At 38.1% G+C, this 132,698-nt stretch overlaps 1 protein-coding gene across 1 annotated transcript; it reads right to left on the reverse strand.

The window, feature by feature from the left end:
* Positions 1 to 202: 202 nt before the first annotated feature.
* Positions 203 to 110,760, reverse strand: LOC308268827 (phospholipid-transporting ATPase ABCA3-like; the record flags this gene model as incomplete). Its single annotated transcript, XM_080703931.1, has 33 exons — positions 203 to 454; positions 6,025 to 6,162; positions 6,567 to 6,640; positions 8,401 to 8,582; positions 8,976 to 9,146; positions 9,774 to 9,961; positions 11,152 to 11,346; positions 11,544 to 11,669; positions 12,880 to 13,058; positions 15,590 to 15,763; positions 20,267 to 20,483; positions 24,646 to 24,763; positions 24,889 to 25,135; positions 39,331 to 39,628; positions 40,944 to 41,103; positions 42,399 to 42,497; positions 48,509 to 48,659; positions 57,776 to 57,986; positions 58,332 to 58,487; positions 58,732 to 58,886; positions 60,544 to 60,673; positions 68,816 to 68,950; positions 70,366 to 70,544; positions 71,247 to 71,302; positions 72,697 to 72,854; positions 73,100 to 73,191; positions 87,387 to 87,504; positions 88,141 to 88,257; positions 94,154 to 94,413; positions 98,833 to 98,974; positions 101,550 to 101,677; positions 106,786 to 106,974; positions 110,571 to 110,760. 33 exons carry the CDS (start codon positions 110,758 to 110,760, stop codon positions 203 to 205), a joined length of 5,385 nt encoding a protein of 1,794 aa, XP_080560057.1.
* Positions 110,761 to 132,698: the final 21,938 nt, after the last annotated feature.

The following is a 132,698-nucleotide window of genomic DNA, read 5'->3' on the forward strand; positions in this document are numbered from 1 at the left end:
CACCTCTGCAGCCTCCAAACCGTCTCCCCTCTGCCAAGCCGCCACCACTGAGGGCACGAGGCCAAGGGCCGGGCGCCTCCCTCCAACGCCCTCGCCAACCGCCCATCCCCGGGCAGGGGTGTGGCCTCAGCCTAAGGCACCAATCAAAGGCAAGGATGCTGTGGGCTGAAGTGTGGCTTTGGTCTCCTGCCCCAGTCACCAATCAAAGGCCAGGACGCCAAGGGGCCCAAAGGTGCATGTTGGGGGCGGGGGCTTGTGGAGAGGAGGGGAGAGTCTGAGCCAAGGAGCCTGTGGAGCTTGGAGGAGGGGAGGGTCCGGTGGGCACAGAGGAGGGGCTGAGGGAGCTGGCAGTGGGGAAGGCTCCCCCGTTGAAGGACCCCTCCAGTGAAGTCATCAGGGACAGGGCTGGGGGGAGGGTGTCTGAGCAAGTGGAAATAATACCAGCTTTCCTTCCCTGCAAAGGTGAGCCCAGATGATCCTGTCCTCAACTCGTTCTACCTGCTTCAAACCACTCTATTGAGCCCAGCTGCTCGGCCGGGCATTATACTGCGTCCTTTCAGTTCTTAGCCCAGAGCTCAAGATCTTCTCGGCCTGTGACTCCAGAAAGAGTGTGTGTGTGTGTGTGTGTGTGTGTGTGTGTGTGTGTGTGTGTGTGTGTGTGTGTGTACAGTAAGAAATACACATTCAAAGGAGAATGTGGGCCACCTCAAAGTGGGAGAGGTGCCTATGTGGGCTCATGGCTCTTCTTTTAAAGGGAGTAAGATGAAGTAGGAAGGATGTGAGGATGACTGCACTCCAGTGACCACGATCAGCTTAACTGTGGTCTCTGTTATCTGATCAGTAGTAGATATGCCGGAAAGGACCTTAGATTATAGGTTTCTCAAAATAATTGTTATCTGTCTTGTTAATAGTGCACCTGAGCAATTATAGTCTGCCTCTATTCCCTGGATAACTCTAGGCTTTACAGATGAATTTTGTCAATCTCCATCTGATTGAAAAGTTCGATACATTTACATTGAAATAAGTAATGATAAAGACTTAGGCCATTTTGCTATTTGTTTTCTGTGTAACATAGCTTTGCAGCAATGAGTTTTGCTTGGGAAATTAGAAAGACTTCTCTGTTGATTTTTATTCAGGTGCACATTGGCTAGGTAGAGAAAACGCTATAAACCTAGATACCATTCATGCTCCTAGACACTTCATAAAAACAAAACCTCAAATCCTCTCTTATCTAAAAAGAATGGAATAGAGCTGGGCGTGGTGGCACATGCTTGTAATTCCAGCATTTGGGAGGTTGAAACTAGGGGATCCTGGTTCAAGGACAGCCTCAGCTACTCAGTGAGATCCAGTTTCTTAATAAAGAATAAAAAATAGGGCTGGAGGTGTAGATTGGAGGTAGAATGCCCCTGGGTTCCATCTCCGGTACCACAAAATAAATAACTAAATAAATAATAAAAAGAATGGAATAATATATTCCGGAAATCACTTTATAATTGACAATATCCCTTTCCAAAGGGTCTGAAATCAGGATGTTGTAGTAATACCTGCATATCCATGGTTATAGCAGTACAATGCACAATAGCCAAATTATAGAACCAACCTAGATGTCCATCAACAAATGAATGGATTACAAAGGTATGGGATAAACATACAATGGAATTATACTAGGCAATGAAGAAGAATAAAATTATGTAGTTTGCAAGAAAAAGAATTAACCTGGAGAATATTATTTACCAGTCACAGAAATTAAAGGGTCATATGTTTTCTCTTATATGCAGAAGCTAGGAAGACAAGAGGAACTTTGGAAAATGGAGGAGAAACCCCAGGGGAGCAAGTAATGTAGTCTTGGAGAAGGTCTGTGTGGGGAGGAGAGGGAGAATTAATGAAGGAAACACTTCCACTGACATTATGCACATATGTGAGAATACCAATACCAATCTCAAAAGCCTGCATGGGGAAGGGGGAAATGGAGAAGGAGCTGGCCAGGTGTGGGGGAGGGGTTCACCAACTGCTGTGTGATGTATGTCACTCACTATTTACTACATTCTGTGAAACTATAAGACTTTCATGCACCAATAAAAGTATAGAAATCTAATGATACCCAGTTAAGGATTTGAAGACATTGAGTAAGCCATCTCAAAATAGAGCAGTTTCATGGACTCTCTTGCATTTCTATAAGTACCATTTGTAATTGCTCATCCACCCATGAATCTCAGAGAAGCAATGAAATTTCTAAAGGTGCTTATTCCCTTTATAGAAGAGCTAATCCCTATACTCCTCAATCTGTTTCGTGAAATAGAGAGAAATGGAACTCTGCCAAATACATTCTACAAAGCCAACATCACACTAATACCAAAACAAAGATATTTCAAGGAAGGAAAACTATAGGCCTATAATTTTGGTGAATTTGGATTCAAAACTGCTAAATAAAACACTAGCAACACACATTAAAAACCACATCAAGAAAATCATACACCATGACCGAGTAAGCTTCATCCAAGGATGTAAGGCTGGTTCAACATACAAAAATCAATCCATGTTATTCATCATATAAACAGAACCAAAGGCAAAAATCACATGATAATTTCAATAGATGCTGAAAAAGCCTTTGATAAAATCCAACAACCATTCATGATAAAAAGCACCGCAGAGAAAGAGAATAGAAGGAACATACCTCAACATAATAAAGGCGATCTACAATAAACCCACAGCCAACATCATATTAAATGGGGAAAAACTTCAAGAATTCCCTATAAATAGGAACAAGACAAGCATGTCCTTTATCACCACTTCTCTTCAATATAGTACTTGAGACCCTAGCCAGAGCAATAAGGCAAGAAAAGGAAAACAAAGGAGTACAAATAGGAAAAGAAGAACCCAAACTCTATTTGCAGATGACATGATACTATAGAATACTCAACAAAGTCAACCAAAAGACTTATAGAACTGATCAACAAATTCAGCAAAGTATCTGGATACAAAATCAATCTTAAAAAATCAGAAGCTTTCCTGTACACCAACCATAAATCCAAAAAGAAATTCAGAAAACACTTCAACTCAGGATCTCCCACAAAAAAATAAAATACTTAGGAATAAACTTAACCAAGGAAGTAAAAGACCTCTACAAAGAAAATTATAAAACATTGAAAAAAGAAATCGAAGATCTTAGAAGATGGAAATATCTTCCATGTTCATGAATAGGCTGAATAAAATCATCAAGATGGCCATACTTCCAAAGTATCTACAGATTCAATGCAATACCCATTAAATTACCAAGACTATTCCACACAGACAGAAAAATCAGTCCTTAAATTCATTTGGAACAACAAAAAACTCAGAATAGCCAAAGTAGTTCTCAGCAACAAAAACCATGCAGGAGGAATCACAATAACTGACTTTAAACTATAGTACAAAGCCATTGTAATAAAACAGCATGGTACTGGCACAAAAACAGATCCATAGAACAATGGAGCAGATTAGAAGACTCAGAAATGAAACCACACACTCACAGCCAACTGATATTTGACAAAGGGTCCAAAAACATACAGTGGAAGAAAGTCTGTTCAACAAATGTTGTTGGCAAAACTGGTTATCCATATGCAGAAAAATGGAATTAAATCCCACCTTCTCGCCCTGCACAAGACTTGGATCAAAGACTTGGAAATTAGACCAGAGACCTTGAAGATCCTTGAAAAGGGCATAGGTCCAACACTGCAACACGAAGGCACAGATAGAAACTTTCTCAACAAGACCCCAAAGGCACAACAAACGAAAAGGCAAATCAATATGTGGGATTGCATGAAACTGAAGAGCTTCTGTTTGGCAAAGGAAACTGTCAAGAACCTCAATTGAGAGCCAACAGAATGGGAGAAGATTAGAGATAGGGGAAGATAGCAAACGAGTAAAGCAGCTTCTACAAGTACTGCTGACACTCGATCTCTATAGCATCAAAAATAATGCCTTATAGAGACAGAAAATACTATCAATAGAAAAATAAAAGCTATACATACAAGAGACAGAAAAATATAAGAGACAGAAAAAAAGGGGCAAAAAACATACACTGGAAAAAAAGATAGCCTCTTCAACAAATGGCAAAACTGGTTAACCATATGTAGAAAACTGGAAATTAACCCCACTTTCTCACCCTACACAAGAGTCAATTCAAGATGCATCAATGACTTGGAAATTAAACCAGAGACCTTGAAGCTCCTTGAAGAGGGTATAGGTCTAACACTGCAACACATTGGCACAGATAAAATCTTTCTCAACAAGACCTTAAAGGCACAAGAAACTAAAAGGCAAATCAATACATGGGACTGCTTGAAACTGAAGAGCTTCTGTTCAGCAAAGGAAACTGCCAATATCCTCAACTGAGAGCCAACTGAATGGGAAAAGATTTTTGACACCTACTCCTCAGATAAAGGACTAATATCTAGAATATACAGAGAGCTCAAGAAACAACACCAAGAAAACAAATAATCCAATTAAAAATGGGCAAGTGAACTTAATAGACACTTCACGAAAGAAGAAATTCAAATGGCCAATAAATGATGAAAAAATGTTCAACATCATTGGCAATCAGAGAGATGAAAATCAAACTACCCTGAGATTTCACCTAACTCCAACTAGAATGGCAATCATTCAAAATACAAACAACAAAAAATGCTGGCGAGGATGTGGAGAAGTGGGAACCCTAAAATACTGTTGGTGTTGCAAACTACTGAAACCACTTTGGAAAACAGTATGGAGGATCCTCAGAAGAATGGGAACATAGCATTTGACCCAGCAATACCACTTCTGGTTATCTATCCAAAAGAAAAGAAACCAAACTACCAAACTAATCCACACATATCTATGTTCATAGCTGCGCCATTCGCCATTGCCAAACTGTGGAACCAACCAAGATGTCCATCAACAGATGAATGGATTACAAAAGTATGGGATATGTACACAATGAAATTTTATTCAGCCATTAAAAAAAACACAATTATACCATTTTCAGGGAAATGGATGGAACTGGAGGACATCTTGCTAAGCGAGATTAATACAAAAAGTAAAAAATCAGATGTTTTCACTAATATGTGAAAGCTAAAGTGAAATGGGTCATAGGAGAAGCTCCAGTTGAAAAAGGAGATCCTATAAAAGAGCAAATAAGACAACCTAACTGAGGGGTTGGGAGGGGGGTAAAAAGCTAAGGCACATGATGTATTTAGACAAACGTATCAATATCAACCACGAAGACAAGCATGGGAGGGAGGGTTGGGGAGGGAATGGGGTAGGGATTGAATGGGGGCTGACTGGGTGATGTGTACATGTATGTCTATACAAATGTTTTTTTTTATCCCACTATGATGTATGAATACAATGCACCAATAAAAATATTTAAAAAATAAAAAATAAAGTTGCTTATTCCATTTGCTTAGACAAGAATCAAAAGAAAATCTTTGTCTCCCTTCTCTACTTCATTTCTCCTTATTTGTTAGAGCTGAGGCAAGACCAGTGAGGAGAAATACACTTTTTATAGAACTTTTTTCTGTTCAGGTACTTTGAATACTCTTGGTGCAAAGATTCTTTTTTTTTACATGGACTTAATTTGGGATTTTGAAAATAGTTTCTCAACTCATTCCTCAAACATTAAGGTTGATTTAAATTAAAAATATTAAGGAAAAATGGTGTGTGTGTGTGTGTGTGTGTGTGTGTGTGTGTGTGTAAGCTGATTTGCTTCAGCACTACTTATTTCTTATCTGTAATCACTTTTTGCTAAACACAAAGCACTCTTCTTCTTTGGGTCGTACCACCTGATAGCACCATCATTTCTGGATGTTTCTATTCAAACATTAGGAATATTCAAGAATAGGTCCTCATAAATCTTCAAAGAAGGAAACAAAATTTTTCCTTTGGGGAACTCTTTATTACATAAATATATTTACATCAAGATATACGCACACAGGAATGTCCCTCTGTGTATGCAGGTGTAGGTAAATAAAGACATGCATCACTGGTTGCAAAGGAATCTCATGGCACCTTTTGTTCATTATCACCTACTATTAATCTGGTATCTGAGTTAGCAAAGCTCAGGAAGACTTGTTCCAGGCTTATCTGACTGATGGAATAGTCTTCTAAGTTGAATTCCTCTTTAGCTTTTTCCAAAATGCCAAACACCTTCAACAACAACAAAAACATGTAGTTACCACTACAATCTCCCTTTCAGCCTCCACGTCAGATGAGCCTCTTCTCCCTTTCCCCAACTTGTCAAGTTTTTGTGAGGGGATGGAAGGCACAGAAGGAGATGAGAAAGTAGAAGAAATAATTGAAAAACTGAGAGGAGACAGATCATTGAGCCCATAATCCTAGTGGACATGGACTAATAGTAGGCTTTCAGGGCAGAAATCAAAGCAATTAAACCCCAGGAGTGTCTGAAAATTAGCCTGAAGGTTCTGACACTCCTATGGTGTCAGGATGGCATTCCACCTGTCTGGACCCCAAACACCTCCCATCATTAGTGCTCTCTGAGCAGGTAGTGTTAGAAGGTAGTGTTAGAAGTGTTAGATGGCTTCTATCATCACCTTTCCCCAACTGTTGTCCTTGCTGGGAATGCTGTAGTTAAGGAACCCTTGGCTGTCCTGCTTCAACTCACTACCTAATAAAGGAGAATAAAACAGGTGAAGAACCTTATGGCTTTCATTTAAAATTGCCGGAATATTGCTCTACTTAATTACACATTGGAGAGATGAATAGATGGATTTATACAAAAGAGCAAATGACCCAATTTGCTCTATTTTGTATTCATGGCAATAGTTAATGTTTTCAGATATTTTTCCTAATGGAATAGCCTTCTTTTATGGTGTCCACAATAATTACTGAGGGCAGATTTTAGGCACAACACAATACATTGTCAGCTCAAGTGTTAATGTAAAAATGTTTAAAATGCTAATGCTATATAAGATTTTATTCATAACCATGGAGTTCAAAGTATGAACTGGGAGGATTTTCTGCCTGGTGTGTGCATTCCTGTACAGTGTATGTGGATGGGAGGAGAAAGGACAGACCTTCCTCACTCTTCTCATAATTACACAATGTCCTTGCATGTGAAAGAGAAAATCATACATATAAATTACCAAAGCCAGTCTGTGCTTTCTTGTTTCTTTTCTCCTTATCCCCTCTAATCTCCTTCCATTATTTTTCCTGGTCTCTCTCTCTTCATTTATCTGAAACTTCTTTTGTTTCCTCTTGTGTCTCTAGTATCCACATATGAGAGAAAACATACAACCCTAGGTCTGTCATATTTTAATGTCTATTTGCTCAGGAGTACTAATTAAAGGAAGGACTGGGCAACAACCACCTTATAATTGGATGTGCCCCAAACCTTTATTTCCATTAAAGTGTTTGTGTTTGCATCCTTAAGGACAGATCAGTTTTTGGTGTCCCTCCTTCTTGTAAAGCAAGTTTCTAGGGAAGCTCACAGTAAATAAAATTTTCTGTTCATAATTTATCTTTGTTGTGACTTGGGCACCACATAAATAGAACTCAGATACAATTAGTATTCAAAACTGTTTATTGAGTGAATTAATAAGCAAATATTTAACTTCTTGATGTATGAGAATACCCATCTGCATGTTTTATAGGCACATCGTATCACTATTATCAAGGCTGAGGTGACTGTTTACTCACACATATGTTCTCCACATGTGCTCTCTCTACTATGAATTTTAATTTATTTTTTTACTTTAGTTCCTATTAGGTAACCAGTGCATTTTCCATTCCCAAGAAGATAAAATTTCAATGCTGCACCCAGACACACTGCAACTCCTATAATGTTTTGCTTGGTCTAGCAAAGTGGTATCTAAGCACATGCCTGTGCTTTAAGTTTAGAAAAGAGAAGGAAGGGACCAAACAAAATAGTTGCTGTCTCTTGTACTGTACCACATATGCAAAGAAATATTTACTAAATTGGTCACTCAGAAGGATTCTTGAAAGGAAAAAAAAATAAACACAAGATCTTGCTTGCATTTCAAAACTGTACCCTGGCCTAGACAGCAAAAGAACGGTTACCTGCTTAGTGTGAGGAAGGGGCGGGCACATAAAGCTTTGCATGGATAGTATTTAAAATTTATTAAGAATTATGCTAAAATATGACTTTATGTGGACAATGCAAAGATAGAACTGCCTCAGTAGGTGATTCAAGAGCATTATGATGACTTCCACTTTTTTCGTGTAACTTCTTTGTATAATCTGGCACAAAAGGTTTATATAACAAACATCCCAAGAGAAACAGTATGGAAAATGAATACATTCCAATAATTCCCAAAATTGGTGTGGAAGAAATAAATCATATGGATAGTGAGAACAACAAATCTATAACTGACTAACCCATCTATAAAAATGGACAGCTTAATGTACCTGGAAATGTCATTTCAATGAACATTTTAAAGTCCTCTAGTTTATCTTCAGTCTTGACCTTGACCTTCAGGATATAAATATTGCCAAACTTGCTTTTAAGGTGCTGGGGGCTGCCCAAGCACTTGAATTGCCCATTCGCCATTATGGCCAGCCTGGTACAGAGGGCTTCACATTCTTCCATGCTTGTAAAATAAGAAAGCAAAACAATGTAATATTCTTTGGGATATATTGTATGGTTTAATCACAGGCAGACTTCTAAAACTCTATTTTTCAACCAAATATTGCACTTGCCAACCACCCACCTCAGAGTTGGGAAGTCTGTATTTGTGAAATGATAGATAATAGAGAACCAAATCTCCAAATAAAACATCTTCTGAACTTCATGTCTGTCTTAATTTTTAAAAACACACTGAGGATTCTTGGTGATTCCATTTATTAGGATTAAAATAAATCCTAATTTTTAATGAGGAGTTCATGCACACAGGCAAGTTAATGATCCAATATTCCTACATAATTCCCTCTTACAGACACTGCAACTCTTCCTACCCTTTACCAAACCTCTCAATGAGCCACACCTGTGGGAGGTTATAATGATAGCTTTTCCACTTTGGCGTATCTTTGTCACTGTGTCCCAGAGCAGGCGCCGGGCTACTGGGTCCACGCCAGTTGATGGCTCATCCAGGAAGATGATTGAGGACTTTCCCATTATAGCAATAGCAGTACTCAGCCTACGTTTGTTTCCTCCACTTAATGGCCAGAGGAAAGGGGAAAAAAGGTAGGAAAAGAGAAATCTACACATATAAGTTATTTACAGGAAAGACTTAGCACAAATATTCCAAATACTGAAAGTTCCAATAAACATCTAACACGAATATCTACTTGATGATTAGATATGACTTTAACAGAGGAGGCCTAAATATAGGAGTGTGTTCATTTTAATTTGAGACGTGGAGAAGCAACTTTTCCATGTCTGATTTTGGCATTCATTTACTTGTTCTCAGGTTGTCATACTTTTCTAGGTACATAATCCCCACTATAATTCAAAGGGCCTACATTCCTCTTTGCTTGGAAGACAAAGAGCCATAGGAACACTAAGAAGAAAAAGATGCTCCCCTGTGGAGTTCAGAGTCTACTGTTCAAATGGAAGTAAGATTTTGAGTTTCATCTCTTCAATGGGAAGATGGAGAACTACATTGATCTGCCTTATTACTGGTATCTAAAATCTAGAAGGGTATTAGACAGTTTCACAATTAGGTAACTGTGTGAAACTGCATTCATATCAAACATCAGAAACACAAGAAAACATCTCAAGGTCAGCAGCATCAATAGCAAAACAAACAAATGAGCAAAAAGGCAACAGCATAATGACTTACCTGTAGGTGCTGATAAAATTGTCAGCATGGGGTTCTAGATCCAAAGAGTTCAAATGGTTTTTCACGTACAGCGAAATCTGGTACTCAGGGACTCCCCATATTCTGGCATACATGATCATTATTTCACGACCCGTCATGTATTCCAGCAAAGCATCAAACTGAGGACAATAGCCAATTCTTGACCTCACCTAGTTATAAGAATTGCCTTAAGTAAAAACTCCACAGAGGAGACAGAAGACCTGAAGTCCTCCAGGTCATGCATCTAAGAGTCCTACCAAAAATTTTTCTTTTCTGAAGGACTACAGAATTATGGCTGTTGGGCCCATTGTAGTACACTGGAATAATATTTTCCCTAATTCAGTTCTGTTCTAACAATCTTGAAGATGAAGATATTAGGAATAAAAATTCCCAGTACCCAGTTAGAGGATTAAAATATGAGATGCTCCTCTCCTGAATCATAAATTCCAAGGGACATGGCTACCATGGATACTTTTGTAGTGCTCAACTATACAGTCATGCACACATTGTACCATAGTATGGGTGGACCAAAAGAAATACTTTCCCTCAAATCTACAAATAGGAGACTAAAAGGAGAATTGCTTTTGAAGTTGATCAAACTCATAGATAAATTTTTATTCAAGTGCACACAGCTTAGCTAGCCAGAGAAATAGTTATGAAATTAAGTTAATAATTTACATTGATCCCAGGTTATTCATGCCCCTACACTTAGCATGGTACAACACCATCCCCTTTGGCTAAAATTTTTTGCAGTACTGGGAATGGAACTCAAAGGCATTCTACCTCTGAGCTACACCCCCAGCCCTATTTTTATTCTTTATTTTGAAACAGGTTCTCACTGAGTTGCAAAGAGCCTCACCAAGTAGTTGAGGCTGTCTACAAACCTGGATCCTCCTGTCTCAGCCTCCCTAATGCTGGGTTACAAGTGTGTGCCACCATGCCTGGCTGACTTTGCTTTAATCTGATACCAATCTGAAAGGCCATTCTGCTTCAGATCTCTCAGTAATATGGATCAAGGTCTTTAGCTGCAACAGAATTTTAGATCATGTTCTTGCTAGTCTTGCTATCCCTTACATCTTTACCATACCCTTCTCTGTGTGTATTTTAGATGTACTTTGAGAGAACTTGTCTTTTACTTCACCAGTTTTAAAGAATACAAAAGATACTCTTCAGTATAGGCTATGCTCTAATTGCTTCACTCTCCAGAAATGTAATTCTCTTTCCAGAATCCACTCACTGTACCAATAGTATCAGTATCAATATTTGCTATGGTTGGCATTTATTATCCCTAGCCAACAACCTGTTGCCTGCACTTCTGAATCATCATGCTCTCACATCTTATACTGTAATAGAATTTTACCTTTAGTATATTTTTGGTAATGTTAAAGTCATCAATAAATACATCCCCAGAAGTTGGGCTCTCTTCTCCCGTCAAAACTTGGAAGGTAGTTGTTTTTCCAGCTCCATTGGAGCCAAGCAATCCAAAGCACTCCTTCTTCTGGACTGCAAATGAGATATTTTTAACAGCCAAAACGACTGGATACTTAAAGTATATCTAAAAAAATCCAGAAAACAGAATTCAGTAAAGAACATTTATAGGTCATATACAATCAATACCTTATTGTAACTACCTCAAACCATTTCACAAGAACTCTACAGAGATAGTGTAGAACCATAGCAAACCCTGTAACACCATGGCATGCTCTCAGGTGGGTGTGGAGCCAGAATGTGTTGGCCATGGAATGATGTTACCTTTATGAGCTCCTTAATAAGCACTGGGGAATTCCGTGACTCTTCAGGATGCTCCAGAATTTTCTTTCTCTCATCTTGTACATCTTTATCTTCAGATTCCCCAGATAATTCCTTGGAAATTATATCCTGTATTGTCAAGAGAAGAATCACAGACTGAGTGATCTCATGAAATCTAAACTGGGGGATAATGTTAAACATTCTTAAAACAGGTTTGAGCAATTTCCAAGAAACTTTTCTGACTCAGCTTTTATGTACAACTAGATAAAATTTTGAGTCATTTATATTCCATCATGGAATCAAACATTTGCAAACAGAGAAGAGAGAAAAGGTACTCACATGGTAAGAAAGTGTGAATTAAAATGCCACAATGTTTACTTTAAATCTTTGAGAGAGAGAATTTAAAGCATTCAGAGAAATAAATATATCACTCGGATCCTTAAGAAGTCATCTCAAGAGAGTAGGGAAAATTTAATAAAATAGTGGTACATGTATAATAATAAATGATCTTTGCCAAAATAAAAAGGGAACTGGACCTAAAAAAAACACTTCAGCAAGGGTTATCTGAGTTTTTCCTAAGAAACTCACTGGACCTAATGGGCAATATTTTTGAGATAAATGTTACAGCTATGAATGCTCTTTAATTATCATGATTAAACCAAGTAACTTCAAAAAATAGACTCTGAGATGTTGGAAAAGACACCTGGCAAAAATTTCAAATTAGTTTTGTCCAATAATTTCAGAACACATTGATTTTTGTTCTCCAGTGTAAGAAATCATATAGTCTATTGTTATTTTTTCTATAATCAAACATCACATAAAAATAGAAGCTATACTGTTCTTAAAGTGTTCTTTTGTTGTTAAGTCAATATTAACTTATTATTTCTAATGATATTAATTTTTGTCATAATAACGTTACCTAATCATTCTTAGAATATCTTGAAAACAAATTTAGGAGAGAAAATCACCTTTAGTTCAGAGCATAGTTTCATCAAGATTTTATCATATTTCATTTGACTTTTTGGCTGTGTATATTTTAGCTTATAGTGGGCACTATATTTCTTTTTATATACTTCTTTGGTGTATTGTAGTCTCACATCATAATGCAGTTCACAGATATGGACATAGATGAACACAGCACTTGGTGAGCTTCCCCCTCTCCACCAATTCCTTCCCACTCCCTCTCCTTCCCCATACATGATATTGAGATTGACATTGGCAATTTCACGTATGTATATAATGTCAATGGAAATGTTTCATTCATTAATTCTCCATCTCTCACCCCACCATCCCCTAGACACAGAGTTGTTCTTAAGTTGTTCCATGCCTAAATACTCACTTTCTTGTATTTCTTGTAGATACCAAAGTAAATATATTGATTGAGAAATGTTCTTAATTTCCACAAAGTATTCTCCCAAAGAAAAATCATGAGAAGGAAAAGAAAGCCTGCAACAGTCATAACAATCAAATACTTCCCAAGTGCATTCTCATTCAAAGAATAAATGTTCTTCTCAGTATCTGAGAATGGTGAGAGAGAAAAAAGAGAATACTAATTTTACTGCACCAAATTGAGACAGTGAACAGACTAAGGAAACAACAAATGTTATATTAAGTAAAATGCTAGCTGAATGAAGGCAATGAATTTAGAGTGAAAGAAATGACTAGCTTCCTTCAAAATTATCACTTTAAGCAATGAAGTTTGAAGGCTGAACCTCATTAACATATTTCTTGGTAATAATATAAGCATATGAATATATGTGTATTTACATGTCTTAGAAATTATTACATGACATGAAAAATAAGCCCACATACTTTCAGAGTTGTGGAATACTAAGTTGATAATTGCAAGAAAGCTCTAAAATACAAATACTCTTGGAAAAGGTAACATAATATGCCTTTTTTGTGTGTGGTACTGGGTATTGAACCCAGAGGCATTCTATCTCCTAGCCACACTCCCAGCCCTATTTTTCATTCTTTATTTTGAAACAGGGTCTCACTAGGTTGCAGAGGGCCTCAATAAAGTAGCTGAGGCTGGCTTCGAATCTGCAATATTCTTGTCTCAGCCTCTCAAGTACATGTGTCACCATGGCCTAGCTCCACACTATGCTTTAAGGAAGGTAATACTGTCAGCTGATGCTTTGAATGTTTTTGAGAATAATGTTCAGGAGTAAAAGACACAGAAATTTTGTTAAAAAATTATAGCCCCTCTCCTTTAAAATATTTTAGAACAATTTATATTTACAGAAAAATTGCTGAGAGCACAAGGAATTCCATATACCATGCACCCAGTTTAGTTTCCCTTATCCCTAAGAACATACATTAGTATAATGTATGTGACAATAAATGAACAACTATTTAATACATTATTATTAAAGTATCCACCTTATTTATATTTCTCAATTTTTAAGTGTAATGACCCCTTATTCTTCCACATTCCAACCCAAGATACCACCTTACATTTAGTAGTCATGTAAATAATAATTTAGTAGTGTTTAAATTCTTCTTGGCTGTGATAACTGCTCATATTTTTCTTTTTTCTTTTGTGTGTGTGTATGTGTATGTATGTGCGTGTGTATGTGTGTGTACACCTTTTTAAATTTTTATTTTGAAATGGGCTCTTGGGTTATCAGTTGCTGAGAGTCTCACTACATTGCCAAGACTGTCCTAAAATCTGTGATCTTCCCGTCTCAGCCCCCAAAGTATTGGAATTACAGACGTGCATCACAACACCCAACATATATATTTTTTAATTTTAGTGGTACTGGGGATTGAATTCAGGGGTGCTTTATCATTGAATGATACCCTCAGAACTTCTTATTTTTGAACAGGGCCTCATTATCACACACTAGCTCCCAACCTGTGAACCTCCTTTCTCAGCCTTCCAGTTTGGGGTGATAGGCCTGCACCACTGTGACCTGCTATATGTCCTTATTTTTAAGGAAACCAATATGCCATGTTTATTGTATGAAAAAATAGGGTACATACTATCAATTTGAATTATATCTGATGTTGACCTTGAATGCCTGGCTGAGATAGTGTTTGTCAGATTTCTTTGTTATAAAGTGCTTCCTTCTCCCTTTTCTTAATGGGGATTATGAATATTCAATTCAAGAGCCGAGTGTGGTGGTGCACTCTTGTAATCCCACCATTTGGGAGGCAAGACTGGAGGACTGCAGTTTGTGGACAGCCTCAGCTAATTAGTGAGGCCCTTCACAACTTAGTGAAACTCTGTTTCAAAAAATAAAAAGACTAAAAAAAATAGGGCTGGGGATGTATCTTGGAGGTACAATGCCCCTGAGTTCCATCCTCAGTACTGCAAAATTAATAAATAAATACATAAATATTAAATTCAAGCCGGGCATGGTAGTTCCCAGCATTTGGGAGGCTGAGACAGAAGGATCACGGTATGAGAACAGCCTCAGGTACTACTTAGGCCCTTTGCAACTCAGTGAGACTCTGTTTCAAAATAAAGAATTAAAAATAGGGCTGGGACTATAGCTTGGAGGTAGAATGCCCCTGGTTTTCATCCCCAGTACTGCAAAAAATTCAAATAAATATATTTGAACGTAACTTCAATAAATTATACCAAATTAAATACCAGAATTACTTTTATATTTATCTCAAAATAAGCTCATAAAAAGACTTTTATATTTTGGGCCATAATCTAATCTAATAAAATTATAATGCATATCCTCCCTCTGGATCTTCTTTCCCATAAACAGAACCCTAGTCCTGAACTGTGTGACATAGGATACAAAGTCAATTTCCTAAAAATGAGTGCACAATTACTTGAGGGAATTGTGAAAATAATGTATGTGAGGTTATGGTCAGTTATTACTAGCTCTTATTATATATATGAGGGCCACTTTAAACTTACCTTTGCTTTGCTTTGAGGCTTTACTACATTAAAAAAATTTTTCCCTGTAAAATAACATATAGTCTAAACATGTGTCCTCTTTACTTTGAAAGAAGAGCAGGTTCATCATATACTTCATGGTCTGAGCCTGAGACTCATTTCAGAGGTACTTAGAGATCCTTTAGATACTTACTTTCTTTACTACAATTTAAGTACTGGAGAATATTCCTTTTCCGGGTACATAGTATCTTCATATTGTAGATGACAGTATAGTCACTGATGCACTTCACAAGGTTGTAATTGGGAAAGAGCAGTAACAAATTCCGTAGGAAGGTTTTGGTGGCATTAGACATTGTAGTTGGTATTTCTAAAAGCATGATAAAAGTAGGCTTTTATCTGTCTTCAGGACATAAATCTCCAATGACTAAACCAAGTTTAGAAAATTAAAAACCAAATTATTACCGTGTGTGTGTGTGTGTGTGTGTGTGTGTGTGTGTGTTAGTGGGGACTGAAACCAGGGGCATTCTACCTCTAAGCTACACTCCTAGCTCTATTTTATTCTTTTAATTTGAAACAGGGTCTCACAAGGTTGATGAGAGTTTCACTACTTGCTGAGGCTATCCTTGAACCTGCAATCCTCCTGTCTGAGCCTCCCAAGTACAGGGATTCCAGGTGGGTGCCACCATATCTGGCCCAAATGATTCTCTTTGAAGAACATTAATTACTTCCAAATAATTACTTCCCAATAATTTTGTTCCAGTTTGTAAATGGTGATAAGAGTAGACTAACTGTAGAATTCTTGTGACAACTGTAGAATTCTGAAGTCTTTTTGGTGACAAAGGAGCAGTGTTTTCTTTATGAAAATAATTTTAACTCTTAATCACATTTTCTAGTTCTTAAATAAAATGAAGTAAATTTCATTTTTCTACAAGTATAACAACTTAGTTCTAAGTTTTTACATTTGTTGGCCTAAAGTCATATTCTCTTCTGTTTTAATGGTCTAACAACTGTATATACACAAGCACATACACACATTAAGCTATCTTCTTTTATAACAATTTGTGTGTCTGTGTTCTAGTTGCTAATATATCACATTCATGAGTAATTCAAATTCTAAATGATTTTGGTAGTTCTCTTTGTATATTCACTTTCTATTTGGTTAATTTTCACTCTTTTTTGTTCACCATTCTATTTTATTTGAAGATGTATAATGTTTTTTTCTAACTTTTTTTTTTGTAGTACTGAGGATGAAACCCAGGGGCATTCTACCTCTGAGTGACACCCCCAGCCCTAATTTTTTATTCTTTATTTTGAAACAGGGTCTCACTGAGTTGCAAAGGGCCTCACTAGGTAGCTGAGGCTGTCTGCAAACCATGATCCTCCTGTCTCAGCCTCCCAAATGCTGGGATTACAAGTGTGTGCCACCAAGGCCAGCCACACTGGCTTAAGAGACCCTGTTTCCAAATAAAAAAGTATAATAATAGGTCTGGGAGTGTAGCTCGGAGGTAGAAGGGTTTCCAGGAACCCCAGTACCACACCAAAAAACAAAACAAGAAACAAGTGTGTGCCACCAAACCCAACTTTGTTTTTTTCTAACTTTTTAAGTTGGCTGTTTTAGCATTATTGATGTCAGTTGTTAAAGCTATGTACTTTCCTCCAAATAATCTTTTATCTGCAGCATATTTATGTTATTCTTCATTATAAATATTTTCTAATTTTTCTTATAATTCTTTCATTGGCTTATTATTCTAAAATGTGTTTTAAAAATTTTAAATGTGTTTTAAAACATACTTTAAAAGTATGTTTTTCTTTATCTCTTCCTTACTGCCTTTTAAATTGCATGATCATTAATGTATATGTCCTTAATATATTCATCTGAATGGTACATTATCCGGTCAGTTTTTGTGTGTGTGTGTGTGGTACTGGGGATGGAACCCTTCTACATCTGGGCAACACTCCCAAACTTATTTTATATTTTATTTGGAAACAGGGTCTCTTAAGCCAGCGAGGCTGGTTTCAAACTGCACAATCCACCTGTCTCCGCCTCTCAAGCACCGGGATTAAAAGCGTGCGCCACCACGCCCTGCTATCTGGTCAGTTTTTGAAGATAGAATGTGTGTTTAAAACCATGTGTTTGGGGTTATATGTTCTATTTATGCTCATTAACTCAAGTTATTAAATATACTTAATAGATATTATTGACTTTCCCTACTGCTGCATGTGTGTGTGTGCGTGTGTGCGTGTGTGTGTGTGTGTGTGTGTGTGTGTGTGTACAATATATGTTATATTGCTAGGTAAATAAAAATTTGGAATTCTTACACCTTCATTCTTAATTTAATTGCCTATTATGTTGTGAATCTCTTTATACCCAGGAACTACATTTTACTCTAAAGAGTATTTTTCCTCCTATCAATAAAATCACCCCAGTTTTATTTTGTGAGTATTTGACATTAATATACTCTCTACATCTTTATTTTGATCCATGTAAACAACATTAAGCCAGAAGATTGCTTCTAATCAGGGTCTGTGAGAATACAGAGTGGCAATCCTGTTATCCAATAAGTACATTTTGTCGTCATTTAACTTTACTAATTTGAAGGGTTAACTACTATCATCATACTACTCTGCTATTTATTACTTACTTTTCAACTTCATTTTTCTCCTTTCTTTCACATTTTAGATGTGATTTAGTTTGTTTTTCTTTCTTTTTCATTGGTCATCTACTATGTTTTTGAAAGTTACATGTTAAAATATACTGTGTTCTGTGCAACTTATAAAAATGGGAGATTAAAGTCGCCAGATGCTGTCAAGAACCTCAGGCCAAAAGTGACTTCTGACGCATGCTTATCTCCAAGGATACTTGCTTTCACTTTATTGTTGGCCTCTGACAATTCCATACTTTCTTCTCAGTCACTATCTTTGGCAAAGTATAATTCACAGTGTTTGTTATGCTGCTGAGAAGGGAAAGCATCTTGATTTTTTTAATTGCCAGATGTACTCACTTTTCCCTTCTCACTTGATATGACTTTTTGCAACATAGTTCTCCCAAAATATGTCTTTTATGCTGTCTAAAGCAACAATCCTTTCTTATTCTTATTCTGCCATAATTATTCCTCTCTAGTCCCTTAAACCATAAATCCTCAGAACTTAATTCTAGGTCAGGGTTCACAAATTCAAATGCTTTCAGATGAGTCTTCCTCATATAATAATATTTCCCTTGATAAAATTGTGCAAAAAAAGGCATTTGCTTTCCATATATGAGAGATTTTTTTCTTATAATGAATACTTAGAAATAGATTTAAAATTACTTTAGTCTTGTTTACAAAGGTTCAATTCTTTCTTAGAGACAATATTCATCCCTGAAAAATGTGCAAAGGAATACATAATAAGCTAATCTTTAATTAATGCAGAAATTCTTTTATGACAGGAAAAAGGGGGAGGGAATGAAGCAGGAAGCCTATGCCTGTGGAGTTCTCCAACAATGAGAAGGTATAAAGAATGTGATCCAGTTTAAGTTCATGCTTATAAAGTAGTTCAACAAAAGAGTGGCAATAGTCTTTCTGTAAAAATCTATTCAAAACAAAGATCAATTTAGTAAGTACATATGTAAATCCACATCTGAGAAGGAAAGGAAGGAGATGGACATTTAAGAACCCTACAGAAACTAAGACTAGGAAGAAAAAAACTGTCTTAGTTATATGTATGTGATGTGCACACAGTTTTTCTTCTTTCTGTAAAATGTTAGGAGGCTCAGGTTTTTGTGCCTTTTCATTGAATTAATGAGAAAGAACTCGCCGGGCATGGTGGCGCACGCTTGTAATCCCCGCGCTTGGGAGGCAGAGACAGGAGGATCGCGCAGGTTCGAAGCCAGCCGCGCGCGCTGGCTTATGAGACCCTGTTTCCAAATAAAAAAGTATAAAAAATAGGTCTGGGAGTGTAGCCCGGAGGTAGAAGGGCTTCCAGGAACCCCAGTACCACCCAAAAAAAAAAAAAAAAATTAAGAATTATACCATAAAACATTCCACAAATTGTAAGTATTCCCCAAGAACAAAATTATTCTCCATTTGACCTCTTTTCACCTCATTCCAATATGTCACAGTGTCAAGTTATAATATATTTTAAGATAATAGTTTAAAATATTTAACATAAAATTTTTTCTTTCTGAAATTGGCCCTTCTAAAGAAGAATGTTTTCCATTTTCTTTTTCTTTCTTTCTTTTTTTTTTTTTTTTGGTGGTACTGGAGTTCCTGGAAACCCTTCTACCTCTGGGCTACAGGAAACAGGGTCTCTTAAGCCAGCACAGCTGGCTTTGAACCTGCATGACCCTCCTGTCTCTGCCTCCCAAGCACAGGGATTACAAGTGTGCATCACCATGCCCGGCCTAAGTTTTCCATTTTCATTCATTCTCTCTCTCTCTCTCTCTCTCTCTCTCTCTCTCTCTCTCTCTCTCTCTCCTTCCCTCCATCCCTCCCTCCCTCCCCTCCCTCCCTCTCTCTCTCTCTCTCTTTCTCCTCTCTCGCAAATGAGTTTCAAAGACAAATTCTCCTAAAATTAGGTGCAAAGTAGATTACTTAAATCATAGCTACAGGAGTTGGGGGCAAGAGAGGAGACATCATATCCAAAGACCTGCAGCTTAGATTCAATCTTATCATTTTGGTAAGAGTGCACTATATCTGGCACAATGCCTAAAATATCACAGGAACTCAAAATAAGTTTATTGACTTACAGCAACTTCAGGATTTCTACAAAAAAAACTTAGATAGAGCTTAATTGTCAACTAATGTCCTTCCATACTTCTTAGTCCACTGTTCCTTATTAATTTATCTCTGTCTTCTAGGGAAGAAAAAATTTGTGAAGTCTTTATACTTACTTCCTTGTAATGTGTCATCTATGACGATACTAAAAATGCCCGAGATGTAGTTAAAAAAAAAAAGTTTGATGTAGGCAGAAGTACTTTGAGAAAACATGAAGCTCATCAGGTATGTGAAGGAAATGGCAGACCAGCCGTATAGTATAAGGATCAGCAATGTTTCCATGCTGTGGTAATCCATGACATAAATATCAATCTTACAGAATCTGAATACCCCCTAAAACACAGAGGGCACAAAGGAAAAGTGAAGGGCAAATACCAAAAGAAACCAACCTAGAACATTCAGAGAAGAAAATATAGTCTTACCTTTATTTAGCATACAAATATTAATTAATTAGCCAATCTGCCTCTTTTTATAAAAGCCATAGCCTATGAGCATGAAGTAAGTTACTTACATCTCTTCACCAAAGGACATTCCAGTGACCAGAACCACTATTTTAGGATTGTTTTTTCCAGGTCTGTAAAGAGTGACATTTCAGGCCAAAGAGTTCCCTTTAGGATCTCTTGTAGGGAAGAACTATGAACAACACATTCTCTCAACTTTTATTTATTTGAGAATGCATTAATTGTTATTCATTTCATCTTATTGTAGAAAGACCAAACACAAGATTTATATTTTAAGAAGTTTATGTGTATAGTATATTATTAATTATAAGTACAATCATGTATTGCATATACCTAAATCTTATTCATCTTATTTGACTGAAACTCTTTGCTTGCTAATCAATAACTATCCATTTTCCCCTTCTCCCAGCCTTTGGAAACCACTATTCTGACCATCAAGTCTATGCATTTGGCTGTCTTATACATCTTATATAGTGGAACTATGTAGTATTTAACTTTCTGTAAATTTTAGTTAGATAATATCTCCAAGATTCATCCATAATTATAGCAAATACAAGAACTACTGCTAATGGTCCATTGTATGTATATAGCACATTTTCTTTATTCACTCATTTGTTGATGGCCAATTTAGGTTGTTTCCACATTTTAGCTACTGTGATAGTGCATAGGACTGATGATAAATCTTAGAGATACTGATTTCTAATTTCTAATCTTTCCAATAAATAACAAGAAATGGGAAAGTATGATCACATGGAAGTTCTATTTTCAACATTATTAGGAACCTCTATTCTTTTTTTTTTTTTTGGTGGTACTGGGGTTCCTGGAAGCCCGTCTATCTCTGGGCTACACTCCCAGACCTATTTTATTTTTGGAAACAGGGTCTCCTAAACCAGCGCGGCTGGCTTCGAACCTGCGCAATCCTCCTGTCTCTGCCTCCCAAGTGCGGGGATTATAAGCGTGTGCCACCACGCCCGGCAAGGAACCTCTATTCTGTTTTTAATAGTAGAAGCAACCTTTGACATTCTTACCAGTATTTGGCAAGGGTTCCAATCTCTCAATTTTTCTACATTTGCCCAAACTGTCTTCTTCTCTTTTTATTATTATTATTATTATTATTATTATTATTATTTTCATCCTACTGGGCATGAAACTATATCTCATAATTTGAACTTGCATTTCCTTGAGATTCACTGAGCATATTTTAATATATCTGTTAATTGAGTATATGCCTTTTTAAAAGAAATGTCCATTCAGTTATTTTGCTAGAGAACACAGCAGTATGCATTCATATATGTCTTATTTGGGGTTTTAATTCCTCACTGATAGAAATTAGATGGTATACGAGGGGTTAGGCCTGTGCCGTGACCAGCGAGGCCAGGATTGGAGCCTGAGATGAGGCTAGGCCAGTGCTGGGGTTTCTGAGGCCAGGATCAGAGCCTGCCGAGGAGTTAGGCCAGTGCCGGGGCCAGTGAGGCTGGGATTGGAGCCCGCCATGAGGCAAGGCCGGTGCGGGGGCCACTGAGGCCGGGATCGGAGGCTGCCGAGGGGTTAGGCCGGTGCTGGAACCAGCAAGACCAGGATCAGAGTCTGCCGTGAGGCAAGGCCAGTGCTGGGGGCCCCCGAGGCTGGGATCGGAGCCTGCTGAGGGGTTAGGCCGGTGCCGGGGCCAGCGAGTCCTGGATCAGAGCCTGCTGTGAGGCAAGGCCAGTGTTGGGGCCTCTGAGGCCAGGATTGGAGCCTGCCAAGGGGTGAGGCTTGTGCTGGGGCCAGCGATCAGGGCCTGCCACGAAGCAAGGCCAGTGCTGGAGCCAGAAAGGCCAGCATCAGAGTCTGCTGGGTGGCCAGACCAGTGCTGGGGCCATCAAGAGTGGGATCGGAACTTGCAATGCAGCATACACAGAGAAATATCACAGAAAATAAAAAACCAGATGCTTTTCCTAATATGCAAAAACTAGGAAGAAATAGGTAATAGGAAGAGATCTAGCTGAAGAAAGGGCCCTATAGAGGAGCAATTAAGGTGACCAATCAGAAGGGATGGGATGGGGGAGGATGGAATCTTTAAAACTCATGATGTACGTAAACAAATGTATCAAAATTAATCACCAATCAAGCATGGGATCGAGGGAGAGAGAGGGAATGGTATAGGGACTGGATAAAAACTAATTGGATGATGTGTGCTTGTATATCCTCACAAGTCTTGTATTCCATTGTGATGTATGACTACAATGCACCAATAAAAAATATATATTTTTAAAAAAGAAATTAGATGGCATAAACCTGGGGTGAATAAGAACAATACATTTCACTGTTTCTTTAGTTCATGATGTATTCTCCAATGCACTTCACTTATTTTCATAAAGTTCAGGACTGGAAATGATTGGAAACCAGCTAAGCTTTTAAATAGTTAACTTGCATATAATTAATTTGTTTAGGAATTACAAAAGAAGTGCTAGGAAGAAAGATATATTTATTTATTCATTTTTTTTACTTTTTTCACTGTTCATTGTTTTTATTTTTATTTTTTGTGCTTTATTGGTGCATACGCTCTTGGTGATCCCCTCATTTTCTTCCCTCCCAATATGGAGTACCCAGATTGTCGTTGGTATATGTTTACATGTATACACATAGTCTATAGTAGTATTTCTATTAACCTAATTATTCTTCTACCCCTACCCTTATATCTCCTCCATGGCTTATTTCTCCTCATCATCTGGACTTTCTCTTATATCCCAATTACTTCCTATCCTGCACATATTAAAGAAAACATATGACCTTTCACTCTCTGTGATTGGCTAATCTCACTTAACATAATGTTCTTCAGGTTCTTCCATTTTCTTTTATTTACTTTTTGTGGTGCTGGGGTTTGAACCCAAGGGTATTCTATCTTTGAGTTATACCCCCAGCGCTATTTTATGTTCTGGCAGTACTGGAGATTGAACCCAGGGGTATTCTACCTCCGAGTTACATGCCCAGTCCTTATTTTATTCTTTTTAAAACAAGGTCTCACTGAGTAGCTGAGGCTGGCTGTGAACCTAAGATCCTCTTGTTTCAGCCTCCCAAGTAATGGGATTACAAGTGTGTGCCACCATACCCACCTTATTATTATTATTTTTTGAAACAGGGTCTCACTAGGTTACTGGCAGTCTTATTAGGTTGCTGAGGCTGGTTTTTAACCTATGATCCTCTTGTATCAGCCTTCCAAGGACTGGGAATAAGGTGTGTGCCACTATGCCCAATTAAGAAGAAGGATTTATATTTTAACAAACCACACTCTGAATCCCATGATAGTGCTCAGATGATAGCAGATATTCAATAAAAATTTTTTTTGTGTGTTGTGTGATACTGAGGATTAAACCCCAGGGCATTCTACCTATGAGCTATACCCCCAGCCATATTTTATATTTTATTTTTAATTTTGATATAGGATCTCCCTAAGTTACCGAGGCTGGCTGCAATTCTGCAATCCCTCTGCTGTCTCAGCCTCCGAAGTATTGAGATTATAAGGGTGTGTCTCCAGGCCTGGCCAATAAAAACTAAAACAAACAAACAAACAAAAACAAACAGAAACTGATAGAACTCAAAAGGGAAACTAGAAACGCTGGCACTAGTATACAGTCAGGATTACTAAAAAAGAAAACTGGGTAATATGAGAAATTATAGGTAAGAGACTTTCCACCTTTTGGAAGTTTTGGAGGACAAGAAAAGTAGATGAGAAAATAAATGGGAATTAGTCCAGAGTGAGTCATTTTACAATTGAAAAAAAAATGTTCTTTTCTTCTAATGAAGGATATGGGAATAATTTTATTCTAATGACGTCTACCATGAGACTTTTCAATGTCTTTTCTAAGACAATAAGCAAAGATAGTTCATTGTCAGAGCTAAGAACAAACATAAACATGTGGTATGGAAGAAAACTATACCCTTAAGAAATGCTATCTACTACTTACCAGCAGCAAGCAGCAGGAAACTAGGAATATGATGAAATCACATGCTACAGCAGAAAGCCAGTACATAAAGACAGAGACACCACTCACAAACTGGATGTGCTTTGCCTTAGTGGTTCTCTCAGTCACTGTCAGGAAACAAAAGCCACTGATTAATATAGCCATGCCAAGTTGTATATTTCTGGCCACCTCCTGTCCATCTGTAATCCTGCAGAAGGAACAAAAAATATATGAAAAATAAACAAGCAGAAAATACAGATTCTATCAATAGCTATAGGATGGAAAGAATGTATTTAAAAAGTAAAAGTCAATTCTAAGGAAAAAATAACATACCCTTCACTGGCTTTACTGTTAGGGAGTGGCTGAGGTTTATTGGAGACTGTTAAGGAAGCATCAGAACCAGAAAGTGCCATGAAAAGAATATTGTCTAACATCGCCAGGGACAAAGATGGTGAATGGTATGCTTCATTGTTGTATAGAACAGTAAGTGTTGTTTTATTTGCTGTTACCTCCATGGAAAATGCAATAATACATAAACCATTACATTCATTATTTTTAATCAAGTAATTCACCATATCACCTAGGTAAGAAAATAATACTGGTCAGTTCACCCAAAATACAAATCATCTACCAATATTTCAGGGAAGAAGAGCACATAATATTATTTGTCATACCTTTAAATTTTATTATAGTGATTATTCCAGACATTTGTCATTACCTTCAAACACTTTGTTCCATCACTAAATGATAAGCTCTCTCACTTAATAGGCTATAACTTAAGCTACAACTTCACTGAGAAAACATAGGCAATATGATAAAGACTTTCTCAAGCTACTTACCTTACACTGATTTGTGACTACCTCCATCTACAGTATTGATTATCTTACAGCTGCCAAAACCTTTCTCTGAAAAATCCAGAAACACGGGATTTTTGAAACTATCTTTTAAGGGCATTAGATATCTAGGAAAGTAGTCAAACTTTGGTACCAAGACTGGGAAAACTGAAAATGCACTGTGATGAATCCAACATTTTATGCCCTTTTCTTTTGATATATTTTTATTTTTGTGGCACTGGGGATGGAAGACAAAGGCATTGTACCTCTGAGCTACACCTCCAGCCCTATTTTTTAGTCTTTTTTTTAGTTTTGAAACAGGGTCTCACTGAGTTGCGAATGGCCTCACTAAGTAGCTGAGGCTGTCCGGGAACCACGATCCTCCAGTCTCTGCCTCCCGAATGCTGGGATTACAAGCATGTGCCACCACACCTGGCTGATAGTTTTATAAATTGTACAAATGCTTTAGTAAGCCTTCACAGTCTCAGCAAGGCTCAAGACAGGTTATACCCTAGCAGTAATAGTAAAGAAAAGACCAATTCTTATAAAACTTTCAGCACGGTCTCAAATCACTTCAATCCCTGATTGTACACCTTCACTTAATTTTAATGCCTGTAAGAAGTTAACTTTAACCTCCGTAGAATACCTCATGTAAAATATTTGTAATTTTCATTCACAATACCTGACAATGAATTGAAATGTTATCCAGTATATCAAGAAGCAGAAATAGCATAAAACACAGACAACAGAAATATCCACAGCTTAGTAGATATTGAGATAGAAAATTTACCAGAAATCTGAAGTACACATAGACATATCAAGTACTAATGTTCAAATTAAAAACCTACATTATTTATAATTAAAATTAAATATATAGCCTATAGCATACTGAAAGAAGTAAGTAGAGCAGGGAACCAGAAGACAAGAATTAGAAAATAATAAGGATAGTAAAAGAACGGAGGAAGGATTGAGAAAGATGTCAGAATAGAGGAAGGCAGCATATTTCAGTTACTCAGAGACATGCAACTCAACAGCAGAAAGACTGTTTCTTGGGAAGAGAAGAAAATCATTCATAACTCAACAGAAGAAAGACAGTTGAAACACAGTTAAATCAGAAGCTGCACAAAGACCAAAGAGCTGAAAAGAACTCTTTGCTTTTCATCTGGTGAGCAGGGAGCTGAGGCAGGAACCATTTTGGTGAACCTACACTGGAGCTGGTGGCTACCAGGATCCAGAACCTCTTGGGGATGACCTCTAGTAAAGAAGCAGCTAAATCCTGTTAAGTCTGTGATCTCAGAGAACCAAAAAGGAAAAGAAATCACATTCTTCTCTCCATGCTTGAAACCTCAAGAGTACAAATCTCAAGACTGTTCATCGAGACTGCCCAATGAACTCTTGTGGTTGCAACAGAACTTACTGGGACTGAGACTCAAAAGACCCTTCCTTCAGGGCTCTGAGTAGTTACAACTGGTCTCAATACTATATTACTGTGGGTTTATGAACTGTCACAGTGGGAGCCTGAAGAGCTGCAGGGACTCCTACGGCAACAATCAAACTTATGGGTATGTGAGTTTACAGACCTTCCCTGTGGAGGCAGGGTCAGGGAATACAATAAGAGTAGAAAAGTGAAATAGCAGACAGTCCCTAGAGACTCTTGGGTGTGACCTAGTCACAAGTTCATCCTGTCTCTGTGGAGTCTCCAACCATCACTGCTAGATAATCAGTCCCTTTGGAATGAAATGAATCAATCAATCGTGTCACAGGCTTGGAATGCTATAATGTCTTGCTTGGTAGTTTGGGAGCTGTGAGTACCAAGGCTGGCAGCCAGAAAGGTCTTCTGGGACCACAGATGACATGTGGTCTAGAATGCCAATTATAGTTTCTACTAAGAATTTTATTTTATTTAAAATGAAATCAGTGGTGTCCCTGGAGCTAAATATCCCCAGGCACAAATGTTACAATCTCTCCTCTAGTCAAGTTTGAGTCCTGTGAACAGGGAGGCCAAGAGTAGCAGTGTTTCACATGATTGCAACTGGCAGAGGAATGATCTGTCCCTGGGGCAATTTAACTCAGGCAGCCATGCCGCAGGCTGAGAACTCTACAATTTCTTACTTGGTAGACTTTGGGCCCAGCAAGCATAGAGGCCAACTACTGACAAAATTTCATGTGATCATAATCAGCAGAGCAGCAGTAGTGTCCGTGGGGCATTAAAACTTAACCCATAAGGCTGCAAGAGCAAAATGTTATAGTTTCTGTACCAGTATTGGGAAGAGGTTTCAAAATGTATTATTGTACCAGTATTGGGAAAGATTTCCAATTTTAAAATATATCTTTGGTAGTAAAGAAAGCCAGGAGCTTCAAGAAAAAGGACCTTTTTACATTTCTAAAGAGAGGCAAACTTCCTCAAGGATGTGAGGAAATCCCAGATTCCAGATAAGCAACTTAACACATTTTGGGAGTGTAACAAAAGGTGTGAGGGTCTGTGGAAACAGAGGGAGCCCTCTTCCCCAGATGGGGGGCGATCTGGCTGTAGGCAGAGCAAGATATTTACATATCAAACAACCTGCCTCAGACCTGTTTAGGGTGGTATAAAGAGATTTTGGGTTCAGGAATCTTCGGTGGTGAATTCATTAGAACCCCCCCCCCTCCCATGCCACTCCTGAGTGGCATGGGGCTGTAACTGTCTTCTGTATTTCTATCTGTTTAATAAACTTCTTTAAATCTTCAGCAAGCATCTGGGCTATTGCATATTTATCCCTAGCTCAGGACAAGAACCCGTGGTTTTCTCGAGGGAAATTATTTCAGGGGGGTCTAACAAAGGTCCCCGGGGACTGATCCCCTAAACGGTAACCCTCACCCCCAAACGGTAACATTTATCTTTCACCACAACATCTTAAAACCATAACATTTTCTGCTCCTTCTGAGTTTGGGCATGAAGAGCATAGAGGCCTGCCGCCAATCAGAGACTGCTGCTTTTCTATACTGAATAAGTACTATATTGTATTAAGAAGGTTCTATGGATTAACCCAAAAATCTTATATGAGATAGATATGTTGAGGCAAATATATACCCCCAGCACAGGATTTATTATAAAGGGATAATGAGTAGAACTCCCACATAGAAGAGAGGATGCCAAGACAACAGAGATATGAAACTAAGTATCCTAAACACATGAGAATGAAGACCATCAAGTAAACAAAAAGTTTACCACAACTCCATAACAATGAAGATCAAGAATATAGAATGGCAAAAAGTGCCAGGAGAATGCAGAATTCTGATTATTAATATAATTAAAAACTTTAAGACATGAAATTGAAGAAAGTATACAGGACATGAAAGAATGTATCAATAAAAAATTGGGGCCCTAAATTAGAATTAAAAAGAGGCCCTGAACAAAATGGAGAAGACAATAAATAAAATCCTTAATAGAAACTCTAACTGGCACACTAAACTACATGAAAAATAGAGTCTCACTTTTAGAAGACAGAGCATTCAAAACTGACCATAGTTGACAAAATAGAGATGACAATATGACAACAGTACCAGAACATTCAAGGCATCTAGGGCAATATAAAATAATGAAACTAATGGATAATGTGCACTAAAGAAAGTCCAGAAGCAAACAAGAACATTATAACCTCTTCAGAGAATATTATCATAGAATTAACCCAAATATGGAAACCAAGATAAATATCCACATACAGGAGACATTCAGAATACCGATTAAAAATAAGAACTCCATGCCACATAATAATCAAAATGACTAACAGATCAAGGAGAGAGTCTTAAATTCATCAAGAGCTAAGAAGAACAGATGACATTCAGGGGCAAAACTGTACCAGTATTGGGAAGAAGCATCAAAATTTATTAATGTACAAAGTCAAAATGTATTAATGAAAAAATTTTAATGTTCAAAATATATCTTAGGTAGTAAAAAAAAAAAAAAAAAAGCCAGGAGCTTCAAGGAAAGGGCTGGAGATTTCCAGGTGCTAAGGGTAATTATCAAGAGAATAGAAGGAGCCCAAAAGCTTAGGGTCTTTTTACATTTCTTTTCTTTTTTTTTTTTTTTTGCGGGTCTGGAGATGGAACTCAGGGGCATTCTACCTCCGAGCTACACCCCCTGCCCTATTTTTTATTCTTTATTTTGAAACCGGGTCTCACTGAGTTGCAGAGGGCCTCACTATGTAGCTGAGGCTGTAAAAGAATAAAAGAATAAAAAAAAATAGGGCTGGGGTGTAGCTCTAAGATAAAATGCCCCATTCTGGGTTCTATCCCCAGTATATATATATACACACACACACATAGATGGGCAATGTTGATCAAAGACCATAATTCAACTACATGTCGCTTGAAAGAAACTCTCCTTACAGCATAAATATTCATAGGATAAAAATGCAAGAATGGAAAATGAAATTCCATGCAAAGGAAGACTGCAAACAAGCAGGGATATCAACACTTGTATCCAAAAAAGCAGACTTTAAGCCAAAATTTATTAGAAGAGACAAAACTGGCCATTTCTTATTGATTAAAAAAAAACAATTTAACAAGTTGTTATAATGAGAGTAAATTTATGCCCCAAATGTGGACCCATCCACTTTCATAAAACACACTCTTTCTGACATTAAGACTCAGGTAGATCTTAACACAATAATATTGAGAGACCTCAGCACACCTCTCACACCACTAAATTTACCTTCTAGACAAAAGATCAGTAAAGACTTTTCAAATCTAAAAAACACTATAAACCAAATGGACTTAATAGATATATAGAGAATATGCCATCCAATAATAACTGACTCAGTTGCTTATGGAGGACTTTCCAAAGAAAATATCATTTTATAAACCTTAAAAAAAAAGGAAAATATTCATGCCGACATGGTGGCACATGCTTGTAATCCCAGTGCTTGGGAGGCTGAGACAGGAGGATCACACAGGTTCAAAGCCATCCTCAGCCAGCCTCAGCTACTTAGTGAGGCTCTCAGCAACTTAGTGAGACCCTGTTTCCAAATAAAGTATAAAATAGGTCTGGGAGTATAGCCCAGAGGTAGAAAAGCCCCTGGCTTCTACCCCCAGTACCACACACACACACACACACACACACCACAAAATAGAACATATTCTTGTTCACAAAGCAAGTACTAGCAAATAAAAAATGCAGTATAATTCCTTGCATGTTTTCAGATAATAATGGAATGAAAGTAGAAATTGATGATACAAAGAGCCAAAGGGATTATGTCCATATATGGAGACTGAATGATATAATTTTGAATGAGGACTGGATAATAGAAAAATAAGGAGGAAGTAAGAAAATTCCTAGAATCAAACAAAAAATAGGGACACAATATACCAAAATCCATGGGACACTTTGATGGCAGTTTAAAAAGGAAAATGTACAGCACTGAGTGCCCACATTAAAAACAAAAAACAGAAAATCAAATAAACAACCTAAAATATACCTCAAAACCCTCAAAATATAGGAACATATTCCCAAGTCATTACAAGTTAGGAAATAATAAAAATCAGAGCAGAAATCAATGAAATAGAAAACAAAAAATAATACAAAGATCAATAAAACAAAAAACTGGTTTTTGAAAAGATATACAAGATTGATAAATTCTTAGCCAACCTAACTAAAAGAAAGAACCAACCCAAATATCTTAAATAAGACATAAAAAGGAGAAATGACCACAGAGGGGAAATCCAGAGGATTATCAGACACTATTTTGAAAATTTGTACTTCAATAAGTAAAAAACATAGAAAAAATAAAAAGATTTATAAACGCATACAACCTATGTAAATTGAACCAAGAGGATATAGAAAACCTAAACCAACCAATATCAAGCAAAGAGAAAACAATGAAAAGCCTTACATCAAAAAAAAAAAAAAAAAAAAAAAACCCTCAGGATCCAGATGGATCCCCAACTGAATTCTACAAAACCTTTATAGAAGAACTAAACCAAATACTTCACAAATTATTCTGTGAAACAGAGAAAGATGGAATTATTCTAAACTCCATCTATGAAGCCAGTATCACATTAACATCAAAACTGAATAACAATTCCTCATGAAAAGAAAATTACAAACCAATATGCTTAATGAACATAGATGTAAAAATTCACAGCCAAATACTAGTGGTATACATTCAAAACTACATCAAGAAAATTGTACTCCATGACCAAGGTGTTTTTATTCCAGGGATACAAGGCTGGTTCAACATTTGCAAATCAATACATTTAATTCACCACATGAATAGAAATAAGGACAAAAATCACAGGATCATCTCAGTTCACTGAAAAGACATTTAACAGAATCCAATACCAAATTAATGTTAAAACAGTGCAGAAAATAGGATTAGAAAGAACTTACCTTAACATCATAAAGGAAATATACAAAAAGCCCAAAGCCAACATCATATTGAGTGAAGAAAAGCTACAAGATTTTTTTTTTTTTAAATCAGTAAACAAGACAAGGATGCCCTCCTATCACCACTCCTTTTCAATACAGTACTGGGAAATCTAGCCAGAGTGATAAGGCAAGTGAAAGAAATAAAAGGAATACGGGTGTACTCATTTGAGTCACCCCTCCATGCCAGACTGGTATGGAGCTGTACCTATCCTCTGTATTTCTATCTTTTAATAAACTTCTTTTAAAAAAAGAAATAAAAGGAATACAATTAGGAAAAGAAGAACTGAAATTGTCTCTATTTGCAGATAACATCATCCTATATTTAGAAGACCCAAAAAGATTAATGAAAAGATTTCTTAAGCTGATTAGCACACACACACACACACAGAGAGAGAGAGAGAGAGAGAGAGAGAGAGAGAGAGAGAGAGAGAGAATCATTAGCTTTTCTAAATTCCAAACCATGAATCTATTGAAAAAGAAATTCATAAAATAATTCCATTTACAATAATCTTTAAAACAACAAAATACCTAGAAATAAATTTAACCAAGGAAGTAAAACATCCATGATGAAAATTATAAAACCTTAAAGAAAGAAGTTGAAGATCTTACAAGACAGAAAGATCTCCCATGCTCTTGGGCAGGCAGACCAAATATTATCAAAATGGCCATTTTACCAAAAGTGATCTACAGAACCAAAGTAATCCCTATTAAAACACCAAAGTCATTTTTCACAGAGCTAGAAAAATCAGTCCTAAAATTTATATGGAAAAATAAAAAACCTGGAATAGCCAAAGCAATTCTCAGCAATAAAAATCATGCAGGAGGTATCACAACTCTTGACTTTATATTATGGAGCTATGGTATTGGCACAAAAATAGATGCAGACCAATGGAATAAAATAGAAGATACAGAAACAAATCCACACACTTTTAGCCAATTGATTTTCAACAAAGGTGTCAAAAACATACAATAAAGAAAACACAGGCTTTCCATCACATGGTGTTGGGAAAACTATCCATATGTAGAAAATGGAATTAAATCCCAACCTCTTGTTTGCAGAAGTGTGAACTCAAGATAGATCAAAGACCTGAAAATTAGACCAGAGAATTTTACACTACTACAAGCGATCATAGGACCAATGCCCAAACATATGAGCATAATTAGAGACTTTCTCAATAAGACCCCCCAAAGCTTATAGAAGAGCTAATCCCAATACTCCTCAAACTATTTCGTGAAATAGAAAAAACCAGGACTCTCTCAAATACATTCTATGAAGCCAACATCACACTAATACCCAAACCGAATAAAGACAGTTCAAGAAAGGAAAACTTCAGGCCTATATCTCTGATGAACTTGGATGTAAAACTATTAAACAAAATACTAGCAACACGCATTCAAAACCACATCAAGAAAATCATACACCATGACCAGGTAGGGTTCATCCCAGGGATGCAAGACTGGTTCAAGATACGAAAATCAATCCATGTAATTCACCATATAAGCAGAACCAAGGACAAAAGCCACATGATCATTTCAATAGACACTGAAAAAGCATTTGATAAAATTCAACATCCATTTATGATAAAAACATTACAGAGAATTGGTATAGAATTCTCTGTAATTCTATTCCATTATTAAGGCAATCTACAATAAGCTCACTGCCAACATCATATTAAATGGGGAAAAACTTCAAGAATTCCCTCTAAAAACAAGAATGAGACAAGGATGTCCATTATCACCACTTCTCTTCAATATAGTACTAGAGACTCTAGCCAGAGCAATAAGGCAAGAAAAGGAAATCAGAGGAGTACAAATAGGAAAAGAAGAACTCAAACTTTCACTATTTGCAGATGACATGATACTATATTTAGAAAACCCAACAAACTCAACCAAAAGGCTTATAGAACTGATCAACAAATTCAGCAAAGTATCTGGATACAAAATCAATCTTAAAAAATCAGAAGCTTTTCTGTACACCAACTATAAATCCACTGAAAAAAAATTCAGAAAACGCTTCCACTCAGGATCTCCCACAAAAATACAAAATACCTAGGAATAAACTTGACCAAGAAGGTAAAAGATCTCTACAAAGAAAATTATAAAACACTGAAAAAAGAAATAGAAGAAGATCTTAGAAGATGGAAGGATCGTCCATGTTCATGGATTGGCAGAATAAATATCATTAAAACGGCCATCCTTCCAAAAGTGATCTACAGATTTAATGTAATACCCATTAAACTACCAAGATCATTCCTCACAGACATAGAAAAATCAGTCCTTAAATTTATCTGGAATAACAAAAAGCCCAGAATAGCCAAGGTAGTTCTCAGCAACAAAAACCATGAAGGAGGAACCACAATACCTGACTTTAAACTATATTACAAAGCCATTGTAATAAAAAAAAAAAAAAAAGCATGGTACTGGCAAAAAAAAAACAAACAAAAAAAAAAAAAACAAAAAAAAACAGATACATAGACCAATGGAGCAGAATAGAAGACCCAGAAACAAGTCCACACACTTTCAGCCAATTGATTTTTGACAAAGGGGCCAAAAACATACACTGGAGAAAATGGTGTTGGCAAAACTGGTTAACCATATGCAGAAAATTGGAAATTAATCCTACTTTCTCACCCTGTACAAAAGTCAATTCAAGATGGATCAGGAACTTGGAAATCAAACCAGAGACCTTGAAGCTCCTTGAAGAGGGCATAGGTCCAACACTGCAACACATAGGGACAGATATACACTTTCTCAAAAAGACCCTAAAGGCACAACAAATTAAAAGGCAAATCAATACATGGGATTGCATGAAACTGAAGAGCTTCTGTTCAGCAAAGGTAACTATCAAGAACCTCAATCGAGAGCAAACAGAATGGGAGAAGATTTTTGCCACCTACACCACCGATAGAGGACTAATATCTAGAATATACAGAGAACTCAAGAAACTCAACACTAAAAAAACAAAGCATCCAATAACAAAATGGGCAAGTGAACTAAATAGACACTTCACAAAAGAAGAAATTCAAATGGCCAAAGAATGCATGAAAAAATGCTCAACATCACTGGCAATCAGAGAGATGCAAATCAAAACTACCCTGAGATTTCACCTAACTCCAAATAGAATGGCAATCATTCAAAATATAAACAACCACAGATGCTGGCGAGGATGTGGAGAAGTGGGAACTCTAAGACATTGTTGGTGGGATTGCAAATTAGTGCAACCACTTTGGAAAACAGTATGGAGAATCCTCAGAAGAATGGGAACAAATCTACCATTTGATCCAGCAATACCAAGTCTGGGCATCTACCTAAAAGAAAAGAAACCAAACTACCAAACTAATGCATGTGTGTCTATGTTCATAGCTGCATAATTCACCATAGCCAAACTATGGAACCAGCCAAGATGTCCATCAACAGATGAATGGATTACAAAACTGTGGGATATATACACAATGGAATTTTACTCAGCCATTAAAAAAAACTCAATGGCATCATTTTCAGGGAAATGAATGGAACTGGGGGACATTATACTAAGTGAGATTAGTCAGTCACAAAAAATAAGAAATCAGATGCTTTCCCTAATATGTGAGAGTTAGGGAGTAATGGGTCATAGGAAGAACTCTTGATGAAAAAGGAAATCCTATAGAGGAGCAAACAAGGCAACCTAAAGGAGGAGAAATGAGGGGGGAAGAGGAAAATCTCTAAAACACACAATGTACTTAAACATATCGCAGTCAACCACTGAGCCGAGCAAGGGAGAAAGGGATGGGGAGGGAATGGGGTGGGAATTGGGTAGGGGTTAAATCAGTGATGTGTATATGTTTGTACACACAAGTTTTTTTACCCCAATATAATGTATGAATGTAATGCACCAATATAAAACCCTAATTAAAACAAACTCAATGTTACTAACTGTTCTCCACAAATGAAGAGTTCATGCTAGATCTATCTTTCATTCGACCCTACTATTTTATTTCAAGATCCTTGTCTTCTCTTACCTAGCCTGTAACAATTATATTGCAGCTGACTTCTTTGACTATTTCTTCTTATTTCCACTTTTGGATAACATTATATTTAATTAGGTTTTTATTATGTGGCAGGAACTGGGTCAGGTGATAGAAATATAAAGGAAGGTCCTTGCTTCCCCACAATCTAGTTTGAGAGTTAGGTGAAAAATGACCAATTGTAGTTCAGTGTGGTAAATCCCACAAAAGAGACATGCATCTAAATTATGGAAAAAGAGTTTTGTTAGGAAATTCAAGTTGTATTTTATCAGGTATTAATTGTGCTAGAGAACCCTTCTAAAGCTCATGTCCACTTATTTCATGGCTGTGCTTAACAAGTTAAGAGCCATTTATCTACTGCCAATGACATGATACTGGTGAAGACAATTAGAGATAAGAAATTACCTAGAAATCTATTTCCTTAATAGAAAACATTTCTTGTATTTTGGATGAAAGAGGGCAGGTTTTTTTTTTTTTTGTCTTTTCCTTACTCTAAAAAATAAATTTAATTGAAGTCACTTTGTTTCTTATTTTCTATCTTACACATATGAGGGAAAGCATATAGAAGATATATGACCTTTGATTTTCTGAGACTGGCTGAGCTCACTTAGCATAATTATAATAGTGATTATAATTATTCTCTAGTTTCATCCATTTTCTTGCAAAGCACATTATTTTGTTCTTCTCTATGGCTAAAAAAAACTCTATTATGTGTATGAAGCACCTTTTCTATATCCATTAATCTAATACCTAGGCTGGTTCTATAATTTGGTCTTATTTCCCTAATGTGTTCAGGGAGGGAGGGAGCGGGGTAGTATGTGAAAGGAAAACCAAGAGATGTGTGCATGCATGTTTATATCACTTTGAATCTCACTATGATGTATAATTACAATGTACTGATTAAACTATAAAAATTTTAAAAGATTCTAAAAAGGCATATAATTTGGAACAGAAGAAAGCATATAAAATCGGTAAAATGCAGTTATAAAAGATTCCATAGCTAAGACAGAGAAAAGTTACAAAATTACATGTAAATTTATCAAAACAAAGTTGGATTTGTGTGAGCCTAAAGAATGTGTCTCTGTGCTAGGATAAATTTTAGCTGATTAACAGAAACATAATATTTAATTAAAACAGGTTATCAATGATGTGGCTACACTTATTCTATTTCTGGTCTTGCTATTGAAATAATATAATATAGCCAATTAGTCATTTTATGTTCTTAATGTTTAGTAGTATCCTATAATATAAATGTAATTACTTAGCCTAGCGTGGTGGTGCACGCTTGTAATCCCTGCGCTAGGGAGGCGGAAACAGGCGGATCATGCAGGTTTGAAGCCAGTTTCACTGGCTTAAGAGACCCTGTTTCTAAATAAAAATATAAAATAGGTCTGGGAGTGTAGCCCAGAGGTAGAAGGGTTTCCAGGAATCTCAGTACCACCAAAAAAAAAAAAGTAATCACTTTATGAATTAAGATTTTTTGATATCTTCCTTATTTGTAGTATGACCCCTGTTAACAACTACTCATCTATTTATTTGATAAGGAAAGGGGAAAAGGGATGATCAATTATAATCAGCCAATCTTTTATTTGTATGTTGTTGACCCAGGATTAGTCTTCAAAGGAACAGTTGACATTTTTAAATATATTTTCATCCCTCAAAACAGAATCTGAGGGTGAGGGAAAAAATAGGCTTGCTAATCCTGAAGACTGATAACCTACAGGAACAACGTCCATGAGGTAACAGTTAAAGAAAAAATATATATATTTGGAAGGAAACAGCACTTGAAAAAAAAACAGGCTTTATGTCAAAAAAGATAATGTGATATGGCAAATGGTTTGTAGATGAGAGGTGAAGTTAAATTCAAGTCTTCTCTTAACTAATTGATTTGGGGCAAAGTATTGGACTTTCTCAAATGCCAATAATAAAAATATTTAATTGAGAGCAATAAAATATCTCTATTTTAATATGAATAATCTAATCTGATTTCTCATATTAAGTGATATGCAGATAAATATATATCTATTTATTTTCTTGTATGTTTATTTTTATAGTAATATGTACTTAGGCATTTTTTACTTTTTTTAACTAGAAAGTAAGAGCAAATACCTGTAGATACCCCAGAGCCAAAGTGCATCCCCTAATAATTAACTTTTTGAGACCAGTAGCTTTAAAGAGGACATTTCTGGAGTTTAATTGACTCTATTATATTAGTGACTAGCAGGAAAAGAATAGATCAAATAGCCAAATATTACAGTTAAATTCTTTTCTGAAGTAAAAAAATGATAAATGTTGATGAGGTTGTGAGGAAACAGGAACTCATCTACACTGTTGGTAGGATTGCAAATTAGTTCAGCCACTCTGGAACTCAGTGTGGAGATTCCTCAGAACACTGAGAATTGATCCACTATATGATCTGGTTATACCACTCCTGGGTATCTTTCCAAAGGGGTTAAAACCAGATAACTACAATAACATATGCATATTCATGTTCATAGAAGCACAACTCACAATAGCCAAATTATGGAACCAACCTAGGTGTCCATCAACAGATGAATGATTACAAAATTATGGGTAATACACACAATGGAATTCTACTCAGCAATAACTAAGAACAAAGTTATGTCATTTTCAAGAAAAAGGATGGATCTAGAGAAGATTATATTAAGATTAGCCAGTCACACAAAGTGAAAGGGAGTAATTGGGATAGCAGAGGGACTCCAGAAAATGGAGGGGAAATCTCAGTGAAGCCAGGGAGGAGATATAAGAGAAGAAAAGGGGAAAGAGTAAGGCTCACTGAAGGAATTACTACAATCAATTATATGTACATATATGAAAATAGCACTGTCAGTATTCTCTATTGGGAAGGGGGAAATGGGGAGATGGTGGGCATCAAGTGCTATATGCATGTATGTCACTGTCCACATGATATATATTACGATGGGAGATTATAATGCAACAATAAAAGCATATTAAGAAGTATACATATTACATATATATTATTTATATAAAAATAAGATCCTTATTTGGATGTAAAACAAGCAGATCCTCGCCGGGCGTGGTGGCGCACGCTTGTAATCCCCGCGCTTGGGAGGCAGAGACAGGAAGATCGCGCAGGTTCGAAGCCAGCCCCGCGCGCTGGCTTAGGAGACCCTGTTTCCAAATAAAAATGCAAAAATAGGTCTGGGAGGGTAGCCCGGAGGTAGAAGGGCTTCCAGGAACCCCAGTACCACCAAAAAAACAAACAAACAAACAAACAAAAAACAAGCAGATCCTCTAAGAGCAGCCTTTTTTATATGCACTTTTATCGGTGCACTATAATTATACATCAAGTGAGGATCAAAGTGATACAAACACACATCACTTGGTGTATTTGCCTCTGTATCTTCCTTCTCTCCCTCCTTACATTTTAGTGATATTGGTAGCGAAACCTTCATATATAGATATATTATTTGAACTGTTCCCTTCCTCAGCTCTTCTTTTCCCTCTGCCCACCTCCCTACCCGAGTCCCCTATTCTTAAGGAGTTTTACCTTGTACTTCCTTAAGTTTGTGATTGTTAGGCTTTAGCATACTCTCAAGGTGTTTTAGGAAACTTGTAGCCAAATCAGAACTCCCAGAAATAGAATAGGGAACAATGGTTTGACCGTATTCATCCAAATCCATTTTCCGGACTGCTTCATCATGCTGAAAAAGGTAGTCAGACCCAAAGAAAAAGAGAGTGGAAGCTAAAAGTCCCAGCAGCTGTAGTAAAGTCAACTTCCAGTTGCGCCAACTGAACAGCAAACGTTTAATGAACATGGCATAAAACTGTTGGCAGTAGAGGGAAGTCTACAGAAAGAAGATAGAAACGTATTACAGTAGGCATAGATCTAAACATATCAGTCATATTGAAATTCACGGAGATGAATTCTTTAAAGAAAAAACACAAAGTTTTATGACATAATCACACATGACATAAACATACAAAGTTTATATAAATATTTGGAATAGAACCCACACATAATAATATATGTCCATCCTTTTGTTTGTGGTAAGGTAGGGAATATTCAATTATGCCCTATTTTTGTAAACTATACTTATTTATTGTAACACAGCCATGCCCATTGATTTCTGTATTATGGCTGCTTTGGGGGCACAATGACAGAGTAATTGTGGTAGAGATAATGTGGCCATAGGGCCTTCAACATTTATTATCTCTTTACATTACAATGACTTTGCTGACTTCTGCTATAATATGTTCAATAAAATACTTAAAGTTAAATGTCTTGATATAATTCTGCAAATATCAATAGGACGATTTCCCCCAGACTCCTGACACCTGTGTAAACCAGGGTGCTTCCTAGAAGGAGATGATTAGAAGGACAAGGAAAGAGCCAAGCATGATGGTACAAGCCTGTAATCCCAGTACTTGGGGGGCTGGGACAAGAGGATACAGGTTAAGACCAGCCTCAGCAAATTAGTGAGGCTCTTGGGGAAACTAGCGAGATCCTGTTTTGAAGGACAATGAAAAAAATGCTTGGCATCTTAGAGACTCCCCATGATAAGGATCACAGTTTAGAGAATGATTTCCTAAGTGGTAACAATTGTCCTTGCAAAACTTAAAATACTTAAAATATTATACTTGTTAATTATTTTAAAAACATACTTGCTAGGAGTGGTGGCACATGTCTGTAATCCCAGTATTTGGGAGTTTGAAACAAGAAGATCATAGTTTAAGGCCAGCTTCAGCAAGACCATCCGCAACTGAGGCTATGTTTCAAAATTTAAAATAAATATATTTAAAAGAGACTGGGGTGTAGCTCAGAGATAGAATGTCCCTAGATTCAATCTCCAGTACCTGCCTCCCCAAAATTATGCATACTAGTTAGTACCTTTACTCCACCTTTAATAAACCAACAAATTTCTGGATTACTAATGTGGAAAAAAGAAAAGAATTGAGGAGTGGTGAACATAGATAATACATATTTCTAGAACTTATTATTTCTATATTTGAATATTAAATAGGTCATGATACTGATAGTTCCACGCTGGATTGGTTCTGCATTTGTTAAGCACATCATGCTCTTAGTTCAGATATTAAAATAAAATAGACCTCTTATGTTCCAACAAAATATTTACTGGCTTTCTTAGCAAAGGTTCTCACCCCAGTATTGAACATAACAGTAAAGTTTTCTTGCAGAATAGAAGTACATGATCTTTCAACATTACTTGACATATTCTGATTCATGATAGATTCTCTGCTTTTCTGGAAGGGAGACGATATGGCTTGGGTAGCATTCTGTGAATGTTCCATGTGACCAACCCTACATTAAAAAAATACAAAGCCTTTTATTTCAATCTTGTTTTGGTGTGGATCTGAAGGTCCCTAATGCAGCAAGGTTCAGAGGTGGGGATCTCAGGCAATAAATGGATCATAGAGCTCTGACCTCATAAGTGGGTTAATCTATTTGGTAGATGAATACACTGAGAGCTGAATGGATTACAGGAAAGTGGGAAGAAGCAGATCACTGAAGGCATGCACCAGGAGAGTTTATCTTTTCCCCACCCCCTTCCCCTCTTTCTTTCTCTTAGCTTCCCAGCTGCAGCTTTTCTCTGCCTTATCCTTCTGCCTCATCTCAGGCCCAAAGCAGTGAAGCTGGTCAACCATGGACTAAAACCTCTGACAAAGTGAGACAAAATATACTTCTCTTCTTCTAAGCTATTTTTGTCAGGAATTTTGGTCGCAGTGATGAACAGCTGATTAACAGAAACCTTTTCCCAATATACCTTGCTTAGAGAATGTGAGTTGTGATCCCTAACTCAGATAGCTCCCTGGTTTGCTCACTGCCTGGCATGAACATTATGTGGAGGCAATGTAGTAAGTGTTATAGTTCTCAGACACCACACAGCCCTAACTCTCGCAACCCTTAAACTTTTTATTTACTTATTTTTGTACTTTTATTCATGCATCATAACATAGTTCACAATGATACTGACATACATGCACATAGCACTTGGTAGCTTTTTCCTGGCTCTCTTCCCACTCCCCACTTCCTCACACAGGGTATTGAGACTGATGTTGGTATTCTTACCTATGTACATAATGTAATAGAAGTGATAACTTCACTGATCCTCCCTCTCCCCAGCCCCTAGACCACCTCCCTGCTCCACTGGGGTTTCTTCTCCATTATCTGAAGTCCCTCTCACATCACAATTACTCCCTAGCTTTTGCATATGAGAAAAAACATATGACCCTTCACTTTCTGTGACTGGCTAACTTCACTTAGAATAATGTACTCCACGTTCATCCATTTTTCTGCAAACATAATTTTGTTCTTCTTTATTGCTGAGTTGAATTCCATTGTGTGTCTATCCCATAATTTTGTAATCTATTCATTTGGTAATGGATACCAACATTGGTTCCATAATTTGGATATCTAAAATTTTTAAAAGTTCTTTGGTAAAGCATCTCTTCAAAACTTTTGTCCATTTTATTTGTTTTTTTAATGGGCCACCCTTATTTCTAATGTGTGATATTTCAAAGTTTTTTTGAGTATACAAAGAAAATTAAGACACAGTACTTTTCTCCAATTTTTTTTCTCTAAACATTCTTACTCACTTAAGAAAGACTTCTTCCATGGTAGTGATAGAGACGCCAATGCTAGCAATGCCCAGCTCTTCCTGTCGCATTTCCAGAGCGCTAAAAAGAGCTTCAAACCTAGTAGGAGAAGGGGGAAAAGATGGTACTAAACTAGGTGATTTTATTTTTGAATCAAGGTCTTGCCAAGTTGCCTCAGCTGGCCTCAAACTTGCAATCTTCCTGCTTCAGCCTCCTGAGTAGTTGGGATTACAGGCATGTGTTACTGCACCCAAGTATATGTCTTCTTTTGAGAAATGTCTGTTGAGGTCTTTTGCCTATTTATTTATTTATTTATTTATTTATTTATTTATTTATTTATTTATGTGGTACTGGGGTTCCTGGAAGCCCTTCTACCTCCGGGCTACGACTCCCAGACCTCTTTTTTATATTTTTATTTGGAAACAGGTTCTCTTAAGCCATTGCAGCTGGCTTCAATCCTGCGGGATCCTCCTGTCTCCACCTCCCAAGCACGGGGATTACAAGTGTGCACCACCACGATCGGCTTTTTGCTTATTTTTTAAAACCTGGTTGTTTCTTGATATTTTGTCATTTGCATTCCTTATATATTTTGGTTATTAGCCCATCAGATGTCAAGTTTGTGGAAATTTTCTCCTATTCTGTAGATTGTCTCTCTGAAATTGTTTACCATTGATGTAGAGATGCTCTTTAATTTTATGAAATACCATTTGTGTATTTTTGCTTTCATTGTTTGCCATTTTGAAGTCATCTCCAAGAAAAATTATTGCCCAGATGAATGTTTTATAGATTTCCTCCTATGTTTTCTTCTATGAGTTTCATAGGTTTAAGTTTTATACTTAAACCATTAATCAATTTTGAGTTGGTTTTGCATAGGGTATGAGACAAGGATCTAATATCATCCTTCTACATGTGGATATATAGCTTTTACAACACCATTTACTGAAAAGATTGTCCTTTCTCTACTATGTGTCTTGGTGCCTTTGTTGAAACTCAGCTGACTGTAAACTCATGGGTCTTCTATACTGTGCCATGAGCTACATGAGTCTAGTTTTTTTTTTTTTAGGCATACCATGCTGTTTTGTTTGCTATAGTTTTTTAGTATATTATGAAATCAGGGATTGCGATGTCTACAGCTGCGTTCAATTTATCAAGATTCCTTTGGCTATTTAGAGTTTTTCATGGTTCCATACAGATTTTAGAAATTTAAAAAAAAATTCTGTCATTGGCATTTTAATGTGGATTTCATTAAATCTATAGGTTGTTTGTAGTAATATGGTCATTTTAAAAATATTAAATTTTCAATCCATGAATGTGAAATATCTATTTGTATCTTCTTCAGTTTCTTTCATTAGTGTTTGAGAATTTTTAGTGTACAGGTTTTTAACCCTCTTGGTTAGATTTATTCTTACCTTAGTTTTGGTAGCTATTGTCTGTTGGATTTTTTTTTTGATATCTTTTCCACATACTTTGCCATTAATGTATAGAAAGGCTGATTTTTAATTAAAAATTCAATTGGCACATAATTATACATATTTATGGAATACATTGTAATATTTTTATAAACATGCAAAGTGTTTAGTGATCAAATTTGAGTAGTTAGCATATCCATCACCTCAAATATTTATCATTTCTTTATAGTAAGAACTTCAAAGTCCTTCATGTAACTATTCTGAAATAAACAATATGCGCTGGTGAAATGTAGTCATCCTAGAGTGCAAGTGAACACCTAAATCTTATTCTTACTATTTTTATTCCTACTGAACTTATTCCTATTGAACTTTGTACTCTTGATACAACCTTCTCTCATTCTACCCCTCTAATTTTCCATCCTCCAGTTCTGTTTTCTTCTCTAATTCTATGAGATGAACTTGTTTGGATTATACAAATGAGTGATATCATGCGGTACTTATTCTTCTGTGTCTAGATTATTTCACTTAACATGTCTTCTAGGCTCCCTGCTTATACAATTGACATGATTCCATTCTTTTTATGGCTGAATAGTGTCCCCTTATGCATGTATACCACATTTTCTTTACCCACTCATCTGTCCACAGACACTTGGATTGATTCCTAGTTACTGGTTACTGCTATGATAAAAATAAGAGTGAAGATCACTCTTTGACACATGAAATTCATTTCCTTTGGCTATATACCCAATAGTGGAATTGCTAGATTATATAGTTATTCTATTTTTAGTTTTCTAAGGAGCTTCCATCCTGTTTTCCATACTGGACGTACTAATATATCTTCCTACCAATTGTGCAAATTACTTTCTCCACAGCCTTGCTGTCCTTTGTTATTTCTTGCTATTCTTATTTTTATAATAGCCATCCTAACCTGATTATGGTTTTGATTTGTACTTTTCAATGATCAGTGCTATAAAACATTTATTTCATATTCATATTGGCCATTTTTATGTTTTCTTTTGGGAAATGTGTGCTTAAATATTTTGCCCATTTTTAATTGGATTGATGCTATTATTATTACTATTATTATTATTATTTTGCTATTGAGATGTTTGGAAAATCAGATATCTACATGCAGAAGAATGAGACAAGTTTCCTCTCTAAACCTGTAACAAAAACCAACTCAAAAGAGATTAAGTACTTAAACATTAAGATCCCAAACTAAAACTAGGCATTGGTCTAGGCAAAAAAAAAAAAAATTAATTAATTAATTAAACTTCAAAAGCACATGCAACAAGAGCAAAAACAAAATTAAAAAATAAAAACTTTCTGCTGGGTGTGGTGGCGCATGCTTGTAATTCCCGCGCTTGGGAGGTGGAGACAGGAGTCTCGCGCTGGTTCGGAGCCAGCCTCGCTGGCTTAAGAGACCCTGTTTCCACATAAAGTTAAAAAATAGGTCTAGAAGTGTAGCTCGTGGAAGTGTAGCCCGGAGGTAGAAGGGCTTCCAGGAACCCCAGTACCACCAAAATAAATAAATAAATAAATAAAAAATAAAAATGTACCTGCATAGGAAAGGCACAACAACAGTATGAAGAGACAACCTACAGAATGGGAGAAAATAATTACCTACAGTGCATCTGACACAGGATCAGAATGTATGAAGAACACAAACAAATTGATAATTACTGATTTTCATATGTTGACTTTGTATCCTACAATTTTAATGAATTCCTTTATTAGTCCTAACTATTTTTGGTGGATTCTTTAGGGTTTTCTCTACTTAAGATCCTGTTATTTGCAAACAGGGTAATTTTACTTCTTTACATTTTAGATGCATTGTATTGAATTCTCTTATGTAATGTAATTTTCTGGCTAAGAATTCCAGTATTATGTTGAATGGAAAGGTGAGAGTAGACATCTTTTGAATAATATATTAGGGTGTTCCACCTCCTAGATATGTTATTTATCTGCCTCTTTTATCCTTGTTTTCCTGGATTTTAGGTATCATTCTATGTTCTTTATATTTGAAACCTAGTGGTTAGAATTTCATTTTTGAAGATTCCAAAGACTCTTGAGTTACCATTCATGCTATGAAATATTGCTTTTTTATATTCTTTCCAATTCTGATATGTGTCTGAATCTATCAAGTTCCTTCTTCCCTTGCCATGAGATCTGCCATAATATGGTATATTAGTCAAGGTATCTAACATTTTTCACCTTCAACCAACATGTTTTTTGATATCAGAATTAGATTTACAGTACCTATTTATCATTTCCTTCATTTCCCAGGAAGTGTAATTGTTGGTAAGAAAAGTCAGTGGGAATCTGAGACAGGAGGATCACAGGTTCAAGACCAGCTTCAGCAACTTAGTGAAATATAGAGATACTGCTTCAAAACAAACAAAAATAAATTAAAAAAAGGTTGGGATTGTAACTTGGAGGTAAAATTTCCCTCAATACTCAGTACCACCAAAAAATAAAAAAGTCAGAAGACCTGATTTGAGTAAATAAGATATGTATTATATGTCTATACTTGATACTTGAATTATTCCCTTTACTATGTGATCTTACTTAAACCTTTTATTAGGAATATATTATTCAATACATCCTTTTAGCTTACAGAGCATTTCATAAAATTACATATAACTAATTTCTTTCTCCTACTGTCACCCATTTGTTTTCCTGTCTATACATTTCTACCTTCTAGTTCAAGAAATTTAAGCACATAAACATTCCCTACTGTGTAATACAGTTCTGATATTTCCATTACATACCCATTCCTTTGAAGTGTTTCATATAGTTCCAGGGCCATGTTCTAAACTTAAGTGTCATTCTAACAAGTTTTAGCATTGTTTTATAAGTTACAACATAGTTTTAAACTTCAAGATTACTTTCCCTCTTGTGTGTGTGTGTGGTACTGGGGGTGGAACGCAGGGTTTTTCTACCTCCGGGATATACTCCCAGATCTATTTTATATTTTATTTGGAAACAGTGTCTACTAAGTTGCTGAGGGCCTCACTAAGTAGTGGAGGCTGGCTTCGAACCTGTGCGATACTCCTGTCTCAGCGTCCCGAGCGCGGGGATTACAAGCGTGTGCCACCACAACCCGCAAGATTGCTTTCCTTGTGAGATATATTCATTGAATTGGAATACAATTATATGTGATTAAAATTATTTCTTTATCTTTCATATTCATACAAATAGAAACATTAGAAATATTTCTAGCAGAATATAGTATTAAATTACTATTGACCATGAAAATTTTAGTAGAAATAAAAGTCATTCCGAATTTAACCATCATTTCATTTTCATATTATTTTGTGAAGTAATTGGATCCATAGATCTTTCTTTTTATTTTTTCTTCCAGTTTCTTAGCTTAAAACTCTCTCAGTAGAGAAAATCTCACAATAAGTACCTATTAATCCCTAAATTTATTATTTTAATTTTATCCTGTTTATCATTCCATATCTGGGTTTATGATCCTTACAACAATGAGTTGTTCATCTCTTAGAACTTCTCCCTATTTATCTTTTCCAACATCACATTATTAGTTAGAAGATATGATAAAACATTATTTGCTTCCAGATTCCTCAATTTCATGGTCTAAATGTAATCTTAGCATTTATATGATCTTTTCTGAGGATGCCAGTTGTGTTCATGTTAATCAGCATAGGCAGATAGCATAATAAGTTTTAGCAAGTAATATATCTGTGTCTTTCCTTCAGACAGATTCTGTAGGTCCAGATGAATTATAACTACTATACCTGGCAAGGATGCCAATATAAAACATGGCTCCTATCTTTGCTGAATGAGTTAACTATCATGTATACACATACCTGAAACATTTTTGGTGGTACTGGGAATTGTACCCAGAGGCATTCTACCTATGAGCTACATCTCCAGCCCTTTTTATTCTAAAATATAATTTTGATGTTACTGAGGCTGGCCTTGATCCTGAAATCCTCCTTTATCAGCTTCCCAAGTACTAGGATTACAGGTAGGCACTCACATGCCTGGCTCCTAGCTAGACTTTTATTTCAAATTTCCCATTATATTTCATTCCTTTACTCTAGCTTATAATTAGGATCTTGGTTATATTCCATTGCCTGATCACACTGCCCCATGCTATGGCTTCTCAAGAACTTTGTGGTTTACTGAGCAAAATAAAATTCTAATGAGACAGTTCCTCTTTCTTCACTTTCTCCTTTATACACACACATATACATTTTTTACATACTTACTTGAATATGACAAGAAGATAAAAATAATATCAGATCCTGCAAAGTCATTAGTGAATATTCTTGGTTACCATTTCTCTTTTTTAGAATGTTATCCCACATAAAGTTACTCTTCTTCATGACTCCCTTTTATCAATAACTTGGCTAACTGATGTTATTCAATGGTCTATGTCATCCTGTCTCCAAGAATCATCACTTAAACTATTCTTTTTTCCCCTCAATATCCTCACTCTACTCACTAGGAGTAATTTTTCTTCCACCAAAAATATATCACCCATTATCACCAATTAACACCATTGGTTACAGCCATTAGTTGGCATTTCTCCCCTTCGGGGCAAGTGACGATATAACAAGAGTTTTATCTTCATCAATAAATTCTACTAGTTAAGTCAGAAGAAACCAGGCAAATCAACAATGACTACTAGATATCTAAAAGACAACCATTTATCATTCTCTAGAACCGTACCTGTGAGTACACGTTTTGGGTAGAATAAATGATAACTCAGCTCCAACATTGTTCTCCAAAGTGGCTACTGGTACATAATAATGAATTAATTCAGAGATTTCGTCAACCTTACAGTGAGCTTTCTTCACCATATGTATGTGGTATCCTACACCTGAGAAAATTTATTTAGAGGGAAAAAAAGAACGATTTTATACTTCCCATATACTTGTGAGACCATATTTAGTTTCCATGGTTTGGGTGAGCTAGAAGACAAAGCATGTCACAAACCTTTTGACTACATATCTAAGTGACCTAGTAAGTATTTCTCTTAGAGTTTAATTAGTTTTATTTTGGGGGTGCTGAGTGTTAAACCTTTGAGATACACCTGAGTCCTATTTTTTATTCTTTGTTTTGAAAGAGGGTCCTAATGAATTGTAGAGGGCCTAAGTTTGCTAAAGCTGGCCTCGAAACTGTAATTCTCCTATCTCAGCCTCCCAAGTACTGGGATTACACGTGTGTGCCATGCCCAGTTTAATTAGTTTTCTTAAATATTTGATAACAATCTGGATTATATAACCAGATAGAGCAGAGATAGGATGAAAGGCCGTTGTTATCTGACTTCTTTTTCTATGGGAACTGAAATCTGATGGGATAAGATTAATATTGATTAAAAATATGTTAGGTCTATGTTATTAGGTCCATGTTATATGCCAGACAGTAAATATAGCAGAGAAAACTTTTTTTCCCCAGAGATCCAAGACATCTTTGCAGAGTACTCTTTGTTTTCACTAGGTGCAAATCACTGGCCTTCTGAAAGTTAGGAGTATGGTAGGGTAGTGGAGAAAAACCCCTCTGGGGTGCTCCAGGATTTGTGGAAAACCTGATAGCTCAGTCCAGGATAGCAGAGCTGAGGGAGATACCTCTGGGTTCATCATTCACATGAAAATAGATATTTGAGGGTTTGGGAAAGGAAGGTCATCAGAATAGAGAGAAAATAAACAGCTGGGGAGGGGAGGAAGAGGATCTCTCAGATCCAGAAAGCTGCAACTGTACTGCAGCTGAAAGAAACCTCCATAGTATCATCCCTGTGCTGATCTCAAGCTCTTTTAACAGGACAGTTCTGATCCCATTCTTAAGATATTTGAAGACAGCAATGAGCAGAATCTGAACATAGCTGTAACAAATGACAGTATTGTTTCAAATAGAGATTCTATTGAGTATCTTTTACAACAATAGCCTGACAGAAATGAAGTATATTCTTTTCTGTGAATAAATATTAAATACTTTAGTCTCTACTATTATTTTATTCATAATGCTAGTCATTAAAAATTATAAAATATATAGTCAGGCACAGTGGAACATGCCTGTAATCCCAGAATTTGGAAGGCTAAGACAGGAAGATTAGAAGTTTGAGGCCAACAGAGTATAACTTAGTGAGACCTTGCTTCAAAATAAAAAGTACAAAAAGGCTGGGATTGTAGCTTAGTAGTAGAAAGCCACTGGGTTGAGTCCGTAGTACACATAATAAATAAATAAATACATAAATAAAATAAAACATACAAAGAAACAGTTAAATATAGAAAACTGAAAGGAAACAGAGATTGTTCTATATTTAGAAATTATAAGATGTAGATTTAAAAGTAGCCCTGTTATATATTAATCTACTGTAAATGAATAAATAAGCTGTGAATACATAAGCCATTTTGTAGACTAATAAAAATAGTAAAAAAGAATCAAGTGGATAAGCTAGAAAAATACATCACAAATGAAGAATTCATTCAGTGGTGTTAACAGCAGACTAGACAGGAAACGATATGAAACCAAGTATTAAAAATGAGCCATACCAGACATGGTGGCGCACGCTTGTAATCCCAGCATTTGGGAGGCTGAGACAGGAGGATCACGGTTTGCAGCCAACCTCAGCTACTTAGTGAGGCCCTTTGAAATCAGTGAGAACCTATTTCAAAGTAAAGGTTAAAAAATAGGGTTGAGGGTATAGCTCAGAGGTAGAATGCCCCTGGGTTTAACCCCCAGCCCCTTGAAATAAAACTAATGAACATACAAATAGCAGAAGTAATTCATTTTGTTATTAAGTACTTACTTTAAATGTAAATGAACTAAATCTCCAATTAAAAGGCAGATATTAGAAGAATTTATAAGATAATATGTATGATCCAACTATACTCTCTATAAGAGGTACAAAACACATATAGATTAAAAATGAAAGGATGAGAAAACCAATTTTGTACAAATTGTAACCAAAAAAGAGATGATACAGACAAAGAAGACTATCATATTAACAAGAGGTTAAAACACCTTGAGTCAAGAGAAACTTAAAACAGCATATCAACACTTTTGAAGATAGTCATATAGAGTTTCATATATAACTTCTTCCCCCCTTTACAAAACTTTTAATTGAAATACAATACACCAACACTTGATAGATTTTCACAAACTAAAAACACTGCCACTGAACACTGATTTAAAAATATATATATTTCCAGCACTTCCCAAGTCATTCTTTTTTTGTGTGTGTGTGGTACTGGGGATGGAACCCAGGGGCATTAAACCTCCGAGCTATATCCCCTGCCCTATTTTATATTCTTTATTTTGAAACAGGGTCTCACTGAGTTGCAGAGGGCCTCACTAAGTAGCTGAGGCTGTCTGCAAACCGTGATCCTCCGGTCTCAGCCTCCCAAATGCTGGGATTACAAGCGTGAGTCACCACGCCCAGCTTCCAAGTCAATCTTATGTTCCCTAACTTCTGTGCATCAAAGGACACGATTAACAAAGTGAAAAGACAGTGTATGGAATGAGAGACAGTACTTGAAAATCATCTATCATGTGTGTGTGTCTGTGTGTGTGTGTGTGTGTGTGTGTGTGTGTGTTTTACTGGGGATTGAATTCATGGCCTTGCATATGCTAGACAAGTGCGCTACCCACTGAGCCATATCCCCAGCACATAAGTCATATATCTTATGAGGGAATAATATCCAAAAATATAAAAAACCCTCTCAAATTCAATGACAAAACAAATCTAGTTCATAAACTGAAAAAGAATTTGAACAGATACTTCTTCAAAGAAGATAACCAATGACCAATAAGCACATGAAAAGATATTCAATATTATTTTCCTTTAAGGTGACATAAGCAAAATCCCAGTGAGACATCCCTTTCCACCTGCTAGGATGAATGTAATCTTCAAAAGTTGAAAAAAGGACTTCCAGGAAGATGGCGACCGAGAAAAGCGGGGCTTAAGAGCCCCGCTAACAACAAATCTCCATTACCACAAAATCAGCGCCTTTCATAGCCAGAAAACACCATCGCCAGTGAAACAAAAAATCACCAGACTCCAGAGAGAAAGCGGACTGAGAACAGAGCCACAGAGGAGATATACCGGCCTCGCGCCCGAGGACGCGCCAGACGCAGCAGCAGCGCCATACTGCCGGAGGCACCAGCGAATTCACGGGACGGCTACAGCAAGCCAAGGTGAGCCACTGCGGAACAGCTAGGCGGGATTTCTCCGCGCAGAGAGCATTTAAAGCTCCCAGTGGCCGAGCTCAGCACACGCTGCAGGGATTCAGAGTAGAAATCAAAATCAAGAAGAAAAACGCCAGCCCCATAGCCGAGGGCGTAGCAGCGGCGCCATATTGCCACCGGCGGCAGCAGCAGCAAATTCAGTGAGGCTAGTACAGCTACATCTGCGTACTCAAGAACAGTGAGTCAAATTGCGGGCCACAGAGGAGAAATCCCAGTACTGTACTCCCTGGGACTTGACCCAGTGGGGGAGGGGCGGTGGCAGAGATATCACACCATAGGAGAACGTGCAACCTGGCACCCCCCACAGTCTAAAGCAGCCTCTATCGACTCTCTGGGTCGGAGACTCTGTGATACAACCCAGTAAAGGAGTAGTGGGGTCCGAGATACTACTGACTCGAGATCCAGAACACCTTAAGGGAAGTCATAGTGACCCAAGGGAAGAACCCAGAGAAGGCACAAACTTCCGAAATCATGGGAAAGAGGAATAATACTGGAGCAATTAATGCCCACAACCCCCACAACATCAGAACCCGATAAAACAGAAAATCAGAGATTTCTAGAAGATCAAATCAGGAAAATAACTGTAGAAATAGAGGTGCTTCGAAAAGAACTCAGAGAGAGCCAAAAAGAGATAAAGAATGCAATTAATGAAGTAAAGGCCTCAATTCAAAGCACAAACAACCGATTAGAACACACGGAGAACAGAATCTCGCTCTTAGAAGATGAGCAATCCAAAAATGAACGCATAGTTTCTAATCTAGAAAAAAATATCCGACAGCAGGAATCTGCTATTGAAGAAATATGGGCCCATTTTAAGAGAGCTAACCTAAGAATAATTGGAATAGAGGAGGGAAAAGAAAGTGAAACCAAAGGGATCAACAATCTCTTCAAAGAAGTAATAGCAGAAAATTTTCCAAACATAGAGCAAGAGGTTGATACAAAGGTCCAGGAAACTTATAGAACTCCCTTTAGACAGGATCGGAGAAGAGGATCCCCACGCCACATAATTGTCAAAATGACCAATGTGGAAGCCAAGCAGAGAATCTTAAAGGCAATAAAAACAAAGGGCCAAGTGACATTCAGAGGCAAACCAATTAGAATCACTCCAGACTTCCCAAACCAAGTCATGAGAGCCAGAAGGGCTTGGAGTAACATATTCCAAACTCTGAAAGAAAACAACTTCCAGCCAAAAATTTCCTACCCAGCAAAACTTTCTATCAAATTAGATGGAGAAATAAGAAGCTTCCATGACAAACAGAAACTGAAGGAATTTATGTCTTCAAAACCAGCACTAGAGAAAATACTCAAAGAGATTAACTACAAAGAAGAAATAGGTAACACACACCAGAACCAGAGAAACAAGAGTTTCCATCCAACAGACAATTAAGATTGGTTATCTGTGGAGATTCATTATTTATGTTAGTCTTTTACCTATCTCTAAATGGTATTGTTTGCCTTTATTGTTGTTAATTTTTAGGATTTCTAGTTGGAATATTAATATACCTTCAGATATAGCATTTTGAAATATTTTATCCCATTCTATTAGTAACTGTTAACTCTGTTTACATTGTCTTTGGATATACAATTTTTTTATTTTTTTATTTTTTAGGGAGTCTGTATACTCCTCTGTTGCCTGTGCCATTGAAATCATAACCAAGAAATCACTGCCAATTTCAATGTTGTGAGGTTTTATGACCCAGATTTTCTCCTAAAAGTTTATAGTCTTAAGATTTATATTTAGGTCTTTTATCTACATGAGTTAATACTTGTATATGGGATTAGGTAAGGGTCCAATTTTATTCTTTTCCATGTAATTATTATTTTTTAACAATATTTAGTTTAAAGATTATCATTTCCACCATCAAATGTTCGTGGAAACCTTGTCAAAAATAACTTGACAATATAGGGAAGAATTTAGCTCTAGGCTTTTATTTAACTCCAATGGTTTATATATCTGCCTTTAGAATAGTACTACACTGTTTCAATTATTGTAGCTTTATATGGTTTGAAATCAGAAAATATATATCTTCTAGCTTTGTTCTTTTTCAAGATCGTTTTGGGTACCTAGACTCCATATTCCATATTAGGATAGATTTTTTTCTGAAAAATAAATACATAAATATATGATAGTTTCACCTAAAAAATAGAAAAAAATATTCTCTGGTAAGAAAGAAAGCAAAAAGAAATATTGAAATGTTATCTTTAAGTCATCAAAAGCTTGGTATCAGACAAATGAAACTGTTATGTGAGATTATCATTTTTAATTTTAGATAAATTGCCATAATACTAGATGTCAACTACTAAACCAAGCATGGGAGGGAGGGATAGGGAGAGAATGGGGTGGGGATTGGGTGGGGGCTGACTGGGAAAAGTGTGCATGTATGTCTACAAAAGTATGTATCCTACTATGATGTATGAATACAGTGCACCAATAAAAAAAAAGTTGAAAAAAATTCTGAGGAGATGTGGAGAAATTGAAATGCTCATGTTTTCAGGTAGGAACATAATATAGTGCCATCATAACAGAAAACAGTTTGACAGTTTCTGAAAAGGTTAAACATAGAACTGTCAGATGACCCAGTAATCCTGGTCTAGTGTATATCTTAGAGAACTGAAATATTCATACTCCATTGTTCACAGCAGAATTCACAATAGTAAAAGGGTAGAAACAACTTGAAATATCCATCAACAGATGAAGGAATAAGCAAAGTGTGATACATACTTACAATAGAATATTATATAGCCATAAAATAAGATTTGATATATTTTAAAGTAGCTGTAATATGAAAATATTATGCTTAGTGAAATAAGTCAGCTTTATAAGGACAAATATTGTATGAGCCTTCTTATATGAGATAACTATAATATGCAAATTCAAAGAGACAGAAGATATATTAGCGGTTGGTTACCATGGCCTGGGAGGTAGGTGGGAAAGAGGAGTAACTGTTTAATGGGTACAGAGACTTTTGGGAATCTTGAAAGACTTTGAGTAAAGAGAATTGTGATGGCTATGCAACATTGTGAATATATTTAATGCCACCTGAATTGTATACTTGCAAGTGGTTCAAACTATAAATGTTATATCTATTTACCACAAAAGTAAACAGTCACAACTAATATTTTAAAGGCTCTCATAGAAAAAGTGGACAGCACATATGCGCAAGTAACCAGTTCTATAAGACATAAACTTATGCCTGATAATTAAAAAAATTAAATATATTACCATGGATCTAAGAAACTCATAAGAGAACAAGTAGAAATAGCTACATAAAAACTACAACACAGAAACATCGTATTCAAATTGTTGAAAACAAACCTAAAAAACCTAGAAGGACACTAAAGCAAAGAATATGCAATATGTACAAAAAAGTAAACATGAGAATTACACTAGATTTGTTAACAGAAACTGGGCTAGTCAGAAGACAACGTAATGACATCATTATAGAGCAAAGAAAAAGAGCAGAACCTCATCATTTAACAAAAATATTCTTCAAAAGTTGAGAAAAACAAAAACAAGATGATTCATTACTCACTTTTGTACACTGCAAGGAATATTAAAAGAAGTGTTTTATTCAGAAAGAATAGGTTATTTTAAGTGAATGATAATAAAAATGCAATCTATTAAGATTTGTGGGATGCTGCTAACACAAGGCTTATAAATAAAGGTATAGCTCTAATGTCCCATTTTGAAAGAAGGTCAAAGTCATTAATTTAATATTCCATCTTAAGATGTAAAAGAGTAGATGAAACCAAGCTAACCAAGAAAAATAAATAACAAAGATGAGAACAGAAATAAGTGAAACAGAAAATAGTAAAGTTAAAAATTCTTATTCATAAAATATATTACCAGCAGCTGGGCATGGTGACAGATGCTTGTAATCCCAGCATTCGGGAGGCTGAGACCTGTAGGATCGCAGTTTGTGGACAGCCTCAGCTACTTAGTGAGGCTCTCTGCAACTCACTGAGGCCCTGTTTCAAAATAAAGAATAAAAAATAGGGCAGGAGGTGTAGCTCGGAGCTTGAATGCCCCTGGGTTCAATCCCCAGACCCACACACAGACACACACACAAATAAATAAATATATATATATATATATATATATATATATATATATATATATATATATATATATGAATAAGAAAACACATAAATAACAGCAAGAATTAAAGTCTAGATATTAACACAGACCTTACAGGCATTTAAAGGAATTATTAAGGAGATACTAATTACCTGGAAAAGCAACACATACAAAAATGTTCATGAGAAGTAATTGAAAAAACTAATATTTCTACATTTTTCAAGGAAATAAAATTTTTTGAGAAAAACCTCCTTCAAGGAAATCTCTAGATCCAGATAACTTCACTGATTAATTCTGTCAAACACTAATGAAAGGAATAGTGTTAACCTTACATAAATGCTTTCATAGAATAAAGGAAAATGAAAAACTTCGGAAGTCACTTTTTTTTTTTTTTTTGCAGTACTGGGGATGGAACCCAGGGGCATTCTACCTCCGAGTTACTCTCCCAGCCCAATTTTTTATTCTTTATTTTGAAACAGGGTCTCACTGAGTGAAGGGCTTCACTAGCAGCCGAGGCTGTTTGTGAACCTGAATCCTCCTGTCTCAGCCTCCCAAATGCTGGGATTATAAGCGTGCACCAACATGCCCAGCTATTCTGAAGTCACTTTTAAAGGGCAATAGGAACACTGTACACTTCTTTTTTTGATTGGCATTTATTTATTTTTATTTTTATGTGGATCATATTGAAAATGGCATACATTCAGACTGTATACTTCTAAGATCAGGAAGAGGGCAAATGTATTGGCTTTGCTACTCCTGTACAAGACTATACTGCCAGTTTTCTATAAGGTAATAATGCAAGAAAGGAAGTAAAAGGTATAGAGATGGGAAAGAAAGAAACAAGACGTGTGTGTGTGTGTGTGTGTGTGTGTGTGTGTGTGTGTGTTGCTGGGGGTAAACCCAGGTATATTATACCACTGAGCTACATCCCTAGCCTTACTTTTTATTTTGAAACAGGGTCTCACTAAGTTGCATAAGGCCTCACTAAGTAGCTGAGGCTGGCTGCAAACCCATGATCCTCCTGTCTCAGCCTCCCAAGTAGTGGGATTGCAAGTGTGCACCACCTCATCCAGCTAAAATCTTTTGAAAAAGCAATTTTTGTAGTCATTATTCTACTGCTAAGTAATAAAGCACTGTATGTAAGCAAGTTTATAGCACATTTGACCATAATATCTGAGTAGTAAAAAAAACCTAAAACAACAAAATCCACAAAGAGTAGAATTATGTGATATCACATAAGCAATAATATAGATGAATTTCAAATATATTCCATCAAGGTTAAAAAAACACAAGCAAACAAAAATATGGCATATAATTCATTTGTATAACCTTCCAGAATAGGCAAAGCTAATATATGGTAATGAAAATCAGAAAGTAGAATGAGGTTCAAGGGAACTTTCTGGAATCATGAAACTATTTAATATCTTGTTTTGCTTGAAATAAAATAGATATGCACATATCCATTTCAAATTTAACCAGAAACCACAATTAATATGAATATCAGATAATATGTTAAGCATAAAGTAGTAAATATTTTTGAATTTTGGAAAACAGAGATGTTATTTAAGATGGCTTATGGTTGGACCCTAATTAATAGAATGGGGGAAATCACTGAATTTTGTGTAGTTATGCAAAAAGAAAATTATGTTAAACAAATAAAGGAGACAGACCATATAACTGTTTCAGGAACAATGAAGAGCCACAGCACTGCAGGCATCCCTTGACCATGATGGCTATACGGTCACCCAACATATCAGCTTCGTCCATGTAGTGGGTGGTCAGTAGGATGGTGCGATTTTGCTTATAGTTCTGAAGGAGATCCCAGGTGGTCCTCCTTGTGGCTGGGTCCATGCCAGATGTTGGCTCATCAAGAATCACCACCTGAGGACCATAATAATTTCATGACCATGTAAACACGATGTACTGGCACAACTAGTGCCTTATGAGTCATGAGTTTACACTGGTTTTACTTTTTCATTCATTTGTTCAAATAAGTGAAGACAATAAGTTTAGACAAAACTGAATCAGGAATGCTGCAATAATTCCAAACCTGTGGTCATTTTATACTAATGAGGCTGATAATATGAATCCCATCTGATATTATTAATATAGGAGGTTGCTTTTATAATGTTAGACACATTATCAACTCTTGGTTTGTATCAGCTGATATCTTAGACAAGCTATAGTGTGCAGTGAAATCCAGTTTTAGATAAAAATTTTTTTTACCTTGGATCCTCCTATAAGTGCTATAATAATGGAGAGTTTACGCTTCATTCCTCCACTCAGTGACTTTGAAAATGCATTACGTTTTTCTAGAAGGTCAAAGGCTGACAGCATGTGGTTAGTTTCCAAAAGATACATATTTTGAGATACTCCTTTTATCTACAAAGAGAATCCAGAGTTTACATAATACTTCCAACTTAATTCTAAAAAACATTTTCCATCAGCTCTTTTCTTGCACCATCTACCTTTGTAGTGGTTTACTTCCTTTAGCAATTCTTTATGCTTAAAGGATAATTCAATTAAAATTAATTTTTCAAATTTGTCAGATTAGTAATATTGATAGTTGGTAATCTACCTGGAGTGCCTACATGGAGCGAGGAAAGGAAAATTATCTCTGACTCACCACAGAATAGAAATAAAGGTGTTCTGATACTGTCAAGCAATTAAACAACAGATCCTGCTGGAGACACAAGCCCATGGATTTCCTAATTTTCACTATCTGCTTTGAAATGTCATATCCATAAATATAGACTTGACCACTTGTTGAAGGATAGAGACCTAAAATCAAACAAAAATAGTTTTTGTGAGGTAACTTGACCACAAACTGCTCATTAGCACCTTGACTTTGAAATCTACTTATGTATTACAATTAGCCTTAGCAATATCTCGCACAGAAGAAAATTACAGAAAATATCCAGTGATATTTTTGGTTAATATTAGACATTATTTTGTATTTTTCTGTTTGTTCAATTGCAGGCTCAATAAATATGCATGAGTGCAGGTTACTGGTACAATAAAATTATTAAAGAGGCTTCTATGAGGAGATCCTAGCATTGCCATTAGCTATTTGAAAACATTTCTAAATTACATTATAATCTGTGTACTGTGTGGTAGATGCTTTAAAACCTGAAATACCAGACAACAAATCTGTTATCCTTGTAGAACTTAACCCACTAAGTCCCAAGTTTTCAATTCTGCAAACATAATAAATATTATAACATTATTTCAAAGTTATCATAAGTCATTTATTGTTCAATTGGTACTCCACATCTGGGATGACAAAAGGAGTTAATTTATATTCCTGATAACTCATTAATCCTTTGCTCTTGATACAGGGTCTTGCTTTATTGCATAGGTTAGTCTTAAACTCATGAGTTCAAGCCATCTTCCCACCTCAGCCTACTGAGTAGCTGGGAATGTAGGTGCATAAATGGTACCCAGCTTACTTGGGGATTCCTGTATCACTGTGGGTGCTCTACCACTAAGTTCCCCATCCCCAGCTTCCCTCTTCCTTCTTTTATTGAGACAGGTCTCACCAACCCATCCTCCTACTTTACCACTGAGCTCTATCTCCGAGGAGTGAGACAGCCCTGTCTTGCTGGCCATATTCACCCAGAGTAGAACTACCATCAAGTTGAATTATCAGAGGTATGGGTAGAGAAAGAACAGAATGTGGCTCAAATGATACGGATTAGTAGATTTCTTTGAATGTGTGTTTCTTCATTTGCTGTATGCCCTTAAAACAATTTCCAGATATTTAAAGGGTTAGATCTCTTGTTTTTGTTAGCTGCTTGTTCCCCTGGGGGGAGAGGGGTAGGCCTGGTGAATCAGAAGTGGAACACTGTTATTTTTACTTAAATATTTAATAGTTTGCCCAACATTTTATATACAGTAAGTTTTAAATAAACTTATACCTAGTGACAGTCTTACCATTTCTGATCCTTTCAATTTCTTCTTACTAATCTGTTTCAGTCTGAAATAATTTCCTTTAAGCCTAAAACATTGTATTTCTTGGCTCTTCCCACTTCTTTCTAGGGAATGCCTAGGATATGGTATATCTTGGATGCTGTTCACAGATAGTTGAAAAGAATGTATAATCTGCTGTTGTTATGTTTTTCAGTATCTGTATTACTTTTTTCTTTACTGATTCTATAAATTATCAGAAGAATGGAGTTGAAATCTCCAACTATAATGGCAAATTTGTGTACTTATTTTTGTGAATTTATGTTCTTTGGTGACATATTATAATTGTTACTCTCCCTAGAAGATTGGCCTTTTCATCATATGTAATTTTCCTCAAAAATACTCAAAGAAATTGGATTACTAAACCACCACTAAAATGACTTAACTTTAACATCATAAGACTACACAAGTCTCATAATATTATCTACAGTTTCTGGGTGAGGACACCCTTTAAAGAGAGATGAGTATGTACCTGAGAGGATGGACAGAATAGTAGATTTTCCTGCTCCATTATGTCCTAGAAGAACAGTGATCTGCCCCTCATATAAATTCAAAGACAAGTTCTTTATGGCCATCTTGGTAGTGTTCTTTACTTTGAATACCTGTAAGGAGAAAATCCACAAATACTAACTATATCTTTATCATGATTGGAAGGACATTCATATCAACTATTTATAGAAGAAATAAGACTGCGTCATCAACCTTACTATAAACTAACATGTGAAGGATGAAGCTGTAAAAAGAAAAATTATATATATATATATATATATATATATATATATATATATATATATATATGCACAACACATAACTTTCATGGCTTCACAGATCCACAAACATTCCCTGAGCCATTTCATCAATTCCTGATGGTTTCAGTTTCCATCTTGAAGCTGACAATGGTATAATTTTAACTCAATGTCTTTGTCTTAATCTGCAGAAATATCGATTGAAAAACTACACATAGATGTTCATCTGAAATTTCTTACATATACACTATCAGTGATTCTGTTTAGGATGCAAGAAAGCTATAAAGAGCATCACTTCCAATGTAGCAACAAGAAGCCGAGTAATTTACAAAATCACAACTTTTCCTATATCCATCAGAGAGGTGAGGTTTCAGGCAACCACTAGCCTGAAATTTAAGGAAACATGAATGGCTTCTAGGAGACATTCTATGTAGGTATTTGCTTACCTGGAGGATATATGAATTCTATCCAAGCTTGTAAAAATATTTTGGTTAAGTTTAACAAAAATAAGATGGAAATAGTTTAGGGAAAATACATAATTGGAAGAGTTGGAAGTCAAGCTCATGTCATTCAGAATTAGAGCATACCTTCCTTCCAATACAACTGTCTGTGAATAAAGGCAAACACCCTGCATTATAGAAAATGCTATTTTCTTTTTCACTCCAAATGGTAGTAGGCATTTTTTCCGTAGGTGTCTTTAGCCTGTCTTTTTCCTAAACCTAACCATCAAGCTTGTGTAACTACTTATTTGAAACCATTAACTTGGATGAATGTCCTAAGTGGAGCTCCTGATTTCCCAACCCTCACTTAAAAACTGACCAACCAACTAACCAAACAAACCCCAAATTTTTCTGTGCCTCCAAAGTCCAACAGTTGCTCCACTAACCACCCTTTTCTTCAGGCAACAAAAACAACATGCACAGTAGTTTCTTCCCTTTCACTCAATCATGCAAGTTTTTTTCAGTTATAACTCCAAAAAATATTTTTAATTTCTATATTTATATTTCTACTGCCATCAGTCTAGTCCATGCTACCATCAGATCTTACCTGGACTATGATAAAAGCCTCCAATTTATCTTCATGTTTCTAATCATATTCCTTAATAGCAGCCAGTGACCTTACTTTTGTGAGTTGTGATGCTATAAATATGGATATGAATGTATTATTAAATTCTGACATCAATTCCTTGCTCTTTTAAAATTGCAATAGCATCTGCCATTCAGAGAAATAGGAAGCTTCAAAACATACCTTCTTCAACTTCTTCCTCTCTTCTTACACTTACTGCCTTTTTCTCCAAGGCAACAAGAAGCCAGGAAGCAATTGTCTTCAGCAATCTTCTTGTAAATATCCTCATGTCAATCAACCATTTCATTAGGTACATTTTCTATTATCCTCTATTACTTCAAGTGATGGTGCTGATGAACTTGCTGCCAATAATAAAAATCTTGTTTCCTCAAGTTTCAGTAATGGTTCTTGACTTTCTCTTTAAGCCTTCTCATACCACTGGGCTTCTCCTTACAGTCTATTATAGGCTCTTTAGGCTTTCATAAATACTCTCCTCAAAGTTTTTCCAGCTTCCACTAAATTATAAGTCCCTTTAAAATATACTAAAGTATATATTTTAAAAGGTAGAAAAATACTGCTTCCTAGTAGGGACGAGTGGGTCATTTTTGCAGGTTGAGTGTTTAGAATAAAATATATCTCAGGACTTGTAGATCCTATATTTCCCATCATAATCAGAGTTCCATAGTGGTGACAGAAAATCTAACATTCTCTAGAGGCCTCCCATTCATATTAAGTGGAGCTAAGCTCTCAGATTTGTCTGCTCTTTGGCTGCTGAGAATGAAAATTTCTGCATGATTCCTGGGAAGCATACTACATTTTACACTTATTATAGAGTCTTTTATTGTCTATAGTGTATCAATTTTCTGTGTATGTAGAGGGGGTTGGGGATACTGGAGATTAAACCCAGAATTATTCTTCTACTTAGTTATACCCAAAACCCCTTTTATTTTTCTTATCTTGAAATAGGGTTTTGCTAAGTTTCTGAGGGTCTCATTAAGTTGCTGCTAAGGCTGGCCTCAAACTTGTATTCTCCTATTTCAGCTTTCCAAGTAATGGAAAAGTTCAGGTGTGCACCACTGTGACTGGCTCCACTGGATCACTTCTTTTCAACAGCAGACATATAATCCTATAGTTGTTATAATTACTAATTCTTCATATTTTTCAAATTCTTTTTTTTGCTGTTTATTTATTCTATTTATTTATTTTGTGGCACTCTGGATGGAACCCAGGGGCATTCTACCTCTGAGCTCCACACCCCAGCCCTATTTTTTATTTAAATTTATTTATTTATTTTTAATTGGTGCATTGTAGTCATATATCAATCACATTGGAGTACAAGACTTGAGAGGATATACAAGCACACATCATTAAATTAGCCCTCATCCAGCCCCCATCCCATCCCCTCCCCCTCCATTGATCCCATGCTTCTTTGGTGATTAACTTTGATACATTTGTTTATGTACCTCCTACATTTTAAAGAGGCTCCAGCCGGGCATGGTGACGCACGCTTGTAATCCCCTTGCTTGGGAGGCGGAGACAGAGGATCGTGCTGGTTCAGAGCCAGCCTCGCTGGCTTAAGAGACTCTGTTTCCACATAAAAATGTTAAAAAATAGGTCTGGGAGTGTAGCCCATGGGAGTGTATCAGTGTATCCCGGAGGTAGAAGGGCTTCCAGGATCTCCAGTACCACCAAAAAAAAAAAAAAAAAGAGGCTCCATCCTCCACTATTCCATACCCTCTGATTGGTCACATTAGTTGCTTCACTATAGGGCCCTTTCTATAGCTCAACCTCTTCCTGTTGCCCCTTTCCTCCTAGTTATTGCTGATTAGGGGAAGCATCTGATTTATATTTTCTGTGATATTTCTCTGTACATGCCGCATTGCAAGTACCGATCCCACTCTTGACGGCCCCAGTAGTGGCCTAGCTACCCGGTGGACTGATCCAGACTTTGCTGGCTCAAGCAGCAGCCTTGCCTCATGGGAGGCCCCGATGCTGGCCGCTGGCTCCGGCACCGGCCTAACCCCTCGGCGGGCTCTTATCATGGCCTCAGAGGCCCAGGCACTGGCTTTGCCTCACGACAGGCTCCAATGCCGGCCTCACTGGCCCCAGCACCAGCCTAACCCCTTGGCAGGCTTCAATCCCGGCCTCAGAGGCCCCAGCACTGGCCTTGCCTCACGGCAGGCTCCAATGCCAACCTCGCTGGCCCCAGCACCGGCCTAACCCCTTGGCAGGCTCCAATCCCGGCCTCGGAGGCCCCAGTACCGGCCTTGCCTCACGGCAGGCTCTGGTGTGGGCCTTGCTGGCCCCAGCACTGGCCTAACCCCTCAGCAAGCTCCGATCCCGGCCTCAGAGGCCCCAGTACCGGCCTTGCATCATGGCAGGCTTCAATGCTGGCCGCTGGCCCCGGCATAAGACTAACCCCTTGGCAGGTTCCGATCCCAGCCTCGAAGGCCCCAGTTGTGGCCTTGCCTAATGGCAGGCTCCAATGCCGGCCATTGGCCCTGGCACCGGCCTAACCCCTCGGCTGGCTCTTATCCTGGCCTTGGAGGCCCCAGCACTGGCCTTGCCTCAAGGCAGGCTCCGATGCCGGCCTCACTGGCCCCAGCACCGGCCTAACCCCTCGGCAGGATCCGATCCTGGTCTTGAAGGCCTCTGTAGCGGCCTTGCCTCACAGAAGGCTCTGATGCTGGCCGCTGGCCCCGGCACCGGCCTAACCCCTCGGCGGGCTCTTATCCTGGCCTTGGAGGCCCAGGCACTGGCTTTGCCTCACGCAGGCTCCGATGCTGGCCTCACTGGCCCCAGCATGGACCTTGCCTCACGGCAGGCTCCGATGCCAGCCTTGCTGGCCCCAGCACCAGCCTAACCACTTGGCAGGCTTCAATCCTGGCCTCGGAGGCCCCAGCACTGGCCTTGCCTCATGGCAGGCTCGGGTGCGGGCCTCGCTGGCCCCAGCACTGGCCTAACCCCTCGGCAGGCTCCAATCCCGGCCTCGGAGGCCCCAGTACCGGCCTTGCTTCACGGCAGGCTCCAGTGCGGGCCTCGCTGGCCCCAGCACTGGCCTAACCCCTTGGCAGGCTCTGATCCCGGCCGCGGAGGCCCCAGCACTGGCCTTGCCTCACGGCAGGCTTCAATGCTGGCCTCTGGCCCCAGCATAGGCCTAACCCCTTGGCAGGCTCTTAACCTGGCCTCAGAGGCCCCAGTACTGGTCTTGCCTCATGGCAGGCTCCAATGCCAGCCTCGTTGGCCCCAGCACCGGCCTAACCCCTCTGCAGGCTCCATTCCCAGCCTCGGAGGTCCCAGTACTGGCCTTGCCTCACGGCAGGCTCCCGTGCTGGCCTCGCTGGCCCCAGCACCGGCCTAACCCCTCAGCAGGCTCCGATCACTGTCTCTGGGGTTATTATTTCAAAGGTTCCAGGTGTAATGTATCAGATCTCTGCCTCCCCTGAGTACTGGCCACTGCCATTGCCACTGCCTCCACCATTTCAAATCCTTCCCAGGCTCTTTTTCCACCCTGAATGTTGTCCAGTGTTCCTAAGCATGCATGACGGTAGCATTCGACATTTGGTGTAATTTCTCCAAAAAATAAGGTTGGTAGGATCCGGTTTCTGCTTCTCCTGAATACAAGTCTCCACCACCATCGTGGAGACCGCTTTCAACACCACCTTTCTCCTTGGTCTCCATTAAATTCTCTCCTTACAGGTGATGTCCAAGAATCCTAACAATATAGAGAAACAGCAGTCCTCGTTCATGGGAAATTTTTCCATAAGTTCCAGTGCATTTAGATCAGTTTTGTCTGCATCTCTAGTGTCCTGGTATCCACAACGGCTTTCTTAACTCCTCTCCGATATTTTTCTTTTTCTTTTTCTTTTTCTTTTCCTTTTTTTTTTTTTAAATAAGAGAAGACAGTATATGTGGTTTGAGGAGGTAGTGGGATCTGGCACTCAGTAGCACTGTGACCCAGTTGGTTTCCTTATGGGTCCAGAGTACTCCGCACCACTCTGCCTGGGGCCCAGAGTCTCGTGACCCAGGCCCCAGCTGGCGTGCCCCGCGCGACCCCCGCCCGGGATCCAGGGTACTGGGCCCAGTTTCTCCAGGGGTCTGGCATGCTACGCACAGTTCAACCTGGGGCCCAGAGTCCCCCGACCCGGGCCCAGGCTTGCGTACCCCGCACGACCTCTGCTCAGGACCCAGCGTCTTACTGTGCCCGGTTTCTCCAGGGGTCTGGCGTGCTACGCGTGTTCCGGCCCAGGGCCCAGAGTCCCACGACCCGGGCCCCGGCTTGCGTGCCCCTCGTGACCCCTGCCCGGGACCCAGGGTACTGGGCCCGGTTTCTTCAGGGGTCTGGCGTGCTACGTGCGTTCCGGCCCGGGGCCCAGAGTCTATTTTTCAAATTCTTATACATGTCATTGACTAGTAACTTTCTTCTGGTATACCGTCTCAATTCACCATATGATGGTTTCCCCATCTTTACCCCCAGTTCCATTGATGTAGCTAAACTTGTATGAGTTAGAGATACATTGATGAACAGAAATAGTTTAACCAGTGTGTTTTCTTATAAAAATTTGTGCAACAAATCCAATGAAGCAGCCTAGTGTACTTCTAGGTATATCTTCCTAATTCATATCTGAAACAATAAAGTTTTCTTTTGAATTTGGCCAAGCATGCAGTTTCTACATTTTAGATTCTTGGAGAAGAAAAGACACTCTTGAGAGACCTCACATCTAGACAGGACACCCTAAATATGGTCTTATTTATCATGTAGGCAGAAAAGTCTGAAACACAAAGGAAAGTTTTCTTGAATGCTGGCAGCCAAAACTATTCTGGCTATCTCTTATGATGTGTTTGGTAAGTATTCCAGTTCTGCAATGGGAGTTGAGAACAGTCAAGTTGGAGGCCAGACTGAGAACCTTGGAAGGGAGAGGGATAAAAAAAATATGAGCAGAACAGGAAAAAGCATTAGCAAAAAAAGAGAAATATGAACATCAAAGTGAAGTTAAGGCTTTTGATCTCTCTGGTGGCACCATACTTCCAGCCTGTTCTAAAAAATGCAAAATAAGCCAGGCATGGTGGCACACACTTGTAATCCCCGCACTTGGGAGGCAGAGACAGGAGGATGGCGCAGGTTCGAAGCCAGCCACGTGCGCTGGCTTAAGAGACCCTGTTTCCAAATAAAAAATGTATAAAATAGGTCTGGGCGTGTAGCCCGGAGGTAGAAGGGCTTCCAGGAACCCCAGTACCACGAAATAAATAAATAAATAAATAAAGCAAAATAGAGCATGTAAAAGAGAGCAAAGAAAGCCAAGATTAAAGTTAAAGTTGAAGAAGAGGAAGAGGAAGAACAAGATGTACTGGTAGCAGAAGGGAATAAGGAGGAAGAAGAACAAAATGTACTAGTAGTAGAGAAGGAAGAGCTACTTTCTGAGAAAGAGCCATATACCAGCACAGCAATTCTTAGTCCATAAAAAAGAAAAGAAAAAGAGAAAGTCACTGAGGGTTAATGGAAGGAAACTATGATTCTGTCACCAGGCTATATCATGTTTTAGTTGGAATCATATCAGAGATGCTTTTTAAGTAGTCAAGAGAAGTTGAATGAAATCTTCTATAGCTTTTCAAACTTATTTGTGTCAACATAAAACCTGTTAACCTTATTATGTCAGCATTTCTTGGAGTCTTTGATATTTATTTGTAAAAAAAGTTTTACAAATAAAAATTTTTTAGAGAAGGGCATAGGCTCAACATTCCAACATATAGGCACAAGGTGAGGTGGCTCTATTCAATTGTGGTTATTATTAGAATGGCTGGACAGCAGGCATTCACAATGGCTGCATTTTCAGAGAGGCTTTATTGGACAGCTTACCTGAAATATTTTTTCTCCTAATTCTTCTCCTTAATCACTATGTCATCCTTTTTCCTTTCTGAATGGTATTTACCATATACTCTAATTACCTTGTTTAATGCTAACTTAGTTTTATCCACACCAGAATATAAGTTCCTTGAGGGCATGGGTTTTATCTTGCTTTTCCACTGCTATATCCCTGATGCCAAGAATGAATGAATATTATACAGAGCCATTGGTTCTTTTGACCATTGTCATGATTCTGGATATGCAAGTCTGGGGAAGTATGAGAAGAGGTGAAGTGTTCTGCATATTAAAGGAAGTTCTTTAGGGCAATCAGGTAGAAAAAGCATAAGGAAATGGAAGAAGGCAAGGGTAAGTAGAGCTGTGGAAATGTTCATAGTCAATATGTTCTTTGAACAAACCTCTCAATCTATATTACAGTTTAGGAATAATCACAAAATATTTTATAGTCCATTTAATCTAAATACAAACATCATGTAGCATAATGAAGGAATAAAGAACCACTAGAGTATAAAAATTTCCCCAAATTAGCCAACTTTGCAAGGAAGGCCTTGTATATCTCCATTATGTAGAGTTAAGGTTTCAGACCAAGCTTAAGTAGACCTTTGAGAGGCTAGGAAGTGGCAAAAAATGTATTTACATGAATACAAGATGCCTAAAGATGATCCAGATAAACTGAAAGATCCAAGTATCCTCCTCTCCCCCAACAAACACTGGAGCAGAGGATATTATGAGTAGGTGAAGGCAAGACATTCATGAACAGAAATTGGTTTTCACATGTTCAAATAATCAACTTCCACTACACTCTGCATTTTAAAATGAGAGCATGTATAGACTATACATTACAGGTTGTAGGGAATCTGATTTTATTCTGGAGGAAGAAGGAAGATGTAAATTTTTGTTGTATACTGTACGAATTTCATTTTTTTCTTTCCCAGAGAAAGTAAGCTTGATTTCTACAACCTTTTATTAGTACCTAATCCTTTTCTTAGTATGTCCAATAGTGAACATTTATAATAAATAATCAACTAAATTCCAATCCCCGTAAGAAAACAAGGATTGTGAAACATTACCTTGCACAAGTGTTTGATCTGGATACTTGCTACTAAATCATTAGGTTCAGCTTCAAAATACTTGCTTTCAACTGTCTCATAAAATTGTATTGGTTCAAGTTTGTTTACAGGTGATTCTCCAAACCAGTAAGAGCGCTTAGGAGAGAATAAGATATATCAATAAAAACATTATTATTGTGATAACACTCAGAAAGGAAACATTAAAAATACTTTGGCCTTGTAGCCTTTGTATTAATATAAACTGCAAAAAATTGAGATAAAAGTTCTAGGGCATAAAAGCAAGCTATTATACTAAAATCATAACTGTTTAAGGAAAACAAAAAGAAATCACTCTAAAGTTAGATCAGAGTGAAAGAATATATCATTCTGTCAGATCTTCTCTCAGTAATATGTGAGCCAAGGATACTATGGTAAAATAGTGAGAAAAGAAAGCAAGACATCCATGTCTCCCATTTTCTATTGTTTGACCCCACGAAATCTTGGCTGATCAAGGAAATAAGCAAAGCAAGAAAATAATGCAAACATAACTAAACCTTTCTTTGCTACTATCCTAAGACCCATCATGTAGTAATATCTGCACACCAGATTTCAATCCTTTGTAATATACTTACAAAAGTGATAGATTATTCACAATTCATGTTTTGATGTTTTAGCCTATGGCCTAAAGAATATTTTTCATAAATATATATTATATATAACTGTAAATATAGATAATTAGTTCTATATCTACATCTAATGCCTACAGTATATCAAGAAAATGCTAATAAATTATTATGGCTGGAATGTAGATAAGCATGTTTTTTTCCTCTGGGTGCAGTAGTGTGCACCTGTAATCCCAGTACTTGGGAGGCTCAGACAGGAGGATTGCAGATTTGGGACCAGCCTCAGAAACCTACTGAGAACCTCAGAAACTTAGTGAGACTGATGAAACTGTTATGTGAGATTATCATCATTAATATTGGATAAATTGCTATAAAACTAGATGTCAACCACTAAGCCAAGCATGGGAAGGAGGGATGGGGAGGGAACAGGGTGGGGACCAGGTAGGGGCTAACTGGGCAATGTGTGCATGTATGTCTACAAAAGTATTTTCTTTATACCATTATGATGTATGAATACATTGCACCAATTAAAAAAAACAATAAAAATAACTTAGTGAGACTGGGGTTTTTTTTTTTTGTGGTACTGGGGTTCCTGGAAGCCCTTCTACCTCCAGGCTACACTCCCAGACCTATTTTATTTTTATATTTGGAAACAGGGTCTCTTAAGCCAGTGGCGTCTCTGTGTCCCAAGTGCGGGGATTACAAGCATGCGCCACTACGCCCGGCTGCGAGACTGTTTTGAAATAAAAAATAAAAAGTGCTAGGGTAGCTCAGAGGTATAATGCCTCTGCGTTCAATCCCCCATACTGAAAAAGAAAACAGTTCTTTTACTTAACCTATTGGTTCAATTATAGGTAGTACAAAATTAGCTTATGATCATGTTTAGAGATATTAAAAAATGAGTTAATATGCATTATGGCCTCTACAACAACAAACATTAGAACCCACCATCAAGAAGAAGTTCCATGGCCTGGGTATACCATACTTCCCTGGAAAGACAGCTTCTATATACCAGGCCACAAGACCATACAAGAAAGCATCAAACAAAAGCATCCCCAGCACATAGGCAAATAAAAAGTCATCCAGATTGGTTGATGAGAAGATCTTACTCCATGTCATTCCAATTTCTAAGATATAATAAAAGACAATGAATTAGGTGCCAAATGAGAACAAAACAGATATCCAGCTAAATCATAATTAACCAGTGAAGAAAATAATGTGTTTGTACTTTCTGGAGACTCCTACTGGAGTCAACTACCTTCTTATACCCTTAGAATTCAGCTTGTTACAGAAGACACCCAAGTAAGTCATCATGTAAAGTATTGCTATTATATTGGAACAAGCACACAATTAAAATAATTCAAATAAGTATAAAATATATCCAAAACTCAGGAAAATAAGCTTTGAGAAAAATAAATAAGCCTGTAGATAAGTTGGTGGCTGCTCTCTATCTCTCTTCATTCTAAGTGCTCACTGAATATATAATTCTGCAAAAACAATGAGAGGTAAGTATAGGTATGATTATAGTACAGAAGGCTGGGAAGAAGAATGTGATTAAACACAGACAGTATCACTTCCTATCCTGCCACTAGGGAGCAGGGGGGCAACTGCAAGAGGAATAGAGAAAAGCTCTCTAACATTTGCAGCAGAGTTTTGGAGAGAAGGTGGAAGCACTTGCATTATACTATAGGTTTGGTATAAAGTAGTAAAAGGACAGCCTTTTAAGGACACCTTAACAGTATAAATCAAAATTAAAACTGTGGGTATCCCATAAAATAGTAAAGATATATATACAAAATTATGACACAATTTACAAGGTCAACACTCACTCTTTGAATCTGCTTCAACAAGTAACTTAAATCCCATTGCCATTGCAACATTACAACTGAGGCAGAAAATGAGCTTCCATTTGACTGTCATCTGCTTACTGTTGACAAAGAGTCTAATGGTTGGAAGGTAGGTGACAAAAAAAATGAGACCTCCCAAAGCAACAGCAAAATTAGCTGCAAATAAAAAGAATAAAGTCAATTTAAGTAATTTTCAAATATATATGCTATAAATATTTTATTTTATATGAGTACACTAACATAAAATAAGCTCTATGAGAAATAGAAATTTATTTTGTTCACTATTGATTCCCCCACTACACAGTATCTAACATGGTAGGTTTTCAGAAATATTTTTGAATGATAAGGCTAAAATAAAACACTTAAGGACATAATATTTCTGGAAGTTAGCATTCTATATGCAGTGACTGTATATCACCAAACTTGATGGAAAAATTATCATCACTAAGCATAAGAAATTACAAATAAAAGTACATCCTAAAATATGTCTGGATTGTGTTTCCCGCCATTATAAGATTCAGCCTATGTCATGATACTGGGAGAAAAGAAGGACTCCTGAGTGAGTAGAGAAAGGCAAACTCGATATAAGGGCCAGATGTGGTTTGTAATAGTAAGGGTTCCACACATGATTCTAATTTTTCAGAGTTAAAATAGTCAAAATAATTTTTTTTCAAAAAAAGTATAAAGCATGCAAATAAATGAGATCATATGACCCATTTACAAGAAAAGAAAAATAAAACAAACAAAAACCTGTCCCTGAGGAAGCCCAGAGACTGGATTTATTAAACAAAGACTGTAAAAAAAGTTTTCTAAATATGCTCAGATACCTAAAAGAAAGAATTAAGGGAAAGCAGAAAAAAGATATATGCTAAATGAGAGACTATTAGCAAATATAAAAAACTTCAGGAATTCATTTTGGACTGAAAAATTAAATAAGTAAAATAAAAAACTTACTACAGGGGGATCAAATCATATATTTGAGTAAGCAGAAAAAAATCAGCAAAGTTGAAGATAAGAAACATAATCTCAAAAAGTAGAATGAAAGCCAGCAGAAAGATATTAAACAAATGTTAGGACTTCCGGGAAGATGGTGACAGAGGAAAGCGGCACTTACAAGTCCTGCTAACAATCCAACTCTATTACCACAAAACCAGCGCCTTTCAGAGCCAGAAAACACCACCAACAAAGAAATAGAAACTGTAAATACAAGGGACAGAGAAAAAGGGCTGGAAAAACAAGACACCAGAAAGAAACCAGCCCGAAGTGCCGTGCCTGCCGTGGCGCGGAGCATCTGGAGCCGCAGCACAAAGGGGCCGGAGTGGCAGGAGCGGCCAGAGCCACAGCATGGAGCAGCTGGAGCCGTGGCACAAAGAGGCTGGAGCAGCCGGAGCAGCCAGAGCCGCAGTGCGGAGCAGCCGGAGCCGGGAGCCACGGTGCGAAGGGGCTGGAGCGGCCACAGCAGCGGCACGGAGCAGCCGGAGCGGTGAGGGCCACAGTGTGGGACAGCCAGAGCGGCGGCGCGAAGAGGCCGGAGCAGCCGAAACAGCCAGAGCCACGGTGCAGAGCAGCCTGAGCCGTGGCACGAAGCGGCTGGAGCAACCGGAGCCACAGTGAGGAGTGGTGCGGCCTACATCTTCCCTAGCAGCACCAGGCTCCAGAGAGGAGGGAAACTAAGAACAGAGCTCAAATCCAGAGAGAAGGTACGCCGGCCTGATGGCCTAGGATGCAGCAGCAGCACCTTACTGCTGGTGGCAGCGGCGAGTTCACTGGACGGCCCTAGACCAACGCACTCCACCAGCCACCAGGTGCCAGAGAGGAGGGGTGGACAGCGAGACGAGGTAAGCTGCTGCTGAACAGCCGGGCGGCAGTCGGCAGTTTCTTTGGCGCAAGGAGCGTCTAAAGCTCCCAAGGGCCAGGATCAGCACACCTGCAGGGAATCAGCGGAGCTCAAAACCAGAGAAGAACTACAATCTCACGGCCGATGATGCGACAGCAGCGCCTTACTGCCAGCAGCAGCGGCGAGTTCACCAGACGGCTGAAAACCAACGCACTCAACCAGCCACCAGGCTCCAGAGAGGAGGGGTGAACAGTGAGCTGAGGTGAGCAGGTGCTGTACAGCCAGGCGGCAGTCAGCAGCTTTGTCGGCGCAGGGAACATCTAAAGCTCCCAAGGGCCGGGCACAGCACACCCGGCAGGGACTCAGAGCGGAGCTCAAAACCAGAGAAGAAATACGCCGCACCACAGCTGAGGGCTTGGCAGTGGTGCCATATTGCCAGTGGCGGCAGCAGCAAATCAACCGAGTTCACTACAGCTCCATCAGCGCACTCAACAACCATGAGTCAAACTGCGGCCCCTAGGGGAGAAATCCCAGTACTGTACTCCCAGGGACTTGCGCAGATGGTCTCCCTGGGTCAGAGATTTTAGCAGTGCAACCCAGTGGGGGAGTGGCGGTGGCAGAGATATCATACCATAGTCACAACTAACCGCTGGAGAACGCCCAACTTGGCACCCCCCACGATCTAAGCAGCCTCGATTAACTCCCTGGGCCTAAGACTTTGTGATACAACCCAGTAAAGGAGTAGTGGTAACTGAGATACCACAGACTCAAGATCCAGAGCATCTTAAGTGAACTCGTAGTGACCCAGGGAAGAACCCAGAGAAGGCACAAACTTCCAAAATCATGGGAAAGAGAAATAACAATGGAGCAGTGAATGCCCACAACCCCACAACATCAGAATCTGATAACACAGAAATCCAGAGATCTCTAGAAGATCAAATCAGGAAAATAACTTTAGAAATAATAGAGGACTTTCGAAAAGAATTCAGAGAGAGTCAAAAAGAGATAAAGGATGCAATCATTGAAATAAAAGCCTCAATTCAAAGTATAAACAACAGATTAGACCACATGGAGAATAGAATCTTGCTTCTTGAAGATGATCATTCCAAATATGAACGCATAGTTTCTAATTTAGAAAAAAAAATCCAACAGCAGGAATCTGACATTGAAGAAATATGGGCTCATATCAAGACAGCTAACCTAAGAATAATTGGAATAGAGGAGGGAAAAGAAGGTGAAACCAAAGGGATCAACAATCTCTTCAAGGAAGTAATAGCAAAAAATTTTCCAAACATAGAGCAAGAGGTCGATACACAGGTCCAGGAAACTTATAGAACTCCCTTTAGATAGGATCAGAGAAGAGGATCCCCACGCCACATAATTGTCAAAATGACCAACGTGGAAGCCAAGGAGAGAATCTTAAAGGCAACAAAAACAAAGGCCACGTGACATTTAGAGGCAAACCAATTAGAATTACTCCAGACTTCCCACACCAAGTTATGAAAGCCAGAAGGGTTTGGAGTAACATATTCCCAATTTTGAAAGAAAACAACTTCCAGCCAAAAATTTCCTACCCAGCAAAACTATCTATCAAATTAGATGGGGAAATAAGAAGCTTCCATGACGAACAGCAACTGAAGGAATTTATGTCTTCAAAACCAGCACTAGAGAGAATACTCAAGGAGATTAACTACAAAGAGGAAATGGGTAATACACGTCAGAACCAAAGAAACAAGAATTCCTATCCAGCAGACAACTAAGCAAAGAAGAATAAACAGTATCTCAAACAGAAATAAGATCTTAACATGTTGGGAATTAAAAATTATCTCTCTATAATCACATTGAATGTAAATGGCCTCAACTCCCCCCAAAAAGACATAAAGTGCCAAAATGGATTAAAAGCCAGAATCCATCCATCTGTTGCTTAGAAGAAACACACCTTACAAGTAAAGATAGGAACAAACTCAAGGTAAAGGGCTGGAGCAAGGTAATCCATGCTAATGGTACTCGAAGACAAGCAGGAGTAGCAACTATGATATCAGACAAGTTAGACTTCAAACCCAAACTTATTAGAAGAGACAAAGAAGGTCACATTTTACTGGTAAAAGGAATAGTCCAGCAAGAGGAAATAACAATAATCAATATCTATGCCACAAACATAGGGGCAGCTACATTCATAAATCAAACTCTTTGTGACATGAAGTCACACATAAATCCCAACACAATAATACTGGGAGACTTCAACACACCTCTAACAATACTAGACCAATCTTCCAGACAAAGGGTCCGTAAAGATGTCTCAGAATTAAAGAACACCATTAACCAAATGGACCTGTTGGACACATATAGAATATTTCACCCCAATACAGCGGACTTTACATTCTTCTCAGCTATCTCCAAAATAGATCACATCCTGGGACACAAAATGAGCACTAGCAAATTTAAAAAATGTTTCATACTTCCCTGTGTCATTTCAGACCATAATGGAATGAAACTAGAAATCAACTATAAGAAGACCCAGAGAAACAACATAAACATGTGGAGACTGAACACCACACTTCTGAATGAAGAATGGGTCATAGAAGATGTAAGAGGTGAAATCAAGAAATTTCTAGAAACAAATGAAAATAAAGGAACAACATATCAAAACCTCTGGGACACTTTGAAGGCAGTATTAAGAGGAAAATTTATAGCACTGAGTGCTCACATAAGAAAAACAGAAAATCTTCAAATAAATAGCCTAACAACACACCTCAAAGCCCTTGAAAAGCAAGATCAATTGAACCCCAAAGCCAGCAGAAGATGGGAAATTATTAAAATTAGAGCAAAAATTAACAAAATAGAGAATAAAAAAAATACAGAAAATCAACAAAACCAAAAGCTGGTTTCTTGAAAAAATTAACAAGATTGATAAACCACTAGCCAACCTAACTAAAAAAAAGAGAGAATCAACTCAAATTATGAAGATAAGGGACGAAAAAGGAGACATTACTACCGACAGCATAGAAATCCAGAGGATTATCAGAAACTACTTTGAAAAACTATACTCCAACAAAATGGAAAATCTGGAGGAAATCGACAGCTTCCTAGATAAATACAACCTTCCTAAAGTGAATCAAGAAGATATAGAACACTTAAACCAACCAATAACAATCAAAGAGATTGAAACAGCAATAAAGAGTCTACCATCAAAGAAAAGCTCAGGACCAGATGGTTTCCCAAGTGGAATCTATAAAACCTTTATAGAAGAGCTAATCCCAATACTACTCAAACTATTTCGGGAAATAGAAAAAACTGGGACTCTCCCAAATACATTCTATGAAACCAACATCACACTAATACCCAAACCGAATAAAGACAGTTCAACGAAGAAAAACTACAGGCCCATATCTCTGATGAACTTGGATGCAAAACTATTAAACAAAATACTAGCAACACACATTCAAAACCACATCAAGAAAATCATTCACCATGACCAGTTAGGGTTCATCCCAGGGATGCAAGGCTGGTTCAATATACGAAAATCAATCCATGTTATTCATATTATAAACAGAATCAAAGACAAAAACCACATGATCATCTCAATAGATGCTGAAAAAGCATTTGATAAAATTCAACATCCATTTATGATAAAAACACTGCAGAGAATTGGAATAGAAGGAACATATCTCAACATTATTAAGGCAATCTACAATAAGCCCACCTCCAACATCATATTAAATGGGGAAAAACTTCAAGAATTCCCTCTAAAAACTGGAACGAGACAGGGATGTCCACTATCACCACTTCTCTTCAATATAGTACTAGAGACTCTAGCCAGAGCAATAATGCAAGAAAAGGAAATCAGAGGAGTACAAATAGGAAAAGAAGAACTTAAGCTTTCACTATTTGCAGATGACATGATACTATATTTAGAAAACCCAACAAACTCAACCAAAAGGCTTATAGAACTGATCAACAAATTCATCAAAGTATCTGGATACAAAATCAATCTTAAAAAATCAGAAGCTTTCCTGTACACCAACCATAAATCCACTGAAAAGAAATTCAGAAAACACTTCCACTCAGGATCTCCCACAAGAAACTAAAATACCTAGGAATAAACTTGACCAAGTTGTTAAAAGATCTCTACAAAGAAAATTATAAAACACTGAAAAAAGAAATCAAAGAAGATCTTAGAAGATGGAAAGATCTTCCATGTTCATGGATTGGCATGAACAAACTCAAGGTAAAGGGCTGGAGCAAGGTAATCCATGCTAATGGTACTCGAAGACAAACAGGTGTAGCAACTATGATATCAGACAAGTTAGACTTCAAACCCAAACTTATTAGAAGAGACAAAGAAGGTCACATTTTACTGGTAAAAGGAATAGTCCAGCAAGAGGAAATAACAATAATCAACATCTATGCCACAAACATAGGGGCAGCTACATTCATAAATCAAATTCTTTGTGACATGAAGTCACACATAAATCCCAACACAATAATACTGGGAGACTTCAACACACCTCTCACAATACTAGACCGATCTTCCAGACAAAGGGTCAGTAAAGATGTCTCAGAATTAAAGAACACCATTAACCAAATGGACCATCCTCCCAAAAGTGATCTACAGATTTAATGCAATGCCCATTAAACTACCAAGATCATTCCTCACAGACATAGAAAAATCAGTCCTTAAATTTATCTGGAATAACAAAAAGCCCAGAATAGCCAAGGTAGTTCTCAGCAACAAAAACCACACAAGAGGAATCACAATACCTGACTTTAAACTATACTACAAAGCCATTGTAAGAAAAACAGCATGGTACTGGCAAAAGAACAGATATATAGACCAATGGAACAGAATAGAAGACCCAGAAACAAGTCCACACACTTTCAGCTAATTGATTTTTGACAAAGGGGCCAAAAACGTACACTGGAAAAAAGATAGCCTCTTCAACAAATGGTGTTGGCAAAACTGGTTAACCATATGCAGAAAATTGGATATTAATCCCACTTTTTCACCCTGTACAAAAGTCAACTCACAATGGATCAAAGACTTGGAAATTAAACCAGAGACTTTGAAGCTCCTTGAAAATGGCATAGGTCTAACACTACAACACATAGGCACAGACAAACATTTCCTCAACAAGACCCCAAAGGCACAACAAATTAATAGGAGAATCAATATATGGGATTGCATGAAACTGAAGAGCTTCTGTTCAGCAAAGGAAACTATTAAGAACCTCAATCGAGAGCAAACAGAATGGGAGAAGATTTTTGCCACCTACACCACCAATAGAGGACTAATATCTAGAATATACAGAAAACTCAGGAAACTCAACACTAAGAAAACAAAGCATCCAATCAAAAAATGGGCAAGCAAACTAAATAGACACTTCACAAAAGAAGAAAATGAAATGGCCAATAAATGCATGAAAAAATGTTCAACATCACTGGCAATTAGAGAGATGCAAATCAAAACTACCCTGAGATTTCACCTAACTCCAAATAGAATGGCAATCATTCAAAACACAAACAACAACAGATGCTGGCGAGGATGTGGAGAAGTGGGAACTCTAAGACATTGTTGGTGGGATTGCAAATTAGTGCAACCACTTTGGAAAACAGTATGGAGAATCCTCAGAAGAATGGGAACAAATCTTCCATTTGATCCAGCAATACCACTGTTGGGTATCTACCCAAAAGAAAAGAAACCAAACTACCAAACTAATGCATGTGTATCTATGTTCATAGCTGCACAATTCACCATAGCCAAACTATGGAACCAGCCAAGATGTCCATCAACAGATGAATGGATTACAAAACTGTGGGATATGTACACAATGGAATTTTACTCAGCCATCAAAAAAAACTCAATTACATCATTTTCAGGGAAATGGATGGAACTGGAGGACATTATACTAAGTGAGATTAGTCAGTCACAAAAAATAAGAAAACAGATGCTTTCCCTAATATGTGAGAGTTAGGGAGAAATGGGTCATAGAAGGAACTCTTGAAAGAGGAAATCCTATAGAGGAGCAAACAAGACAACCTAAAGGAGGAGAAATGAGGGGGGAAGAGGAAAATCTCTAAAATACTCAAAGAGATTAACTACAAAGAAGAAATAGGTAACACACACCAGAACCAGAGAAAAAAGATTTTCCATCCATCAGACAACTGAGATTGGCTATCTTTGGAGATTCATTATTTATGTTAGTCTTTTACCTATTTACAAATTGTATTGTTTGCTTTTATTGTTGCTAATTTTTAGGATTTCTAGTTGGAATATTAATATACCTTCAGATATAGCATTTGGAAATATTCTATCCCATTCTATCAGTAACTCTTAACTCTGTCTACATTGTCTTTGGATATACAATATTTTTTTTTATTTTCTAGGGAGTATGTTTACCCTTCTGTTGCCTGTGCCACTGAAATCATATCCAAGAAAACACTGCCAATTTCAGTGTCATGAGGTTTTATGACCCAGATTTTCTTCTAAAAGTTTATAGTCTTAAGATTTATATTTAGGTCTTTTATCTATTTTGAGTTAATATTTGTATATGGTGTTAGGTAAGGGTCCAATTTTATTCTTCTTCATGTAATTATTATTTTTCAACAATATTTAGTTAAAATAGTTTATTTCCTCCACCAAATGTTTGTGAAAACGTTGTCAAAAATAACTTGACAATATATGGAAGAATTTATCTCTAGGCTTTTATTTAACTCCAATGGTTTATATATCTGTCTTTATAACAGTACTACACTGTTTCAATTATTGTAGCTTTATAACATTTGAAATCAGAAAATATTTATCTTCTAGCTTTGTTTTTTTTCTAGATCATTTTGTGTATCTAGAGTCCATATTCCATATTAGGATAGATTTTCTCTGAAAAATAAATAAGTAAATGTGTGATAGTTTCACCTAAAAAAAAAAGAAAAAAATATTCTCTGGTAAGAAAGAAAGCAAAAAGAAATATTGAAATGTTATCTTTAAGCCATCAAAAGCTTGGTATCAGACAAATGAAACTGTTATGTGAGATTATCATTGTTAATTTTAGATAAATTGCTATAATACTAGATATCAACCTCTAAGCCAAGCATGGAAAGAGATGGGGAGGGAACGGGGTGGGGATCAGGTAGGGGCTAACTGGGCAATATGTGCATGTATGTCTACAAAAGTTTTTTTTATACCATTATGATGTATGAATACAATGCACCAATAAAAAAAATTAAAAATAAATAAATAAATAAATAAATAAATGTTATTAACAACTCAATTTATAAACTTGGTGAAATGACCAACTCTTTGAAGGACACAATTTGCCAAAATTCATACAAGAAGAAACTGACAATGTGAATAAGCCTTCATCAATTAAAGAAGTGAATAAATTGTAATCCTCTAAGAAAAGCATCAAATCCAGATGGGTTCACAGATGAATTCTACAAAAATTTTAAGAAATAAATTATGGTAATTCTCTATAATGTCTTCCAGAAGATAGAAGCAGAGGGAATACATTCCAACTTTCTATAAGGCTGGCATTATTCAAATACTAAAACCAGACCAAAATGTTACAAGAAGAACTACAGACCAATATTTCTTTATGCATGTGGAAAAAGGGAAGAAAGGGAAATAAAGTGTATACAGACTAGAAATAAAAAAATAAAATTGTCTTTACCCACAGATAAGATCATCATCTCTTTAGCAAATCTAAAATAATTAACAAAAATACTCTTGAAACTAATAAGTAATTATAATGTTGTAGGATACAAGAAACTCAAACAATTACCTAACATACCAATGATAGTATACCAACTACAAAGTCAATCAAGTTCCTTCATAACAGCAATGAACAAGTATTATGTGAACTAAAATAAAAATAACATTTATATTAGCCCCCAAAATACATAAAATATAAATCTAACAAACATGTATAAGATCCATATGAGGAAAACTATAAAATTCTGATGAAACAAATACAGAGATGATCAAATCAATAGAGAACTATTTCAAATTCATGGACAACAGTATTGTCAAGATGTCAGTTTTTCCTAACACTCCTTTTATGAAGATGCCAGGATTTCTGTGAAGATGGTGACCAAGAGAAGCAGCACTTATGAGTGCTGCTAACACCCGATCTCCATTGCCTCAAAACCAGCATTCTACAAAGTCAGAAAATACTATCAGTAGAAGAATAAAAATGATAAATACAAGGGACAGAGAATAAGAAGATTAGAAGACTGACCAGAAAACAGAAGAAAAAAAAAACACCCTCCTTGCAGCAGTGGGTGCCACACCATCATCATCTTGCCTCACAGCTCTGGATTCCAGAGAAGAAAAGGAAAACAAGGATCTGAAGTGAGCAGCTGCAGATCCATGGGTTGTAAGTCACCAGTTCTTCCTGCACAAATACCAGCTATTACTTCCAATGGCTGAGCTCACAAAGCCCTCCAGGGATCCAGAGCAGAGCTTAACACACACACAAAAAAACCCTGCACTCCTCATGGGTGAGGGCACCATCTTACCAGTGGCAGCCGAGCTCACCACGCACACCAGAGATCCAGAACAGTGAGCACCAATACTGTAAGTGAAACTGTGGTTCCCGCAGGAGAACTCCCATCACTGTGCCCCCAGGAACTCGTAAAGCTGCAATAAACTCGTTGGGTCTGAGATTTTGCAGTTTAACCCAGTGAAGGAGAAGTGGTGGCTGAGAGTACCACACTCTCCAGAGATCCAGAGCAGCTCTCATTAACACCATAAGTGAAGTCATGGTTCCATGGGAAATCACCCAGTCTGGCACCCCCAAAGTCTCTTGCAACCCAATAAACTCTCTGGATCGGAGACTTTGTGTTACAACTAGGAGAAGTGGGAGTAGAGTCTGTTGGAAATAGTAGAGGCCCAGAAAGACTCAGGCTCTGATCAGTGGAAAGAATGGGTGAAGACCTCTGCTTAACATTAGACCCAACTAGTAGGATCTCTGGGATCACTAAAGACCTCCCAATTCTGGTGAATGGGAAGAAGTGAGATCAGCCCAGCTTTAGCTGTGGAGAACAGAGACTCCTCTGCTTACCTGCTGACACCTCTAATTCCGTACTACTAAGATTTATCAGACATAATATCCACAAAATACAAGATGCCAAAACATCAGAAAAACAAGCCTGAGGATCTTGAAAATATGAGAACTAGGAACAGTGAAGAAATAATGGAAATTATGAATACTGACGTACAAGAAATGCAAGAAGGAGAATTCTGAATCCTGATCTACAATGTGATGAAATGCCTCAAAGCAAGTGTAGAGAAAATGAAAGAGGAAATTGAAACACTATGAAAGTATCAGAAAGAGGTCTAGAATGAAATGAAAGAGTCAATGAATGAAATGAAGACAGCAAAAGAAAGAAATTCTGAAAGATTACATGAGATAAAAAATAGAATATATGGTTAGAAGACAGTTCATTCAAAACTGAAAGCACGCCGGGCGTGGTGGCGCACGCTTGTAATCCCCGCGCTTGGGAGGCAGAGACAGGAGGATCGCGCAGGTTCGAAGCTAGCTGCGCGCGCTGGCTTAGGAGACCCTGTTTCCAAATAAAAATGTAAAAATAGGTCTGGGAGTGTAGCCCGGAGATAGAAGGGCTTCTAGGAACCCCAGTACCACCAAAAAAAAAAAAAAAAAAAACTGAAAGCACAGTCAACAGTGTACAGAAGTCATTACAGCAACAAAACATATCCAACAACTATGGGACAACATGAAACGTCCTAATTTACAGATAAAAGGCATTGAAGAAGGGATAGAGGTACAGACCAAGGGTATTTGTAATCTCTTCAGAGAAATAATCTCAGAGAATTTTCCAAACATGGAAAGAGACTTGGACTTACATATTCAGGAGACATATAGTACACCATTAAGACAAAATCAAAGAAGGATCTCCCTATGCCATGTAATAATAAAAATGACCATCATGAAAGCCAAGGAAAGAATCTTAAAAGCAGTGAACAAAAGAATGGGTGACATTTAGGGGCAAAACAATAAAATTCACCCAGACTATACAACCCAAGTCATGAATGCCAGGAGAGACTGGTATGATATGATCCAGACCCTGGAAGAAAACAAATTCCAACCAAAATTGCTATGTCCAGCAAAGTTATTATTCAAAATTGACAGAGAAATTAAAGTGTTTCAAGATAAGCAGAATCTCAAAAAATTCATGAATACAAAACCAACACTAGAGATAATACTTAAAGAAATAAACCATAAAGAAGAAAAAAGAAACAAATTTCAGAACCAGAGAATAGATGAAGCTGATTAATGGGGCATCTAAGTAAAGAAGAAATAATAGGATACCAAACAGAAGATAGAACATAAAATGACAGGAAACAAAAAATAATATTTCAATAATAACTCTGAATGTCAAAGGACTTAACTCACCAATCAAAAAACATAGACTTGCAATGTGGATTAAAAAACATAACCCAAATATATGCTGTTTGCAAGAAACTCAATTTACAGTCAAAGACATTCACAGACTTAAAGTGAAAGGATGGAAAAAGATATATCATGGTAATGGAGACCAAAAACGGGCAGGGGAAGCAATGCTGATATCCAACAAAACAGAATTTAAGCTCAAACACATCAAGAGAGACAAAGCAGGACACTTCCTTTTATTAAAAGAAACAATTCACCAAGAAGATATAATGATTAGTAAATGTTTATGCCCCAAATGTGGGTGCAGCCACATTTGTAAAACAAACCCTCCAGGACATCAGATCTCAAATAAACCCAAATACAATAATATTGGGAGACTTCAACACACCTCTCACACCACTAGATCAATCTTCAGGGCAAAAAAGCCTAAACCAACCATTAGGAACCAAAGAAATAGAAACAGCAGTAAAAATTCTGCCATCAAAGAAAAGCCCAGGACCTGAGGGGTTTCCAGCTGAATTCAACAACACCTTTAGTGAAGAACTAATCCCAATACTTCATAACTTGTTCCAGGAAACTGAAAAAGATGGAATTCTCCCAAATTCCTTCTATGAGACCAGTATCACATTAATCCCCAAACCAAATAAAGATACCTCAAGAAAGGAAAATTACAGACCAATATCTTTGACGAACATAGATGCCTCCTGCCTGGTTCTTGTTGCTGAGAACTCGAGATGGATCAAAGACTTGTAAAGTCAGAATAGGAGAAGATCTTTATCAGCCACTACTCTGATAGAGGCCTATATCCAAAATATACAAAGAACTCAAAAAACTCTATACTAGCAAAACAAATAACCTAATCAATCAAACTGGATTGAATAGACACGTCGTAAAAGAAGAAATACAAATGGCCAATAGATACATGAAAAGATGTTCAACATCATTAAGGCATTAGGGAGATGCAAATCAAAACTACGCTGAGATTCCATGTAACCCCAATCAGAGTGGCAAGCATAAAGAAATCAAATAACAACAAATGCTGGTGAGGATGTGGGGAAAGAGGCACTCTTTTACACAGTTGGTGGGAGTGCAAACTAGTTCAGCCACTATGGAGATCAGTGTGGAGATTCCTTAGAAAACTGGGAATGGATACACCATATGATCTGGCTATACCATTCCTGGGTATCTTTCCAAAGGGGTTGAAATCAGAGAACTATAGTAACATATGCATACCCATGTTCATAGCAGCATAATTTGTAATAGCCAAAATATGGAACCAACCTAGATCTCCATCAACAGATGAATAGATTGCAAAATTATGGGAAATACACACAATGGAATTCTACTCAGCTATAAAGAAGAACAAAACCATGTCATTTGGAAGAAGATGGAAAGACCTGCCTAGAGTACATTATGTTAAGTGAGATCAGCCAAGCACAGAACAAGAAAGGACATATGTTTTCTCTAATAAGTCCAAACTAGGGAGTATTAGGAATACCAGAGATACTCCAGATAATGGAGGGGAAACCTCAGCAAAGCTAAAATGTAAGAGTAGGAGATGAAGAAGGGTAAGGTTAATTAATGGAGGAGCTGCATTTGAATATGTGTAAAAGTATAATGTAGCATGATTAACTTGGATACTCATTGTTGGGAGGGGGTGAAGAAGAAGTGGGGGGCAGGAAAAGGCACCAAGCACAGTCTGAATGTGTGCCATTTTCAATATGATCCACATAAAAAATGCCAGTCTTCCTCAAATTGACCTATAGTTTAAATACAATTTCAACAAAATTCCAGCAAGTTATCTTGTAAATATCAACAAATTCACCCTAAAGTTTATCTCAAATGGCAAAATATCCAGAATAACCAAGAAGGTATTGAAGGAGAAAAACAAAATCAGAGGACTCACATTACCTATCTTCAAGTCTTAATAATGAAGGTACAATAATTCAGTCAGTATAGTACTGGCAAAAGAATAGACAAATAAACAAATAAAACAAAATAGAGACCCTAAAAATAGACCCACATAATTTTAGTCTGTTGATCTTTGGCCAAAGGGCAAGGGTAATAAAATTTAAAAAGATAGTCTTTTCAACAAATGGTGTTAGAACAGCTGGACATCAGTATGTGAAAAAGCAAATCTAAACATAGATCTTATATTCTTCACAAAAGCTAACTCAAAATGTATCACAGAACTTAATGTGAAACACAGAACTAAAAAAAAAAAACTAGGAAATAAACTGAGAGAATACTTAGATGACCACTTGTATGTCCATGCACCAGTGGCATAAAGATAAAATAAATTATTAACAAGTTAGACTTCATTAAAATGTAAAACTAGTACTCTACAAAAGACACTGTCAAGAGAATGAAAATATAGGCCACAAACAGAAAATATTTGCAAAAGACATATTTGTTTAAGAACTGTTAATCCAAATACGCAAAGAATTCTTAAAACTCAACAGTAAGAAAGCAACCTTATTAACAAATGAACCAAACTGGGCATGGAGGTGCATTCTTGTAATCCCAATATATGGAGGCCGAGATAGGAGGATCACAGGTTATGGATAGCCTCAGCTACTTAGTGAGACCCTAAATCAAAATAAAGAATAAAAAATAGGGCTTGGAGTGTAACTTGGAGGTAGAATGCCTCTGGGCTCAATTCCCAGTACCACAAAACAAACAAAACAAAAACCATTAACAGAGAGAGGAAACACTGTTTGTCAAAGCACTGTGAAGAATAGAGGTGATACCTGTCAGCCTATCGCTCCTGAACTCTTTTTGTAGCCATCACTGATCTTTTGTAAGATTTTCCCCAGGAAACCATATGCTTCCTATGCTATCTCTGGGTATTTTCTTTGGCCGGTCTGCAACCTAATCTACTGCCCTGGCACAAATGGGCTAAGGATAGGACATTTATACTAGTAACTCATAATAAGCTTTATTAGTAATTGAACAAATGCAGATTTAAATTTCTTTCACATCAAATTTTGCAGACCTAATTTGGCACAAATTAAAGTTTAACAATACTAAATATTGGCAAAGATATAGAAAAAGCAGGAGCACCCTTCTTTCCATGGCACTGTAAATTTAAAAAAGTGGAGGAAGGTGGGAATCTCCCCTTCTTCCTGACTACCTTCTTCACGGGGACACCAGTCTTCTGCTTTTGAAATGGAATTTATACTATTGATTTCCTTCATTCTCAGGACTTTGGACTCATACTGGAATGGATCTACTTGCTTTCCTGGGTCCCCAGTTGTGAACTGAAGATTCTGGAACTTCTCTGCCTCCAAAATCATGTGAACCAATTCCTTATAACAAATTTCTTTTGATTCTCTCAATAAATCTCCTGTTGGTTCTGTTTCTCATCAGAACCCTGACTAAAACAATATTTTTGTATATGATATTCATGACACCAAGGAGCTCTACAGAGCAGGCACCTTTTAAAGAATACACAGCAGATAAGCAATAAGCATCTATTAATGAAATGCAAGGAGTCTTTCTCTAATTGAAACAATTTTGTTTTCTTGCTCTTCATATATACCAGGCTCATTATCAGATACTAGCAGACATTAACCCCTCCCATAGAATGCAGAGAAGCTATCTCCAGCTCAATGCTTTCTGGTGCAAGGATTCAATAGTTACCATACATGAAGAAACAGCTAAAGGTTAGAAAGAACATTCAAGTATAATCCCACTATCACATGTTACTGTGCTGTACTAATTTCCATCGCTCTTTTTATTCCCTTTCAATCAGTTCATGTGCATGCAATACTTATTTTTTCAGTTAGAATGTAAAAAGAGGCTGTAGTTGAGGTGACAACTGAAATTTAGAAGAAGCTTTCAAATATAAGTTTTGGTACAAAGGAATCTTAGACTCACCTTTATTGAAGAATGTGCTCAGCATGAAGCTGAAAAATATTAAGGAGATGGCATAAAACAGCAAGAATATGAAGACAAGAAGTGGGTCACTGTACTGGAAGATTTGTGCAGGTTCAATCTAGCAAAATAATCAGGAAGTCTGTTTAGTCATATTCTATGTGCCATTAGGACAAAACAAAAGAGGAGACTTTTAGTCCTAGTAAAGCTGATAACACTACTTGATGAGTTGGAGATAAGAATTCATTTCTTAAAGAAAGTCCACCTATCTAGATTTAAAGTGTAGTTTGCTGAGAGACTAAGTAGCTTCTGGGTTTCTTTCCTTCCTTCCTTCCTTCCTTCCTTCCTTCCTTCCTTCCTTCCTTCCTCCCTCCCTCCCTCCCTCCCTTCCTTCCTTCCTTCCTTCCTTCCTTTCTTTCTGCAGTACTGGGGATGGAACTGAGGGACATTCTACCTCTGAGTGACACCCTCAGCCCTACTTGTTATTCTTTATTTTGAAACAGGGTCTCACTGAGTTGCAAAGGGCTAAGTAGCTGAGGCTGGCTTTGAATTTGCACAATCCTCCTGTCTCAGCCTCCCAAATGCTGGGATTACAAGCATGCGCCACCATGCCCAGCTAGTTTCTGGGTTTCTATTAGAGTGGAGTCAACAAAAGCCACATTTCATTCTCCAGCAGCCTAAGAGCCATTAGGCTCCCCACCATATTTCTGTTTTCCCTCTTAAAGTTGAGCTGCTCCCTGCTGAGATAGATACTTGCCTTGACAAAGAAAACTATGCACATAAGAATGATGATGACAAGATACAAACAGAGGAACGTGAAGAAGTAGGCCACCCAGAGCATCCAGCCACTGAGTCCGACCATGAGCTGGTACTCCTGTGGGGAGCAAGCACAAGTTGGGTATCGTGAAACGCAATACAGCCACACACTGCCGCCGAGGCTTCAAAATGCACTTATGCATATTTTCTAATTTCATGTCTATAACCAAAATGGGTTAAGTAGTAAATATTATTATTTCCAACTTCTAGAGGAGGAAATAAAGGCTTATAATATCAAGTAACTTAATTTACGCTATTCAGGCTATTTAGCTAATAAGCTGAATATAATTTGCATGTTTATAAGCTCAGAGGTAATTTCCCTAGTAGTTTCCTTGATATTCATGCATGTTTATAAGCTCAGAGATAATTTCCCTAGTAGTTTCCTTGATATTGTTAAGACAAGAAAAACACTTAAATAAGGCAATAAACCACATACGTTAATATTTCCTTGTTTTTATTATGTTCTTTTCGAGGAGACACTAAAGAACTAAAAATTTAATTTTAGTTATAAAGGTTAGAAGCAAACACTAAAATTAAGATGAAAAGTAAGAGGAAGAAAATATCATAAAGTATTAGCAGTAATCTTTTTTATTTTTCAGCACTGGGGATGGAACCCAGGGGCATTCTACCTCCAACTTATACCCACAGCCCTATTTTTATTCTTTATTTTGAAACAGGGCTTCACTGAGTTGCAAAGTCTCACTGAGTAGCTGAGACTTTCTGTGAACCATGATCCTCCTGTCTCAGTCTCCTAAATGCTGGGATTACAAGAGTGTACTACCATGCCCGACTAAGCGTTAGCAGTAATCTTTATAAATAATATATGTTCTTCAGAAGTAGTTGCTTATTCAGATACATGGTATTTTGAGTGTTAACAAAAGAATATTGAAAGGATTTAACTAAGAATACAACGTGTAAGACCATTAAGAAGATTTGAATGAGTGGTTTGAATTTTCAGAGGACATTTAAAATTTTTTCACTGAATTTTACTAATGTGTCACTATTAAATTCTATGGATTTGGGCTCATGGCAGATATTTGTACCTGCTTGGTACATATAAGGCATTTAATAAGGGTTTGCTGAGTGAATGAATGTGAGGATCTTTGGAAATCTGCATATTTTCTAAAGTTCTTAAAAATAGATACAGGTCCATATGATTTCCCATAGAGAGATGAAAAAAGGGCTAAGTCCCTCCTAAGATTTCTAGGGATCAATGATAGAACCAGACTTAACAAAATTTAATGAACAACTCAAATAATGAAATGTATTTAACAAAAGAAGTATAAGACTTGTACACAGAAAATTGTAAAACATGGCTGAATTAAATTACATAACAGCAGGAAGCCATTTTGTAGTGACTATGCCTAAACCTCATTCCCTAGAAAGAGTTAAATCTATACAGCTTCATCCTACCAACAACAGAAAATATTATCACAAGGGAACACCATTGGAAAGGGGGTGTGTAAGTTCTCTGTGTGGAGGGATTGTTGCCATATGAAGGTTGCTAGACTCCTCTCTCCCATCTCTGAGAAGGAGATGAGGTGAGGGGAATAAGAGCAAGTCACCCTTAGAGGATGAGGCATCTGGGGAGTAGCAAGTACCCATAGCTGGTCTAATAGTGTGAGCAAAATCAAACAGCAGAAGCCACCCCATTCCATTATTTCTGTAAAATCAGAATTAATATCCCCAATTTCTTCTGATTTTAGCAAATTCGCTCTTCTCAGTTTCCTTGAGTCTTGCTAATCATTTTTCAGTTTGGTTGGTCTCTTGCTACACACACCACAGATGTGTGTAGCACATCCACTACTGAGTGCACCCCAAGAGTGGGTACCAGGAGCCAGCAGAAGCCACCTATGTTCAGAGGCATCCTGCAGACATGTGCTCCACAACCACTGGCCACCACCAGGCACATGTACATGCAGGCCGTCTGATGGCTGTGCCCTGGCCAAAGACAGCCATCCCATGCCTCCCTCAGGCCACTAGGCCTCTGCCATGGGCAGGCAGGCATGTCCTATGCATCCCCCAAAGCCTGCTTGGGTGAGAACACTTGTTTTGACAGATCTCGGCTCAAGTTTTCTACAGGCAGGCACACAAGACTACATTCCCAAGAAAAGAGAGATCTAGGTAGCAGGTCACAGATGATTAGGGGTTGTTTACTCTAACCCTCCAGAAAATTATACCAATCAATGGAGGAAATCTCCTAGATCTGCATCATGGTTGGGCTGGTGAGGCTGCTACCTTCACACCCAAACAACCTTATAGGTGAAAGCCTCAGAGATATGGGCCATTTACCACGCCTCACCAAACCTGATAAAGTCCAAATCTGCCAAATCTGGAAGGCCTAATAAAAAATATCTCCCCCTAAAATAGCTTGGCATGAAACAAATTCCCTAATGTCATTTTTTTCTTATTTCACAGGCATTATCTTTTGTATTGATTTGACAGTTTTCCCTATTATTTGATGTTTTCTTATTCCAATTTTATGTATTTATCATTAATGTGTTAAATTGCTACCTGGATTTATTCTATCTTGTTTTCTCCTTGCTCATGCTTATGCTCTCTTCTCTTTTGTCTCTTTTCTTCTTGCATTATCTGCTCCTGTCTCTATCCTCCAGTTTTTATCTTTCTCCTTTCCATGCCCCATAAACTTGAATAGTAACTTTCTTTTCTTTTTTATTTATTTATATTTTTTGAGGTACTGGGGATGGAACCCAGAAGCATTCTACCTCTGAGCTACACCCCCAACCCTATTTTTTAGTCTTTATTTTGAAACAGAGTCTCACTGAGTTGCAAAGGGCTTCACTATGTAGCTGAGGCTGTCCACAAACCTGGATCCTCCTGTCTCAGCCTCCCAAATGCTGGGATTACAAGGGTGTGCCACCACGCCCAGCTACTTTATTTTCTTTACTACCTAATATCTCAGCTTATTTTATAGCATTAATCTTCTTTTCCACTCTTGTATTACTACTGAGTTGTGGAGACATGGGGATTAAAACAAGGGACATACTACCTCTGAGCTACACCCCAAGTCATATTTTATACTTTCTTTTGAAACAGATTCTCACTAAGTTGTGGCAGTATTCACTAAATTCAAGGCTGACCTTGAACTTCTAATCCTGTGTCCCAGCCTCCCAAGTACTAGAATTACAGGCATGTACCATTGCACCTGGTGAAAAAATTTTTAGTACTTATTTAAATACTTTTTATTGGTGCATTGAAATAATTTATTATGGTGGCTCAAAGTAATACAGACATACTTGCACATAGCTTTTGGTGCATTTCCGTCTAGATCCCACCAAACTCCCTCACCACATATTAGTGAGATTTGTCATGATACCTTCATATATGAACATAGCATTATGTGAATATAATGTCCAAAATTTTTTATTAAATTGATAAGCACACACACACACACACACACACACACACACACACATCACACACACACACACATGACTTTAGAAGCTAGGCTTGGAAGCTATATTTTGGAGGGTGCACAAGAGGATTCCTAGGGTGCTGGAAGTGTTTCATTCTTTAATTCTTAGGATTCAAACAGTATGACGAAACAAGCATAATATATATATATATATATATATATATATATATATATATATATATATTGAAATATATATATTTCAATAAAACACTATAACTAAAAAATAATGTATATATTGGGTTCTGGAGACTGAATCCAGGGCCTAGTGTGTGATAGGAAAGCATTCTACCACTGAGCTTCACCCCTAGCCCAAGAGTAATAAAATAAACTGGATTGACATTTGTATAGCATGCTCTTGAGGCACAAAGGAAAATGTGTTAAATTCTAGTTGAGAATTGTATTGGTTTGGACTTAGAATGTCCCCTACCCTCATAGAAACAAAGTAGCAATGTTGGAAGCTGGCTTGGTTGCTAAGGAGGGGATCCCTAGGAGTGTGGCCTTGGGGACTATATATTCTTCCTCTTCCCCTTGCTCACCCCCTGTCTTGCTTGCAGTCTTCATGATGTGAAGGCAGAGCCCTGCTCTGTCCTTCCCTCTGCTTCCTGCTACCATGACCTGAGATCCAGACCCTGGCCTCACCTGGACTGAACCCAGAAACTCTAAGAAACTGTGAGCAAATAAATCTTCCTTTCTCTACATTGTGTGGTCAGATCTTTTGGACTATATCAGTGATAATACTGATTGAGATAAGAATTAAAGATAAACAACAAAGATGATAGCAGCTATGAAAGGTAAACAAGAAATGTAATTGTCCAAAAATAGAGAGAGAAAAATATCAAAGAGTAAACATAAAACAATGGAAGCTTCAAAATAAGCCATTCATTTTGGCTGGAATGAAAGGGATTTCCTGGGAGTAAGAAACAATAAAATGGGAAGTAGAATGGTGTCAAATATTAGAAAATTTACATGATTAAGTGAATTTTATTCAGCATGCAATCATATAAATAAATCCCTAAAATTTATTTATACCTATCTTCATTACAGGACAATTACCCTGGCAACCAAGTACAAGGTAGATTAGGAGACAATACAATGGCAGGGAGATGAGTAACTCTTAAGAGCCCTGAGTGAAAACCAATGTAAGCCTGATCTATAGAGTGGCGATGCAACTATCAAAGAAAAAGAAGAAAATCACATGATTCAGAATTGCACAGAGAAGTTAAATAAAATTGACAAATAACTGGTATTAATAGCTGTAGCTATTAATAGGTAGGTGTCTAGTACTAGTCATGTGCCAGACACTATACTAAACTATACATGTATTTTTCCATTTATTCCTTGCAATAGTAAGTGTGAGTAATCTGGGAAAGAAAACTTTTCATATAACACCTTACCTAATATGATAGTTCTAAAAATTAGCTGTTGTTATTATTATTATTATCATCATCATTATTATTATTAATTATTATTAACTTTGATGGTACTGGGGTTCCTGGAAGCCCTTATATCTCTGGGCTATACTCCCAGACCTATCTTATACTTTTTTAAATTTTATTAGGAAACAGGGTCTCTTAAAGCCAGCACGGCTGGCTTCAAACCTGTGTGATCCTCTTGTTTCCGCCTCCCAAGCACAGAGATTGCAAGCGTGCGCCACCACGCCTGGTTTAAGTTAGCAACTATTAAACTCTAGAAAATAAGCTAGAAAAATTACATGATATTATATGGTTAATGAGTAAAAGATTCAGAATTTAAATTTAAAGTTCAATAGAGTCTCTGAAACAAAGTAGATACTAAATAAATCAATGACAAGTAAATATTAATTGAATGAATCATTATTATGATTGATGACTGAATTTTGAATTATAAAGCCTCTGGATCAAAAAATATATACACTGAACCAAGACAAAAAAACTGGAAAGGACCATAAAAGAGCATTTAAAAGTCACATATTAGAAACTGATGAAAAATAAATCAAAGAATCACAAAATCTTGGAATGGACTTGTATCCAAATTCATCTGGATATAATTCTAAGAGCCCAGATAATTCTTTATTTCAGACATGTTCTAAGGCATTTAGCATTAAAATTGTTACACTTTTGCATGTGTGTGTGTGTGTGTGTGTGTGTGTGTGTGTTTTACTGGGGAATAAACCCAGGGGCATTTTACCTCTGAGCTACATCCCAGCCTTATTTTTTTATACAGGCTCTAAGTTGCAGAGACTTAAGACAGCCTCCCAAGTACTGGGATTACAAGCATGCACCACCATGCATGACTTATAAAACTTTTTGAAGTAGTTTTTTATAACTGAAACTGAAAATCATACCAAGATTTTTCAATAAAAACAAAATTGTAGAGAACTGCCAAGAGATATAAGTGCTCAGCACTTACCTGCTATTTAAACATAACCATTTATTTAGCTATGCATATATAAAAATAATCCAACCCTCTACATAAATATACCCTACAGACTAAAAATTTTCTATAGAAGCTCTGTCTACCCCAGAAAAAATGGAGTTACCTTCAATCGGTTTTCCTTTTCCCACACAATGGACTGAATTATGACAAGATTATTCATGGAGAAGATACTTGCGATTAATAAAGGGATGAAAATAACGGCAAAAATATAGAAGAAATCTTGATAGCTCACTGGGTATGGAAATTTCTGAACAAAAATGCTGACACTATTAAACAGTGTCAGTGCATCAGGGCCGCTATGATACAGCATGATGGCCCTATCCACGGCATGTTGTACAGCCAAGAATCCTTCACTGATGTACCCTAAGTGAGAAAACAAAGATTGCTAAGTACAACAGACTAAAAAATAGCTTATCTGAACAAAGCAAAGGAATATAACCATACTCTATATAACAATGTTTTGGTCAATGATAGATCACATATACTATGGTAGTCCCATAAAATTGTAATACCTAATGATTTAGCCATCTTAGTTTATGCAAACTCACTCTAATTTTTACACTAGAAAAAATGGAAAAAGATTAATAACACATTTCTCAGACCTTATTTTCATGTTGAGCAAACAATCAAGCTAACTGTTGTAATGAGGTTTTTCCCACAGTCTATATTTCAGAGGACCTATCATAGTTTTGCCACACAAATCTATGAGTCTGTCATCTGCAAATAAAGATAACTTCATTCCTTCCTTTCCAAATGTTGTAACTTTTCTGATATAATCTGTAACTTCCAGTAATTTGTTGAATAGAATTGATGCAAGAAAACATATTTACTTTATTCCTGATATTAGGAGGGAAATGTTCAATATTTTACCAATAACCAACACATTTTCCACAGATGTGCTTTATCAGATTGAGAAAATACACTTTTGTTGGTACTTTAGGTTGAAGGTGTTTTGAAAGTATACTTTTAATTTTGGAAAAAAATTAATCTCATAGATGTTGCAAAGGCAAAACAAAAGAATTCTTGTATACCATACATTCTTAATGGAAGAGGGGTCCATATAACTCAATGATAGCCAGAGTACATAAACAGATATAGCTATAGCTGTGGTACTATATAGATAAACAGTAGAGATGTGCTATTAAAATTTTACAAGAGAAAGGGATTAGTCAAAAACAAAAATCTTCTGGGCATGGTGGCACATGCTTGTAATCTCAGCATTTGGGAGGCTGAGACAGAAGGATCATGGTTCGCAGACAGCCTTAGCTACTTAGTGAGGCCCTTTGCAACTCAGTGAGACCCTGTTTCAAAATAAAGAATAAAAAATCAACCCGGGGGTGTAACTTGGAGGTAGAATGCCCCTGAGTTCCATCCCCAGTATAAAAAAAAAAAACAGCAGCAGCCACCAAAAACAAAAATCTAAAAAAAGATCATAAAAGAAAAACAAAGAAAAAAAGAACAAGAAATACTGCTATATGCCATGGATAGAAAGGAAGAAAGAAAGGAAGAAAGAGGAAGGAAGAAAGGGAGGGACAATATTTATTGATATTTGCTGTTTAGTCTTTCAGAGTTTTACAACATTTTAATAAAATAATATACATATATTATTTATAGTTGATTTATAATGTATGTATTTATTTATTGTTGATATATATGTATTTCACATATATGTACATGCATGTATACATATCTGGATCTACTGGGATTTAAATGAGCATTTTTATAATTAACATTTTCTTATACTATTTTTTATACATCTGTTTGAAAAACTTCCTTGGCGGTTGCCCTAGGATTTACAATACCTATTTTAAAATAGTCTTCCAGTCTATCTTGCACAAGTATAGAACTTCACATGTAGGGCACAGATTTTGTCCAAGGATTCTTCAAGACCATCCAGGTACTTGGTGATTTCCTAGGACTCACAATATTGCTGCCCTCAAAGCTGAGATTACAGCAAAAAGCACAGTAAGACCGACCCTCTAAGGAAGAAGAGACAAGTGAACTCTAGGGAATTCTAAGCATAGATGCTCTCCTCCTTGGAGGGGCACATTGAGAATAAGCAAAACAGGTAGTGATGCACGCTCAACGTAGCACACAGGTATCGTATCCTCTGCTTAGCAAGTTCACAAATCTTAGACTTCTTGAAGGAAAGCAGATATTAGGCATAAATGTACTGTTTGGATAAATTGACTAGACACAGTAAAATGTCCTTATTAGTTAGGATGTATGTTTTGTGCCAAGTTCCCAATCTTGTAGTGGTGCCTGTCTAAAACCACCAGTCAGATCACACTGTGCCTCCCATGCTTGGTTTCATTGCTGTCATGCATTTGAAATTTAACATGTGCTGCACAAAACATTACTGCTTTACCTAGTTATCTTTTGGAGGAATTAAAAATAAGAATAAAGGTTACATTTTACCTTAAGTTATTCCATTTCTGATTCTTTCATTTGTTTCTCAAAGTTTCTTGCCTACCTTATATTCTTTTTGTTTAAAGGACTTCCTTAAATGTTTATATAGAGTAAGACTGCTAGCAATGAATTATTTCATGTTTTTATTTGCTTTGTTTTTTCCTGAGAACGTCTTATTTCTCTGTCATGTTGATAGGGTTAGGTAGGTAGACATTTTTATTTGGTCAACAGATTTCTGGGTTAACTGTTATTCCTCTTACCCCCACAGCAACTTAAAAACATCGCCTTGTTCCTTTTTACTTACAGGTTTTCCTACAAGAAGCCAATGGTGAATTTTCTCTTGTTCCTTTGTAATAAAGTACCTCTCCCTGGCTCAACACAGTTGCCTTCAAAGTTTTCTGTTTGTCATAGATTTTATGCAGTTTGAATGTGATATGCCTAGACAGGGAGTTCTGTTTGTTTTGGTTTTAATTCTACTTGATTTTCTCTAAGCATTTTTAGATTTGTAGTTTGTGTAAGTTATAAATTTTGGAAAATTATCAGCCAGTATTTCTTCAAAAATATTTTGCTCTATTCTCTTTTAACTTCTGGGGTTTCAATTTTGTATGTGTTCAGCTATTTGATTTATTCACTTTTAAAAAATCATAACTTGTTAATATATAAGTAAACTTTCAGTCTACTAGTATAATTCAGTTTGAGTACAGTATAGAAGCATCAACTTTTTATATCTATTTACTCTTATTTATTTATTTATTTATTTATTTATTTATTTGGTACTGGGGAATGAGCCCAGGGGCATTTTACCTCCAAGTTATATATAATTTTCTTTTGAAACAGGGTCTCACTGAGTTGCTGAGTATCTTACTAAGTTGCTGAAGCTGATCTCACACCTGTAACCCCCGTTTCAGCCTTCCAAGTACTGCGATTACAGGAGTGCACCACTATGTTCAACTCTCCCTCATTTATAATAGAATTGTTAAATATTTTACTTCCATGTATTGAGAATAACGTTTACCAGTATTAAAATTTTTGTTTCAACCATCAAACGTACTTTAGAAAACTCAAGAAAATACTGTATTTGTACTGTATTTTTGTTTATTGTGTTCTTCCTTCCTGATGTCCAAAATAAATTTCCTTTTTAAAAAGTCATTTCCTTTATGCTCAGAGAATTACCTTTAGTCATGCTCTTAGTTTTGCTGGTAACAAATTTCCTTTCAGCACTTGAGAAAGATTTTGAAACTTGTTTTTTTATTGGCACATATTAACTATAAAAATGGGAGGGCTTCATTGTGGCATAGTTGTATACACATAAAAATGTAATTTATCAACTTTCTTTTGATGGCCATAGTTTCAAATGATGAATAAGCTGTTGCTAAAAACTATTTTTTCCTGTAAGCACAGTATTTCCCCCCTTTCTTTGGGAGGAGAGTTTGCTTATGGTATGTCTTGGTATGAATTTCATTCGTCCTTTGAGTGTGTAGATTTCTGTTTCTTGCCAAATCTTAAAAAAAATTCAGTCATTATTCCTCGAGTTCTTTTCTACTCGCTCTCTTTCTCTCTCCTTCCCAGTCTCTGATGGCATGAAGGTTGGATATTGTGTTTTAGCCCACAGGTCCTTGAAGCTTTTTTATTTTTATCTTTTTCATTTGTTTTTTGTTGTTTGGATTGTGGTAATGCTCTACCTCCTTCCTTCAGTTTGCTGTCCCATGTGCCAATCTTCTCTGGAAACACCCTTACAGATACACCCACAAGTGTGCTTTACTGATTTCCTAGGCATCTCTTAATCCAATCAGGTTGACAATTAAGATCATAGATGGTAAGATAATTTTCTTTAAATTTAGATAAAATTCCCATAACAAAATAATTTTTAAGTGTACAATTTTGTGGTGCACCTTTACTAGTCCCAAAACACCCCAAAAAGGACACTAAAGACTTAATGGAGTCTGTGTAATAAATTTTAACTTAGAATTGCTATCATCATATTAAAAATGATTCATAAGCCTAACAGAATAACAAGCAATATAATTAATACAATTAAGACCTGTTAGAATGAATGTTCCCAGGTAGTGGCTTTGTCCGTATCTACAAATGTATTAAGTCATGAAAGTCAAAATATTATAAATAAATGTATGTAAAATATAGAGTATATAATGGTAATGATCTATAAAAGATAAAAGATGATAAAATATATTTTTCAAAATTTTGGTATTTTTGTATGGGATTTTGGACAATAAAACCTTATGTTTAAAAAATCCACCAGTATATAGTTGGTTAAAAATAAACAGCTTTCATCACAAAGTTGAAAACATATGAGTTTCTCAGTATTCCTATGAAAAAGGATATTAAGGTAAGTATAGTTGAAGATCTGCTTACCAGGATCCTCCCCAAAATGGTTTGCAAGTCCTTCCAAAGTCAAAGGTGGAAAGAGAGAATCTGTTAACCAGCTTTTCTTTTGTAAAAAACCTTCAATTTCATTGTTCTTCCTAAAATTACTAAAACGCAGAGAATATTTTACCTAGAAGGAGCAATAAGAAACAAGTGATACCCATAATGTAAAAGATAACAATAACTAGGCAGGAAACAGAAACAAAAGGAACTGCACTGAGAGTATGTAATTCTGAGAATATACTGAAAAGGGACAAAGCAGATTCTGGACATCAAGAAGTGAGAGCAAACCTGTCATGAGGCATATAATACATGCTTAGACACCAGTGAAACTTAAGCCTATGTCCCTTAAATGTGTCACTTAAAACTTGTGAATTTGTGTATATGTGGGGAGGGGGTACTGGGGATGCAACCCAGGGGCATTCTACATCCAAGCTACACCCACAACCCTATTTTACTCTTTTAGTTGGAAACAGGGTCTCATTAGGTTGACGAGTCTCACTATTTGCTGAGGCTGTCCTTGAACTTGCGATTCTCCTGTCTCAGCCTCCCAAGTATTGAGATTACAAGTGTGCACCACATACCCAGCTGCTTGTGAAATTGTTTTTTCAAAAATATTTGGATGTGAGAGCTGGGCGTGGTGGCGCACGCTTGTAATCCCTGCGCTTGGGAGGCTGAGACAGGAGAATCACACAGGTTCAAAGCCAGCCTCAGCTACTTAGTGAGGCTCTCAGCAACTTAGTGAGACCCTGTTTCCAAATAAAGTATAAAATAGGTCTGGGAGTATAGCCCGGAGGTAGAAAGCCTCTGGGTTCCACCCCCAGTACCACACACACACACACAAAAATATTTGGATGTGATGCTGGGCGTGGTGGCGCATGCTTGTTAATTCCCACGCTTAGGAGACTAAGACAGGAGGATTGCACAGGTTTGAAGCCAGCCTCAGCTACTTAGTGAGGCTCTCAGCAACTTAGTGAGACCCTGCTTCTAAATAAAATACAAATATCTGGATGTGAACTGGGCATGGTGGTGCATCCTTGTAATCCCAGCATTTGAGAGGCTGAGACAGGAGGATCTTGGTTTGCAGACAGCTGTAGCAACTTAGTGAGGCCCTTTTGCAACTTTGTGAGACCCTGTTTCAAAATAAAGAATAAAAAATAGGTCTGGGGGTGTCGCTTGAAGGTATAAAGTCTCTGGGTTCCATCCCCACTACTGCAAAATCCAAAATGGATGTATGGCATAAGTTTGTAGTAAGCAAACACAATGGCAATTTGTACATCATTGTGAATTTATTTTCCCTAGACAGAGAGCTGGCATGCACATCAAAATGAAATATTTCAAAAGGCATTATTAATTCCTTTCCATTAAATCAGTGTTCTAAGAGGAAAATATCTTTCTTTTCTAAAAGTGATTATAACACAAAGAATATTACATGAGGATAGAGAAAGAATGGGATGTTAACATGAAGATAGAGGAGGAATATGATAACATATAAATGTGGAGTTATATTAATTATTTAATTAAAAGATAATAGCAATTCTGGATGACTGAGAAAACTGTTGGGCACAGTATGTAAGGCTTAAACAGCTTTTGACCAAAAGTCAGCAAAGGTCAAAAGGATCAGTCCAGAGAAATCATCAGCAGGGACAAGTAGATGATGGCCCCTGTTCCTCAAGGAGCTCCAAATCTACTAAAGGAAACACACATATTTACATTGTAAACAATTTCAGTGACAAAGGTAAATTTAGTGCATTTATGGGAGGTTAAAGAAAGAAAGGAGTATGCATAGTCAAAAGAGACATGTGTAGTCACAGTACAATCACAAAAGGGTAAAAGACAGACAGGTGAGAGGAACAGGGCGAGTGAGACTACAGGATGGCAAGTAGGGATGTGGTTTGTAGAGTATCTTGGCCAGGCTACTTACATACTGCTGAGCCTAGATCAGCACCAGCCCACACTGAGTCAGTCACTTGAGGGAAGTTGACACATCCGGAAGTAATGAGCTGGGACAATAAGGTGGTCTCCCTCACTCTTGTTCTACTGATAACCATCTATAACTTAGCAGCAGGGGTGGCTTCATACATATCTGTATTCTGTACTTTGGTCATTCCCCTCAACATGAGAGACATGAAGTTTGAAGCAGTGTCTCTGTCTCTTCTTGGGCTCTATTATCAAAATCTCTCTCAGTATCTGCAATTGTCCTAATTCTGACTCAGCCTAGCTAAGCCTTAGAGTTATTTTCTAGACTGAAAATCAGAAATTAAGAGATTCATTCAAAATAAAGAGGAATTTTTGTGCACTGTGCTTCTAGCTAGTGAAGATGTGGCTGGCTGCTTTGCCACGTTAGGTGTTCTGAGAGGGAAACGAGGAATTGTGGATTTGCTTCAGTATTGTCTGCAGGGTTAGAGACAGCTGCTGTATCAGATAAGGGGCAAAGGCAATGTCCTTAACTGTGAGCCTTTCCTGTGATGCCTGTTTATGATTAAGGCCTGGTAGGTAGTAAATCTATTTCTCTCACAAAGCCCTGGTTAAATAAATACACAAGCACTAATGTTAGATTCAGATTCAAGTACCTGCCATATGTAAGCAGCATGATCATAGGCAAAAGACAGTATCTATGTTTATTAAATAATGATCCTTCTACGTCATCAAATTTCTAGAAACCAGAAGTACAATTACAGGCTTTCTACATAAAGTTTTCTCACCTTAAGGGGCAGAGGATCTAAGTTATTTTGGAAGTCATGGTCAAATATGATTGCAGCCAGAACTTTTTTAGAGTTATCAGTTTGTATAACATAATCTTCAAAATCTCTTTCTGAAGAAAAGCCTATAACTATAAAAAGAAAAAAATCTAATTAATGAGTTGATTACATAAAAGCAAAATATATGACAGCCTTTCCCATCTATAAGATTGGAAACTACTTGCATGATGAAAGGCCAAGTAAATTTATGACCAAATGTCATAAATTTCAAGACATTGATGTTCAAACATTAGCATAACAAAGTAATGAATATTTGATATGTGTTAAAATTTTAGATGTTTAAAATTTTGTACTACAAGTTTAAAACAATAATTAATAAAATGCATATTGAAGAAAGATAAGGATGAAGAATGTGTCCGTTTTGAAATTTCTATCCTGAAGGGAAATTAGAAAAAAAATCCGGACTTCCGGGAAGATGGCGACCGAGAAAAGCGGGGCTTAAGAGCCCCGCTAACAACAAATCTCCATTACCACAAAATCAGCGCCTTTCAAAGCCAGAAAACAACATCACCAGAGAAACAAAAAAAATCACCAGGCTCCAGAGAGAAAGCGGACTGAGAACAGAGCCACAGAGGAGATCCTCACGCCCGAGGACACAGCTTCATGCCCGAGGACGCGGCAGCAGCGCCATACTGCAGGCGGCACCGGCAAGTTCACGGGACGGCCACAGCAAGCTGAGGGGAGCCGCTGCGGAACAGCCAGGCGGGATTTCTTGGCGCAGAGGGCATCTAAAGCTCCCAGTGGCTGAGCTCAGCACACGCTGCAGGGATTCAGAGTGGAAATCAAAACCAAGAAAAAAAACACCAGCCCCACAGCCGAGGGCGTAGCAGCGGCGCCATATTGCCACCAGTGGCAGCAGCACCGAATTCACCGAATTCAGTACAGCTACATCTGCGTACTCAAGAACAGTGAGTCAAATTGCGGGCCACAGCGGAGAAATCCCAGTACTGTACTCCCTGGGACTTGACCCAGTGGGAGAGGGGCGGTGGCAGTGATATCACACCATAGGAGAAAGTGCAACCTGGCACCCCCCACAGTCTAAAGCAGCCTCTATCGACTCTCTGGGTCGGAGACTCTGTGATAAAACCAAGTAAAGGAGTAGTGGGGTCTGAGATACTACTGACTCGAGATCCAGAGCACCTTAAGTGAAGTCATAGTGACCCAAGGGAAGAACCCAGAGAAGGCACAAACTTCCGAAATCATGGGAAAGAGGAATAATACTGGAGCAATGAATGCTCACAACCCCACAACATCAGAACCCGATAAAACAGAAATTCAGAGATTTCTAGAAGATCAAATCAGGAAAATAACTGTAGAAATAATAGAGGTGCTTCGAAAAGAACTCAGAGAGAGCCAAAAAGAGATAAAGGATGCAATTAATGAAGTAAAGGCCTCAATTCAAAGCACAAAAAACCGATTAGAACACATGGAGAACAGAATCTCGCTCTTAGAAGATGATCATTCCAAAAATGAACTCATAGTTTCTAATCTAGGAAAAAATATCCGACAGCAGGAATCTGATATTGAAGAAATATGGGCCCATTTTAAGAGAGCTAACCTAAGAATAATTGGAATAGAGGAGGGAAAAGAAAGTGAAACCAAAGGGATCAACAATCTCTTCAAGGAAGTAATAGCAGAAAATTTTCCAGACATAGAGCAAGAGGTCGATACACAGGTCCAGGAAACTTATAGAACTCCCTTTAGACAGGATCGGAGAAGAGGATCCCCACGCCACATAATTGTCAAAATGACCAATGTGGAAGCCAAGCAGAGAATCTTAAAGGCAACAAAAGCAAAGGGCCAAGTGACATTCAGAGGCAAACCAATTAGAATCACTCCAGATTTCCCAAACCAAGTTATGAGAGCCAGAAGGGCTTGGAGTAACATATTCCCAATTTTGAAAGAAAACAACTTCCAGCCAAAAATTTCCTACCCAGCAAAACTTTCTATCAAATTAGATGGAGAAATAAGAAGCTTCCATGACAAACAGAAACTGAAGGAATTTATGTCTTCAAAACCAGCACTAGAGAAAATACTCAAAGAGATTAACTACAAAGAAGAAATAGGTAACACACATCAGAACTAGAGAAACAAGATTTTCCATCCAACAGACAACTAAGATTGGTTATCTGTGGAGATTCATTATTTATGTTAGTCTTTTACCTATCTCTAAAGGGTATTGTTTGCCTTTATTGTTGTTAATTTTTAGGATTTCTAATTGGAATATTAATATACCTTCAGATATAGCATTTGGAAATATTTTATCCCATTCTATTAGTAACTGTTAACTCTGTTTACATTGTCTTTGGATATACAATATTTTTTTTATTTTTTAGGGAGTTTGTATACTCCTCTGTTGCCTGTGCCATTGAAATCATAACCAAGAAATCACTGCCAATTTCAATGTTGTGAGGTTTTATGACCCAGATTTTCTCCTAAAAGTTTATAGTCTTAAGATTTATATTTAGGTCTTTTATCTATTTTGAGTTAATATTTTTATATGGGATTATGTAAGGGTCCAATTTTATTCTTTTCCATGTAGTTATTATGTTTCAACAATATTTAGTTAAAAGATTATTATTCCCACCACCAAATGTTCGTGGAAACCTTGTCAAAAATAACTTGACAATATAGGGAAGAATTTAGCTCTAGGCTTTTATTTAACTCCAATGGTTTATATATCTGCCTTTAGAATAGTACTACACTGTTTCAATTATTGTAGCTTTATATGGTTTGAAATCAGAAAATATACATCTTCTAGCTTTGTTCTTTTTCAAGATTGTTGTGGGTACCTAGAGTCCATATTCCATATTAGGATAGATTTTTTTTTCTGAAAAATAAATAAATAATGTATGATAGTTTCACCTAAAAAAAAAAGAAAAAAATAGATTCTCTGGTAAGAAAGAAAGCAAAAAGAAATATTGAAATGTTATCTTTAAGTCATCAAAAGCTTGGTATCAGACAAATGAAACTGCTATGTGAGATTATCATTTTTAATTTTTGATAAATTGCTATAATACTAGATGTCAATCACTAAGCCAAGCATGGGAGGGAGGGATAGGGAGAGAATGGGGTGGGGATCGGGTGGGGGCTGACTGGGCAATGTGTGCATGTATGTCTACAAAAGTTTGTATCCCACTATGATGTATGAATACAGTGCACCAATTAAAAAAAATAATAATATCTCTGAGATCCCCCAAAGTAAAAAAAAAAACAAAACAAAACACAAATGTCATAAAAAATGTTGTGGGTAGATATAAGTGCTTAGTATGTGAGTTTCCTTCCTTCCCTCAGTTAAGATGAAAAGTTGATCCAAAAAATAAGTTGGAAATAAACAAAAATTTCCTAGAAAACATTTCTGCTCATTTTCCAGAATTGGGAAAGAGGAGATCTACTTTTAATTTTACTTCATTTGAGCCAAGTGTGTTTATTCTAAAATGCTTATAATAATAGTAAGTTAGTGAAAGGCTCAAACAAGAGAATCACAGGTTCAAGGTCAGTGTGTAGTAACTTAGCAAAATTCTGTTTTGAAATAAAAAGGTCTTGGATGTATTTCAGCAGTAGAACACTTCGAGCTCAATCCCCAGTACATCATCATAATCATCATTTCAAAAAATAAAGGTTCAACAGAAATTGATTTAAACTGTTATTAAATAATATATAGAATATACATAAAAGGTATAAAATATAAACTGATTATTATAAATTGAAATTTTTCTACTATGGAGCAAAATGTTTTACTTTGGGAAAATAAAGCAGGTCTAATCAGCTAAAAAAAAAATGTAAAATGTACTCAGGTGTACTGAAAACATGTTTTGCTAAAAGTTGTTTGTATCCAGGTGTATTAAGGATATGTTTTGCCAAAAGTTGTTAACACCGAATACTTCTGTGTAAAAGCATATAAAAATAAAGCATCGACTCTGAATGACAAAAAAAAAAGAAAAAAAATCCATGTAATCTATTCAAAGTCCTATAGCATGATAATGTCTAATATCTGAATAAAAGTACTCCAAAGTTAGGGAATGAAACCATTTTATGATTTTGATATTTGAGACAATATTTTAGTATTTGAGGTGCTCAATCAATGGATTTGGTGTGAAAATTTACTGACATTAGAAAATACTTTGGTGTCATTTGTACATGTAGTATTAGGTTCCTACAAACAACTGTTCACAACATTGTCACAAAATCAGTACATAACCTGGTTTTGTGTGTGTTTATGGTCAAAGATACCTTGTTTAATATGTATTGATTCATTAACATTGTGAACTCATGGCCAGCAACACTGCAACTCACGAATGGGGCTTATCTAAACACAGGCATTTTCTCCCTAGACACAATTATATCTTTCTTGCATTCAGGAACACCAGACAGTCCTTCAGCAATATACCTGGAGTCATTTTAAACAAACAAACAAACAAACAAACTCCTCAACCAAAAAAAAAAGCACTAAACTGCAAACTATACCAAGATAAGGACACTTGTTTACAAGATGAAAGGAAACAAGAAAGAGTATCCCCTCGTTTGACCTCATCCTGGACTGTCCCCTAAATTACTTAAGTTTGCCGTGTGTGGTGGTGCACGCTTGTAATCCCCGCACTTGGGAGGCTGAGATGGGAGGATTGCACCAGTTTGAAGCCAGCCTCAGCTACTTAGTGAGGCTCTCAGCAACTTAGTGAGACCCTGTTTCCAAATAAAAATATAAAATATGTCTGGGAGTATAGCCTGGAAGTAGAAAGCCTCTGCATTCTACCCCCAATAACACCAAATAAATAAATAAATAAATAAATAAATAAATAACTTAAAATTCTTTGCCACTCTGTACATGCCTACAAATGGCCTCAAAAGTGCAGCGAGTTCTGATTTTGGGTGGCACATAAATTTTAGCAATTAAGCACATTCATGAACAATGAGGATCAACTCTACTTTCCCCAGCTAGTTTGTTTTTATTATTTGTGTTTGTGTGTGGATCTGGGAATTGAACCCAGGGGCATTCTATCTCCAAGCTCTACCCTCAGCCTTATTTTTTATTTTTTATTTGGATACAAAGTCTAAGTTGTTGAGGCTAGTCTTGAACCTATGAACCTCCTGTCTCAGCCTCCCAAGTACTGGGATTATAAACACATACCAGCATGCCTGGCTCCAAGCTAGTTTAGTCTGGTGATCCTTTAAAGTCTACCTGAACTGCCATCTAGACCTGAGCACATTGTTGGTGGCCACGAGAGGTCATTATTACTGCTTTTGGCAAACTTAGGAAATGTCAGGTGTGTAACACCTGACCTGATCCCCATCCCAGGGGTGAGCAAAGCTGAAATATGCATTTCAAAGTTGAAAGTAGGGTTTTCAGTGCTGAAAATCAGTTGTGTACCTACACAAGTTTATCAGGAACAGGATAAGATGAGAGCCTCAGAGGGTCAAATGAACAAAGTCCAGGAGAGCAACTCCATATTAAGACAAAAAGAGGGAAACAGGGAGGGTAGAAACATGGCTAGAAATATATTATCAAAGTTTAAGTGCTAGGTGCTAGAAACAGAATACAGCATGGAAGGTTAAGAGTTAGGAGAAGATGGGAAGGAAAAGAAGAATCACAGAGAGTAAAATAAGAATGCTCTTGAATTCCAGTGAAGCTAAATATTTGCAGTTTCCCTTTATAACTTGTTGGCTGCATAGACCAAGATGGCTTAAAAATATAAGCTCCAGGGGAGGAAACAAGAAAGGAGTGAAAGGCAGCATTAACTTCCTTTGACCAAGAAGTAGAAGGCAAAAGATGGTAAATTTGGTTACTTTCATTGCTTGAAGGAATCCAAGCAGCAGCAATCTAAATCAAAATTGTAAAAGGACAGGTTTTATAGATGAAATAGACCTGGGATTCTGCTTATGTCTTCTACTGTTTTTTTTCCAGTCTTGAATTATTCTTTGGCAAATGGAATATGGTATCAACATGCAAGAGGTATTATTGGCCACTATGGCTCTTCTTCATATTCACTGGGAGGCTGGGCTTAAGTTGATACTCAGCAGTGGAGGAGGGGGACAGAGCCGGAAGCTGTGGTTACTGTAGTAATAAAAGACAATTTTTTGTGGGTTTGGGGGTGAAACCCAGGGGCATTAAACCTCTGAGCTATACCCCCTTCCCCCTTTTTTATTCTTTATTTTGAAACAGGGTCTCACTGAGTTGCAGAGGGCCTCACTAAGTATTTGAGGCTGTCCACGAACCATGATCCGTGATCCTCTTGTTTCAGCCTCCTGAATGCTGGCAAAGCATGCACCACCACACCCAGCATAATAAAAGACATTTTTACTGAGGGCCTCCTGTGTGCTCTATATTCTTGACTCATTTGACATTTAAAACTACCTTATACTAGTAGTTAGGCACTAATAATAATTTCATCTTACAAGTGGAGAAGAATGCTCATTATTCTTGTTTGTCCTACGAAAATAGCTGTTTAGACATCAATGTGTGAAGCTGGAGTACACTGGTTTTATGATGTGTAGCCACAGAGGTGTTCAACTACAAGTCATTTGACACTCAAGTCACTTGACATTTAAAATCCATCTTCTCTCTTGATCTCATTTCCTTTATAGCTTAGATCCTAGGGTTTATCATTTCAATAACTCTTCAAATTCTTTAACTCATTTGCTTCTCCCACTGTACATCATAGTGACTTCAACCTTCACCTCAAAAAAAAAAAAACCAACTCTAGCACTAAAAGAATATAACCTCCAATCTCTCTCAATCTCTCTCATTTGACACATAATTCTGCCTGCCCCAATAAGTAGAGCACCACACACGCACGCACGTATGCATGTGGACACAAGGTCACACTTTTGCATGTATACATGGTACTTCCTTGAAGTCTGTACTGGGTGTAGCTGGTATTTTAATCACTGCCATGCATAAGAAAACAAATGTATTATTCTAAGATGATAGAGCAACATTTGGCAGAACTGAATCCCAGCTGGAATGAGAAGCCAACAGCAATGAGTAGGGCTGGGCTGGTATACACCTGAGCAGTGTCTCTTCCCACCCCTCTGATAGCTATATTAATTCTGATTCTCCTGGTATTAGAGGTTCTGTTAGCTTTCTTCCTTTCATTATTCCTGATCTCCTTCAGTGTTGAAAATTGTCTCTCCAGGTATTCATCTTTCAATGTCAGCTGCCTTGGCTAGCAACAGGAAGAGGGACAAAAGCTTAGGCATTAGCTTCTGGTCTTCTAAATAATTGGAAAGCAAGGAAAGAACAGTAGCTTGCAGGCTAAAATGCTCAGTAGTGATTTCAGGAGCTGAGCACTGATAGGAAGACAGAGAATTGACTTCAAGCCCCACAAAGAAAAGGGGTCTTCTTAAATACTCTAGGTTTTCATTTGGACCCTTAGAAAGGCCAGTCCCTAGGCAGGGACCAGGCACTAGGGTTATGTCACAGAAGTAAGAGAAAACTGAAATAGAGTTCTCTTGTCTATGGGCATATCACCCTGAATGCACCCAATCTCATCTGAAATGGGACAGTCCTAAACCCAGCCGTCAATAGGATCAAAAGGATCTACTATCCAGGAAAAAAAAAAAAAAACACCTTAACTCTCTTTGGATAAAGATACAGCCTCAGGAGTCTCTAAAATATTTCATCTACAATATCTTACATTTAATTAAAAAAACATACATGGTGTCTTAGAGCACAGAACTCAATGGCCTAAAAGGAAAAAATGAAAGATTCACAAGTAATCAGGCCACAGAACTTTCTGGCAAACTCAATGGTAATATTTTCTACCTTTGTTGGGATACTTGTGATTTTTTAAGTCATGGGGAATTTTATAGCCTTTTGCTTCACAGATTATTTAAAAAATTTTTTGAGTAGATGTTTTGAGATGGCATCTACTCTCTAGGACTTTCAAATCCCTTGACAGGCAATATAGTTTGAAAAAATACATAATTGAATAGATGTGTGTATGTGTTTATATAAAAGGAAAAGGATACTAGAGAAGTGCCCACAACACTTATGAGTTTAGCTCTGAAAGAAAGAGGTAAGAATATAAAGACCAGTGAGAAATTGGAAAGTCTTAAAATAATTCTGCATAGCTTTACTATGCAACTACATAGCGTTCTACATAGCAACTTGCTATGGTTTGCATATGGCCTACGTGTATCCCAAAGGTTCATGTTCTGTAGGCTTAGCCCTTGGTATGGTGATGTGAAGCTGGTAGAAACTTTAGGAGGTGGGACCTACTGGAAGGTTATAAAGTCACTGGGGGTGCTGCCCCCAGAAGAAATGAATGTAGTTTTACAGGACCTGCGGTAGTTCCTGTAAGAGTTGGTTGTTGTGAAAAGGGCAGGCATGACCTTGAATATCTCTAGCTTCCTGTCTCCACAGGATCTAAACATGTTTGCATCTTGATGCCCAACCCACAATCTTGTGATGTAGCCTAGGAGGCCCTCACCAGGGACTCAACAGATGGGAACACCCAATCTTGGATTTTTCAGCCTCCAATACTGTATGTAAATAAAGCATCTTTCTTTATATACTACCAGCCTGAGATGCTCCATTATAGCAACAGAAAATGGCTTGCACAACATCTTTATATGAATGATGTTTTAAATAATGGAATACTGAATATGCATTCAGAATGAAGCCTCATGATTATTCTGTACCTTTGTGGATTGGTTACACACCATCATATACCCCTAAAATTATATTTACCTAGGTTTTGGAAGCACAACCAGAAATAATGAAGCCTTAGTATTGCAAAACTGGATAATATCTAAAAATAAATCAGTCATCTGTTGCTCAAATATTACTGTTTTGGGCTATATGGAGAAAATAGTGAATATAAATTTAACTCTCAAGTTTAACAAAGTTTATAATATCATATTTAAGATGTTAATACCTGGTTACAATGTTTTACTTAAGTTGCCCAATTAAAAACACTATGTCTTTGCTAAGATCATTTTTTAAAGAAAACTTTAATTTCTAACCTTTCATTCTGGGGTTTAAACTCATTTTCACATTTTCCACAATGTGATGTATCACGGTGCTTTTGGAAGGCACATAAGCCAATTCCCAAGGCAAAGTCATGGGAGACCTGATGAAGGATGGCACATCACTGGCAGGACGAGCACGGAAACTGAAAGGTCCAAACTTCGTTATAACAATAATGTTCCGCATTACCAGAAGTATAATACCAAATAGGATCGTTAGGATAATTTCAACAACTAAAGCCTTTACTTTCCGCCTCTAGAAATGTTGGGGGGAAAAAAACAAGATTATGTTAATTTCCTAAAATGTCATTAAATTTGTAAATGGCTAATTCTTTTATATTAAGTTAGCAAGATACTTTATAAAGAATATATAGGTGGCCAATAAGCAGTTTCATTCTATGATAGCTGGTTCATAGATAGAATTTTTTCTGTTAAATAACAATCGTAATTTTTATTCACTAGAATTTCCCAAGGGTTGAAAAGTGAGTAAAAATGAAATAGACAAATTCCTTTTTCCTTTTATTTTTACACTTTTATTGGTGCATTATAGTCTCACATCATAATTCATAGTTATGGTGACATACATGTGCATAGCACTTGGTGAGTTTTCTCCTGGCTCCCTCCCCACTCTCCCTTTCCCTGTACAAACTACTGAAGTTGCCATTGGTGTTTTCACATATTACTTTACTCTATTAAGATTACTAGCCCTGGAACCATGAGAAATAAAAACATGTAAATGCAGTGATTGGGCTGTCAGAATTTTCCTTTTGGTAGCCTCTGAGCTGATGTAACAATATATATAGTTCAACTTACCTTTAGAGTAAAATTCTTCCAGAGAAGAATTTTAAGTATTCTGTACTCAGACACAGCCATTCTTCTAAAAAGAGTCGAAGGTCAACTCTATGGAAGGAGTAGAGATTTTTTTAAAGGAAAAGAAAACTAAGATTTACATGAAAACTCTCAGAGTAAATTACTTAAATTTAAATGACTTAATTTTCTAATCAAACTTTAAAAAAAGATGATAATGAAAAAGAATAAACATCTTAAATACTTGAGGAGTTGTTTATCCCCTTGTCTTTAGCTTATTTTTACATCCGTGGAGATCCTAATATACACAGAATATCAAGCACAAAACAAAGATCATTGAGTTGTTGATATGTCTTCAGATATGGAATTAACCACTACTACTGCTAAGGGGGACAGATTTACAATAGACTGTTTGCAATGGAATGTTTATGCCCCCCATTCATATGTTAAGTCCTAACAGCGGGACAGTATTTATTTGTCATTTTATTTATTTATTTATTTATTTATTTATTTATTTATTTATTTGGTGGTACTGGGGTTCCTGGAAACCCTTCTAGCTCTGGGCTACACTGCCAGACCTATTTTTAAATATTTTTATTTGGAAACAGGGTCTCTTAAGCCAGTGTGGCTGGCTTCGAATCTGTGTGATCCTTCTGTCTCTGTCTCCCAAGTGCAGGGATTACAAGCGTGTGCCACCATGCCGGGCATTGGGACAGTATTTAGAAGTGAGGACTTTGGGAATTAGAATGAGATTAGTACCTTTATAAAAGAGGCCCCAAAGAGATCTCTCATCACTTTCACCATTTGAGGACACAAAGAAAAGACCTTCTGTGAGTGAGCAAAAGGACCACAGAACACAACGTATCTACCAGCCTTCAAACCTGAGCAATAAATTTCTGCTATTTATAATCCATGCAGTCTATATGTTTTGTTATAACAGGACAAATGAACTATATTTGATTCATATTCATTTATAAGCTGTAAGATTTCTTTTTATATGTAATGCATATTTGATTAACACCTACCATGTGCCATGTATATGGTACAGGAATAAGATGGGAGACAAGACAACTCATCCCTATTGGTGTGAATGGCAGAGCAAGGTTATTAACAGCCCAGGATCTGAAGGAAGCCTGCCTATGTTTAAATCCCAGCTCAGTCACTGCCACTATCAATGTGATCTAAAACACTCCACTTAAATTCTTGGGACAATGAGGAAGAGAAGTGAAATTCAGGGCCAGAAAGGCAAGGCGTTACTAGACTAGGACTTCACCTTACAAGTGAAGATGAACCAGAAGGACGCTGACTGGTTGACATGGGGATTGCAACACAGCTTCAAATAATCTCAGTCTTTGATCCCAAGTGAAAGTGACCCGCGATAGCAAGTAGCTATATGTGCCTGGCATAAGAAATAAATCTCTGGAGAAAAATGACATGATAATGAAGTCAATTATTCCATAAACAATCTTTTTAAATATAACATAAGCATAAAAACAGAAATTTGCTACTGCTACTTTCTTGAAGTGGATTCTAAGGGCACAGGACATTGAAAAGGGAGCTTATTAAAACCTAACATTTCTAACCATAAAAATTAAAATCAATAAAATATGGCTATTCAAAGATATCTATAGATTCAAAGCAATATCTACAGAAATACTAATGACATTATTCAAAGAAACAGAAAAAATAATCCCATTGCTTAATACTTTTATTGGTGCACTGTCATTATATATCACAGTAAGGTTCAAAGTGATATAAACATACATGTACAGTACAGGATGGAGAAAATCAGGGCTTACGAGCCCCGCTAACAACCAATCTCTATTACTACAAAATCAATGTCTTTCATAGCCAGAAAACACCATCAGCAGAGAAACAAAAATGTAATTACAAGGGACAGAGAAAAAGAGGGCTGGAAAAATGAGACATTAGAAAGAAACCAGATCGCAGTGCTGCAGCTGGAGCAGCGGCGCAGAGCGGCGGGCGCCATCTTTCCTTGCAGCACCAGGCCCCAAAGAGGAGGGGGACTCAGAACGGAGCTCAGAGCCACAGAGGAGATACGCCGGCCTCACGGCCGAGGACGTAGCAGCAGCACCTTACTGCCGGCAGCAGTGGAGAGTTCACTGGACGGCTACAGACGAACACATTCAACAGCCCACCAGGCTCCAGAGAGGAGCAGGGGAACAGCGAGCCAAGGTGAGCTGCTGTGGAGCAGCCAGGCGGGATTCTGCAGATTTTTCAGCGCAGGGAGCATCTAAAGCTCCCAGTGGCTGGGATCAGCACACCCTGCAGAAACTCAGAGCAGAGTGCAAAACTAGAGAAGAAATACGCCAGCCTCATGGCCGAGAGCGTGGCAGCAGTACCATATTGCCACCAGCAGCAGCAGCGAATTCACTGAGTCCACTACAGCTCCATCGGCGCTGTAGTCAACAACAGTGAGTCAAATTGCGGCCCCTAGAGAAGAAATCCCAGTACTGACTCCCAGGGCAGTGGGGGAGTGGCAGTGGCAGAGATATCACACCATAGGAGAACGCCCAACCTGGCACCCCCCATGGTCTAAAGCAGCCTTGATTGACTCCCTGGGTCTGAGACTCTGTGATACAACCCAGTAAAGGAGTAGTGGGGACTGAGATACCAAAGACTTGAGATCCAGAGCACCTTAAGTGAAGTCGTAGTGACCCAAGGGAAGAACCCAGAGAAGGCACAAACTTCTGAAATCATGGGAAAGAGGAATAACAATGGAGGAATGAATGCCCACAACCCCACAACATCAGAACCTGATAAAAAAGAAATTCAGAGATTTCTAGAAGATCAAATCAGGAAAATAACTGTAGAAATAATAGAGGTGTTTTGAAAAGAATTCAGAGAGAGCCAAAAAGAGATAAAAGATGCAATTAATAAAGTTCTCAATTCAAAGTACAAACAACCGATTAGACCACATGGAGAATAGAATCTCGCTTCTAGAAGATGATCATTCCAAAAATGAACACATAGCTTCTAAATTAGAAAAAAAAAAAATCTGACCACAGGAATCTGACATTGAAGAAATATGGCCCCATTTTAAGAGAGTTAACCTAAGAATATTTGGAATAGAGGAGGGAAAAGAAGGTGAAACCAAAGGGATCAACAATCTCTTCAAGGAAGTAATAGCAGAAAAATTTCCAAACGTAGAGCAAGAGGTCGATACACAGGTCCAGGAAATTTATAGAACCCCCGTTAGAGAGGATCAGAGAAGAGGATCCCCACGCCACATAATTGTCAAAATGACCAATGTGGAAGCCAAGCAGAGAATCTTAAAGGCAACAAAAACAAAGGGCAAGTGACATTCAGAGGCAAACCAATTAGAATTACTCCAGACTTCCCAAACCAAGTCATGAGAGCCAGAAGGGCTTGGAGTAACATATTCCAAAACTCTGAAAGAAAACAACTTCCAGCCAAAAATTTCCTACTCAGCAAAACTTTCTATCAAATTAGATGGGGAAATAAGAAGCTTCCATGACAAACAGAAACTGAAGGAATTTGTGTCTTCAAAACCAGCGCTAGAGAAAATACTCAAAGAGATTAACTACAAAGAAGAAATAGGTAACACACACCAGAACCAGAGAAACAAGATTTTCCATCCAACAGAAAACTAAGATTGGTTATCTTTGGAGATTCATTATTTATGTTAGTCTTTTACCTATCTCTAAATTGTATTGTTTGCTTTTATTGTTGCTAATTTTTAGGATTTCTAGTTGGAATATTAATATACCTTCAGATATAGCATTTGGAAATATTTATCCCATTCTATCAGTAACTTTTAACTCTGTTTGCATTGTCTTTGGATATACAATATTTTTTTAATTTTTAGGGAGTTTGTTTCCCCTTCTGTTACCTGTGCCATTGAAATCATATCCAAGAAATCACTACCAATTTCAATGTTGTGAGGTTTAATGACCCATATTTTCTTCTAAAAGTTTATAGTCTTAAGATTTATATTTAGGTCTTTTATCTATTTTGAGTTAATATTTGTATTTGGTGTTAGGTAAGGGTCCAATTTTATTCTTTTTCATGTAATTATTATCTTTCAACAATATTTAGTTAAAAGATTATTATTTCCTCTACCAAATGTTTGTGGAAACTTTGTCAAAAATAACTTGACAGCCGGGCGTGGTGGCGCACGCTTGTAATCCCCGCGCTTGGGAGGCAGAGACAGGAGGATTGCGCAGGTTCGAAGCCAGCCAAATAAAAATGTAAAAATAGGTCTGGGAGTGTAGCCCGGAGGTAGAAGGGCTTCCAGGAACCCCAGTACCACCAAAAAAATAAAAAAATAAAAAAAAATAACTTGACAATATATGGAAGAATTTATCTCTAGGCTTTCATTTAACTCCAACGGTTTTTATATCTGCCTTTATAACAGTAATACACTGTTTCAATTATTGTAGCTTTATATGGTTTAAAATCAGAAAATATACATCTTCTAGCTTTGTTCTTTTTCAAGATCGTTTTGGGTATCTAGAGTCCATATACCACATTAGGATAGATTTTTTTTCTGAAAAATAAATAAATAATGTATGATAGTTTCACCTGAAAAAAAAAAAAGAAAAAATATTCTCTGGTAAGAAAGAAAGCAAAAAGAAATATTGAAATATTATCTTTAAGTCATCAAAAGCTTGGTATCAGACAAATGAAACTGTTATGTGAGATTATCATTGTTAATTTTGGATAAATGGCTATAATACTAGATGTCAACCATTAAGCCAAGCATGGGAAGGAGGGATGGGGAGGGAACAGGGTGGGGATTGGGTAGGGGCTAATTGGGCAATGTGTGCATGTATGTCTACAAAAGTTTTTTTTATCCCATTATGATGTATGAATACAGTGCACCAATAAAAAAATTAAAAAAATAAATATAAATAAAAAAATACAGTACACATCATTGCTGCATTTCCTTCTGTATCCCACTCTATTCCCCCTTCCTCAACATGATAGTGAAATTGGTAGTGGTGGAAGCACCCACACATACACAAAGAAAATCTTGAATAACTGAAGCTATCTTGAGCAAAAACAAAACCAAATAACAAAACAAAGCAAAAGGTGCCCTACTAACTGACCTCAAAATATACTACAAAGCTATAGTAATCAAAATAGGATGGCACTGGCATAAATACAGACACAGACAAATGGATTAAAATACAGAGTACTGAAGAAAACCCATGTATCTGAAGCCAAATGGTTTTAGACAAAGGTGTTAAGAACACATACTGGAGAAAGGATGTCTTTTCATGCTGGGCAAATTGAATATCCGCATGCAGAAGAATAAAATAGACCCTGTATTTCTCATCAGTTACAAAGATTAATTCAAAATGGATTAAAGACTTAAATGTAAGACTGAAGCTATAAAACTAGTAGGAAGAAAGGGGAAATAATTCAGATATTGGAACTGACAATTTCTGGTGGGACAAAGCCCCAAAGGCACAAGAAACAAAAGTAAAAATAAACTAAAAGTGTTACATCAAATTATAAAGCTCCCACACAGCCAAGAGAAAAATCACCACAGGGATGAATGGAAGAAAATATTTGCAAACCTTACATCTGATAAGGGCTTAATTATGCAAAATAGATAAGAAAAGGAAACCAAATCAATAGTAAGACAATAAATATACTAAAATGAGTAAAGGATTTTAATAAAAATTTCTCAAAAGACATACAAAAGGCCAAGAGGTATACTGAAAAATGATCAACATCATTAGAAAAATGCAAATTAAAACCACAGTAAGATACCTGATAGAATGGCTGTTACAAAAAGACACATCCATTTTTTTATTTTATTATTTTATTTTATTTTTGCCTCATGAGATTTTTTTAAATTGGTGCATTGTAATCATATATCACATTGGAGTACAAGACTTGACTGGATATAGAAGCACAATCATCCAATTAGCCCTCATCCAGCCCCCATCCCATTCCCTCCTCCTCCCTCATCCCATGCTTGTTTGGTGATTAACTTTGATACATTTGTTTATGTACCTCCTACATTTTAAAGAGGCTCCATCCTCCCCTATTCCATACCCTCTGATTGGTCACCTTAGTTGCTTCACTATAGGGCCCTTTCTATAGCTCGACCTCTTCCTGTTGCCCCTTTCCACCTAGTTCTTGCTGATTAGGGGAAGCATTTGATTTTTAATTTCTGCAATATTTCTCCGTGCATGCCGTGTTGCAAGTACCAATCCCACTCTTGACGGCCCCAGTAGTGGCCTGGCTACCCGGTGAACTGATCCAGACCTCACTGGCTCAAGCAGTGGCCTTGCCTCATGGGAGGCCCTGATTCTGGTCTTGCTGGCCCTGACACCAGCCTAACCCCTCAGCTGGCTCCAATCCCGGCCTCGGAGGCCCCAGCACCGGCCTAGCCTCACGGCAGGCTCCGATCCCGGCCTCGCTGGCCCCGGCATTGGCCTAACCCCTTGGCAGGCTCTGATCCCAGCCTCGGAGGCCCCAGCACCAGCCTTGCCTCACAGCAGGCCCCGATGCTGGCCTCACTGGCCCCAGCACCGGCCTAACGCCTCGACAGGCTCCGATCCCAGCCTAGGAGGCCTCAGTAGTGGCCTTGACTCACAGAAGGCTCCAATGCCAGCCGCTGGCCCCGGCACCGACCTAACCCCTCGGCAGGCTCTGATCCCGGCCTCGGAGGCCCCAGCCCCAGCCTTGCCTTGCGACAGGCTCCAATGCCGGCCTCGCTGGCCCCAGCACAGGCCTAAACCCTTGGCAGGCTCCGATCCTGGCCTCAGAGGCCTCAGTAGCAGCCTTCCCTCACAGAAGTCTCCGATGCCGGCCACTGGCCCCAGCACTGGCCTAACCCCTCGGCAGGCTCTTATCCCAGCCTCAGAGGCCCCAGCACCAGCCTTGCCTCACGGCAGGCTCCGATGCTGGCTGCTGGCTCCGGCATCGGCCTAACCCCTTGGCAGGCTCCGATCCCAGCCTCAGAGGCCCCAGCACCGGCCTTGCCTCATGGCAGGCTCCGATGCCGGCCATTGGCCCTGGCACCGGCCTAACCCCTCGGCAGGCTCTTATCCTGGCCTCGGAGGCCCCAGCACTGGCCCTGCCTCATGACAGACTCCGATGTCAGCCTCACTGGCCCCAGCACCGGCCTAACCCCTCGGCAGGCTCTGATCCTGGCCTTGGAGGCCTTAGTAGTGGCCTTGCCTCATGGAAGGCTCCGATGCCGGCCGCTGGCCCTGGCACCAGCCTAACCCCTCGGCAGGCTCCAATCCAGGCCTCGGAGGCCCCAGCACCGGCCTTGCCTCATGGCAGGCTCCGATCCTGGCCTTGCTGGCCCTGGTACCAGCCTAACCCCTCAGCAGGCTCCAATCACTGTCTCGAAGCTCCAGTACCGGCCTTGCCTCATGGCAGGCTCCGATCCCGGCCTTGCTGGCCCTGGCACTGGCCTAACCCCTTTGCAGGCTCTGATCCTGGCCTCGAAGGCCCCAGCATCAGCTTTGCCTCACGGCAGGCTCCGATCCTGGCCTCACTGGCCCCAGCACTGGCCTAACCCCTCGGCAGGCTCCGATCCCGGCCTCGGAGGCTCCAACACCGGCCTTGCCTCATGGCTCCAATCCCAGCTTTGCTGTGTCCGTCGCCAGCCTCACCCCTCGGCAGGCTCCAATCCGAGCACCCTCTTCACCCAACCAATTGTCCCACATTCTTGAGGGTGCGTGGTGGTAGCATTCTGCCTCTGGGGTTATTATTTCAAAGGTTCCAGGTGTAATACATCAGATCTCTGTCTCCCCTGAATACTGGCCACTGCCATTGCCACTGCCTCCACCATTTCAAATCTTTCACAAGCTCTTTTTTCCACTCTGAATATTGTCCGGTGTTCCTAAGCATGCGTGATGGTAGCATTCGACATTTAGTGTAATTTCTCCAAAAAAATAAGGTTGGTAGGATCCGATTTCTGCTTCTCCTAAATACAAGTCTCCACCACCATCGTGGAGACCACTTTCAATACTGCCTTTCTCCTTGGTCTCTGCTAAACTCTCTCCTTACAGGCGATGTCCAAGATTCTTAACAATATAGAGAAACAGCAGTCCTCCTTCACGGGGAATTTTTCCATAAGTTCCAGTGCATTTGGATAAGTTTTGTCTGCATCTCCAGTGTCCTGGCATCCGCCACGGCCTTCTAAACCCCTCTCCAATATTTTTCCTTTTTCTTTTTCTTTCTCTTTTCCTTTTTTTTTTTTTTTTAAATAAGACAGTATATGTGGTTTGAGGAGGTAGTGGGATCAGGCACTCAGTAGCACTGTGACCCAGTCGGTTTCCTCATGGGTCCAGCATGCTCCGCACTACTCCGCCTGGGGCCCAGAGTCCTGCAACCCGGGTCCGGTTGTTCCGGGATCCAGCGTACCCTGCCCGACCCCTGCCTGGGACCCAAGGTCTTACTGGGCCCGGTTTCTCCAGGGCTCTGGCGTGCTACATGCGGTCTGGCCCGGGACCCAGAGTCCCGCGACCCAGGCCCCGGCTGGCGTGCCCCGCACTACCCCTGCCTGGGACCCAGCGTCTTACTGTGCCCGGCTTCTCCAAGGGTCTGGCATGCTACACGCGGTCTGGCCCGGGGCCCAGAGTCCTGCAACCCGGGCCCCGGCTGGCGTGCCTCGCGTGACCCCTGCCCGGAACCCAGGGTACTGGGCCCGATTTCTCCAGGGTTCTGGCGTGCTACACACGGTCCAGCCCCGGGCCCAGAGTCCCGCGACCCGGGCCCCGGCTCGACACATCTTTTAAAATAAAAAAAATAAATGTTCCTAAAAAATTAAATATAACCACTATATGATCCTGCAATCCCACTAGCAGGCATATATCCAAAGGAAAAGAAATCAGTCTCTCAAAGAGGTACCAGCATCCCCCACGTTGATTGCAGCAGTATCCACAATAGCCAACATGAGGAATCAACATAAGTGCCCATCAGTGGATGGGGAGATAAGGAAAATGTGGTGTATATACACAGTGAAATATTTTTCAGACAAAAAAAGATGAAATTGTCATTTATTACAACATGAATGGGACTGGAGGATATTGCGTTAGGTGAACTAAGCCAGGCAAAGGAAGACAAAGATCACATGATCTTACTTATATGTAGAATCTAAAGAAGTTGAACTCACTGAAGTGGAGAATAGAATGGTGATTACTTGGGGCCAAGTGGGGAAAAGGTTGGAGTTTGGGAAATGTTGGTCAAAGAGTACAAAATTTCAGGTAGATACAAGGACTAAGTTAGTGAAGACCTATTGTACCACATGGTGATTATAACTAGTAACAATGTTACATTTTTGAAAGATGTTATAAGAATAGTTTTAGATGTTCTCACCACAAAAAGGTGAGTAATGCATGTTAATTAAGCTCGACTTACCCATTTCACAATGCATACATATTTCAAAACAACATATTGCAGGTGAAAAATACAAAGTGTAGGTTAAAATAAATTAACTTTAAAAGGCAAAAATATACAGGAAAAGCAAAGACTGGAAAAAAATCTGTGACATAGATACCTAACAAAAGATTTGTATCAAGAATTTATTAAATATTGCTACAAGCCAGTAATAATAACAACCCAATGTTTTTTTAATGGGTAAGAATCCTGAACAGACATTTCATAAGGAAAAAAAAAAAGCAAGCAAAGGAAGACGTCTTAAAGTCATAAACCATCAGTGAAATAGAAATGAAACCAACATGAGTTATCTCAACTCCATACACTAGAGTGGCTTATAATTAACAACACCAGATGTTTGAGAGGATGTGGAGCAAAAAGACTCATCCATTAGTACTGAGTATGTAAGATGGTACAAATACTTTGGAATGCTTTCACAGTTTCTTAAATATGTAACCCATGGTTTTCAACTGGGGGCAGCTTTGCCCTGTACCCAAGGGGATATTAACGATATCTGATATCCAGAAAGTAGAGGCCATGCAGGTTGTGAAACATCTAATAATGCACAGGACAGACCCTTGACAGAAGAACTGACACAAAACTCAATGGTGATAAGGTTGAGAAACCTCGATTATCCTTTGACAAAAATTCGTATATCCCTTGGTATTTAAGAGTAATCAAAACATGTCTGGGGCTTGGGAGCAAGAAAATTCTTTTACAAGAATGTTCCTAGTAATGTTATTCCTAATAGAAATATGAATCCATTAACAGAATAAGTAAAATGTGATATATTCACTATATGGAATATTATTCAGTGATAAAATGAAATGAACTACTGATACATACAATAACATGGATGGACCCTAAAAAATACTTGAAAGAAACCAGATATGAGAAGTATGCACTGGGTTCTACTATATGAAACTCTAACCTATGGGGAGAGAAGTCAGAGTCAGAACAGTAGTTAGTTGTCTGGGGTGATTGACTGGAAAGGTATTTTTTGCAGAAAGGTTAACCAAGGCCTAAAACTATCTACAAAGCTTATTTTTTTTTTTTTATGAAAGCCCTCCTTACAAGATGAATCTTACCCGGTATCTGCAAACTTGGGTTTGGATAGGGTCCCCACCCTTCCCTAAGTGTGGCACTCACTGTATATAACTTGTTTGTACAAAAAAAAATGAATTTTATGCTAAAAGGGAGGTCAGAACATTTTAATCTCAAATATGTCACTCTGACATATTATTTTAAGCAGAACTCACTTGAGAAACAGCAGGTCCAGGAAGGTCTGAGTTCCCCCTTTCTACCTTAAAGCAGGTGTTAAGATTTCCCACATGAAAGGTGCCCTCCCAAATACCGAGAAGAACATTCTTATCAACAGAAGCTAGTTGACAAACAAACCTACTAAAATAGCCCTATTCTCTCATTGTCTCCCTATATTCCCAAATCACTTTCCCACAATCTACTGCCCCTAAACTCCTTCGCTTTGTCTCTTCTCCGCAAATTTATTGTTAAGAAATAATATGTCAACAGATGAGTGGATTGCAAAATTATGGGAAATACACACAATGGAATTCTATTCAGCTATAAAGAAAAATAAAATATAAGCATTTGCAAGAAGATGAAAGGAACTAGAGAACATTATGTTAAGTGAGATCAGTCAAGCACAGAAAGAGAAGGGACATATGTTTTCTCTAATATGCCCAAGCTAGGGAGCAGTGGTAATACCAGAGGGACTCCAGATGATGGAGGGAAATCTCAGCAAAGCTTGAAAGGAAGGATAGGAGAGGAAGAAAGCTGAGGTTTTTCGATGGAGGAGCTACATACGAATATGTGTAATAGCATAAATACAACATGATTAACCTGGACACACTCTATTGGGGGAGGGGAAGGGAGGGGAAAGGGCATGAAGCACAATGTACACCACTCTCAATATGTTCCACTTATAAAAAATAAAAATTTAAAAAAGAAATAATATGGATCATATTAGTAATACATAGGACCTTGGTTCTAACTTCTTGGGATGTTCATTCTCCTCATGACAATTCCCATGCACGTGTAAAGTAGCAAAATGTGTGTTCTTTTCTCCTGTTAATGTGCTTTATGCCAGTTTATTTCTCCGGTACAGCTACAGATCCTTAAGAGGATAGAAAGAAGTTTTGCTCCCTTCATTCGCTTTAGTGGAAATCTGAAATTTTTGATATTTGGTGAAGAGAGTCTATATGACCAGACCCTGATTAAAAAAAAACAAAAACAAAAACAAAGACTTGGTGCGCTGAGTCTCCAATGGGCTTCTTCGGGCTGAAACATCGCACAGATCTCTATTTTATTGCTGAGGCAAGAATATGTTTCCTCGTGGGAATGAGCGGGCACCAAGAACTCTGCACAGGGTTCCCTGGGCCCCGCCTGTGTCCTTTTCCTTAATGTCGGCCCGCCATCCCCACGCCAATCTAAGAGGCCTTATCGCGTCAACTCCTCCAGACCACCCCCCGCCGCCCCGCCCCGAGGAGGGTGAGGGGTGCAGCGGCTCAGAGCCGGAGGAGGGCCGGCCCGGGGCCCCCCACTCACCTGGGGCCTCTAAACGCCTCCGCCGCCCAGAGGCGCCTCCCGCCAACGCCTCCCAACCGCCCGCCGCCCTACCCAGCAGCCTCCGCGGCGCGGCCGCCCGGAAGACCCGACGGGCTGAACCTCGCCGCAGGCGCCACTGCGCATGCGCCCAGGAGCCCGGGCCCAGGCCTGCTCCTCCAGCCAGGGCTCCTCCTGTCCTCTCCCCAAACCCGTGCTCCAGCAGAAGAGGGACGCCCACCCCCCCATCCTAGCCCTGCCCCACTCCCCCAGCCCCTGAAAGGATCCCACCCCAGCACCCTTTCTCATGCTCTCCGGATTCTTCACCTTTGGGTCCTTGGCCTCTCCTGGACTCCCTTTTTTTTCACCGTCAACCTCGCTGGGCGCAGCTGCTGGTGACAAGGAATCTAAGGAGATGCAGTGGCTGCCCCCTCATAGAGTCTGGGTTAGCAGTAAACTTCCAGAGAGAGGCACCCGCATCGGAGTGTGTTTTTTAAGTCCTTCGTGCAGGCGACCTACAGGCAGGGGCCCTCCGTAGTGCAAACCCAGCGCAAACTGCACCGTCTTCCCGCCGCAGTTTCTCCCAGCGCCGGTCCACACCCCAAACCCCCCGCCACTCTCCACACGCAGTGCCAGCCCTGGCGGCGCAGCTCCTGCGGCTCCCTACCCGCTTCTTCTGAGATGGTGGCCCAGGCGCAACACTCACTCAGCTGCCTACAGCTCCGCACATTACTTACCAAGTTCGTTCATAGTCTCTCCTCTTGGCGGAATCCACCCCCAAGACCCACCCACAGTGTGGCTTAGCAGCTGGAATCACAACGGCTTAGGGTTTCGGACTATCAAGGGCAGTCTCTCTAGACTTTCCCCTGTGGTGCCAGGTACGCGCTGATTGCTTCGCAGTGCCAAAGAGAACAGGACCATTGAACTGACCGGAGGCGAAGCATTGTCAGGAGGGGATGCTGGAGGGGCTCCGCAGGACCAGGAGCTTTTTTCCCCTCCTCCAGGTGCTTTGATTTTTCTGCCTCTCACCGTGAGGTTGGGAGCAGCAGGTGTGGAGTACACTCCTTGGCACTGGTGCCTGGGTTTTCTGCTTCTTCGCGTGAGCCTGCGGACACCCTCGCGTAATGTTTTCTGTGTGCCAAATCCAACATACGTTTCCGTTTGGCCAGCCTAGGTACCTTTTACCCTGAGGTATAATCCTTCTTGTTCAGCAACTGTGCCACGATTCCAGACTCGAGCCAATGGCCTTCCCCACCCTCAAGTGAGCCACAGCTCCTCAGTCACCAGAAAAGCCCACATCCGCACTTTGGCAACGGGGCCTTCTTCCAAGATTTTGAGTATTTTCCCTCAGCCATAGGGCTTAATAAGAGCACCTCCTTACTGTCAGTCCTGTTATGGTGAATGCTTCTTTAAACTTTCCCTGTTCAAATTGCTGCACGTTTTCCTGTCTCCTGCTGGGGACACTAACCTGTGTACCTGCTTATTTGGTCAAATCTCTTAACCCCTCTTAGTGGCCCATGGACAACGAAGGTAAAGCCAGCACCTGCTTTCCTCAAAGCATTAAGTCATGGATGCAGGAACGGTGGTTACAAGACCTGGCACTTTTTGTTTCTGCTTGTTTCTTACTGGGAGATGAAGTAGAAGAGGGGTAGGAGAGTCAGTGGAAAAGACAACCAGAGTAAAGGGATGTTGAGGAGGATCATCAACTACGACAGTGAGAAGACCTTTATAAACGCCCTCCGGGAACCCTGGGAGCAAGACACTGCGATTACGACCTGTAGGCTTAGAACTACCTGTAAGACCTAAATACGTTCCTAGTTTCTGGTTTCAAAAATGATCAACCTGAAAACAAATTTTGTAAATACTAAAATCAGTCACTGGAGATCTATAGCAGGTACCACAAAGAAACCAAAGAAAGTTATATCACAGTTAAAAGCAAGAGAACAAAGAATAACTTCTGAAATCACTTTGTAACTTACAAGGGCCAAGTGAGGATATAAAAACCCAGAACAACACACCCCAAAGTAGAGCAGCCTCATAGACTCATTTTGCAATTCTTCATCTGACCATGAATCCTATGGAGCTGTGGGGAACCCCATCTGCCCAAATAAGAATCAGAAGAGATCCATTTCTTCTTTCTTTTCTATTTCACTACTCCTTCTTTCCTTCTTAATCAGAAGTGGGCCAATAGTAGAAAACACATCATTTTTATTTTTTTCTGGTACTGTGGATGGAACCCAAGGGCATGCTACCACCGAGCCCCAGCCCCAACCCCGTATTTTTTTATTCTTTATTTTGAAACAAGTTCTCACTAAGTTTCAAAAGGCCTCACTAAGTAGCTGAGGCTGTCCATGAACCATAATCCTCCTGTCTCAGCCTCCCAAATGCTGGGATTACAAGCCTGTGCCACCACACCTGGCACATCATTTTTTAAAAGCTGTTTTTTTCTCTGTTCTTAAACTCTAAATGTATTTAGTGCAAAGATTGTTTTGAATCTTGATTTGAGTTTTGGAAATAATAACCCAACTTACTATTCATTTTTTAAATATTGACTTTAGACTTTATGGTGTGTGTGTGTGTGTGTGTGTGTGTGTGTGTGTGTATCCATGAGAAAGCTGATTTGCTCTAGGCCTTATAATCCTCTTATCCTTAACTATCTGCTAAAACATAATGCTCTTGCTCTTCAGGCTATCCCATCTGACTTTATCATTTGTGGATGTTTTGTTCAAATATTCAGAATACTCAGGAATAGGTCCCTACCCTACCCTGATAAATGCCTTTTCATATTTCTAGGAGGGAAAACAGGATACTTCACCAAATGGCTTTAGATTTGCATGTGCTAGATACATGGGCCACTCATTTAAATCTTCAAAGAGGGAAACAAACTTTCTCTTTTGGGTAAATCTTTATTACATAAATATAGTTACACCAATGTATATCCACACAGGAATGTCCCTCTATGTATCCAGGTATAGTCTAAGAAACACTTAAGAGTTAGTGGTTGAAACCAGATGCCACAGCTCCTTTTGTTTATTCTTTTTTTGAATTGCTTTAGCAAAGCTCAGGATGACTTGTCCCAGGCTTATCTGACTGAGGGAATAGTCTTCTTCTAAGTTGAATTGCTCTTCAGTTTTCTCCAAAATGTCAAACACCTTCAACAACAACAAAAATGTGCAGTTACCACTACAGTCTCCCCTTTAGACAACACCTTAGATAAGCCTCTCTCCTCCCTTTTCCCAACTTGTCAAATTTTTGTGAGGGGATAGAAGGCACAGAAGGAGATGAGAAAGTAGAAGAAATAATTGAAAAACTGAGAGGAGGCACATCACTGAGCCCATAATCCTAGTGGACATGGACTAATAGTAGGATTTCAGGGCAGAGATCAAAGCAATTAAACCCCTGGAGTGTCTGAAAATTAGCCAGAAGGTTCTGACACTCCTATGGTGTCAGGCTGGCATTCCACCTGTCTGAACCACACACACCTCCCACCATTAGTGCTCTCTGAGCAGGTAGTGTTAGAAGGTAGTGTTAGAAGTGTTAGATGGCTTCTATCATCACCTTTCCCCAGCTGTTGTCCTTGCTGGGAATGCTGTAGTTAAGGAACCCTTGGCTGTCCTGCTTCAACTCACTACCTAATAAAGAAGAATAGGATAGTTGAATAATCTTACAGACTCTCTGTTTGAAACTGTCAAAATATTGCTGTGTCTACATATTATTAAATGCAGTAGAGAAATGACTAGATGGGGTTTTTACAAAAAGGTGTATGAACCAATAACCTACTCTCTTTGGTATACATTAGATGATAGTGCTTTCAGGAGATTTATTTACCCCTAATAAAATAGTCTTATTGTATTGAGGCCATAGCAATATTGAGGACACAAAATTTTGTCAGCTCATATTCCTAGGGTAAAATACTAAGCTTCCTAAAATTCTAATGTTATTAAAAGACCTTATTCCTAAACATAGTGCTGAGAATGTGGTCTGGGGGGACTTTCTTCCCAGTTGCTTGTATATATGTGTACCATAAGCTTTGTAGAGCACAAAAAGAACAAGTCTACTCCCATGCAATCTCCATACCAGGTGAAAGAAGAAAACATACATATAATTCACCAAAACAGACTGTGTGCTCTTATTTGTCTTACAAATGAATATGAATCCACTGATGGAATTAGAGGGAAGAAAGCAAAATTCATTTCTAATTTAGAACAGATTTGGTTACATGTTTCATTGTATATTTGTAGATAAAATTAACTGGGATTAAAATATGTTTTGAAATTAGGAATAAATAAAAAAAATAAAGTTGTAATAGTATAGGATTTTATTAATATTGTTTCTAAAGTATACATTGCCTTATTTTACACAATCTTTTATAAAATATTTCAAAAAATTATTTAAAGCAAACACACATGTAACTATCTCATCTAGGTAAAAAATAATAGCCCAGAAAATCCCATGTACCACATCCCAATTTCTGTACCTCATAAATAGTAACCAGTGGCCGGGCGTCGTGGCACATGCTTGTAATCGCTGCACTTGGGAGGCTGAGACAGGAGGATCGCACAGGTTCAAAGCCAGGCTAAGCTACTTAGTGAGGCTCTCAGCAACTTAGTGAGACCCTGTTTCCAAATAAAATATAAAATAGGTCTGAGAGAAATAGCCCAGAGGTAGAAAGCTCCCAGGTTCCACCACCAGTACCACCAAAAAAAAAAAAAAAAAAAAAAAATTAAAAAAGTAACCAGTGCCTTTGTTGTAATTTCTTTTTTGTCTTTTTGTCTATAGATATACCCCCAAAACTTATATTTTTTAACTTTATGTTAAAAGAACAATCCAGGATGTGATCTCTTTGTCTGCTTATTTTATTTAATATTATGTTTTAAAGTTTAATGCATGCTGTTGCAGAGAGTTAAATTATTTTCCTTTTTGCATAGTAATCTTATGAATATTTCATAATTTATTTCCATTTGACTACAATAGACATATGGATTTTCTTGTGTCTATTGAGTGTCACTGATTTTGTATTTATCCTCCTGACACCAGTGAATGTTACTCCCACCTTTGCAACAAAAAAAGCTGAATAAACTACAAAGTAATGTTTTTTATTTTAATTTTATTGGGGGAGAGGGTACAGGGTATGGAGACCAGGGACATTCTACCTCACCTCCAAGATATACCCCCAGCCATTTTTCTCCCCCCCAAAACAGGTTTTTGTGATGTTGCTAATTTGCTGAGGCTAGCCTTAAAAGTGTGATCCTACTGTCTCAGCTTCCCAAGTACAGGGATTACTGGTGTGTGCCACCATGCCTGGCTATGAGTTCTCTTTAATCTATTAGTTTTCTGAGCAAACAATGGATAAACAACTAATACAACATTTTTGCAAAGACAGGTGCCTTCAGGAAGAAACAGAACAAGAGCATTTGCTTATACAAGGGAGATTCTGATTGATTCCATATAGACTGGTAGGAAGATTTAGCTAAAATATTTTTCCTTCATTTAATTATTTTATTTATTTTTGTGCTTTTATTGATACATTATAGTCTCACATCAGAATGTAAATCATGTTGACAATGACATACATACACTTTTTGTGTCCCCTCCCCATTTTCCTGCCTCCTAATACAGAGAACCCAGATTGATGTTGATACATAGTCACATGTATACACATAGTCTATGATAGTATTTCTTTTAATGAACCTAAGTCTTCCTCCACCCTACCTTTATATATCCTCCCTGACTCCCCTAAGGTTTCTCCTCATCATCTGTAGTCTCTTCTATCCCAATTACTCCCTATCCTGCACATATTAAAGAAAACATATGACCCCTCACTCTCAGAGATTGGCTAATCTCACTTAACATAATGTTCTTCAGATCCTTCCATTTTCTTGCAAATGATGTAATTTTGTTTTCATGTATTGCTGAGTAGAATTCCATTGTGTGTATTTTCCACAATTTTGTAATTCATCCATCTGTTGATGGACACCTAGATTGGTTCCATAGTTTGGCTATTGTAAATTGTCCTACTATAAACATGGGTATGCATATCCAGTTCTCTGGTTTCAACCCCATTGGAAAGATACCCAGTAGTGGTAGGCCAGATCATATAGTAGATCCATTTCCAGTTTTCTAAGGGAAAACACAGATTTCCATAGAGGCTAGACTAATTTGCAATCCTACCTACAATGTAAGTGTGCCACGGCCTCACCAACATTTATTGTTATTTGACTTTTTATGATTGCCATTATGATTGAGGTTAGATGGAATCTCAGTGTAGTTTTGATTTTCATCTCCCTGATCACTAATGATGTTGAACATTTTTTTCACATATCCATTGGCCATTTGTACCTCTTTTGTGAAACTAAATTGCCCATTTCTTAATTGGGTTGTTTGTTTTTCTAGTATAAAGTTTTTTTAAGCTTTTTGTATATTCTAGTTATTAGACCTCTGTCAGAGGGAAGGCTGGTAAAGATCTCCCATTCTGTAGACTTTCTTTTTAGACTCTTAATCATTTCCTTTGATGAACAGAAACTTTTTAGTTTGAAGCTATCCTACTTATTAATTCTTGTTTTAGTTTCTTGAGCTTTGGGGGTCTTGTTGAGGAAGTTTCTACCTGTATCTATTTGTTGGAGTGTTGAACTTATGTCCTCCTCTAACACCTTCATAAACTCTGGTCTAATTTCCAGGTCTTTAAACCAACTGTCCATCTAGAGTTGATTTCTGTGCAGGGTGAGAGGTAAGGATTTAGTTCTACAAGTGGAGAGCCAGTTTTTCAGGAACCATTTATTGAACAGGCTGTCTTTTCTCCAGCATGTGTATTTGGCCCCTTTGTCAAAGATAAGCTAACGATAAGTGTGTGGGTTAGTTTCTGTAACTTCTATTCTGTTCCATTAGTCTGTGTGCCTGTTTTTGTGCCTCTCCCATGCTGTTTTAATTACTATAGCTTTGAAGTAGAATTAAAGTCAGGAATTGTGATGCCTTCTGCATGGTTCTTTTTACTTAGAATTGCTTTGATGATTCTCGGTCTCTTGTTTCTTCATATAAAATTTATGACTGATTTTTCTAGGTCTATGAAGAATGACATTGGTATTTTAATAGGGATTGCATTGATTCTATAGATCACTTTGGTAGAATTGCCATTTTGATAATATTATTCTGCATAGCCAAGAACAAGGGAGATCTTTTCATCTTCCAAGGTTTTTCATTCAATTTCTTAATTTTTTTTATAATTTTCATTGTAGAGGTCTTTTACCTCTTTGGTTGTGTTTATTCCTAAGTATTTTATTGGTTTCAAGGTTATTATGAGTGAAATTGTTTTCTGCATTAGAGAGGAGACACCGAGGGTGTCAAGTCAGTGGACTACACGTCCCTAGTCCTCGCGTCTAACCACTAAGCTACAACCTGGGAACGTTGTCCGTGTCAACATGGAATCACTCCTGTCAAACCCAAGGGTTTGTTAAAAAGAGAAAGTTCTTATACCGAGGCGTCTGGGAAAGGAGTTCCTGCCTAGAAGTCCCACAATCTCAGCGCTCAGGCTCCTCCACCGCCACCGCCTCTTCCTCAGCTCCCGCCACTGAGGGGCGCTCTGGCCTCGCCACAGCCACAGACCAGACAGGGCGCCGGCCCAAGCCCTCCCCAACCGCCCCGCCGCCGCTGCCAGCGGGAGGGGGTGTGGCCTCGGCCTCGCCCACCAATCAACGCCGCGGACGCTGCAGACGGACAAGGGTGTGGCCTCGGCTTCGCAGACCAATCAAAGGTGCTTACGCTAGTGGACAAGGGTGTAGCCTCGGCCTCTTGCACCAATCAAAGACGCGGACGCCAGCCACATACGGAGGGAGGAGCCAGCGGGGGCGTGCAGCGACCCGGAGGAGCTGGCTGTGCCAGCCCGTCTAGTCTCTCTGCCCGCAGTCCGCCCAGGAGTTCCTTGCCCACCCGTTTTCTGGCTTACCCACCCTTTTCAAGCTTCCCAAGAAATTCCATCTCTTGTTTATGGGGTAGGACGATGTCACAGCGCAGTCTGCTACTTCCTGAGGGTCTGAGACCTGAGTTAGGGATGTGAGTCGTTAGGGCAGTAACATTTAAGAGAACGCCAGCTCAGCAGTCAAGACAAACACTTCAGTAATAAGGAGCTAATAATGTTCGAGTCTTTAGCAAAAGGGTAAAATTAGTAAACCTGACTTTCCTAAAATTTGATTATTTGTTTCGTCTTGAGTTTCTTTTGTGCTTATTTTTAGAGTCTTGCATTTAAAAGTTTTGTTCTCATATTTATCTCGAGTATTGGGTAAGAGATATTGGGATAAATATAAGAGATATTGGGATAAATAAATAGATATTGGGATAAATAAGAGAATATTGGGATAAATATTCTCATATTTATCTTGAGTATTGAGTATGTCCCATAAATTTTGTGCTGTAGGGGAGTACCACTGGCAGTCACTATACTTGGTTCACTTTGGGGTCAATTCTGCCCTGCTGTCATCTTTCACTATTGGTGGTAGAAGTCTGGGGAGGTGCAGCCCTTCCCAGGCTCTGTTTTGGGTTAGCAGGGAATTTTCTGAGGCTCTGGCATAGGATCCTACAAGCCCCTCAGATTTGTCCCAGAACAAAACCACAGGGGAGGGCGAGGAAAGGACAATTATCCCAACTCCTGCGGTACTAGTGAATTGATTCACATTCTCTTAGGTCATTAGTATATTCAGTTAGTAGTCTTATTATTTTAATATTAAAATTTAAAGCTTCAATAGTGCCTAATATATACTAATTAATAGTACCTACTACTCACCTTCTTGCCTCACACTTGACAAAATAATCACATTAATGCCTCACCATAACTCTGGGAAGTTGATTCTGCTTTTACTGATATTACTAATTTTATAGTTAATTAAACAGGCTCACCATGGCTAAATCTCTAGTCCAAGGTTACCTGGACAATGTACAAGGGAACAGAAACCAGGATTCAAATCTAAACTGGCAAAGCTGGGCGCGGTGGCGCACGCTTGTAATCCCCGCGTTTGGGAGGCTGAGACAGGAGGATTGCACAGGTTTGAAAACAGCCTCAACTACTTAGTGAGGCTTTCAGCAACTTAGTGAGACCCTGTTTCAAAAAAAAAAAAAAAAAGGTCTGGGAGTATAGCCCGGAGGTAGAAAGCCTCTGGGTTCCACCCCCAGTACCACCAAATCTAAACTGGCAAAGACCAGAGGCCCTTCCTTGGGAATCAGTAAGCATGATGCTCCTAATCCTCTACATGCAAATTACTTGGTGAGAAGTTCCTTTAAAAACACATTAGAACTAAACTGGATGGGGTGGAACGTGCCTGTAAGCCCAGTACTTGTGAGGCTAAGACAGGAGGATCACAGGTTCAAGGACAGCCT

The sequence above is a fragment of the Muscardinus avellanarius genome, assembly GCF_963383645.1.
Source record: "Muscardinus avellanarius genome assembly, chromosome: 10".
Taxonomy (NCBI): domain Eukaryota; kingdom Metazoa; phylum Chordata; class Mammalia; order Rodentia; family Gliridae; genus Muscardinus; species Muscardinus avellanarius.